The sequence below is a fragment of the Procambarus clarkii genome, chromosome 63 (assembly GCF_040958095.1).
Source record: "Procambarus clarkii isolate CNS0578487 chromosome 63, FALCON_Pclarkii_2.0, whole genome shotgun sequence".
NCBI lineage: Eukaryota > Metazoa > Arthropoda > Malacostraca > Decapoda > Cambaridae > Procambarus > Procambarus clarkii.
The window spans coordinates 15,601,650-15,706,583 of NC_091212.1; the positions used below are offsets into that span (position 1 = coordinate 15,601,650).

The window sequence follows — 104,934 nt, forward strand, 5'->3', positions numbered from 1 at the left end:
GGTAGCACTAGATACAGTGCAAGTATAAAGCACAAGGTAGGAAACTATGAAGATGAAATTAGGTACTTTTTGGTTTTGTTTTTGAATGAGGCATAAGTTGGACAGCTTTTCAATTCATTAGGGAGTGAGTTCCATAGACTAGGTCCCTTTATTTGCATAGTGTTTACACAGATTAAGTTTGACTCTTTGGATATCTAAGAGATATTTATTTCTGGTGTGGTGATAATGGGTCCTATTACATCTGTCCAGGGAGAGTTTCAGAGCAGGATTTGCTGTTAAGAACAGGGTTTTGTAAATTTAATTGACACAAGAGAGTGTGTGGAGTGAGTTGATGTTTAGCATGTTTAGGGATTTAAACAAGGGGGCTGAGTGTTGTCTGAAAGCAGAGTTTGTTATTATTCTGATAGCAGATTTTTGCTGGGTGATGATGGACTTGAGGTAGTTTGTAGTGGTTGAACCCCATACACAGATACCATAATTAGGATAGGGATAGATTAGTGCATAATATAGTGAGAGGAGAGCAGAGTTAGGAACATAATATCTGATTTTGGAGAGTTACCAACTGTTTTAGTGACTTTCTTAGTTTTTTGTGTTGTATGTGGGTGCTGAAGTTCAGTCTCTTGAGCATATTCTAGAAATAGGCCAAGAAACTTTCCATCATTTTTATTACTGATGTTAACATTGTCTAACTGAAGTTGAATTGCAATTGTTGATTTGCTTGCAAATAAGATGTAGTAGGTCTTTTCTATGTTTAGTGTTAGCTTGTTGGTTGATATACATAAGTGTTCTTGTTTTAATTCATTATTTACAACATTATTTAATGTGTGTGTGGGTTGGGGTCAGAGTAGATGAGAGTAGTATCGTCAGCAAACAATATAGGTTTAAGAATGTTAGAGACATTAGGCAGATCATTGATGTATATAACAAATAGGAGAGGTCCCAAGATACTGCCCTGTGGCACTCCAACGGTTATTGTAAAGTGGGAGAGGTTATTTTCTGACCAGGGGGAGAAAGATACTGGCAGTATGGGGCGTTAAAGTTTATTGAAGATTAAATTCTGCAGAACATGTAAATATATAAAGTTCACATAAAGTAAGTAATTATATAAAGTTTATATTAAACACGGTTTATATTATAGACTTAACAAAGTTGATATTATATAAAACTTAATATTGAACATGTAAATATATAAAGTTTCAAATATAAATTAAGTAAATATATAACGTTTATATTAAAATATATAAAGTAAATATATAAAGTAAATATATAAAGTAAGAATTAACAGTAACAATTCCAAGGACTAGATTTAACTTAAAAGGTACACCCGTAGTAAGTATGAGACCTTAGCCTATAGTGACATGGAAACTAATTCTGCAGAAACCTGAAGGTTAACTGGTACTAGAATTAAGGCCGAGTGCAAATGTGTAGTAATTATATAACACTAGGATATAACAGGCAGGACACAAAGAATAACTAATAAGTGAGAGACCACATAACACGTAATGTACCCGGCCAAGAGGCCGTAAAAGACCTAATGGATAAGGAGAAGGGGGTGTGACTACAAGTAGGGCTTACTAGCACCTAGACTGGGCAAAGTATTAGCTGCGGACAGCGGGACACTTGGGGACCGGCGCTGCACCCCCCTTCCCACATGCAGTGGGGAGACAATCGGGACAACTGTGCAAAGCATGACGGGGGTACAAAAGCAGCCGCTTGCAAAGGGGGGGAGGGTGGGGTTTTGCGAGGGCAGCGGCGAGGGCAGGCGGAGTGAGGCGGAGCCCCATTGTGCGCCCGTATTTATACGGCCCCAAACTGCCCGCGCAACGCCACGGGACGCGCTGCGCAATTGTTTCTTTCTCCCCCGCCAGAAACATCCCCGCTTGTGATGCAAGCAGTGACCATATTATTGATGGCTACACATTGGTGTTTTTCACTAAGATAGGATCGGATATAGTCCAGGGCATGGCCTCAGATTTCATAATGATGGAGTTTAAGTAAGAGGTAGTTGTGATTAACCGTATCAAAGGACTTTCTCAGGCCAATGAAGAGTCCAAACCTGTTTGTGACAGGTTTGGTTCAAACCTTTGGTCCAGGACTGGTTAGGACCAAACCAGGTTTGGTCCAACCAGTCCAAACCTGTTTGTGACAGGTCCACAAACAAGTTTGTGACCAAACTTGTGACGTCATCAGTATGAATTGCCTCATAAATAACATCGATGATACAATGTTAGCTCCTCCCTCTTTTTGGACTACAGTATTCAGTTAGAAATTTCTGTCGGATACAAAACCAAGAAGTTGTTGTGCAAAAGCACGTATTTTTTAATTTGCATTTCATTCATAGAAAGAGTGTTGACATTCCCTTCAACAACCAATCACAAGAAGGTATTTGGTAAAAGCCTTATTGACGTCATCAGGACCGTTCAGTACACCAATAAAAGTAATAATTATTTGCTAGAAGATATAATTGGTTGATGAGATTACATACGACTGGTATTTTTAAATGAATAATAAATGAACTAAATTAACTTTCCAAGGTTCCATGGATCTACATCCCCAGGGCCCGGTCTCTGATCAGGCCTCCATTCATGGTCTGATAAACCAGGCAGTTTGATGCGGCTGTGATTTACACATATTACATTACAAATACATAAATAATAACTCATTGACTATCTTTAAATTAGTAGCCCAAATTAGCCCAATTGATTTTTAAATTAGCCCAAAAAGTCGCAAGTAGCGAGATTAATTTTTTTTCGCATAGCGCTAAAAAGTAGCCTAATTGGCTACTTAAAGCCCAACCTGGCAACACTGTTCATCTCCATGACACCTTTTGGGTGGATTAATCTTTATCAATCATCAACACAGAGTAAAGAAAAAAGGAAGGTGCTCCAGTGGATAAGGGAGTACATAAGCAACAGGAAACAGCGAGTAATGGTGAGGGGGGAGACATCAGAGTGGCGAGATGTCACCAGCGGAGTCCCACAGGGCTCAGTACTTGGACCCATCCTGTTTCTAATATATGTAAATGATCTTCCAAAGGGTATAGACTCATTCCTCTCAATGTTTACTGGTGATGCAAAAATTATGAGAAGAATCAAGACAGATGAAGATATAGACTACAGGATGACCTGGACAAACTGGAGGAATGGTCTAGAAAATGGCTGCTAAAGTTCAACTCAGGAAAGTGTAAGGTACTGAAATTAGGTGAAGAGAGCAGGAGGCTGAACACAAGGTACCATCTGGGAGGTGAAATCCTACAACAGTCAAATAGAGATAGAGATCTGGGGGTTGATATCACACCGAACCTGTCCCCAGTGGCCCCACATCAATAGGATATCATCAGCGGCATATGCTAGACTGGCCAATATAAGAATTGCCTTTAGAAACTTGTGTAAGGAATTGTTCAGGACCCTGTATACCACTTATGTCAGACCAATCCTGGAATATGCAGCTCCATCTTCATAGTTTCCTACCTTGTGCTTTATACTTGCACTGTATCTAGTGCTACCTAATCTCCTAATTTTTATGAGAAGCTTGTGTAGCTTGTGGTAGCTTGCGGTAATTAGACGGACCCGCTTTGGGTAATTTGACGGACCCCTGCAAACCAGGCATGACAGAGTGGATCTCATTGAAACTTTTAAAATACTGAACAAGTTAGAGGACGTTGATCCAAATATTTTTTTCAGAAGGTCAGATGTAACACAAATAAGGAGCAACGGTTTCAAGCTAAACAAACAACAATGTAGGATTGAGAAGAGAAGATAGTCCCCATGGTGTAGGGGCAAGACACTCGCCTGGAATTTCGCGAGAGCATTGGCCTGGGTTCGTAACCTGGCCGGGGAGGATTTACTGGGTGCCAATCCTTAACTGTAGCCTCTATTTAACCAATAGTAAAATGGATACCTTGTTGTTAAACGATTTGGCAGGTCGTATTCTGGGAAATATTAGGATTAAGGACTTGCCCAAAACGATGTGTGTGCTAGTGGCTGTACAAGAATGTAAGAAATCTTGTATATATCAGTAATAATAATAAAAAAAAAGTTTTTTCACCCACAGGATTATTAACCCATGGAATCGCCTACTCGCAGGAGCCGTAACTGCCAAAACTGTATTGAGTTTTAAAATATTCCTAGAAAAGATCATCAATGGGGGGGGGGGGGTTCCTTTGACAAGCTGCTGGCTTCCTGTCCTCGTCGAGGCCTCTAGGGTTAGTGGTCCCTCAGGTAAATCAGGTATGGCTCCAATTGAATGTGTACTTTCAAGGGCTTGTACTTTCTCCTGGAAAAAGAAAGCAGCTATTTTGGAAGCTCCCAAAGCTATTAGTGGGAGAATTATGTGAGAGGCTTTTTTTCTCTAGTGCCTTCTACTAAGTCCTGCACCTATTTTAAGTTTCAAATTACGACTTTTTATACCGAAAATATGCCAATTACTGAAAACGGCGATGGGTCATATTTTGCCCAAACCCCCCTGCAGTTTTCAAAATGTCTGAAATGTCGGAAATTTGACTCCTGAGCGTGATTTTTGAGCCGAATTCTGACTCTGCACCTATTTTCAGTTTCAAATTACGACGTTTCATACCGAAAATATGCCAATTACTGAAAACGGCGATGGGTCATATTTTGCACAAACCCCATTGCAGTTTTCAAAATGTCTGAAATGTCGGAAATTTGACTCCTGAGCGTGATTTTTGAGCCGAATTCTGACTCTCTGCCCCTATTTTCAGTTTCAAATTACGACGTTTCATACTGAAAATATGCCAATCACTGAAAACGGCGATGGGTCATATTATGCCCAAACCCCCCTGCAGTTTTCAAAATGTCTGAAATGTCGGAAATTTGACGCCTGAGCGTGATTTTTGAGCCGAATTCTGACTCTATGCACCTATTTTCAGTTTCAAATTACGACTTTTTATACCGAAAATATGCCAATTACTGAAAACGGCGATGGGTCATATTTTGCCCAAACCCCCCTGCAGTTTTCAAAATGTCTGAAATGTCGGAAATTTGACTCCTGAGCGTGATTTTTGAGCCGAATTCTGATTCTCTGCACCTATTTTCAGCTTCAAATTACGACTTTTTATACTGAAAACATGCCAATTACTGAAAACGGCGATGGGTCATATTTTGCCCAAACCCCCCTGCAGTTTTCAAAATGTCTGAAATGTCAGAAATTTGACTCCTGAGCGTGATTTTTGAGCCGAATTCTGACTCTCTGCCCCTATTTTCAGTTTCAAATTACGACGTTTCATACCGAAAATATGCCAATTACTGAAAACGGCGATGGGTCATATTTTGCCCAAACCCCCCTCCAGTTTTCAAAATGTCTAAAATGTCGGAAATTTGACTCCTGAGCGTGATTTTTGAGCCGAATTCTGACTCTCTGCACCTATTTTCAGTTTCAAATTACGACGTTTCATACCGAAAATATACCAATTACTGAAAACGGCGATGGGTCATATTTTGCCAAAACCCCCCTGCAGTTTTCAAAATGTGTCAAATGTCGGAAATTTGACTCCTGAGCGTGATTTTTGAGCCGAATTCTGACTCTCTGCCCCTATTTTCAGTTTCAAATTACGAGTTTTTATACCGAAAACATGCCAATTACTGAAAACGGCGATGGGTCATATTTTGCCCAAACCCCCCTGCAGTTTTCAAAATGTCTGAAATGTCGGAAATTTGACTCCTGAGCGTGATTTTTGAGCCGAATTCTGACTCTCTGCACCTATTTTCAGTTTCAAATTACGACGTTTCATACCGAAAATATGCCAATTACTGAAAACGGCGATGGGTCATATTTTGCCCAAACCCCTTTGCAATTTTTAAAATGTCTGAAATGTCGGAAATTTGACTCCTGAGCGTGATTTTTGAGCCGAATTCTGACTCTCTGCAGCTATTTTCAGTTTCAAATTACGACGTTTCATACCGAAAATATGCTATTTACTGAAAACAGCGATGGGTCATATTTTGCCAAACCCCCCCTGCAGTTTTCAAAATGTCTGAAATGTCGGAAATTTGACTCCTGAGCGTGATTTTTGAGCCGAATTCTAACTCTCTGCTCCTAATTTCAGTTTCAAATTACGACTTTTTATACCGAAAATATGCCAATTACTGAAAACGGCGATGGGTCATATTTTGCCCAAACCCCCCCTGCAGTTTTCAAAATGTCTGAAATGTCGGAAATTTGACTCCTGAGCGTGATTTTTTATCCGAATTCTGACTCTCTGCACCTATTTTAAGTTTCAAATTACGACTTTTTATTCCCAAAATATGCCAATTACTGAAAACAGCGATGGGTCATATTTTGCCCAAACCCCCCTGCAGTTTTCAAAATGTCTGAAATGTTGGAAATTTGACTCCTGAGCGTAATTTTTGAGCCGAATTCTGACTCTGCCCTTATTTTCAGTTTCAAATTACGACGTTTCATAGCGAAAATATGCCAATCACTGAAAACGGCGATGGGTCATATTTTGCCCACACCCCCCTGCAGTTTTCAAAATGTCTCAAATGTCGGAAATTTGACGCCTGATCGTGATTTTTGAGCCGAATTCTGACTCTCTGCACCTATTTTCAGTTTCAAATTACGACTTTTTATACCGAAAATATGCCAATTACTGAAAACGGCGATGGGTCATATTTTGCTCAAACCCCCCTGCAGTTTTCAAAATGTCTGAAATGTCGGAAATTTGACTCCTGAGCGTGATTTTTGAGCCGAATTCTGACTCTCTGCACCTATTTTCAGTTTCAAATTACGACTTTTTATACCGAAAACATGCCAATTACTGAAAACAGCGATGGGTCATATTTTGCCCAAACCCCCCTGCAGTTTTCAAAATGTCTGAAATGTCAGAAATTTGACTCCTGAGCGTGATTTTTGAGCCGAATTCTGACCCTCTGCACCTATTTTCAGTTTCAAATTACGACGTTTCATACCGAAAATATGCCAATTACTGAAAACGGCGATGGGTCATATTTTGCCCAAACTCCCCTGCAGTTTTCAAAATGTCTGAAATGTCGGAAATTTGACTCCTGAGCGTGATTTTTGAGCCGAATTCTGACTCTCTGCACCTATTTTCAGTTTCAAATTACGACGTTTCATACCGAAAATATGCCATTTACTGAAAACGGCGATGGGTCATATTTTGCCCAAACCCCCCTGCAGTTTTTAAAATATCTGAAATGTCGAAAATTTGACTCCTGAGCGTGATTTTTGAGCCGAATTCTGACTCTTTGCACCTATTTTCAGTTTCAAATTACGACGTTTCATACCGAAAATATGCCAATCACTGAAAACGGCGATGGGTCATATTTTGCCCAAACCCCCCTGCAGTTTTCAAAATGTGTGAAATGTCGGAAATTTGACTCCTGTGCGTGATTTTTGAGCCGAATTCTGACTCTCTGCACCTATTTTCAGTTTCAAATTACGACTTTTTATACCGAAAACATGCCAATTACTGAAAACGGCGGTGGGTCATATTTTGCCCAAACCCCCCTGCAGTTTTCAAAATGTGTGAAATGTCGGAAATTTGACTCCTGAGCGTGATTTTTGAGCCGAATTCTGACTCTCTGCACCTATTTTCAGTTTCAAATTACGACGTTTCATACCGAAAATATGCCAATTACTGAAAACGGCGATGGGTCATATTTTGCCCAAACCCCTTTGCAGTTTTCAAAATGTCTGAAATGTCGGAAATTTGACTCCTGAGCGTGATTTTTGAGCCGAATTCTGACTCTCTGCACCTATTTTCATTTTAAAATTACGACTTTTTATACCGAAGATATGCCAATTACTGAAAGCGGCGATGGGTCATATTTTGCCCAAACCCCATTGCAGTTTTCAAAATGTCTGAAATGTCGGAAATTTGACTCCTGAGCGTGATTTTTGAGACGAATTCTGACTCTCTGCACCTATTTTCAGTTTCAAATTACGACTTTTTATACCGAAAACATGCCAATTACTGAAAACGGCGATGGGTCATATTTTGCCCAAACCCCCCTGCAGTTTTCAAAATGTCTGAAATGTCGGAAATTTGACTCCTGAGCGTGATTTTTGAGCCGAATTCTGACTCTCTGCACCTATTTTCAGTTTCAAATTACGACGTTTCATACCGAAAATATGCCAATTATTGAAAACGGCGATGGGTCATATTTTGCCCAAACCCCTTTGCAGTTTTTAAAATGTCTGAAATGTCGGAAATTTGACTCCTGAGCTTGATTTTTGAGCCGAATTCTGACTCTCTGCACCTATTTTCAGTTTCAAATTACGACGTTTCATACCGAAAATATGCCATTTACTGAAAACAGCGATGGGTCATGTTTTGCCAAACCCCCCCTGCAGTTTTCAAAATGTCTGAAATGTCGGAAATTTGACTCCTGAGCGTGATTTTTGAGCCGAATTCTAACTCTCTGCTCCTAATTTCAGTTTCAAATTACGACTTTTTATACCGAAAATATGCCAATTACTGAAAACGACGATGGATCATATTTTGCCCAAACCTCCCTGCAGTTTTCAAAATGTCTGAAATGTCGGAAATTTGACTCCTGAGCGTGATTTTTTATCCGAATTCTGACTCTCTGCACCTATTTTAAGTTTCAAATTACGACTTTTTATTCCGAAAATATGCCAATTACTGAAAACGGCGATGGGTCATATTTTGCCCAAACCCCCCTGCAGTTTTCAAAATGTCTGAAATGTCGGAAATTTGACTCCTGAACGTGATTTTTGAGCCGAATTCTGAATCTCTGCACCTATTTTATACGTTTCTAATTACGACTTTTTATACCGAAAACATGCCAATTACTGAAAACGGCGATGGGTCATATTTTGCCCAAACCCCCGCAGTATCTCAGGAAATTAGAGATGACAGAAGAGCAGTTACTGACACTCAAAGGTCAGAAAACATGCATGTAAAGTACTATATTATCATAAATTCATTGTCATTGGTGTCATCAATACCTCAACAAGGTAGGTATGAAGTGATGCATAACTTAACACGTTAATGAAACTAAGGTATTAAACAAGGATTTTTTTTTTTATTATACTCAGGCCAAACTTTCACATTATTAACAAATGCATTTCAGATAAGTAAATTTCCCTTGCAATAGACATACTTAAATGTGACTGAAAGTGTCCTTTTTAACAACCATGGCTTTAAATATTTCAGCAGTACATGGGAAGAAACATTTTGTATAATAGTGTTATGAAAGTCACAATCTTGGTGAACACGTGTGGTCTTTTTTCACAAGTATGTGGGAAACATTTTGTATAATAATGTTAAAGTTACAATATGGTGTGGGACACGTCGTCTTAATACACAAGTGGGTGAAAATACAAGCAACCATATTGTTTATATATCAAATTATAAGACCATTATTAGCTCTGAAAACAATACGACATTCATATTCCAAATGTGTATTTTATGCAAATAATTAAAACTGAACTAATCAACGTAATTTATTGCATACTTAACATTTAAAAAATAATCCTTTACAGCCAAATTAAATATATTACTTCTGCTTGAGGAATTCAAAAGTTTTACTAAATATTATAAATAAACGTTCTTCAGAAGTGCTTGAGCATAATACTACAATATGAACATATATTTTTTAATAAGATATGAGCAACTCCGCTTTTGTTTACAAATAATATATCAAACATTTCATTATTTGCAGTCAATGATAATTGAGACTACGCTATTTCTTTAGTTTAATACTTTTTTGATTAACTTACATTTACGATTATTGCACTTAAGTGGTTTTGAAATTAATTCCATGGAAACAAATAAATCATCAATCTTTGTAGGTTGATAACATAAGACTTTTTTGATAAAAAAATAAAGTGAGAAACTTTGATCTTTCATAAATCTGATTCTAGCTAACAGGTGCTTGTCCATTTTCTTCTAAAACTTTCTTTCATGGTAATTTCTTCCTTGGTTCTCGTCAAGTTCTTCAACCTAAGCAATCTTGTCCAACGCCTTCTCTAATGTTAAGCGAACAGTACACCTAAAAAAAATAACAAATCAAGCTAAATTTCATAACATTTACACACTAATTAAAGGATAAAAAATGTATACAGTAAACTGTCGTAGTTATAATATTGCAATGGATATCACAAGCATAAAGTGGGTGTAACATGTTATATTTATTCCTGTAAATCACGTCAGGTTTCTTAATGGAACTCTCCTCCTTTGAGGAGACGGCTAAGTGTATGGAATCCTCTCCCAGATATTAACTTTGAGATAGGCACCGGAGCACGTCCGGAGAACAGGCACCGGAGCAGAGCGCGATGTCACAGGCCCCGGAGCAGAGCGCGGTGTCACAGGCCCCGGAGCAGAGCGTGGTGTCAAAGGCACCGGAGCAGAGCACGGTGTCACAGGCCCCGGAGCAGGGCACAGTGTCACAGGCACCGGAGCAGGGCACAGTGTCGGGGGCGCCGCAACAGAGTGCGGTCCCTGGCAGAGGGACACAAACAAAACAAGGCCCCAAAATCTGTTGGTATTACAGATGGGCTACCTGTAAGCATGGGGAATCGGGAAGAATAAATGGAACATGTACACACGATCACCCTAGAAAGTGCAGAAACCTCCTCAATACAGGTAAATGTACCAAAAGCTGTGAATTCTTTCACCCAGAAATTTGCAAGAACTCTTTGGACAGGAAAGAGTGCTTCAATGCTGAATGTCCAGCTTTTCATAATAATAATAATAATAATAATTTTTATTTAGGCAAAGGTACATACATAAAGAGATTTTACAAAGTTTGTTGGCTTTATAGATAAGAGCTAGTACATACAATGCCTAAAGCCACTATTACGCAAAGCGTTTCGGGCAGGAAAAAACACTACTGACTAAAGCTTCAAACTAATGGGTAATAAGAAAAAAATGCGTTGAGTACAAATAAAAATAGAGGTAAAAGAGGGGGGAACATTGTTGAAAAAACAGCACAAATACAATTACAAATTATTACAGAAAATTACATTAAAACAGCGTTGATTTGAAAAAAAAAAAAAAAAAAAAACATACATGGGTTGACAATAAGAGGTAAGGTAATAAGAGAGGTAAGGTAGGTTACAGGGAATTTATTAGGTATAGCTTCGTTTTTAACTTAAACTGGTTGAGAGAGGTACTGTCTTTAACATGGTTGGGAAGGTCATTCCACATTCTGGGCCCCTTGATTTGTAGAGCATTTCTGGTTTGATTAAGTCGTACTCTAGGAATATCAAAACTGTATTTATTTCTGGTGTGGTGCTCATGGGTTCTGTTACAACCTTCTATGAAGCTTTTGAGATCAGGATTGGCATTACAATTTAGCGTTTTGTATATGTATAGTACACATGAGAGAATGTGCAGTGACTTAATGTCTAACATATTCAGGGATTTGAGTAGGGGTACCGAGTGATGTCTGGGGCCAGAATTGGATATTGTCCTAATAGCAGCTTTGTGTTGAGTAATTAGAGGACGTAAGTGATTTTGGGTAGTAGAGCCCCAAGCACAAATACCATAGTTGAGATATGGATAGATAAGGGAGTAATAGAGAGTCACCAGGGCAGGGCGTGGTACATAATATCTGATCTTAGAAAGAATGCCCACAGTTTTTGAAACTTTTTTTGATATGTTTAGAATGTGTCCCTGGAAATTCAGCTTGTGGTCAATGAGAATGCCAAGGAATTTGCCATCTAATTTGTTACAAATTTGGGTATTGTTTATTTTGAGATTTATTTGATTAGAGGATTTATTGCCAAACAGAATATAGAAAGTTTTGTCAATGTTAAGGGTGAGTTTGTTGGCAGTTAGCCACAGATGGACTTTATTTAGCTCAGTATTTACTGTGGCATTTAGAGCAAGGGGATCAGGACTGGAGTAAATGAAGGTTGTGTCGTCAGCAAATAGGATTGGTTTGAGGTGTTGGGAGGCATTTGGAAGGTCATTAATGTAGATGAGAAAGAGGAGAGGGCCAAGTATGCTGCCCTGGGGAACACCAATGTTGATGGGTAGGGTGGGAGAAATTGTATTATTCACAGAAACACATTGGAGCCTGTCAGTAAGGTAGGATTTGAGGTATTGTAGGGAGTGTCCTCTGACACCATAATGATGTAATTTAAGAAGAAGGTTTTGGTGGTTGACAGTATCGAAAGCTTTACGCAGGTCCACAAATAACCCAACAGGGAACTCATTTTTATCAAGAGCTGTATGAATCGAGTTAAGCATACTAATAAGTGCATCGTTAGTGCTTTTTTTGGGCCTGAAGCCATATTGGCAAGGGCTAAGTATATTGAGTTTGGCTAGATATGAGTAAAGCTGCTTATAGATTAGTTTTTCAAAAATTTTTGACAAGTTTGGCAGGATTGATATAGGTCTGTAGTTTTTAACATCTGTGAGATCACCACATTTGTGGACAGGCGTTACTCTCGCTTTTTTTAGAATATCTGGAAAGAGGAATATCTGGAATATCTGGAATATCATATAAGAGGTACCAGGCGAATAAAACCGACAGACTACCACTATGAAAACAGCCACTACTCCATCGACCGGGATAATTTTTTAGCAAGAGGAGGAGGAGAAGAATGGCTAAAAATGACCAGACTCTACCACCAACTCGGTCAAATGCTAGAGAGGACGCAAACACAGTGGCCTCCTTACCAGAGCCTCAGATATTAACACCAATTAAAGCATCCAGCACTTCCACTAACACGATAACATCATTTATATTTGCCAACATCCAGGGTATAAAAACACGCAAATCCAACAAAGTTCAATTTATAGATGGTCTCCTTCATGAGGCAAATGCAGTGTTTGCAGCCCTAACGGAAACTCACACAGAGGACTATCTTGATGGTGAAATATGGATCTCAGAATACAATCTCTTCAGATGTGATAGGAAACACCGGCTTCAGGGTGGGGTCAGCCTCTACATCAAAGACACACTCATCTGTATTGAGCTGCTAAACACCTCAAATGATATGGTGGAAGTGCTGATAGTCAAAATAGAGATCCTAAATGTAGTTGTTGTCCTTGTATATAAGTCACCGGAGGCAAACCCTCAGCAGTTTAAAGACCAACTAATGAAAATAGAGCACTGCTTGGAAAACCTCACAAATCCAGCTCCGAACATCATCCTGCTTGGGGACTTCAACCTACGGCACCTGAAATGGAAGCACCTGGCTAATACAGTAATATCAGAAAGAATACCAGGAAGTAGCCTAAATGAACAGGCACATGCAAATGACCTGCTACGGATGTGCGAAAGGTTTGCCTTAAACCAGCAAATAGTAGAACCAACTAGGAAGGAGAACACGCTGGACCTCATTTTCACTAATAATGAGTTGATCGGGAACATAATGATTACAAATACCTGTTACTCAGATCACAACTTAATTGAAGTTCTGACAACCATGGGGAATGGACCTTCAAAACCAGTCCAGATTCCCGGTGGAGGAGATTTCAGCAAATTCAACTTCAATAATAAACGGATAAACTGGGAGCAAATAAACCAGGACTTCACAGAAATAAACTGGGAAGAACAGCTAGGAAATGCAAACCTGAACCAGTGCTTGGAAAAAATAAGCTCAGTAGCACTAGAAATATGTTCAAACCGCATACCCCTAAGAAAAAAGAGAAAGAGATGCAGATTGGAACGGGAACGTCGTTCCCTATATAAGCGAAGAAAACGAATCGCGGAACAACTTGAGAGTCGCACCCTATCTCAAGAACGGCGAAGAAGGTTAGGTAGAAAAATAGAAACAATTGAACTCAAGCTACAAGAATCATACAAAACCCAGGAGAGGCAAAGAGAGCAAAAGGCCATCAGTGAAATAGAGAGAAATCAGAAATATTTTTTATCCTATGCAAAATCAAGATCAAAAACCACATCTAGTATCGGGCCCCTGCGAAAGGGAGATGAAACTCTCACCGATGACAACAAAGAAATGAGCGAGTTACTGAGGAAGCAGTACGACTCTGTTTTCAGCGAGCCATTAAATGCACTAAAGATTGATAACCCAAATGAATTTTTCTTGGATATGATACCAACATCAAATCATATATCAGACGTCGCCCTATCCCCACTAGATTTTGAAGAAGCCATAAACAGTATGCCTATGCACTCTGCACCAGGCCCGGATTCTTGGAACTCCATATTCATAAAGAACTGTAAAAAACCACTATCGCAGGCCCTTCACATTCTGTGGAGACAAAGCCTAGATACTGGCGTTATCCCTGACATACTAAAAACAGCAGAGATAGCACCACTCCATAAAGGAGGAAATAAGGCAGAGGCAAAAAATTACAGACCGATAGCACTAACATCGCACATCATAAAAATTTTTGAGAGAGTGCTAAGAAGTAAGATCACAAAATACATGGAATCACAGCATCTCCATAACCCCAGACAACATGGTTTCAGAACAGGGCGCTCTTGCCTGTCGCAGTTGCTGGACCACTATGATATGGCATTAGATGCTATGGAAGACAAACAAAACGCTGATGTAATTTACACAGATTTCGCAAAAGCTTTTTGATAAATGTGACCATGGTGTTATTGCACATAAAATGCGTTCAAAAGGAATTACCGGAAAATAGGCAGATGGATCTACAATTTTCTGACTAACAGAACCCAATGTGTAATAGTCAACAAAATAAAATCCAGCCCATCAACCGTGAAGAGCTCAGTCCCCCAGGGTACTGTGCTTGCTCCAGTACTTTTTCTCATCCTCATATCGGACATAGACCAGAACACAACCTATAGCACTGTATCATCCTTTGCAGATGACACTAGGATTTTCATGAGAGTTGGCAACATAGAGGACACGGCAAACCTCCAATCAGATGTAGATCAGGTCTTTCTATGGGCTACAGAAAATAATATGGGGTTTAACGAGGATAAGTTCCAGCTCATGCGCTACGGAAAAATTAAAAATATAAAAACAGAAACCACGTACAAAACTCAGGCAAATCATAACATAGAACGAAAAGGCAATGTAAAGGATCTGGGTGTACTCATTGTCGGAAGACCTTACCTTTAAAGAACACAATAAAGTAGCCGTCACAACTGCAAGAAAAATGACAGGTTGGATAACAAGAATTTTTCACACTAGAGATGCTATACCGATGATGATACTTTTCAAAACGCTTGTGCTCTCTAGAGTGGAGTACTGCTGCAGAATGACAGCCCCTTTCAAAGCTGGAGAAATTGCTGACCTAGAGAGCGTGCAGAGATCCTTTTCTGCTAGAATCCACTCAGTAAAACATCTAAATTACTGGGACCGACTAAAGAGCCTAAATCTGTACTCCCTTGAGCGCAGGCGGGAGAGATACATAATAATTTACACGTGGAAAATAATTGAGGGGCTGGTCCCAAACCTGCACACAGAAATAACACCACATGAGACCAGAAGACATGGCAGGATGTGCAGAATACCCCCGTTGAAAAGTAGAGGTGCAACAGGTACTCTGAGAGAGAACTCTATCAACATCAGGTACAAAACCATCAATATTTGGTGATGGATGAAGAGGTATCGCTGCTCCTAGTTATAGATCTAAAGATTGCATATATTCTTTCATTCACTTGCGTGAAAGTGCAACATTCGTCTGTTGTGGTATGTCAAAACTCTCTCAAAAGCAGTCCTCCAGACCCATGGAGTGAATGTGAAATTGACAGGTGATAGATGCAGGCTGTTACCTGTCGAGGGGGGAGCTGAGGGAAAGTGAGGTGGGAGGGGGAGGCGGGAGATATGACCACCCAGCTACTGCACATAGTCTTTCAGTTAGCTACAGAACGCAGGACAGTACGCAGCTCCCAAACTCTCCCTTTGAAAAACGATTAAGGTTAATGGACCACATCCGCCCTGGTGCAGCTCCCAACACGAACCAGTCTGACACCTAGAAAAATAATGACTCCACTGTCAAAACTGCAAATAACTGTTCCCTCATTCTCCCCTCCTCATCCACCCTACCCTCCACAGTGGTCTCCAACCCTCTCAGACAGAGGGGAAGCCCCCCTCCCTCACCCCTTAACATATCCATACCATGTATGGACCCCCTTCCATCCTCTACATAACGTACTTAGTCTCATCTATTGATCAAACTATATATATATATATATATATATATATATATATATATATATATATATATATATATATATATATATATATATATATATATATATATATATATATATATATATATATGTCGTACCTAGTAGCCAGAACGCACTTCTCAGCCTACTATACAAGGCCCGATTTGCCTAATAAGCCAAGTTTTCATGAATTATTATATTTTCTCAATTTTTTTTCTTCTGAAATGATAAAGCTACCCATTTCATTAGGTATTGAGTCAATTTTTTTTTATTTGAGTTAAAATTAACATAGATATATGACCGAACCTAACCAACCCTACCTAACCTAACCTAACCTAACCTATCTTTAAAGGTTAGGTTAGGTTAGGTAGCCGAAAAAGTTAGGTTAGGTTGGGTTAGGTAGGTTAGGTAGTCGAAAAAGCATTATTTCATGAAAACTTGGCTTATTAGGCAAATCGGGCCTTGCATAGTAGGCTGAGAAGTGCATTCTGGCTACTAGGTACGACATATATATAATATATATATATATATATATATATATATATATATATATATATATATATATATGTCGTACCTAATAGCCAGAACGCACTTCTCAGCCTACTATTCAAGGCCCGATTTGCCTAATAAGCCAAGTTTTCATGAATTAATCTTTTTTCGTCTACCTAACCTACCTAACCTAACCTAACCTAGCTTTTTTTGGCTACCTAACCTAACCTTACCTATAAATATAGGTTAGGTTAGGTTAGGTAGGGTTGGTTAGGTTCGGTCATATATCTACGTTAATTTTAACTCCAATAAAAAAAAATTGACCTCATACATAGAGAAAAGGGTTGCTTTATCATTTCATAAGAAAAAAATTATAGTAAATATATTAATTCAGGAAAACTTGGCTTATTAGGCAAATCGGGCCTTGAATAGTAGGCTGAGAAGTGAGTTCTGGCTACTAGGTACGACATATATATATATATATATATATATATATGTCGTACCTAGTAGCCAGAACTCACTTCTGAGCCTACTATGCAAGGCCCGATTTGCCTAATAAGCCAAGTTTTCATGAATTAATTGCTTTTCGACTACCTAACCTACCTAACCTAACCTAACCTAACTTTTTCGGCTACCTAACCTAACCTAACCTATAAAGATAGGTTAGGTTAGGTTAGGTAGGGTTGGTTAGGTTCAGTCATATATCTACGTTAATTTTAACTCCAATAAAAAAAAATTGACCTCTTACATAATGAAATGGGTTGCTTTATCATTTCATAAGAAAAAAATTTGAGAAAATATATTAATTCATGAAAACTTGGCTTATTAGGCAAATCGGGCCTTGCATTGTAGGCTGAAAAGTGAGTTCTGGCTACTAGGTACGACATATATATATATATATATATATATATATATATATATATATATATATATATATATATATATACATACACACAGGATTAACTCTACGGTGCTTACCCATACATATTCATCTACTCCTCTTCTCCTCCTTTTCCTTACTCTCCCCACATACAACCACATACTCTCCTACCCCCACCCCAACATAACCCATACTCCAATCTATCTACACACAGGAATAACTCTACGGCACATACTCATACATATTCATCTTCTCTTCTCCCTATATGACCGCATACCAACCACATAGCTTCCAGCCCCTACCCAACATGACACTCTCTCAAGTGATGCCTGGCTGGAAGCCACGTGCCAAAACATCCAGGGAAGCCCCAGAAACCTTTGAGATGATGTACACATGCACACATACTTATCCTCCCCTCTTACCTACATGACCCACAACGTCCCCCCCTGACGCAACCCGTCCCATTCTACGGACTCCCGCACCACTTTTGACTATGACCGAGTTCGATCCACCGAGGTTCTCCTCAGGTTTGGGATGGTCGTAGTCACATATTTCATTACTGATATGGGTGGTCATATAATTTTCTAAGTTGGTACGGATGTTGCCGCCCTCGGGTGCTCCGAGGCAGCTTATCAATTACCTCTAAGTATTGGTGAGACACGGTTTGAGCTCCCTATATATGTGTATATATGTTTATAAACTTCTTAATGGTATTTATGTAAGAGGTATTATTACTAAAGTAATGGATCAGTTTTTATCAGTGTTTTTCACAATTTGATATATTTGTCTGTGTGGAAGGTGACATTCAATTATTGAGCCGAGTGGGGACTTTGCCAAAATTTCATGGTTTGTGGATTTGAGACAAATTCTATGACTTTTTGGACTTTGAAGTCAACTTTTCCTGGTTTGTCGACAGCCAAATTCCCTCGCGTATGGATTTAATCAGGTTCCTGGTAAGGTCACTTTGAGAGAAAATTCTGACTGGCACATTACCTGACATTGTAACTAACGTTTGGAAGACCTGTAATCGACCTTGCTTTTTGTCAAGTTGTTGTGGACTTGTATTTTCGATAAGTAATTGACTTCACCACTTTTCCAGCCATTGTGGACTCTGCCGAATTTACGAAAAGTGTAGACTTTGTCATTTGTTGGTCCAGTTGAGACTTAAGGTTTTCTGAAGGAAAGCTAGTTTAGACTAACATTTGTCAGTCCCATGAGGACTTTCTTTTCTATAACCAATTGAGGACTTTGACTGGTGTTATTGATGTGTATACTAATGACTTTACCCCACTATGGTGTTGTATATCACTACCCACCATATTCATGTCTTTAAAACCTGTCAACAGTTGACTAGTGTACCACTGTTGTTAGGCGATTGTGACCTAGCAACAGCTAGCTGCTGGAATTGTACTGTTGTTGGTTTAAGTAATAGTTGTGGATACGTGTTGTGTATAGAGCAGTGTCATGTATATAATTTCGCCCCAGTAAACTGGTTGATTTTTTCTGGATTTTCCCTACCCCTAGAAGCTTTTGGAGACCAGGTGGATTGTTGTTAAGTTCTGTAAGGTTCTATGCTACCAGCGATGCTGTGGGACGCCATGATACGACAGTGTAATAGAGTAGAAGCAATATTTTCCAATACTATATCCCGGTTTATAATGGAGAAGTGTGTTTTGAGAGAGACACGGCCGGACTATAATATATACTGAGGTGGAAGATGCCGTCGGAAGAGTATGGGTACCGGTTTGATAAATTACTTGGTTTTCAGTTACTGTATATGGAAAAGATATCAAGGGTTGGACCTTTTACTGTTAAGTCTATGGGAATCAGCTATCCATGAACACTGTCAGTAAACTGTTCAACTTCTCCCACCACCCATTAATCTCACTATTAATATATATTTTTTAGTCATCTTCCAACTATTCAGAATTTTCCATTTCCTCTCATCTCTTTACACCAAATATTACCATACCTAACAATTTTTTGTAATAAACTTTTAACAAAATTAGCACATTAAACTCACACCAACTTCAACAAGAAAACTGCTGCAGCATCATCCATTACTGATATTTCTTCTTCCCAAAACTGATCCAGCTCATCAATTACTGAGTCCAGAGTTGGTTCAGTCTTTTCCTGAAAGTAAATAATGAGTATATATACAGCAAATGAAGCATGTTTAATTACTCAATTTGTTTTAATTTCGATACATGGAAATATTACTATTTCTGAAAGTTGATGCAGAGACTAAAATCCTTCTTGTTACAGTATGTTAAATAAAATGAATCCTACCAGTAAATTGTAACTAAAATTTTACAATGGACTTCATCTTCCGTTTTACTTTCTTGGGTGACACAAAATGAAAAAGAATAAATGAACATAAGAATTAAGGAGCTCTGCATCCACAATGTGGCCCATACTAGACTGTCGATTTACTACTACACCTCTCAGCATATTACTTATCCAATTTAACTTCCAAAATTTAAATTCAAATTCAAATGTTTATTCAGGTAAAAGTACATACATAGATAAATTACAAACATAATGTTAGATTTATAGATAGAACTAGTACATTACAATACCTAAAGTCACTAATACGCACAGTGTTTCGGGGGTGTGGAAAAAAACACAAACTAAAACTTAGTACTAATTGAGATTAAAGTATAAATTGTGTTGAAAAAGGAAAAACAGAGGTGGAACATGGCAGAAATCAGCAATTATAGAAGTTGGTCAACAACAGTATTGCTTGAAAATAGCAAGGCATGGGTTGACATTTAAGGGGTAAGGTAGGTTACATGGAGTTTATTAGGTAGTACTTAGTTTTTCTCTTAAACTGGTACAGCCGATGGCATGATTGGGAATGTCATTCCACATTCTGGGTCCCTTGATTTGTAGAGTATTTCTAACTGTTGACTCCTGTTAAACTATATTCATCCACAACCCATTCCTCAATGGGTAATCCTATATACTAAACTGTACTTATCTAGCTTGTATCCATTTCGTGGGTGCTTTCTTATATACTTGCTAAACAGTATTTATCTAGCTTGTATCCAGTTTTGCTGGTACTTTCCTATATTCTTGCTACTGTATTTATCTAACTTATCCAGTTTTATGGGTACTTTCCTATATACTTGGTATACAGTATTTATCTATCTTGCACCCCAGTTTTGAGGGTACTTTCCAATATACTTGGCAAACAGTATTTATCTAGCTTGTACCCAGTTTTGTGGATACTGACCTACTACGACGGTTTCGTAAACTCTGTTATCATCTCCCTTGTTCTTCGCGTGAAAGCCTAGGCCATATCCTCGCTTTGTCGTGCCTTCTCCAGTGAGTGTAAATTGAGTCATTAATCTGTCCATTCTGTAGGATGGCGACCACAACTGTACAGCGCAGTCCAAGGAGAGCATCATCAGTGTAAGGCATAAATGAAGATGACATTGTCTGGTGCAGATGATTCTTATATAAATCCCAGCACCCTGGCTTATTTCCTGCACTAATGCATTGCTGCTTCAGCCTCTGGTTGTTGCTAACCATGACTCCTAGGGCATGTCCAGTTACTGAGAAAATCCGTAGGAGCAGTGATGAGGGTTCAAACCTATGCGGTGGGTGTTCCCAAGTACACGCTCCTAGCAACTAGACCACGACATGGTATAAGGATTGCAACTTGAAGTTCATCTGAACACACAAGGATTTCCTGAGGCTTCTACTGAAGCCAGAACAGGATTTCAACACAATTACCCCAATGCACTCTGGCTCTGTCATCTAGTACTTGTTCTACCTCTGATGCTCTCTTTTAATAGACTAATCACACTAACGTGACTGCATTAATGAGAGAATTCGTAGCAGTGATGAGGGTTACTATTACTCTGTATGTATTGAAAAACGAGCTTCAGAGGTAGAACAAATCCTAGATGACAGAGCCAGAGTGCATGGGGGGGATTGTGTGAAAATCCTGTTCAGGATTCAGTATGTCTTGGTCGCCCAATATCTATTACCTCAGAGTAAAGTTTTCAGTCATGTTCTAAGTTGTTTTAAGTTACGTTCTTACGTTCTCACGTTCTAAGGCTTAGAGCATTCAACACGGAGGTAAGAGATATAGGGCAACCAAGTCAAACAGTGTCAAAGATTAACCCCAAAAGCTTAGCAGAATCTTTATACACAAGGGGATTCCCATAAAGCGACAAAGGGGGACGAGAAACGACCTGCTTTCGAGTGAACGTCATAGCACAAGTTTTAGTAGAAGATAACTTGAAGCCATGATTGGTGGCCCAGCACAACACAGCATGAATCGCAAATTGAAGCCGTCGTTGTAGGAAATGCAAGTCATCACCCCAACAGCAAAGGGGAAGATCGTCAACATAGAGCAGAGAAAATGCCAGATGGAAGGGAGGAAAGAAGACCATTGAAGGCAACAAGGAACAGTGTAGGGCTCAGAACACTACCTTGGGCTACCTTTGTATTGCCGAAAAAAGGCAGAGTGGTACTAAGCTTCAATCTACAGGAACGACTAGAGCTTAAGCTTTGAAGTAAGAGAGGGACATTACCAAGAAGGCCAAAGGAACGAAGTTGGGACAGAATATGGTATATCTAGGTGGTGTCATATGCCTTTTCCGGGTCAAAAAGAACAGCAACAACGGTGGTCTTTGCAGCAAAGGAAGTACAAATATAGACCTCTAAGTTCACCAAGATATCAATCGTGCTGCAACACTTTTGCGAAAGCCAAATTGAGAAGGGGAGAGGTGGTGATAGTGTTCCAAAAACCACATCAGACGGATACTGCCCATACGTTCATAGAGTTTGCAGACGCAACTTGTGAGGGCAATGGGAAGGAAGTCCTTAGGAGATGTCCCTAAAGAACCTGGTTTCCGATTAGGAGGAACATCTGCCGCAAGCCCGTCCTAAGGGACTGACGACGACTCCCAGATAGTTATACATATTAAGTGAATACTGAAACGTGCTTGGATGGAGATGGCAAAGCATCTCATAATGACTCATCTGAGCCTACTGCAGTAAAACCGAAAAGGGCCTGGAAAGACTGGATTTCTGAGAGAAGGGATCGTTATAGGGAAGTGGGAGATATGTGCAAAAATCTAAGGGATAAGATTCAAGAAGGGGCTTACGATTAAGGAAAGATGGAGGAATATGAGAACCAGACCTAACAGTCGAAAAGTAAAAAAAAAAACAATTTGGTCGCGACAGACACCGGATCCGTCACAATAGAACCAGAGGTGAAAGACTGGCGAGACATCTGGAACAAAGTTAACCACTATCTAACGGATTTTCTTCCAGATTTGGAGCAGAGGAGTGTCAAGTCATAACGGTAGAAACAAAATTTCAAACTCTCACGTTTAGCCGAACGGATGGCACTATGGGCCACTGCACTCGTCTTTTACAACAAAACAAAAGAATCAGCCGTCTGTCGGCGTGTTTCTTCCAGACTGCATATTTACAGCGGACAGCCCCTGCACGGTCTGCATTCCACCGCATGCCCCAGAAGGTACAGCAAGGAACAGAGTGGAGGGCAGCGTCTAATAAGCTGTCATGAAAAAGGAGGGGGCACGAGGGAGGCAGAATGGAGAGGTCAGAATGAGTAACATGCAGGGTGAAAAAATTTCAATCAACCTTGGGAAACCGCCACCTAGGGAAGGAGAGGGGAGAGTGAAAAGAGGTGTCAAGGATGGGGAAATGGTCACTGTTATGGATGTCATCAAGAATCAGTCATGTGAAATCTAAATCATAGAAGATGAGCAGAAAGAAAAATCAAGAAGGTGCGAGTGCATGAGTGGGTTCACCAGAATTCAGAAGAGACCGAGAAGAGAAGACAAATGGTTCGAAAAGGCGACCCCGGGTGTTAGTCATCTTGAGATGATTTCGGGGCTTAGCATCCCCACGGCCTGTTCCTCGACCAGGCCTCCTTTTTGTTACACACACACACCCAAGAAGCAGCCTATAGCAGCTGTAACTCCCAGGAACCTATTTACTGCTAGGTGAACAGGTGCATCAGGGTGAGAGAAACTGCCCATTTTGTTTCCGCCTCTACTGGGGATCGAACCCAGAACCTCAGGATTATGAATTCGAAGCGCTGTCCACTCAGCTGTCAGGTCCCTTTTCCAGTTGCACATTCAGTGGTCTGCGGCCCGTATCTTTGTGAGTAAATGATAGTCTGTTCCATATATCTCCCCATCCAATGTCCCACTCTGTAAGAACATCGCCACAGAGGGTATGTAGACAGTTAAAATAGCCCAAAACGAGCACAGGCGCAAATCAGGAAGAGAAATTGGGACATTGGGTGGGGAGATAAATGGAACAGACGAATACCGTTTACTCACAAAGATACGGGCCGCAGAACACTGAATGTGCAACTGAAAAAGTATGGGGACGAAATGAAAGTCAGTACAAATCAAGAAAGAAGTAGAGTTATGGGCCCCAGCAAAAGTTGGAGGGGGTGGGGGGGAGGAGGGAAGGGAATAACCACGGAAGTGGCCAGGACGAGCACTAAGCATCAGCTCCTGGAAAAAGACACAAAACAATGAAAACTGATTGATCGTAAGTTGGAGTTCATGGAAGTTGGGATAAAATCCACGAATATTCCATTGAAGAATGGACAATGCCAAAAATAGAGAACAAGGGAGAAACAATGGCAAAGAACACAGTGTACTAAGTAATATCAGAATCAGGATCAGTGAAATCAGGGTTATAAGGCATAGAAACATCTAGCAAAGACGATGGAGTCAAGGGAGACGTAGGATAGACCAGAAGCAGACTGACAAGAGTCCGGAAAGGGGTGGTCAAGGAAATCAGAGGGAGGAAAGACAAACGGGGGAAGTGCATTTCATCAAGGGCAGCATCCGATAGAATCAAGGACCAAAAGAACCTCCATAGCTGGGACAGGTGACGCTGCCATTGAAATGGGAGGGGATACAGGGACAGAGTCGGAGTCGGAAAGTGAGGAATGGAGCAATACATAACGATACCGCCGGGGAGGAAGAAAAGCCAGGTTTACGTTTCTGACAGAGGCGTACCAGCAGCAATGTACTGGACATTGCCTCTAGTCTTAACAGAAGGAGAATGAGATCGGTCAACATGAAGATTGCTGTGGGGATAGACAACGGCCTGGACGGATAGGTGGTGAGGAGGTCCAAAAGTCAGGGAAGGAGGGCTGAGAACGAAAAGAGGGCACAGGAGACAGGGAAGACTGGGAAGGAAGAAAACACCAGATGGAGACCAAGGAGGAAGGCCCTCTGGCTCATAATGCAAAGGAGCAGGTGAGCTGGTAGTAGAGGTGTAACGCAACACACAAACATAGGACATGTCAGAGAAAGAGGGAAGATAACATACCTCGCATCTCTAATCAGGATAAGATAAATGAACTTAAGACTAGAAACCAAGCTAAGATCGATTGAAATAAGGGTAAAAGGGATTGCTGCGTGTATGCTGACAAAGATATTGACTAGATCTGGAATCAGTTCACTTAAAGATATAATCACTGGATCACTATCTCGAGACAGAAGAGCCTCCAATAGCAACAGGCGGACCCATTGTGAAATAAACACCATCAATACATTCGATATAGAGGGGGTAAAGTAGAATGGGAGGGACACTGATGTAGAGGAAAATGGGAGAAGGGAAATAAAATACGAGAGGGAGGTAGAATGAGACTATATGTTATGGAGGGAGGTTGAATGAGAAAGTGAGGGAGAGGTAGAATGAGAGAATGAGAGAGAGAGACAAACGATCAAACCTGGCTACTGATCAGTAACCCCTCCTGTAGGTCATAACAGGAATGCCTAATGCATACATAAAGATAAAATATGTCAGGAAAAAATGCAGGAACTGAGGAACCGATTGTGTAATACCTATAACCCAAAAACTTAAGTTGGATAGAATATATTTTATGTTTGAAAACAGTGCGTAAATTTGGTCAGAAATGTAGAAAGAAAAGCATTCTAATTAATATTTACTTACCTCTTTCTTCTGTTTCTCACTCATCTCTTTTGGCTCACTGCAATATAGATAAATATTTGTAACGACATTATTTATCAGAATATAAACTTCTATAATGTACATACAAATAGTTTATTAAATTATAATAGTGATGTCATTAAGTGATAGTCTTGTTATGAGACTATCCCAAACACTGACTATTAAGGAACATTAAGGCTGTAGTGCATCATATAGTCTGGCATAGTCTTCCTTCAGTGCCGGGAGCTACAATTATATTTTGTTTAGATTGTAAATACATGACAACCAAGTCTATATTTTACGAATACTTTTGTAGGAAATGGAATTAGAGACGGTCTTGAGGCTTCATAATTCCATTTTTCGTCAGCGAGGAGCTTCAAAGTTCCTTAATGGTACTGACACTTAATGAGAGCTGTTCCTGAGATTGAATACCATGATGGAGGCTAATCCTAAGCTTAACTACCACGATGGAGTTTGTTACAAACATTGACGACTATGATGGAGGCTGTTTCTAAGATTAACTACCACGATGTAAGTCAATTGGTTCATTGACAACACGGTACTGAAAGAAATGATGTAAATCTTAATGACAGGATTTGTTTAATTGACACGTATTGATGGATCACCGACAAAAATAAAATGAACAAATAAATAACGCTTTCTTGGACTATCTCTTGAACTTTCTTTGACTATTTTCTTCAGAATATTTCGATTGTTTAACTAAACCTTATAAGACTTAGAATTTTAGCATTGAGGTTACTGCGTTCTTAATAGAATTATATTTGAAAAACCTATACATTAACATTAGCAGGTAGCAAGGAACAATCAATATGTACATTTACTATATATTCGGAAGAGTCAACAGATGTGATTAAAAAATCCTCGTCATAATGAAATTTTTTCAACATGGAAGTTTAATTTCTAGCGCTTTATGGCTTACTCAGTGCATTAGACATGGATGCTAAGTTCAGGACAATGTTATGGGGAAAGTATACATGGGTGTTAACTTCTGGACAAGGTTATGGGAAAAGTATACATGGCTGGTAATTTCAGGACAAGGTTATGGGTAAAGGTCACATGGCAGGTAACTTCAAGACAAGGTTATGGGAAAAGTCTACATGGTTGGTAACTTCTGGGCAAGGTTATAAGAACATAAGAATATAGATAACTGAAGAAGGCCTATTGGCCCACACGAGGCAGCTCCTATTTATATGGTCATTCCATCTCAAATCACCAAAAAGTCACCTATGGCTCCCACTCGACCCTCTCCAAATGCCATGAAACTTTGTAGTAAGATAGCCATAGACCCCAAATGACACTTTGCAAAATATTAGAGCTCAATCTGCTTTGGTTCTTAAATAACAGGTCCATATTGAATGAGCTCTCGTCCCGTTAATGCGTAAATACCACAAAAATTACCAACTTTGACCCTTTGTTAAATCACGACTAGTGCCCAGGGAGGTGTGAAATTTGGCATACCAGGGCAACTTTTAGTGCGAAATACACCAGTGTAATCAAAAAAAGTAGTTTGGGTATTCATTCAGCTACCAATCCATGCAAATATCACTGCCAATATATCTCAAAATATCTCAATATGCGTCATTCCCAATTTGGTTTTGAATGACACCATTGGATAGAGCAGATTTTTCTGTACGAGAGTAACTTTTATTTAGGTTGGGATCTGAATTCCTAGTTCAGCCAGAGGACTCTGAAAATGACATACCTTGGTGCGATATCGAAAAAATCAAATTATGATTCTCCATCTTCTTTGTGCACTGATCATGACTGCTAGCAAATTGATATCCAAGCTGATTGGAAAAATTTCAAGCTTCATTGATTAGATTATTTTTGGGTGGGATTCAGAATTATTATTAAACAATCAGTGCTATTTTTGTTTCCTGTTCTATATTTATCTTTACATCTTTGTAGTATCGTGTCAGCAGGTCAAACATTGCTGTTTAGTAATTTGTGTATTTACTTGCAATAAATACACAAATAAATAAAAAGCAATATTAATATTAATGTATTCCAGGTCTCACTTGAAATTACTGTATTCAGTTAGTTAAATAATTTGAATTGAATTTGATTACAGATACGTCATGAATCAGGATTCCATTGGTTTATTGTCATGTGCTATTGCTAGCCATGAGCGTGGCTCTTCTGAATGTCACTTGACAACCTACACTCCCAACAAAGGCTTGAAGTTTCTAAAACAGTATAGTGCAGAAGATCAAAAACTGATAGCAAAGCGAAGTGAACTGAACTTGGAGAATCTCAAGTAGGCCTCCATCATGAAGCTTTGATGTTGACGAACTTTGAATTTTTGCAAAAAACTTGCTGCAATCCCTTGAAGAAGAAATGCCATGTAAAGCAAAAAGATTTGCGACTAATCACAGTAGCTACTGCAGAGGATAATCCTAGGATAAAGACTCCACATGAGGCTTGGGAACCTGTCAGACACCCAACTAACATGCTTGGGAACCTGCGAGAAAGTGGCTAGCCTTACCTGGCTATCGGGCGTGGACCCTAGACGATGGGTTTGCCAATCTTTTAGATTGGTAGTGGTTCAGCCATAATGGACCAAAGCAAGGATATTACAATAATAATGAATACATTTGCCTTCTGCAAATTGCCATGCTCTGGATTTAACAGCCTGCAATAGCCTTCATGTACGTACGCCTCGTATATAAAAGTGTAATTTTCAGAGTCCTGTGGCTGGTGAACTAAGAATTCAGATCCCAATCTAAATAAGTTACTCTTGTACAGAAAAATCTGCTCTATCCAATAGTGTCATTCAAAACCAAATTGGGAATGACGCATATTGAGATATATTGGCAGTGATATTAGCATGGATTGGTAGCTGAATGGCTACCCAAACTACATTTTTTATTACACTGGTGTATTCCGCACCAAAAGTTGCCCTGGTATGCCAAATTTCACACCTCCCTGGGCACTATTCGTGATTTAACAAAGGGCCAAGTTGGTAATTTTTGTGGTTATTTACGCATTAACGGGACGAGAATATGGACCTGTTATTTAAGAACCAAAGAAGATTGAGCTCAAATATTTGTCATTTTCATTTGGGGTCTAGGGCTACTTTATTACAAAATTTTATTAGATTTAGAAAGGGTCGAGTGGGAGGCCTTAGGTGAATTCACATGGAATGACCCTATAACCACTCAATCCCACTCATATTTATTTATTTATTTATTTTATTTTATTTATTTATGCATATACAAGAATGTACATAAGGAATGTGAGGATACAAATATGGTAATTACAGTCTTGTAAAGCCACTAGCACGCGCAGCGTTTCGGGCAGGTCCTTAATCTAAGAAAATTTTAAGGAGGTAAATACTTGCAAAATTATAGACAAAAAATGATAACAGATTACATGAAATGAAAAAAAAAGATGAGAGAAAATTGTAGGTACAGTATATTAAAGCACATAGGTAGCTAAGATTGATTGCAATGACAGCTTGAATGGTAGTTGACAAAAAAATTGGTAGGCATAATACAGCAGAAACAATATAAGATTGGTTGCAATGACAGCTTGAATGGTAGTTGACAAAAATTGGTAGTCACAATACAGCATATGGCTAGCACATAAAAGAAGACAGCAATGAACACAATGATAAGGTTGTTTGAAATTACATAAAAATTAGGAGATTGGGTAACACTAGGTACAGAGCAAATTTAAAGCTCAGTGTAGGAAACTAAGAAGATGAAGTTAGGTACTTTTTGGTTTTGCTTTTAAATAAGGCAAAAGTTTTACAGTTTTTCAGTTCACTAGGGAGTGAGTTCCATAAACTAGGTCCCTTAATTTGCATAGAGTGTTTACACAGATTAAGTTTGACCCTGGGGATATCAAAGATATATTTATTTCTGGTGTGGTGATAATGGGTCCTATTACATCTGTCCAGGGAGAGTTTCAGAGCATGGTTTGCATTTAAGAACAGGGTTTTGTAAATGTAGTTGACACAAGAGAATGTGTGGAGGGAGTTAATATTTAGCAAGTTTAGGGATTTAAACAAGGGAGCTGAGTGTTGTCTGAAAGCTGAGTTAGTTATCATTCTGATAGCAGATTTTTGCTGTGTGATGATGGGCTTAAGGTGGTTTGCAGTGGTAGACCCCCATGCACAGATACCGGATACATATCATATACATGTCCAACCCACGTTTGAAACAATAAAGGGACCCCACCTCCACCACGTTACGTGGTTATTGGTTCCAAAAATCAACAAACCTGTTACCAAACCAGTATTTACCCAGGTCTTTTCTAAATCTAAATCTATCCAATGTATACCCATTGTTTCATGTTCTGTCTTCTGTTGATACTTTCAACACCCTACCAATATCTGCCCTTGTTGTGCCCATCCACTTGTACACCTCTATAATGTCATCCATGATAGAGGTGTAAAACCATGTTGTGAATCTTTTTTAATTTATGTTTTTCAAAATATAAATTATTGGGAAGAATACACAGCTGGTAAATTCAGGACAAGGTTATGGGGAAAGTATACATAGCTGGTAACTTCAGGACAAGATTATGGGAAAAGTATACATGGCTGATAACTTCAGGACAGGGATATGGGGAAAGTATACATGGCTGATAACTTCAAGACAATTTATGCCCCCAACACTCAGTACAGTTTATGGGGAAAGTATACATAGCTGGTAACTTCAGGACAAGGTTATGGAGAAAGTATACTTGGCTGGTAACCTCAGAACAAGGTTATGGGGAACATATACAAGGCGGATAACTTCAGGACAAAGTTATGAGGAAAGTATACAGGATGGGTAACTTCTGGAGACGGTTATAGGGAAGTATACATGTCTGGTAACTTCAAGACAAGGTTATGGGGAAAGTATACATGTCTGGTAACTTGAGGACAAGGTTATGGGGAAGTATACATGTCTGGTAACTTGAGGACAAGGTTATGGGGAAAGTATACATGGCTGGTAACTTCAGGACAAGTTTATGGGGAAAGTATACATTTGTTCATATTTAACACAATGACACTGGTGTATGGTGGTCCAGAAATAATGTGGTCTTATAAGTTACTCTTATATATAAGAGAAATGACAAGTGGCCGATTGAGGGATATTATGCAAATCTTACTCTTCAATAATAAACTTCAAATATTGTTACTAATAAATGTTAGCAACGCTTGAGTCAGCTACAACGTATATGTTATCAATAAATATTATTTACGCACGAGGCTGCAGCAGTGTAAATGTTATCATCAAATATTAGTTACGCTTGAGATTGCATCAGCGTAAATGTTATCAATATATATTAGTTACAAATGAGGTTTCAGCAGCGTAAGTTACGCACGAGGCTCAGCAGCGTAAATGTTATCAATATATAATAGTTACGCTTGAGACGGCATCAGCGTAATTGTTATCAATAAATATTAGTTGTTCTCGAGGCTGCAGCAGTATAATTGTTATCAGAAAGTATAAGTTACACTTGAGGCTGCAGCAGTGTAAATATTGTCAGTAAATATTACTTATGCACGAGGCTGCAGCAGCGAAAATTTCATCACTAAATATTAGTTACGTAAGAGGCGGTGGCAGCGTATGTATATGTTATCAATAAATATTAGTTACGCACCAAGCTGCAACAGCGTAAATGAACGACGCTTCACCAATACATACTTGTGATCTTTCAACAGTTGTCAGATAAATATTGCTTGCCTTCCTACTGTAAGCTATAGTCGCATACTGAGTCTATTTAAAGGTTAATTATTAAACACAAAGTCATACTTACGTAGCCTCGCTCTTTTCTGTTCTTTTATCTGTACTCTTATCTGTGCTTTTCTCTGTACTCTTCTCTGTAAACTCTGTACAGGCAACCAGTTTTTGGCAGTCATCCTCGAGTGTGCATTTTGCTGTAAGTAAACACGTTATGGTAAAACAAACGAGATAAGTCCTCCACGTCAAAAGATCACGTGTAGATTTCTCTTCAAAACAACAAATACTAAACTATGATTATTCCTGCAATTGTATATTTTCTAGAACAGTTGTTCCCAAACTCTTTACGGGCATTACTAGTTTTTCATATATTGTCTTTATTAATGGACCTCCGTACAATCAGAACAGGTCCCCTCTGGTATCATAATCTATATATTGCCTCAACCTATGCCCCCAACACTCAGTACAGGTCCCTTCTGGTATCATAACCTGTACATTGTCTCACCTTATGCCCCCAACACTCAGTACAGGTCCCCTCTGGTATCATAACCTGTACATTGCCTCAACCTATGCCCCCAACACTCAGTACAGGTCCCCTCTAGTATCCTCTAGTATCAACCTGTACATTGCCTCACCTTATGCCCCCAACACTCAATACAGGTCTCCTCTGGTATCATAACCTGTACACTGTCTCAACTTATGCCCCCCTTACATATTGCAAAAAGGGCCCCTGGAGGGAGAGCCATGGCTTCCAGTTTGGAAACTAATGTTCTATGGAAATAAACAATTAAAAAAATTAAAAACTATTGTTTTGGATAAATGGAACATTATACCGTTAATTTATGTATAATTCTCAATATAACACAATATTTGCTATAAATATGTTGCCTGTATTTGTCAGCATAATGAATGTTAAATTATTATTAAGAATCAACTACAATTAAACGTTAAATATATAATCCAAACTTTAATATATAATACAAACTTTTTATCTCGTCGAGTGCTGAGTGAAACATCTTATAAACAGTTTTCATTCCTCCCAAGGAAGCACAATCAAAGTCATGCTTCTCGAAGTCTTCCAAGATCTTGCCACAGCTGCGAATCTGAGGAAAAACCTTCGTCTTAGAAGCCCAGGTTAAAGAAAGTTTAAACTTAATCGATTCCAAGACAAAAACTGAACTGTCATGTTACTGTTAGCTAATCAGTTATGCAGCATAACGTTTGTAAAGATTTTCAACATACAAGCAAAAAGTATAAAGCGTCTTTAAAAACTTTAACTTTCTTAAGATTCTTGTAGTATTATCCCCTCATAAATAAGCTGTATTTAACCAAGCTAAAAAAACTTAAGTACTGTATATGGTTTTCAGTAATCTAATAAAAATCGAGGCAATTTAATAAAGGTCTTAAAAACAAAAGACGCTGCTTTTGACCAAATATTTATGATTGGAAGGTGGTTTCAGACAACACACCTTCAACCAGAGCAATAAACATATGCCATTCATATTATCGCGGATCATATCAACATATGGCGATAAACTAGCAGCTAATCCCATATTTATTATTTGCCAAACCTTGACAAAGTAAAGTAGAGCAGCTGTTTTCTTGTATATATTATGTTATTTATCCTTAATTTTTATATATACTTCAATGTTTTGCGCTGAATAACCTACCGGTTTCAACATCAGTCTAAATAACACAATGAACAGCTTAGACAATATTATCTGAATAACACAATGAATACCTTAGACAATATTGATGAATAAATGTTTCAAATAATTTATTCCTGCCCTGTTAATGTTTGTTCGTATGAATAACAAGTTTGACAGCTGTTTGCGATCTCTAGGGAGTTGTTGCACATTAGTTAACTAGACTATGTTAATTTAATGCCCTATTATGTACAATGAATCCATTCAGGTGTTAGTTGTGGATCTGTTATAGAGGAACATAATGAATCCAGTACCTGAACTGGCAAGATTATTTAACCAGCATTTTTCTATTAGGTATTTAATGATTTAAATTACATCTCATTTTCAGAAACTAGACTACTAACGTCCTTTAGATAATAAAGTATTATGGATTAAACTTTTTTAACACAAGAGAAATAATTCACGAAAATTATTCCAATAATTCACATTAAAATATATAATAAAATGTATGGTAATAACTCACGCTGAAGTGCACAATAATACATGGTGTGGTAATAATTCACGTTGAAGTGTCCAATAATACAAGGTGTAATAATTGACGTTAAAGTGCACAAATAGTAAAAGGTGTGGTAATAATTCACGCTAAAGGTCACAATAATAAAAGGTGTGGTAATAACTCCGTCAAAGGACACATATTGACAAGTGCATCAGTGGGCGAGCAGCCTACCAATATATCATGGTCAGCTAAGATGTGTTTCTCTTCTGTGAAGCGAAGACCGCGTATGGCTTCTTGCATGGCTACAATGATAAACGTATTGACTGGTATAATCAATGTCTCTGGAATTTCTTTTTCAGTTTTATTAAAGATATATTATATAAAGTTTGAAAATATCCTGAATTACTTTACAATTTAATGATATTTTTAGTTCTGTTTTGTTAATTTCATAAAACTGTAATATCAATATAGCTATAGGTTAAATACCAATTGTAATTAAGAAGCAATAAAATGCTTATCTTCAAACACTAGGACGGTCAGATTAGGTCGTAGTTTTCTATTCAGCTTTTCAGGTAAACTCAAATACAATATATTTGACAGTACGGTTTAATACTAAGTATTAATAATAACTAAGGTTTAATAACTAAGTGAAAAGGTTTAATAACTAAGGTTTAATAACTAAGTGAAAATATGTACAATTCCTGACTGCTATGAATAGTACATAATTGCACTTATTTGTGCTATTATATTTACCTCCCCATTTTTGGAGGACGGGCTGAAATATTCATACACAGACTACGTAAGACATAAATGAAAAACGAGTAACACTTAGTGGGCCAGCTATAACCATCTAGAGCAGGGGTCTCCAAACTATGGCCCGCGGGCCACATCCGGCCCGCCACATAATTTCATCCGGCCCTCCAAACAAATCCGTGTGGTGGCCTTGAAAAAATAATTATCATACGAATGGCATCGCAGAATTATTCAAAGCTGGGGCTGCTGACTGGTGGCGCTCAGCCCGAGTCAGTTTTCCTCTCTCTCGATAGTGTGACGCACAGATACTAATACTGGTAGGTATGTGTTGTGCATTACAACCAATCAGTTGTGTATAACTGTATATTGTGGGGATGGAGGGCGAGTGGGGCTTCGCTGCTTCCGTTTCAGGGAGCACAAACACTGTACAATATTCTTTTCTCTACTTTGACAATGCCTTTATCTTAGTTATACAAAATAGCAATTTCATTTTTTATTCCTCCGGCCCGCATAAATATGGGAAATATATAATGTGGCCCTTACATTGAAAAGTTTGGAGACCCCTGATCTAGAGGTTATCTAGAGATGATTTCGGGGCTTTTTAGTGTCCCCGCGGCCCGGTCCTAGACCAGGCCTCCACCCCAGGAAGCAGCCCGTGACAGCTGACTAACACCCAGGTACCTATTTTACTGCTAGGTAACAGAGGCATAGGGTGAAAGAAACTGCCCATTGTTTCTCGCCGGCGCCTGGGATCGAACCCAGGACCACAGTCTCCGTGGTGTAGTGGTAAGAACAGTCTCCGTGGTGTAGTGGTAAGACACTCGCCTGGCGTTCCGCGAGCGCTATGTCATGGGTTCGTATCCTGGCCGGGGAGGATTTACTGGGCGCAATTCCTTAACTGTAGCCTCTGTTTAACGCAACAGTAAAATGTGTACTTGGATGAAAAAACGATTCTTCGCGGCAGGGGATCGTATTCCAGGGACCTGCCCGAAACGCTACGCGTACTAGTGGCTCTACAAGAATGTAACAACTCTTGTATATCTCAAAAAAAAAAAAAAAAAAAAAAAAAAAAAAAAGTCCAGCGTGCTGTCCGCTCGGCCGACCGGCTACTCAAGACTCCCACCCCATAAATCCATACCTAGATGCCATCACATGCATCCCTACCCAGACTCCCGTCACATACATCCCTACCCAGACTCCCGTCACATGCATCCCTACCCAGACTCCCGTCACATACATCCCTACCCAGACTCCCGTCACATACATCCCTACCCAGACTCCCGTCACATGCATCCCTACCCAGACTCCCGTCACATGCATCCCTACCCAGACTCCCGTCACATGCATCCCTACCCAGACTCCCGTCACATGCATCCCTACCCAGACTCCCGTCACATGCATCCCTACCCAGACTCCCGTCACATGCATCCCTACCCAGACTCCCGTCACATGCATCCCTACCCAGACTCCCGTCACATACATCCCTACCCAGACTCCCGTCACATGCATCCCTACCCAGACTCCCGTCACATACATCCCTACCCAGACTCCCGTCACATACATCCCTACCCAGACTCCCGTCACATACAATTACTCATAAATGAAAAATGTTGATGTATTTGGAGAGGAAAGAGGAGGTGGGGTTAATTACCTCATCTGAGACACTGCAGCGGAGCTGTGAGGTAGAGCTGCTGCCGGCGCCCATTGTGAGGTAGTGAGGAGGGAGAAGAGATGCACGTGGCAGAAGAGCAGCAGCAGCAGCGGCGGCGTCCGTCCTCCGTCGTCGTCGTCCAGCAACTGACGCCGCCATGCTCTGTCCACTCTTGCCACACTCGCCTCCCTACAATTACCAACTTAACCTCTCAAACAATATGTAATACTCTATCATTGTTTATAAATAAAGGTTACACCATTCTCCTACAGCACGTACTGATGTTACCTGAAAAACCAAACTCTTTTTGTGCAAATATTTCCCGACATGTTCAAGTTGGGGAGTAAATTTGGGAGACAAAATAAGACACTGAGGTGTGGCAACACTGTTACCAGTCCTCAACCGTCTAAGCTTCTAGAAATATTTTTATATTCAAATTTCTCAACTGTTTAACAACCAATAATTTCCAGATATTTTTGGTTCTTTATCTCTCAATTGTTTGCAGTTTTAACACTATAATTCTCACAATTGTTGTTTGCCTCTACTGAAGAAATTGGAGTCAACAAGCACCAAGTTCAAGTACGTTTATTGAAACAAGAAAATGCATCTCAAAGGGATAAAGTAGCTTAGGCTATTTCTACCCCCCCCCCCAAGAGCTTAATATAATGCAGTACCAGCAACATATTGCCAATAAATAGTACCACTATTTATAATGCAGCTCTCATTAACTCCCGCGGACCTTTATCACAGAAACAAATGTAGATGTTAACTAGTCTGGAATTTATAAATATCTAGTTTATGCTGGTCCACAGCCTGGCCCAGCATAGCATAGCCCAGCACAGCCTAGCCCCCATAGCACAGTCTTGCCCCCCCACAGCACAGCATAGCCCCCATAGCACAGCCTAGCCCGCACAGCACAGCCTAGCCCCCATAGCACAGCCTAGCCCGCACAGCACAGCCTTGCCCCCCCACAGCACAGCATAGCCCCCATAGCACAGCCTAGCCCGCACAGCACAGCCTAGCCCCCCATAGCACAGCCTAGCCCGCACAGCACAGCCTTGCCCCCCCCCCCACAGCACAGCATGCATAGCCCCCATAGCACAGCCTAGCCCGCACAGCACAGCCTAGCCCCCACAGCACAGCATAGCCCCCACAGCACAGAATAGCGGAACAACACAGCCTAAACTGATCTAGAAACAATGTTGTTAAAGTTCTTCAAATGTGCTAACCAAAGTTATAAGTCTACATAATGAGTTTCCTGCTGGCATCTTAGTGAAGTAGGTCACCAACTTATCTTGATGTTCTTCTCACTAAACATGGCCATAATCATTGATGTTAATGACATATTCTCCATCTTGCTAGAAATACACTTCTTCTTGTTCTTTATGTTAAGTGTAGTATGTGTGAAGGTTTTCTCCTCCCGAACACCTCAAGAGTGATAATGTTAGAAGACGCGGCAGTGACCCGTGACGGCCGCCATTGTGGCCTGGTCCACCTCATGGCGCATATGAGGTGAGGATCCCACCCTGGAGCCTGGTCCACCTCATGACTCATATGAGGTGAGGATCCCACCCTGGAGCCTGGTCCACCTCATGGCTCATATGAGGTGAGGATCCCACCCTGGAGCCTGGTCCACCTCATGGCGCATATGAGGTGAGGATCCCACCCTGGAGCCTGGTCCCCCTCATGGCTCATATGAGGTGAGGATCCCACCCTGGAGCCTGGTCCCCCTCATGGCTCATATGAGGTGAAGATCCCACCCTGGAGCCTGGTCCTCCTCATGGCTCATATGAGGTGAAGATCCCACCCTGGAGCCTGGTCCTCCTCATGGCTCATATGAGGTGAGGATCCCACCCTGGAGCCTGGTCCACCTCATGGCGCATATGAGGTGAGGATCCCACCCTGGAGCCTGGTCCTCCTCATGGCTCATATGAGGCGAGGATCCCACCCTGGAGCCTGGTCCCCCTCATGGCTCATATGAGGTGAAGATCCCACCCTGGAGCCTGGTCCTCCTCATGGCTCATATGAGGTGAAGATCCCACTCTGGAGCCTGGTCCCCCTCATGGCTCATATGAGGTGAAGATCCCACCCTGGAGCCTGGTCCTCCTCATAGCTCGTTTGAGGTGGGGGATCCCCCCCTGGTGCCTTTTGCTCCTCATGGCTCATATGATGTGACGACTCCCCCGCTTGGAGCCTGATCCTTCTCATAGCTCGTATGAAGTGAGGATCCCCCTTGGAGCCTGGTCCCCCTCATGGCTCATATGAGGTGAGGATCCCACCCTGGAGCCTGGTCCCCCTCGTGACCATAGTTCTAGACCTAATATTCATTATGAAAACCAATTTACACATATTGTATGTAAGTTGAGCTTTAATGGTAAGAGCAACAACCCCCGCGTTGGGCAAGTAACTCCAGCAACCTGAGAACATCTTTAAGTGTCACTTTACACAGCAACATTGAAGGCTGGGTGGGCTCCTCACCTCATACGAGCCATGAGGGGAACCAGGCTCCAGGGGAAATCCTTACTTCATACGAAAACCATATTTTCCTTAGTGCAGATTTCATGAGGCCGCACACTGTTTATGTTCAGTGTATATTCTGATACATCATAAACTTTCATTAATTTAAACTGCTTCCGGAGGGCACACTCATCACCTTAATGGTTGCTGGGGGTGCCGCCCAGGACTAGGCTAACTTATTGCCATGAGTTCTTATTGTATATAACAACTCTGTGGAGACACAATTGTCTAACCTTAAGAAGTCTTCGTGGTGTAGTGGTAAGATACTTGCGGAACGCGTTCCGCGAGCGCTTTGTCCTGGGTTCGCATCATGGCCGGAGAGGATTTACTGGGAGCAAATCCTTAACTATAGCCTATGTTTAACTCAACAGTAAAATGGGTACTTGGATGTAAAAACAATTCTTCGTGAGGGTCGTATTCCAGGGAACATAGGATGTGGAACTTGCCAATAAACGATGTAGTACAGTCTTGATAACTTTACAGCTAAGTTAAGTTTGTTTAAAAATTTCTCAAAGTGAGCAGTTAAAGTTTTTTACCGGTTTAAGTTCACCGGTTTGAAATTTCAAAAAGCCTAATCTAAGAAAACGTATTTTTGTGTTAAAATACTTGTATAGATGTAAATTATTAACTATTCTCTATCACTAGGAGGGGCATATATAAATGGAACATTAACTTTATTATAATTTCCTTAATCAAAATTTATATCGGAAGTTGGCCAACTTCTCATCAATTTAAATAGTCTTATTGTTTATTAAATCTATAATAACGCATGCCGAGTGCAGCATTATTATGGAGAGAGTGGAGGTCTTGCCAAACACACATCCAGCATCTTGGACCACTGTCACCATACTCCTAGCTGGTGGAGAGAGTGGAGGTCTTGCCGCACACACACCCACCATCTTGGACCACAGCACCATATGCTGCTCCTAGGTAGTGGAGAGGTTATCTTGAGATGATTTCGGGGCTTTAGTGTCCCCCGCGGCCCGGTGTTGGCCTCCACCCCCAGGAAGCAGCCCGTGACAGCTGACTAACACCCAGGTACCTATTTTACTGCTAGGTAACAGGGGCATAGGGTGAAAGAAACTGCCCATTGTTTCTCGCCAGCGCCCGGGATCGACCCCGGGACCACAGGATCACAAGTACAGCGTGCTGTCCGCTCGGCCGACCGGCTCCAAGAGTGAAGAGAGTGAAAGTCTTTTTTTTCTTTATTAAATAATATACAATATAAAGATCATATTACATAAATTTACAAGGGAAATATTAGATTTATATATTTTATATAATTCTCAGTAAACCAGTTTCCCATATCTAGTTTAAGTGAAGTCACGCACAGTCCTAGGTTAAAACCTGTGTACATTTTCCAAGGAAATACCAGAGAGAGAGAGAGAAATATGTAGTAGACATGGTAGTGACAAAATAGGTCGGGAGTCAGTACATTAGCCCACCAGCTGTTAGGACACCTGGGTGGAAGAGTTAGCAGCTCGATCCTGTAGCCACAAATAGTAAACACAAACCCACCTTCCTGCATGTGCCTGCTTCTTTGCCTACTTGCCTACTGCCCTGCTTGTTTGTGAATGTCTGCCTGTGCCTGTCTGCCTGTCCACCTCTGCCTGCTTGTGCCTGCCTGTATCATGCTGGCTGCCTGCCTGCTTGTCTGCTTCCCTACCTTCCTGCATGCCTGTCTGCCTGCCTGCCTGCCTGCCTGCCTGTCTGTCTACTTTGCTGCCTGCCATTTTGCCATTTCTCTCTCTCTCTCTTTCTCTTTCTCTCTCTCTCTGTCTCTCTCTCTCTCTCTCTGTCTCTCTCTCTGTCTCTCTGTCTGTCTCTCTCTATTTCTTCTCTTTTCTCCTCTCTCTCTCTCTCTCTTCTTCTCCTCCCTCTCTTCTCTCTCCCATCTCTCTCTCTCTCTCACTCCACTCCACTCCCCTGTCTATCTCTCTCTCTCATATGGAGAAGTGTTCTGTTTGTTAAATTGCTTGCGAGTTCATGTAAGTGTACGGTATACTCATGACTCGAGTTTTCTATAGTAAATGTTATTGATAGAAAATGAGTGTTTATCAGAAACTATTCCTCTGGTTTTTTCCCCAGTGGTAATTCAACGTTCAAGGCAAAGTGGTCACTAGCTAGTTCCCGAACAACCCGAGCCTCCCCCATAATCCCCTGAGAGTTTAAAATGCAGGCATAGTCAAGCCGTCCTCCCCTGATGTGAGTTGGTTCATTGTTTCCCAATAGACAGGTATCTGGATGATCTTGTAGAAACTGTAACCACTTGACCCCATTAGTATTAATGTTAAAAACAAGTCCACTTTCAAAGGAAAAGGCTAAATATTAATAAAGACATGAAAAATTATTTTATTCAAAATATGGGAGATTGGTATCAACAATACACGCCGCTCTGCGTTGATAGTTTTTACGAGGACATGGTCGAGAACATAGAGAAATTAGTACAGAGGGAAAATAACGGGGGCAGGGGAAGCAAGACGCATGGACCTAAGAAATTTAAATATTCCAATGATCAGCAAGTCAAGGGGTGGGAGAGAATGCTACGGAGTGCACATAAAGAATGGTTAAAAAATGGAATGAGGGATGAAGAGAAAAATACAATGTTGGAAGTGGCAAGGGAATGCAGTCAGGTGAGGAAGGAGGCGCGGGACAGATAATGGTCACTGCTTGCATCACAAGCGGGGATGTTTCTGGCGGGGGAGAAAGAAACAATTGCGCAGCGCGTCCCGCGGCGTTGCGCGGGCAGTTTGGGGCCGTATAAATACGGGCGCACAATAGGGCTCCGCCTCACTCCGCCTGCCCTCGCCGCTGCCCTCGCAACCGCTCCCCGGCCGCCCGTAGCCTTGTGCATGTCGTACGTTCAATCTTCGCGTCCGCTGTGTCACAGTTTGCTTGTTCACTTTTCCTTGTCTTACGTCATTAAGTAAAGTCGCCAGGATGTCCTATTTGCAGAGTTATAAGTAATTTATTAAGTAAAGTCAGACAGGACGTCCTATTTGCAGTATTTGCGGGCCCTTAATTTGCTTTACGTTCCCTGGCCCTGCATTTTGCCTAGTTTCCTCAGTAGTTACAGTACTTTCGCTGGGCCCTTGCAGTTTATTCACGTCGCTTATTTGGTTATATTTATGTTATGCATCTCCTCCGTTCTCTTAATGTAAAATGGCTATATATCCACGCCGATTGTATACCCTTATCTTGTACTTGCAGATACCACGTGACATGCCTGCCCTTTTCATAATTATGTTCTACATTTCAGCACTAACATGCCTCCTGTTTCAGGTTACCTCGACTCTCTTTCCCAACCAGCCTCCTTAATTTACCCCGACAGTTGATGCGTTGCTTGCCGCACGTTTATTTGTACGTTGCTGTGTTCAGTATGCTTGCCTATGTTACCCTGCCTTCCTCATTAAGTAAAGTCAGCCAGGATGTGCTATTTGCAGAATTACTAAGTAAATTATTAAGTGAAGTCAGCCAGGCAGTGCTCGTTGCAGAGTTACTAAGAAATTATTAAGTAAAGTCAGCCAGGATGTGTTTTGCAGAGTTCCTAGAATTATTAAGTAAAGTCAGACAGGATGTGTTTTGCAGAGTTCCTAGAATTATTAAGTAAAGTCAGACAGGCTGTGCTATTTGCAGTTTCGCGGGCCCTTATTTTAGCTTCGTTTCCTGGCCCTGCAATTTGCCTAGATTCATAGGTAGTTACAGTAGTTTATGCTTGGCTATTGCAGTTTATTCACGTTACTCTATGGTTATTTATGTTATGCTTTCCTCCGTTGCTTAATGTAAAATTGGTTTTATTTATTCTAGGGCGATATGTTCCATTTAGCCTACCCAATTTAATACATCTTACTTATTTGGTAACATTTGTGCTGTGCTTCATTTATGGTTGTCATTAAGTATGTTTCTATTTATTATAGGGCGAAATGTCCCATTCACCACTATTCATCCCTGTTACTTATTTGGTTACACTTGTGTCGTGCATCCTTTATGTTTGTTATAAAAACATTTTTTGTTTACTACAGGGCGATTTGTTACATTTAGCTTACGTTATTCTTTGTCTCAGCCATCCTTTGTTTCCTTGGCAGTGTCTTCAGTTAGTAGTCCCCTTTCCTTCGCTGTGGCTTCTAGGCAGCCAGGATGCGCGAGGTGCAGTTGTGGCCCCTCGCCTCTTGCTTTATGCCTCCGGCCCTGCACTTGTTGGGTTCCCCTTTCTTTATTTCGTTTACGCCTAGTCTCGCTGTTAGCTATGTTCTTCCCCCGGTTCCTCTGTCGTTCAACTACGCTTGTTGCTTCTACGTCTGTAAGGTCTTCTAGTTCGCCTTGCCTTCGGTGTTGCGGCCCCCTTGCTTCTCGCTTGTTTATTCAGGCTACGTTTCCCCCCCCCCTTTCCTGGGGTCTCCTTTTTCTCTTTTTTTTTGAATGTGCCGCAGCAGGAGTGCCGCAAAACCTTTTTTGCCTAGTTTCATCGGTAGTTACAGTAGTTTATGCTTAGCTTTGCAGTTTAGTTTCCTCAGTGGTTACAGTATTTACGCTTGGCTCTTGCAGTTTATTCACGTTACTTATTTGGTTATATTTATGTTATGCTTCACCTCCGTTCTCTTAATGTAAAAATGGTTATATATGCACGCCGATTGTATACCCTTATTTTGTACCTGCAGATATCACGTGCCATGCCTTGCCCTATTCAGGTGACCTGGACAGGGGGGTGGCCCCCACGTTGCCTGGGGCACGATACACTCCAGCAGATGGCGGCGTCGAAGCGTCGTCGGGAACCTCGTATATTTAATGATATCCCGTTCTTTGCCTTCCTAAGACAATGTAAACTATGTTTTTTACACACTTTATATGGAAGGTTCCTTATTTTGTACTGGCAGACATCTCGCGACATGCCTTGCCCTTCCTCTTAATCACGTTCTACATTTCAGCACTAACATGCCTCCTGCTTTCAGATTACCTCGGATTCCTTTTCCCAAACAGCCTACCTTAATTTACTCCGACAGTTGATGCTTTGCTCATGTCGCATGTTTAATTTCGCGTTGCTGTGTTCAGTATGTTTGTTCATTTTTCCTTGCCTTACGTCATTAAGTAAAGTCAGCCAGGATGTGCTATTTGCAGAGTTACTAATTAAATTATTAAGTAAAGTCAGCCAGGATGTGCTATTTGCAGAGTTACTATGTAATTATTAAGTAGTCAGCCAGGATGTGCTATTTGCAGAGTTACTAAGTAAATTATTAAGTAAAGTCAGCCAGGATGTGCTATTTGCAGAGTTACTAAGTAAATTATTAAGTAAAGTCAGCCAGGATGTGCTATTTGCAGAGTTACTAAGTAAATTATTAAGTAAAGTCAGCCAGGATGTGCTATTTGCAGAGTTACTAAGTAAATTATTAAGTAAAGTCAGCCAGGATGTGCTATTTGCAGAGTTACTAAGTAAATTATTAAGTCAGCCAGGATGTGCTATTTGCAGAGTTACTAATTACTAATTACTAGTCTTTTGCTGGGCTACCTTTATGCTTCTCCCCTTCCTGTCTAGGTATGGCTAGCGGTGCGCGAGCCGCGGCTTATCGGTTGCCCCCCCCCCCCCTGGCTCCCTGTTTACTCGGTCTCGCCCGCTTACTTCCGCATTCTTCCACCCCATTCTACGTTATCGCCTCTCGCTTTTGGGCCTATGTCCTTTCTCAGACCGGGTTGTGTGCCGTCCAGCGCGCCTCGGCGACGTTATCTTTTCTTCGGCCCTCTGTCATTTCCGCCCCCCCCCCCCCAGCCGTGCGGGCTCGCCTGTGGGAAACGTCCCCTTGGTTCCTCCTACGTCTGCGTGTCTGTTAAATCTGTTATTGTTGGACTCGCAATTTGATTTGTATTTATTACGGCAAATTTTTCTCCCGCAATTTACTCTTTGTTTATGTTTCACGTTCAATTTGTTATTAAGGGACTATCAATTAGGATTTGTATTAATCTATTGCTTTGCCTCTCTGCCTTTAAGTTAATTTCAGCTAAGGTACGCTAGTTGCAGTGCATTCGGGTGGGCCCCCCCCCCCCACAATTTTTTTTTCCTCCGGTTATTTCGTCCTATTACACTCGTTTCCCTCTTTATATATTCTGATTATTGTGCATTATATTTGACCACCCATTCTTCATCGTATCGACAGTACATTAAGGTACATTCGGATGCTAACGAGAAGTTTAGCATGGCCTCACGCACGGTGTCATGCAAAAAACTGGCCATTCGGCCTTCCTTTCGGCAAGCTCAAGTCAGTCAGTTAGCATGACGTCGGCCAGCTTGTGGTTGGCCAGCGCAGCCAGCATGCTGTTGGCCATAGGTCGCTAACGTTCTTTGGCCATCCGGCCTTCTGGGCTATTTTACTCTTCTTGTTCCTTCGCCATTGTTGTTTCCTACTACGTAATAGTATTCTATTTAATTTTACCTCATCTATCATTAGGTTAGGGGCCCCTTACCTCCAACCGCTATTCCTTCCACTGCGCTCTGCCCGCTTGGCGCTCACTGCCGGTTTCTTCTGTTCCCTTTATTCGCAGCCACGACAAGCCGGAACCCCCCCCCCCCCTTCACACCCTACTGCGGCGAGGAAGAGAACGCGAGACGGATATTCCTCTGATCACCATCAACGCACGCAGCGGTGCCGGGATGCAACCGCCCAGGGCCTACGTTAATACTATTATCTTCTCTTTATTTGCTGGGCTATATGGCAGTATTAATATTATTCCGTACCGTTACTGTCATTCCAGTATTATTTTATTAAAATATAAATTGTTATTATGGTTTGGCGTTGCTTTCTTAATTTCTTCCATTCTGCGGCACTTGCCGTCATCTGTTATTTACGATATTACATTGTATTCTTCATTGTACGATTATTTACGACATTGTATTCTTATTATTATCCTTATTACAGTTACTGAATGGCAGCTCCCTGCCGTCGATTTCACTTTGCTCCTGTTCTAAAGATGTTGCCGAAGTTCACGGCGTACTAGCTGCGGCTCGCAGACGCTCATTGACAACACAAGACTACACTCAGCGGCCACTCAAGGCAGACTCCTTGGCTTCTATCCAGCCCAATCACCCGTCTGGAGGCAGAGATGGGATAGAGACCAAGGGTAATGTTCCCCGCTCACATTCTACATCCGCTTAGGACACAAGCATGTTATAGATTTGGCTTTAAGAATTGGTTCTTATTCCATTTTATTGTTTATGTATATGTTGCTTAGTTGTTATACCCGTTCTTGGTATATGTATTGTTTATATTCAAGATTTATAGTGTTTCGTATTACCCTGTTATAGTTGCTTTGTGCTTCCTTGCTGTTCTACCGGTTTTCTCCCACCTTTGCTCTTAGCAAAGGTACTTCCCCCTTCCGTTTGCTGGAAGATTCTTAGATTTGTTAGCCCCCCTTCATTGCTACAGTATAATTATTCGGATGCTCTTTATTCATCCAGGATTGTTAATTAAGGTTTCTCTTAATTCCTGCTGCCGGGCTCCCTCCCCCGTTTTTCGTCTCCGTATTGATTCAGCTAGGGTTTCCCTCTCGTCTGTGCTCTTGCCTGTCACGATAACACTGCACGCCGCTTCTGCCCACCCTTACTGCCTTATATCTTTCAGCCCGGGGGAGGTGAGCTACGCGACAAAAAATCGACGCACGCTCCGACTGGACCAGGTATCGCTTACATGGTCAGGAATCAACACTCTTCGGATCCTACAAGCACAGATCCTACAAGCGCTCCTGTCACCAGGCGAGATTTCTCCAGGATCCTACGCGCTGCCCTCTCGGCGCTAGGCTTGACTTCAGATGACTACGCCCCGCACCCAGCTGTCTCGGGACGGGCTCGCCACATCAGAAATAATGGCAAACGGCAGGCGGAAGAGTAGTGCTCACATCCTACGTCAGACGGGACGTTGTTGCTCTGCTACATGGAGTGCCTCACGCGGCCAGCTGGCACTCGCCCTTCGGGGGAGGGGGTCCGGCCGCTGGCCTGCGGTGGGGGTGCAGCGCCGGTCCCCAAGTGTCCCGCTGTCCGCAGCTAATACTTTGCCCAGTCTAGGTGCTAGTAAGCCCTACTTGTAGTCACACCCCCTTCTCCTTATCCATTAGGTCTTTTACGGCCTCTTGGCCGGGTACATTACGTGTTATGTGGTCTCTCACTTATTAGTTATTCTTTGTGTCCTGCCTGTTATATCCTAGTGTTATATAATTACTACACATTTGCACTCGGCCTTAATTCTAGTACCAGTTAACCTTTAGGTTTCTGCAGAATTAGTTTCCATGTCACTATAGGCTAAGGTCTCATACTTACTACGGGTGTACCTTTTAAGTTAAATCTAGTCCTTGGAATTGTTACTGTTAATTCTTACTTTATATATTTACTTTATATATTTACTTTATATATTTTAATATAAACGTTATATATTCCTTAAATTATATTTGAAACTTTGTATATTTACATGTTAAATATTAAGTTTTATATAATATCAACTTTGTTAAGTCTATAATATAAACCGTGTTTAATATAAACTTTATATAATTACTTACTTTATGGGAACTTTATATATTTACATGTTCTGCAGAATTTAATCTTCAATAAACTTTAACGCCCCATACTGCCAGTATCTTTCTCCCCCTGGTCAGAAACTGGCAAGACTTTGCTCAGTCCATTGGTAATACTAAGAACCTTAAAGACATATGGAGAGCAGTAAATAAAGTCAGGGGTTGTAAGACCAAATTCATTGCTCACTCAGACCCAGGGAAGGCTTAAATACAAGATCTATAGCGTGCACTGAGATAACTCACAATGAGCTACTGGATGCTATAAAAAGTGGCAGCTCTACTGCTCCCAGGAAAGTTGGAGTAACGTATGACATTCTTAATTATTTAGCCGGTATGAAACCTAGTCCCTTACTTGATTTGTTTAATATGAGTTATAGAGAGGGAAAGTTACCAAGAAAATGGAAAGAGGCTGTCATCATTCCTATCCCTAAGTCAAACGGAGGCTACAGACCTGTCTCCTTAATATCCTGCTTTTGTAAAATGATGGAAAGGATTTTGTTAAATAGGCTACTCTACCTTGTAGGTGATAACATGTCCAGTAATCTCTTTGGTTTTATCAAAGGCAAAAGTACTGTGGATTGTCTCTTAAAGTATTTGTCTAAAATGTGTGACAATTGTAGAGTTTTTGTTGATCTACAAGGAGCATTTGATAAAGCCAATGGGGAAGTAATCTTATACGAATTAGCCAATCTGGGAATAACAGGGAGATTGCTACACTGGATAAGGGATTATCTACAAGGCAGAAAAGGTCAGGTGTATTATCAGGGATACATGTCTGAGGAACGGAGGTTTCAGTTAGGTACCCCACAAGGGGGAGTATTAAGTCCCACCTTATTCAATGTATTAATGAACAGATTAGCATCAGAGATGTATCCTCCAGGGGTCACGACGATCATATATGCTGATGACATTCTTATACAAGGCACTTCCGGGAACAAAATTCAAACTGCTCTTAACATACTTGGTACAACCTGTCACAAGTTAGGCTTAGTTATAAATGCAGATAAAACCAAATATGAGTATAGGAAACGAAGAAATATAACACTTACTCTAAATGGTGTGGAACTGAGCCGTGTTCAGAAGTACAAGTATCTGGGCATGTATGTTGGATACACATGTGAGAGTAAAAATGCTGAAATAAATCATATCAGCACCTTATGTAAAGCCCGTCTGCATCCTCTAAAAGCACTGGCTTTTTCTGGTAAAGGTGTTGGGGTACCTATCTTACGGATGTTATACATAAGCACTGTTCGGTCCCTGATAAGACTACGCAGCACCCGTTTTGTCTTACACAGGCCAAGGCAGAATTCAAAAAATAGAGCTGATACAGAACGAGGCTATGAGGATTATTCTTGGATGTCAAAGAAATGCAATGATTAAAATAATGAGAATGGAATTAAATTTACAGAGTGTGTGTGATAGAGTCCGTGACATTAACACTAGAGTAGCTATTCGTTTCATGCGGAGAAAAGGAGGGGATAAGCTGTTTGAGAGCGTTCAGACCTGCTTGAGTGACGTACACACTTCCAGGAAACTGAGGGAGACACGCTACGCGAGGGGATTAGCTCATGACCTCAGGGAATACGATGTACTTGACTGCTGTAAACCCTCTCGACAGTGTAATATGTCTGCTCCCTGGAAAGTACAGAAAATAGACGTCGAAATTGTACCCCTCAAGGTGAAAAAGATTCATCATGAACCGGGACAATTACGGTGTTTGTATGGAAGCATGATATCTCGGTTACCAAGAGGCAACAGTTTACATGTATATTGCGACGGGTCGGTGGCGGAGGATGGCAGGGCAGGGTGTGGTGTCCTAATAAGGGAATATACGGAGTTTGGGACTGTGGACAGGATAATTGAACTCCGACTTAGTAATTATATATCATCCACACAAGCTGAACTGCAGGCCATTCTGGCGTGTTTGGAGGAAGTACGTCATGACGACAAAAATGTTTTTGTATTTGTCGATAGCCGAGGAGCACTGGAGTCCTTAAACAGTCGAAACCCAGTCTTCATGTCTATAGTTGAGGATTGTAAGAGAAGAATAACTGAGATACAGCTGAAAGGTCATAGTGTGAAATTCATGTGGATTCCATCTCATGTTGGAATAGTGCTCAACGAGGTGGCGGATGACTTGGCCAAACGTGCCACATCAAAACCACAAGTTGACATTGAATGGGAATTCACAATGAGACAAATAAGAAGCAAAATCAGAAATATTCAGGCACAGGCAGGAGTGGAGAGGAGAGGGATAATGTATGAGAGAAGTCTAACCATGCAACACTACATGTGAGTCAAAACACCCATTTCACTTATGGTAAAAGGAGAAATGCTTGGAGTGACTCTGTGTACATGCGGCTCAGGCTTGGGTACAAATATTACTGGGAATATGGGATAGGTGTTCATGATAATGACACGAAGTGTAAACTATGTGGTATGTTAAGGTCTCACACCCTTGCCCATTATGTTCTTGATTGTCCGTTGATTAATGTATATAGAAACATTGAGATAAGGACTGTTCTTGAGCAAATAGCCTGGATGTGTCACGAAGGAAAGGTTGATGATATTCTTGAGAGATATAAGAATTTTGCACCAAGACTGTAATATTTTGTTGAATTATCTGCATGTCTCTTGCAAATTGTCTATACAGTATAACTAGGTCATAAAAGTATTTGTGTGTACGTCTGATACCATTCTACTTGTGAAGGAGGAAATGTACATGTTTATCTCTCAGAATGTTTGGTAACAGGTTTATTGTTTGTGATGTGTGTACTAACACGTTGTACTGAACGGGGTGAGAATAGCTTGAGCTACCTCATCCCTTTGTGTGTATTTTACCTCAATAAACTTATTTCAATTTCAATTCCTCTGGTGTCGTTGGAAGGGGGTGGGAGGGGGGGGGGGGTCGGTAAGATATCGTGGTGGAAAACCCACCCAAATTTCCGCCCTTTAACGATCTGAGGGTAGCCTAATGGTTAATGCCCGAATGGTCCCCAGGACTATATGCAACTGAAATCTCACACCCCAGAAGTGACTCGAACCTATACTGCCAGGAGCAATGCAAGTGGTGTGTACAGAAAACCTTAATCCACTCGACAATCACGACCGGATATAAGGAGGTGATAGCCGAAGCTATTTGAGCCACCCCCCCCCCCCTCCGCCGGCACTCGGATGGTAATCTTGGGCATAGTATTTTATCAAATCACCTCATTCTTTGGGGCACACGTGAGGAACACAAATACGAACAAGCCTGGGGTGTGAGTTTTCAGTTATATATATTGTCACGTGGAGGGTGGTGGGCCGGGGCTCTGCTAGCACTCGGCTGCTAGGGGCTCAAAAGGCCGAATACTCAGCCCCTCCGACTCCCGGGATTCACCGGAGTCTCCTTGGTCACACAGGAGAGGACCAACAATGCCCACCTCCGCAGGTCTTTGCTTCCACCACAAAAGGGGTGCCACTGATTCACCCTGGAAGCCCTTCAGTCAAACACGGGGAAACTGCTGTTAACAGTTCCGGCCTAGACCCGTGGAGGAGTGAAGGAAGACTCAGGCTTACCTTATAACAATAACCACCCTGAGTCTTGCCTGCCAGACAAAAGAGGTTGCAGGAACTCCTTTCCCGCCTGTCTTCTCTATCTTCTTCTTAGCAAGGTCGCCAGCTGGGTTATTATATCTGCACCCCAGCAATGCAGTTCAGTGGGTGTATTATATATTGTTTGTAGCCAGAAGATTGCTACTCCCATAGATCTGCTACTAGACTGTTGGCCCAGGGTACTCTCCCAGGAAGGTCTGTGTGGCTTTACCTCTCTCTAGCCACTACGTTGATAGTTGCCACCATTCAGGCACCGATACTGATCGGATGGCTAAGGGTACACTTTTATGTAAGTCTGTGCTGTCTTTACCACCCTCCAGGCAATAAGAACTTCTATAGAGAACGTTGTGTCCCCTAGGTGGTACTATGATAACCTTCGTGTATGCTCATAGAGAATTATCATAAATGGAGGCACACTTAAACACAGTGATAAAATGTGTGAATTTACTGATGCAAATTACATGAACACACACACAATCACAAGTAATACATGAATATGGAAATATGGATAATAAGTCTGGAGATCGTCAGCCTCTTCTTCCACGACCTCCAACACTCCTTCAACTGAGCAGAAAGACAGGAGTCCCACACTCTCACACAGGAGGGCCTCTTCACCACGTCGGCGCCTCTCCTTCACTGTCCTGCCATCCATACACACTGTCCCCTCTGACAGTCCTGGACACAAGCTGCCTTGCAGCCTACTCTACTACTAAAGTATTAATGTCCTGTTGCCACATACATAACTATTGTGGCCTAACTAGCCTACTCACACAAGGGGTAATGGGAGGGAAAATGATCTACCTTACATTCCTGGCTCACGACGCCTGTCCCTCGATGGTGTGAGGTTCCCACGCTTCCTTGGGTCGATCCTTGACGATCCAGGACGTTCCACAGGTCCTCAGGTGTCGTGGAGCCTTCGCGTCGTCGCCGTTCCAATCCCTGAGATTCAGCTGCCCCAATCCTGGTTCATCGGTAGGCGCTGAGCTAATCACTATTTTTCCCACACTTGCCCCTTCCACAAGGCGTTGCTCCTTGTCCTAGGCACGGTGTCGTCCTTCCAAGACCCTCAGTGGATGTGACCCAGTCACAGCTAGGCTTGCCCGCCACACCTTTTCTGACCCTCAACGTCCAACGTCGCCGCCCTGCGTCGTCGCTGAATATTTTCCAAGTTTGGCCCTCTTCCGCTCAATAAACTTGGTTCCTTTTGCTTCCCAGAAGCGCGGGGTCTCCAATATATCCGGTGGGCTGCAATAGCCAGCACTAATCCACCAAGAAAGGCTTGTAGAGCCTCTAATCCTGGAGAGCAGACCGAGGTGCGTCCTGTCGCTTCCAAGGTCGGGTCACTTCTGACGTTGGCGCCGCCCAGGGCACTCGGTGACGTCATGGCGGGCCCTGATTTGTCGCCCGCGACCTACGTCGGCCAATCCGCGATCGGCCAGTGTCCCTTCCAAAAGGTCATATCTGCATTAGGGGATACTCTTTCATTTTATAACAGGGCGCCAATTTCTCTTTATTTACAACTTATAATGTAACTTCCTTCCTTTAACTGGCAGCCGGTCTGGTCGCCACATATATCATTAGACTCCCTGAACCTCAGAGAATCAGTAGGGAGAGCTGATATGACTCTTAAAGCAGGCAAACGAAAGAGGTAGGAGAGGGCACCGTAACAATATATATATATATATATATGTATTTTTTTTTTTGGTACAAGGACGTGCCGAGTACAATGCCGAGTACGCACTTCTCGGCCTACTATGCAAGGCCCGATTTGCCTAATAAGCCTAGTTTTCCTGAATTAATATATTTTCTCAAATTTTTTTCTTATGAAATGATAGAGCTACCCATTTCATTATGTATGAGGTCAATTTTTTTTTATTGGAATTAAAATTAACATAGATATATGACCGAACCTAACCAACCCTACCTAACCTAACCTATCTTTATAGGTTAGGTTAGGTAGCAGAAAAAGTTAGGTTAGGTAGGTTAGGTAGTCGAAAAACAATTAATTCGTGAAAACTTGGCTTATTAGGTAAATAGGGCCTTGCATAGTAGGCTGAGAAGTGCGTTCTGGCTACTAGGTACGACATATATATATATATATATATATATATATATATATATATATATATATATATATATATATATATATATATATAACAATTCATTCAATTTCTTTCTTTATTATACACTCCATACCCATCACGTGAGCGGTGGTGGAAAGGGTTACAGGGGAACATAATAGTTCATTTAGCTTAGCAAGGGACAATCTTTTGAAGCTAGTTACACAATTAAACAGAACAGCATGGTGACTATTATCAATTTTCTTTTGGATATTTTCCATTCTACGCAAATATCTTCTACAAACGAGAGGGTAAAGAAACACTAGACCACTAAATCTTTCAATTTTTATTGGAACACCACAACACCATTCAAAATAGCCAAGACATAGTGAAATATACGACAGTAATCACGCGCCACGACGATCGTAGGAGGCTTCTTACACTTGAGGCTGTGTTCATTTGGGAGCTGATACCTGTAATCAACATCCAGGTGAACTCGACTTCGAATATACAACTGTTCGATGGTCCTCCATTGATCCAGAGGGAAGGGAAGATCTGGCACACCGCTAGAAGCCGGAGGCAGGCACCAATCACCTCACTCTACCCTTCGCCGCTCCCGACGATTGGGGGGGACGATTGGATGGGTAGATGATTCGTAGAGTGAGGTGTACCCACACTTATAAATGTCTAGATTTCTCCAGCAGTAGTTTACGGGCTATTCATGCCCATGCCATTTCTTGGGTAGCTTATTCTTCATCAATCAGTCAATCAGCGGCAGTTACAGCCCCTCTCCTAAGCCAGGTAAGTCCACTACGGGCTCACCACAACCCGTGGTCTAGGGATATAGTACTGGATACGCTAAGGTACCTGGAGCCCTGGCTGGCTGCCTGACCTGGTCAGTGGCCTGGTTCTGGACCTGGACAATAGTCTGAAAATGGTCACTGACCTGGTCAGTGGTCTGGTCCTGAAAATAGTCTATGACCTAGTTACTGATCTTGTACTGTAAATAGTCTCTGGTATAGTTATGGACCTGGTCAATGCCTGGTTCTGGACCTGATCAGTGGCCTGGTTCTGGACCTGATCAGTGGCCTGGTTCTGGACCTGGTTCTGGACCTGGTTCTGGACCTGGTGAGTGGCCTGGTTCTGGACCTGGTGAGTGGCCTGGTTCTAGACCTGGTCAGTGGCCTGGTTCTGGACCGGGTTCTAGACCTGGTCAGTGGCCTGGTTCTGGACCTGGTCAGTGGCCTGGTTCTGGACCTGGTCAATGGCCTGGTTCTGGACCTGGTCACTGGCCTGGTTCTGGACTTGGTCAGTGGCCTGGTTCTGGACCTGGTCAATGGCCTGGTTCTGGACCTGGTCACTGGCCTGGTTCTGGACTTGGTCAGTGGCCTGGTTCTGGACCTGGTCAATGGCCTGGTTCTGGGCCTGGTCACTGGCCTGGTTCTGGACCTGATCAGTGGCCTGGTTCTGGACCTGGTCAGTGGCCTGGTTCTGGACCTGGTCACTGGCCTGGTTCTGGACCTGATCAGTGGCCTCGTTCTGGACCTGGTCAGTGGCCTGGTTCTGGATCTGGTCAATGGCCTGGTCACTGGCCTGGTTCTGGGCCTGGTCACTGACTTTGTTGTGGGCCTGGTCACTGGCCTTGTTGTGGGACTGGTCATTGGCCTTGTGGGCCTGGTCAGTGTCCGGGTTGTAGGCCTTGTCAGTGGTCTGGTCCTGAACCTGGTCAGTGTCCTGGAGCTTGGAGAGCCCGTGTACTTGAGCCTTGCTCTCTGCTGGCGTGAAGACACTGTGGAGCTGGTGGGTGGACTTGCTCACTGCCAGCCCCCACAGTCGCTGGTAGAGACGCAAGCAGGTCGCGTCCACCACCCGCGGGTCCACCTCCTCTGGCGCCACTGGACCTGTCCATGTCTCTACAATTATTTCAATGGCAACACTCTTTTTAACAATATACATCACATAACAGGGAGTCAAGAGGTGTTTAGTTTTGTTGTTGATATTTGTGGCGTTGTGTTAATTACCCTTAATGTGCCGGTGTGTGTACTAACTTACTCTGCCTGCTGGACCAGGCTGTTGATTACTCTGTTTCCCGATATCAGTAAACTAGTGCAATTACTCCTGACCTGCATATCTCTTATTAAGTCTGCATCCATAAGTCTGTCTGTCCAAGGACGGAAGCTAGATGCTTTAGGCTAGTTCACTCAAGTTTGCAGAATGATAGCAGAGGGATAGGTAACCAACATCGGTGGGTCGGGGCTGCCCAGTGCTGTCATTAAAAAAAGGTTGGTTGCCATGGTGACCCCACCACAAAATTTGATGATTTTGCGTAACAGAGTACCTAGAAATTTTGCTCTTTTCTCTCGAATGTCTGGCTGTTGAAGGATGGAGACCTGATGTTTGGGCCGAGTCTCACTCAACTTTGTACCATAATTGCTGTTGGGTGCATATCCAACATGGTCTGGTAGGGATCACCGTACTTCATGAGAAAACTGCATTGATTGCATTGATATTGAGAGAGAGAATGATTGCATTGATATTGATTGCATTGATACATCCTAACCTTTCCGCGTAGGCCGGAGGACTCAAACAGAAAACGGAACAGTACGTCACTTTTGTGAGTCAATTTCATTTCGAATTACGTCTACTTTTGGCCATAGCGCGCATACCAGCGAAAAGCGACATTATTTTTAAGAGGACGGGTTCGGGTAGCACCAGATACTGTGTGAGCTTGGAGCACAAGGTAGGAAACTTTGAGGATGTAATTAGGTACTTTTTTATTTTCTCTTGAATAAAGTATAGGTTGGAAATTGTTCTAAATTAATAATAATGATTCATTATGTAGACAAACAGGCAGCCAGTTTATACATACAGAACTGTATCTGTTAGGCTTATATACGAGTTTCCCCCAGGCATGAATTACTGACTCCCCCAGGATGCAACCCCACAACAAGCTGACCAACTCTTGATGCATATTTACTGCTAGGTTAACAGGGGCATTTGGTGATAAGAAAGAAGTCCAACCATTTCTGTGCTGCCCAGGATTCAAACCCGGAACTCTTGATTGTGAGCCAAGAACGAACCTGACTGTACTACTATCAGACTAATATAATTGCCAGTCAGGCAAATATATTCTAACTGATGAAGTTAGCCTAGAGAAATACAAATTTCTGACTTGGACAGTTATAAATGACAAAGTTTGGCTACTATAAATTTTGAGGTGATTTATATATCTAACCAAGAGTAGTAAAAACTCATAAATAGGTCAAAAATAAAATAAAAAAAAAGCAGCGCTGAACGTAATTAAACGCGAGTTTTTGGGTGAGCCCTGGAGCCTACCTGAAGCTATCCCACTGATATAGTGCTATCTTATTTGGGGTCATCAGTCACAGAGTTCTTGTTGCCTACCGAGGACCAGAGCCAGAACCTGGCCCCCCTCAGAGAGGTGCAGGGAGCAATGTCCTATAAACACTTTAGCATCCAGAAAGGTAGGCAAATCAAAACGAACCACTGTCTGGTTGAAAATTGTGATCTACACCCTCAAAAGAGGCAAAAGAACTCCCAAAAAATTAAATAAATAACCCTTCGTCCAACATTGCCCCCGACTCGTTAAGTGCCACAACCCACCCGCCTACCCACTGCAGGGGATGGGGAAGTGGTCGAGGTGAACCAGCCACCCACCAGTTCAGTTCTTGAATGATGAAAGCCACTAACCAGAGGAAGAGAGGGTGTAAGGGAGCCTTTGGGGCTCACCCAGAAACTGACATTTCATTACATTCAACGCTGGTTTTCTGTGGGAGCACCATCGGATCACTGAAACTAACTACAAACAGAGAACGAAAACAGAGGCGTACCATGAAGGCAGCAGCACTGCAGGTATCAACACGAGAAAGAGACAGATGGCCGTGACAGGCACCCCAAGGTCACACAAGGCTGCAGAGGAACTGGGACATTCACAAGATATCTGGTGGCCAGCACCCTGTTTGACTTCCAAAATCCCCCATCCCCGTAAATTGTCACAAGACGTGTTGCCAAAGATAGCCAAAAGAGCGGCATACCTTCGAACACAATGGGCGCAAGGGTAGACCACAGACTGGCTAGACTTAATGACACTGCAGATAACCTGAGAAACATGAGCCCTGAAAAAGGGAACCAGGAAACCGGATTAACCGACCGGTGGATGCGTCCACCAACACAGAACCGGTAACCCATAGGTAGTGGCACAAAGCCACTACCCAACACAGCACATGCACCTACAGCCAAACCAACCAAGCATCCACCACCAATGGACCCCTCCGGAAGCCCGCCATCTTATTCTTTACCAGAAAAGAAGGAGTCGGCTGCGAACGAATAAAATGACCACCGGGACCAAAGGAACAAAATCTGCAGCACCAGAGATAAGCACGAAGCTTCCCAACCTGACCCCCAAAGGCCAAGGCAAATAAAAACAATGCCTTCCAAAAACAATCACAGACTGAAAGGGGTAACCACATACTGAGGGAAATAAAAAAAAAAGAATCCAATCCAAGAACTAAGAAGGTTCAGGCAGTGCATGAGTAGGCCGGAGGTGAAAAAATGAACAAGAAAACTTGCGAAATGGAGCGGAAGTGACATCCACCCAAAATGCAAGCTGCAGCTGCCACACCAACACCGCACGATAAAAGACGACAGAATTCGGCATGAAATGCCGATCCAGGAAAAGCCAAGAGACAAAGGAAAAAATACCCCGGTCTAACACCGATGAATCCCAACGAAGAGAAAGAAAATGGGGATAAGAACACGAAGAGACTTGATATTGTTACTGAGACAAAGACCGCAGGTGAGACACCATCAAAAAAGCCACCTGATCACCATACAAAGGGCAATACACACGTGTCAGATGTCAGACACATAATGCAGAGGAGTAAGTCGAACCAGGGAGGTACCTCACCGGCCAAAGCTGTTGAAAGAGGCAGAGCCACGGAAAAATGCCCGGGTTCGAACACCGAGTAGGCAGCACCTGAAACCAAGGCTGGGCCGGTAACTATCGGGCCAGGAAAATAATTCTCCCCTGATAGGATTCCAGCGGAGACAGAACCCAGAGTAACAGCTGGATTGGGGGGTAGAGGTACAGAAACCCTCCCATCTCGACAAGTCTTGCCAAAAAAGCATACACCATGAGAGTCTCATAGTTGGGGAATAGTGCTACATACAATGGGAGACGCCGAGACCACGCAGATGCAAAAAGGTCCACCTGCGGTGCCCATACATCTGGCCAATGCATGATCGACCGTCCACTCTGTAGAAAGAGGAATGAAGCACGCATGATCAACCGTCTGCCAGGACGTTGGACATTCCCCGAATGTGAATGGTACGAAGCCCCGAGAACTCGGCAGAAGAGCTACCCAAAGCGACCAGCTCTCAAAGAGCCATGGATCAAAGTGACCCTTCCCCCACAACCAGTTGAGACAATGAACCACAGGGGAGCAGTCTGAATGGAGCCAGATCACCGAGCCCCGAGAAAGTCAAATCCTCCACAGCGCCAGCCACACCATCACAAACTCTTGCACCATGCTGTAAGCCCAATGCATGGACAGCCGACAATGCCCCAGGCTGGACTGGTGAGCACTGGTCACAAAGCCCCAGCCAACAAGGCATCTGTGAACACACTGAGCAAGGGAGGAGGTAGGCCCCATGACACCGAACCCGGCAAAGCCCAAAGAGGAAGATGGTGATGCAGAAACCGGTGCAAGGATACCAGGGGGGTCAAACCCAGCAATTGTGAGAGCGGTGAAAAAGGCTGCTGTGATGATACCAGAACAGCCTCCAAAGCCAAACCCTGCCCAACAAAAAAACCAGAAGAGCAAAGTTCAGTTGCCTGCATGGCTGCTTAAGCAACCTCCGAGTGACCTGGGTTCCCCCCCCTAAAAGCAGCCAATGACGGGACTGCAACTCGATCAATGTCGCAAATCCCAACTAAATCCCAGCCCAAACCTGGGACAGAACCAACTGGGACTTCCACCAGTTCACCAGGAACCCAAACCCAGCAAGCTGGGAAAGAGTAAGATCCCTGGCTAGCAGTCGAGCAAACCAGCTGAGTCCACACCAACAAGTTGTCGAGGTAGGTCAAGACCTGAAGACCTAAAAGACGAAGACGGGCCACCATGACCCAAGTCAATTGCATAAAAATGTGAGGTGCCAGATTCAATCCAAACGAGACAACGAAAGCGGTAACTCTGTCGACCCCACCACAAAACTTAACACTTTCGCGCTATCTGGACGCGCCGGCGCGTTCGGTTTCGTCTAACGTAAACGCATAGTGGACATAAAGTTATGTCAACTTTTAAAATATTTGTATAAAATTCAATTTTTATCCGATTTACTTTGGGTTTGTTTCAAACTGCGCGCTATGAGGGTCTCTTTCTCACCACTAGGCTGCATGGTACAATAAGTTCATGAAAGGTGTGGAAAACTTCGATCAAATGGTATCTTGTCCCAAACGGGTTGCAGGTGGGTGACTTTAGCCGTTTATACTGGTAATTCTTCCCCCATATCATGTATTATATGCATATGTCTGTTTAGGGAATTTTATTCCGATCAATAAACAACCAAAAATAACTGTGTGCAACAAGTATAATCTTGACAAACATAACAAAAGTAAAAATATTTCGTGTGTGTTTGACGCTCACTGATATGTTCCAGCGTTGTTTTATATTTGTCGCTATTCTAACTTACGCTTTGTTGATATTTTTTACCTATGGGCACATAGAACATTCTATTGCGAACACATTGACATAAAAATGAATGACGTACATAGAAAATTAATGTCATGAGAGTGAAATAAGTATAAACTTTCAAAGCGCCGTGCGTCGTCCCGTCACCGATACCGGGTAACAATTTCACCACTTCCCACACTCTTGCGGGCGGGCTGCATCATTATTCTACGCTTATATTCATATCACCGTGTTGGGAATTTCATTGCGAGTCCATTGATACCAAAATTAACGCTGTAGAACAAGTGTGGAGGTGATTACAATCCCAAGAGTAAAAACATTTTGTTGCTGATGGGCGCTCACGGCGAGTCATCTACGTAGTTATTTATTTAGTGCTGGTATCCCTATATGTTTCGTGACTTATTTTACTAATGTTCTTCTAGAGAATTTTATTGCGAACACGTTGGTACCAAAATGAAATACGTAGCATGAGAACTAAGGTCAGAAGAGTAAAAAGAGTATACACATTTTTGTTTTTACGCTTAAGCGATAAAAACGCAGCGCGCACATTCGGTTGGCTGAGTGACCTTTGCGGAGAGCGCGAAAGTGTTAACCAAGCCCTGAACCTCGGATGGATAGGGGCATGCCGTACACATCTTGGAGGCCCAGGGAAAATCATTCAAGTGCCCAGTTTGAGAACGAACTAAACCTGGGACAACATGGTCATCTGAATGGAGGGGGGCAAGGAATCAACCAGTTCAGACAAGACAGTAATCACCGAGCGCCTAGGGAAGGTGTCCCAAATGCATGCAGCTCTGGTACCCAGAACTGCATAGATGACTTCTGACCACCAGCACATCAGTCAATAACTGAATGGATGGGTTGCCGGCTCCCCCTTCCCCGACTGGAGGGGGGTGGGGGGAGGAAAGGTGGTGCTAACGAGCGCTAGTTGGACGAAGTGTTGCTCGTTAGTTTTCTTTCTGGTAGAGTTCTTTAGATCTATTGAGGACACTTTCAACCAGACAGTGGTCTGTTTTGGTTTGCCTACCTTTCTGGGTGCTTCCCCTTCACTGGTCGATTGCACGTATGACATACTTTAAATGTAAAGTGTTCATAGGCCATTGCTCCCTGTGCCCTTCTGAGGGGCCAGGTTCTGGTTTTGGTCCCTGGTAGGCAATAAGAACTCTGTGACTGATGATCCCCAAATAGGATAGCACTATATTATTGGAATAGCTTCAGGAAGCCAATGGGGCTCCGCACAGAAATGGACATTACTTTGCATAGGAATCTGATGAGCTTCTAATTCCTTTATTATACTTAATTTATATTTCTCTTGCCAATAAAATGGTCTCATTCTGAGTACATCCAAAACTAATTTCAACACCCAGCTTCAATGTTAAATAACATTAAAATAAATTCCAAACTTAACTACAGAGATTATATTACATTTTAAGCAAATTTCTACAGAAAACAAAAATAGAAAGCACATTATTATTTAAATAAATTCAAAGAAAATATACATTTAAAAATTTGTTTTATTTTCATTAAAATAAAGATGCATTTCTTTACTTTTGAACAATTTTGAGTTTTTCTACAACAGCTTCTCTAGTTCTTGTATGGTCTGTGAGGAGCATCTAACTTCTTCACTGACAGCTTCTCTAATTCTTAACTGGTCTTTGAGGAGCATTTAATTTTCACAAAATAACATAATACCTTTGGATCTTTACCTGTCATGATGAAGCATATTTCTCAAACAAAATATAAACATAATTACCTCCGCAGAACATCCAACTAACATGGTGATAACAGAATATTTTCATTATCATCATCATTGGATCTTTGATAAGCTGCTAGTTTCCTGTCCTCATCGAGGCCACTAGTGTTAGTGGCACTCAGAAAAATTCAAGTAAATAATGAAGCTCAATTTCAAAATTGTATATTAGTCTAAAGGTAAGTAAATGTACTAATATGTGGCTCATTATCCTTCAACAGTCTCTCAATCATTTCCCACACTCAAAGTGTTTAGCTTACCACTTGAATGTATCATCTTGTGTCTCTTCATATTTCCAAGCTGCCTGAATCTCTTTCCACATTCTGGACACTCATGAGGTTTGACACCTGAATGCACTAACATGTGCAGTACAATAGTTCCACGTTTTCTAAATGTTTTGCCACATTCAGCACATTCAAAAGGTCTCTCACCCGTATGTACCATCCTGTGAGTCTTCATACTTCCAAGCTGACTGAATCTCTTCCCACATTCTGGACACACATGAGGTTTGATACCTGAATGCACTAACATATGTTTCTTTATATCTCCAAAACGACTGAATCTCTTCCCACACTCCGGACACTCATGAACTTTGACACCAGAATGCACTAACATGTGAGCGTTCAAGTCTCCAAGACGACTGAATCTCTTTCCACACTCTGTACACTCATGAGGTTTGTCATCCGAATGCACTAACATGTGAGTCTTCATATTTCCAAGACGATTGAATCTCCTCCCACACTCTGGACACTCATAAGGTTTGACACCTGAATGCACTAACATGTGAGTGTTCATGTCTCCAAGACGCCTGAATCTCTTCCCACACACTGTACACTCATGAGGTTTGACACCTGAATGCACTAACATGTGAGTGTTCATGTCTCCAAGCTGTCTGAATCTCTGCCCACATTCTGGACATTTATGTGGTTTGTCACCCGAATGCACTAACATGTGTCTCCTTATATGTCCAGGGCGAGTGAATACCTTCCCACACTCTAGACACTGGTGAGTCTTCATCCTCTTTATGATAGGTGCAGTTTGTGTGTGTAACGTTTTCTCTGCACGAGTGGTGATGGCTGGAGACGCGTCAATGTTGCCGGTTAGGAAATGTTTGAGTGTTGTTTCTTAGAGCTTGACTTGATGTGAGCACTTGGCAGTCAATGGTGGTGCTTCTTCTTTATGATAAGTGCAGTTTGTGTCAAGGTTTTCTTCTTCTTGATAGTAGGTGCAGTTTGCATGAAGGGTTTGTCCTTCAGATGACTGCACCAGTACAATTGTTGTACTGGTGCACCAGAGGCGTTTATGTTGAGGATGATAAGAATTTCAAAGGTGCTTGTTGCGTTGTGCTGTAGATAGAGGAGCAGCGACTAAAACGGAGGTGTACGTTAGTGGGAGACTTGCCGCATCGTAGGGCGGTATGTTGTGTTTGTGGCGTCAGCTGATCCTTGGTGTTGCGCGAGGCATTTGTTTTCTGTGTTTAGCTGTTGGTGGCGCCAGGTATAAATGTGGCACGGGTCAAATGTGACGCAATTTGTTGGTCGACTGGAGATATTTAGCCAGTGCTTTGACTATTTGGTATTTTTCCTGTAACGAGTGGTCACCTCCTCCAAATATATGCTTGATGGTAAAGGGTATTTTAAGTGAGATTAGTACTTGTTTGAAATTTACTCTGGCACTATGATGTCGGAAGCAATGAAGAAGATAGTGTTCGATTGATTCAGGCACCTGACAAATCAAATCAAATGTTTATTCAGGTTCAAGTTCAAGTATGTTTATTGAGATAAGAAAGAAATACATCTCAAAGGGATAGAGTAGCTTAGGCTATTTCTACCCCCCTTTATTCAGGTAAAGTACATACTGTACATACAAGGTGAGATACAAACATTGAAGGATTTATAGATAGAGCTAGTAAGTTAGTTTAGTTTATTTATTATGCACCCCATACCCATCTTGTGGGCGGTAGTGGAAAGGGTTAGAGGCACATAATGGGCTCAGGGAGTGAACCCCACAATTCATTTAGCTATGCAAGTTACAATCTTGATGAGCTAGTTACAAAATTCAATATAAGTCGAGCGGCGGCCAGCCGCCGCTCGCCCTTCGGGTTTGGGGGTTCCGCGCCGCTGGCCCTCGCGGGATGGGGGGTGCTCCCCCCAGAACCCCCAAAGTGATAAGCCTGCAGATAGCCAAGAAATATTACCATGAATTGTAATTAGTGTAAAATTCAAATAATGCAACTTTCAATTATTAACTATAGATGTAACTATTAATTGTAATTGATTTAATACTTTATCATTATAATGATTATTCATTATAATTATTCTTTAATACTTTATTGTTATGCATTTGTCACTAATTATTTATCATTCACCCTAGTTAGCTATTTGATTCATTAAAAATAATTGCTTATCATTATACTATTTGTTATTATTATTATTATATAATAATAATTATTTATTATTATTTATTAATTTATTATTATTAATTTATTATTTATTATTCATTTATCATTTACCATTATACAATAAACAAGTCCCCAATCTGAGCACGTTTTCTTCCAACCTCAGAAAAAAAAGTTTTTTCCCAAAAAACGGTGGGTTTTCTGAGGAAGAAAAAACGTATGTCTGGAAGCTGACTTTAACTGCCCAAGCTGCGAGCGCAACGAGCCGAGGTTATATAAGCTCTGTCTGCAGACTGCATGGCCCCTCTTCCCGACAAGCAAGCAGCTGCTCACTTACAAAACGCCCACCCTCCTCCCGGGATCCTCTGCATCCTCTTTTCTTTTCAAAGGGACGATGCACAGACAGGCTCAGGGGGCACTTGTTCTATCTTGCTAAGCATTTGCGGTATCTTTGGGGGTGCTCCGCCGGAACCCCCAAAGTGATAAGCCTGCAGATAGCTAAGAAATATTACCATGAATTGTAATTAGTGTAAAATGCAAATAATGCAACTTTCAATTACTAACTTAGGTGTAACTATTAATTGTAATTGATTTAATACTTTATCATTATAATGATTATTCATTATAATTATTCTTTAATACTTTATTGTTATGCATTAGTCACTAATTATTTATCATTCACCCTAATTAGCTATTTGATTCATTAAAAATAATTGCTTATCATTATACCATTTATTATTATTTATTATACAATAATAATAATTATTTATTAATTAACTTATTATTTATTAATTTATTATTTATTTATTATTTATTATTAATTTAATTTTTACCATTATAAAATAAACAAGTCCCCAATCTGAGCACGTTTTCTTCCAACCTCAGAAAAATTTATTCCTGGCTGGCACACCCCCGTAGAGACAGCACCACACCACTGCCAAGCACATCAGCCGAAGAACTGCAGGGTGGACCCGTGAGGGTCTGGGGCTCCCCCCTTCCCCCTCTCAGGGAGGGGGGGGGGGGTGTTGCACAAACAGCGGCGACACAGTGATGTCATGCTAGTTGCTAGTTTTCATTTGGAGTTTTGTCCACTAGTTCAGCTTTTGGTACCAATATTTTAACCAGAATAGGGGTTTATTTTGGGGCGCTTACCTTCCTGGGTGCCTGACCCGGTTGATACTCACCTAATTGTACTCACCTAATTGTGCTTGCGGGGGTTGAGCTTTGGCTCTTTGGTCCCGCCTCTCAACTGTCAATCAACTGGTGTACAGATTCCTGAGCCTACTGGGCTCTATCATACCTACATTTGAAACTGTGTATGGAGTCAGCCTCCACCACATCACTTCCTAGTGCATTCCATTTATTAACTACTCTGACACTGAAAAAATTCTTTCTAACGTCTCTGTGGCTCATCTGGGTACTAAGTTTCCACCTGTGTCCCCTTGTTCGTGTCCCACCCGTGCTGAAGAGTTTGTCTTTGTCCACCCTGTCAATTCCCCTGAGAATTTTGTAGGTGGTTATCATGTCTCCCCTTACTCTTCTGTTTTCCAGGGATGTGAGGTTCAGCTCCTTTAGCCTTTCCTCGTAGCTCAATCCTCTCAGTTCCGGGACGAGCCTAGCTGGTGGCATACCGCTGAATCTTCTCTAACTTTGTCTTGTGTTTAACTAGGTATGGACTCCAGGCTGGAGCTGCATACTCCAGGATTGGTCTTACATAAGTGGTATACAGGGTTCTGAAAGATTCCTTACACAAGTTTCTGAAGGCAGTTCTTATGTTGGCCAGTCTAGCATATGCCGCTGATGATATTCTTTTGATGTGGGCCTCTGGGGACAGGTTCGGTGTGATATCAACCCCCAGATCCTTCTCTCTATTTGATTCTTGCAGGATTTCCCCTCCCAGATGATACCTTGTGTTCAGCCTCCTGCTTCCTTCGCCTAATTTCATCACCTTACACTTTCCAGAGTTGAACTTCAGCAGCCATTTTCTAGACCATTCCTCCAGTTTATCCAGGTCATCCTGTAGTCTCTGTCTATCTTCATCCGTCTTGATTCTTCTCATAATTTTTGCATCATCAGCAAACATCGAGAGGAATGAGTCTATACCCTCTGGAAGATCGTTCACATATATTAGAAACAGGATGGGTCCAAGTACTGAGCCCTGTGGGACTCCGCTAGTGACATCTCGCCACTCTGATGTCTTCCCCCTCACCGTTACTCGCTGTTTCCTGTTGCTTAAGTACTCCCTTATCCACTGGAGCACCTTCCCTTTTACTCCTGCCTGTTGCTCCAACTTTTTTAACAGCCTTTTATGGGGTACTGTGTCGAAGGCTTTTTGGCAATCCAGGAAAATGCAGTTGGCCCACCCTTCTCTTTCCTGCCTAATTTTCGTTGCCTGGTCATAAAATTCTATTAAACCTGTGAGGCACGATTTACCATCTCTGAACCCATGTTGGTGGTGCGTTACAAAGTTATTTCCCTCCAGATGCTCTACGAGCCTTTTCCTCACGATCTTCTCTAGCACCTTGCATGGTATACAAGTTAAGGAAACTGGCCTGTAATTCAGTGCCTCTTGCCTGTCACCCTTTTTGTATATTGGGACCACGTTAGCTGTCTTCCAACTTTCTGGTAAGTCTCCTGTTTCCAGTGACCTGTTATACACCATAGAGAGTGGCACACTTAGTGCTTCTGCACCTTCCTTTAGTATCCATGGTGAGATTCTATCAGGCCCAACAGCCTTTGTCACATCTAGCTCCAGCAGGCACCTTTTGACCTCATCACTGGTGAGGTCAAATTCCTCCAAGGTTTCCAAGGTTGCCGCCTCCTCATTTAGTGCAGGGGCTTCTCCTTGTTCTATTGTGAAGACCTCCTGGAATCTCTTGTTGAGTTCTTCACACACCTCCTTGTCATTCTCTGTGTATCTGTTCTCCCCTTTCCGCAGCTTCATCACTTGTTCCTTCACTGCTGTTTTCCTCCTGATATGGCTGTGGAGCAGCTTTGGTTGGGTCTTGGCTTTACTCGCAATGTCATTTTCAAACTGTCTCTCTGCTTCCCTCCTCACTCTGATGTACTCATTTCTGGCCCTCTGGTACCTCTCCCTGCTCTCTAGTGTTCTGTTATTTCTGTAGTTTCTCCATGTTCTTTTACTCAGTTGTTTCGCTACCTTACATTCCTGGTTGAACCATGGGTTTTTCTGTTGTTTTTCGTTTTTCTCCTTTTGGACGGGGATAAACCTGTCTGCAGCTTCCTGGCACTTTTGGGTGACAATATCCATCATGACCTGCACATTCTTGTCTCTAAGTTCTGTTTCCCATGGTATTCCCATTAGGAAGTTCCTCATCTCGTCATATTTTCCTCTTCGGTAATTCAGTCTTTTCCCCTCCACTCCCATCCTTGGATAGGTTATCCCTACCTCCACCAAGTACTCAAAGGTCAGTACACTGTGGTCACTCATTCCTATGGGGGCTTCAACTTTGACTTCCCTTATTTCTGACTCATTCAGGGTGAATATTAAGTCGAGTCTAGCTGGTTCATCATTGCCTCTCATTCTTGTGGGTTCCTTGACATGCTGGCTCAGAAAATTCCTTGTTGCCACTTCCAAGAGTTTAGCTCGCCACGTATCTGCACCACCATGTGGGTCCCCATTCTCCCAGTCTATCTTTCCATGGTTGAAATCACCCATGATTAAGAGTCTTGAGCCATTCCTGCAGGCAACTGAAGCTGCTCTCTCTATTATATTAATGGTTGCCATGTTGTTCCTATCAAACTCCTGTCTAGGTCTTCTGTCATTTAGGGGAGGGTTGTAAATGACTGTCACTATTATCTTAGGTCCACCCATTGTTATAGTTCCTGTTATGCAATCTCTGAATCCGTCACAGCCCGGAATTTCCATCTCATCAAAACTCCAGTCCTTCCTTATCAGCAGGGCCACTCCTCCACCTCCTCTCCCTTCCCTCTCTTTCCTTACTATATAGTAGTCCTTTGGAAACACAGCATCTGTTATGACTCCTGACAATTTTGTTTCTGTTAGTCCTATTACATCAGGGTTTTCTTCTTGCACCCTTTCTGCCAGTTCACTTGCTTTATTGGTAATCCCATCAATGTTTGAGTACATTACCTTGAAGCTCACTTTCTTATATCCAATTTCACCCACACTCCCTACAAGTGTAGGAGGTTGTTCTATGGTCCTTGCTACTTGGGTAGGCTCCTCCTCCTGTGAGGTAGTTGCCAGGGGTTCAGGGGGAGGTGGGGTGGGGGGTGGAGGGCTTAGGTCTTCCTCAGGCCTGCTTGGGTCAGGAAGAAGTCCTGGGGGTGAGGGAGCAGGGATTGCTTGGGGAGAGGGCACGCCCTCCTGCGGTGTAGTTGACAGGGGTTTGGAGGGAGGTGGAGTGGGGGATAGAGGGCTTTGGTCTTGCTCAGGCCTGCTTGGGGCAGGGAGAAGACCAGGGGTTGGGCTAACATAGAATGTTAGAATGTTGATGGCTAACATAGAATGCTTCCAACCACAAAAGGGTTTCTATAGACCATTGCTCCTCATGCTTCTCTGAGGGGGCCAGGTTCTGGCTCATGGTTCCCAGAAGGCCTAGAAATCCATGCATATTGACTGATGTCAAAGTCTAATTTATTTTATTTATTTATTAATATATACAAGAGTTCTTACATTCTTGTACAGCCACTAGCACGCGTAGTGTTTCAGGAAATATGTATATATATTGGGCTAATTTATCCATATTAGCCTGGATAGCTCTGGGGAGCCTCCAGGTCTCACCCAGAAAATGGTTTCTTTACATTCAACACTGGTTTTGTAAAGACAAGAGAACTTTGAATGAAATGATAACTGATAAGTGAAAGCCTTATTGTTGTTTGATAATGCCCTTGTATACAGTAAGGTTAGTTCACTTAAGTCATTAAAAGTATAATTTTCTGCATGGTTCTTACAACAAATACCACATCACTACTGCAGCCTATGGAGCCAGGGAGATATTTGTGTGGCAAAAAAAAAAGAAAAAAAAAAAAAGGGCACAGAAAAGGTCACACAAACAAGCTTTCCTGTGCAAATTTTATTATAGAACAGCTTAGTAAAACATTTCTAAAATATAGATGCATTTTTTGTATAATAATTACTACTAAAAGAGCAAGACTAGCAAAAATTGGAAAAATAAATATAAGTTGTTTAGTCAAGTTCATTTACTATGCACCCCATACCCATTCTGGGAATGGAAGTGGACCCCATACCCATCCTGTAGTTGGAAGTGAACCACACTCACCCTGTGAGTGAAAGTGGAAAGGTTAAAGAGGCACATAGTGGATTTAGGAACTGAACCCCAATTTCTATTAACTAGGCAAATTACAGCACTGATAAGCTAGTTACACAATTTAACATATAAATATATCAACAATATTTTTCCAGTTTATCAAACTATCATCACTGTGACCTCAAGAGACCATAACATAAGAGGTAGAGATTGTTAGCTGAGCCAGATAAATAATACAGGCATATAAATTTGCTTATTATGCATGGGTATTAGTTTACACAACTCTAATTTCACCACATCCCCATCCAGAATCTGAATTTTTCTAACAAATAAAATTCGCAAGAAGATTTGGTGGGCAGATTTGATCTGTTCTTCTGAAGAAGTGATTAGATGGAGGTCTGAAATTTGGAGGGACCACTAGAAGTTTAAATTTTGAGCATACTGTACATATTATTATTTGTTTAAAGTGAAATATAACTTACAGTATTAGTGTTACAACTGCTGGACATATTAGTGTGTTACAACTACTAACAAAAACAATATTAGAGATTTACAGCTGCTGGGCATAGTAACTATTATCCAGATACTTAAATGACACAGCCTTTGCTGTGAGTTGGTCAGTTTCCTAACAAGCCTTACATGTCAACAATCTCAAAACAAGTAACAGAAACAAGAGAATAAAAACTTAAGTAGAGTACTATAGTTTTTACAAAGGCTTAATTATTATTTAGCCATTTCAGTGATGCAAGCTTATTTGTAAACAATGCACTGAATACAACAGCTCTATACTGTATAATGATAAATGGTCCCAAGAAATAGGAATGCAATATTAGAATACAAAAAGCTACAAACAATAATATTGTGCTTGTATTAATCATGACAATTAATTGCAATTAAATCATGCCTCTTTTTCAATTCTATCTAACTGGCATTTTATTTCAAGTAGACGTTTATATTCCTTAGAGACAGCTCTCAGTTTCAGTTGAGAAGTAGCACACTGGGCAATCAACTGAATGGCAGTCTTGAAATCCTGTTGTGCATGTTTTAAAGTCTGAGGTGGCAATACTGAAAACCAGCGAATAGGATCACGGTTTATGGTTTTCACTTTAATTTTGTCATCACTTTCCTTCAAGTCACCTTCAGATATTTCTTCAACTTTCTGTTTTCCTTCAACATTGCTAACTCTTTTTCTGATTCCTTTATTTTTATCATCAAAATGATCAAGGCTGCCTAAAGAAATGGTTTTGTCTATCACACCATCCTCAACTACAACCAGAGGATCCAAAAATTTGGCATCAACAGTGTGATACATTATGTCACCAGACTGCTGCTCCAGGACCACCGGGGTGCTAACTACACCAGCAAGGGATTGGACGTCACTTTCATTTGTCGGTAGCTGTAGCGGACTGACAGCATTGGAGCCAAGTGTGTAGCGTGTCTTTCCTAAATGAAAGAAACCACTTCTCATATTTTCTTCCAACCTCATATTATTCTAAAAAAAAAGAAAAAAGAATTAAACTATAGAAAAATATAATTGCATGTACATTTAATTATTATTTTATGTAATATTATAATCACATTAGTGTTAAAAAAATGAGGTGCCCAGTGGTATGAATTATGGCTTTCTGAGGGGTTACCTTCTTATTCCTTACTTAGGATCCTGACTTGATAGACTAAGGTTGTGTGTTGGGTGCACTCGTGAGGCACCTACCTCACTGTTGTGAGATGTCCAACCTCACTGTTGTGAGATGTCCATCTCACTGTTGTGAGATGTCCACCTCACTGTTGTGAGATGTCCACCTCACTGTTGTGAGATGCCCACCCCACTGTTGTGAGATGCCCACCTTACTGTTGTGAGATGCCCACCCCACTGTTGTGAGATGCCCACCCCACTGTTGTGAGATGCCCACCTCACTGTTGTGAGATGCCCACCTCACTGTTGTGAGATGCACACCTTACCTGTTGTGAGATGCCCACCTTACCTGTTGTGAGATGCCCACCTTACTGTTATGAGATGTCCACCTCACTGTTATGAGATGCCCACCTCACTGTTGAGAGATGCCCATCTCACTACAGTGAGATGCCCACCTCACAACAGTGAGGTAGGTGCCTCACAAGTGCACCCGACACACAACCTTAGTCTGTCAAGTCAGGATCCTCTCTGTCCTTGGGGATCCAGGGACACTACCCTCAGAAAATGCCTAAGAGAAACTTTACACACACACAAGAGGCATAATCATTTTCTAATACACAATTCAACATATTTATAAACACTGACAAATAAAACAAAAATTAACAAAGTACAGTACCACGATGGTCTTTGGGCACCATACCAGTTTATTTGTACAAGTATGGTGAATAAAACAGGTAGATATTTATATATAATGTGTGTATATAGCATAATAACACCACACAGTATTTCTGGAGGAGAAATATTAGTGCGTCTGGCCTTGAGGGCGGCAGCCATCAGCTGACTGTGTGAGGTCCTACATCTTTGTGCCTTTACTCACCATACAAGCTTAGATGTACAGTTATGGTGAACAAAACATGTAAATTTTTATATATAACATCTGTATATAAGATATATAGTGTAATAACACCACACAGTATTGTTGGAGGAGAAATATTAGTGCGTCTGGCCTTGAGGGCGGCAGCCATCACCTGACTGTGTGAGGTCTTACGTCTTTGTGCCTTTACTCACCATACAAGCTTAGATGTACAGTTATGGTGAACAAAACATGTAAATACTTATATATAATGTCTGTATATAGTGAATTATAGAAAAAACAGTATTGTGGGAGGAGAATGTGGGTGAGTCAGATGACTGGAGGGAGGGTGGGAGTGGCTGGCTGGTACACGGCGGTCACTCCTCATTACTTTTTGACTCATAATAGCTACTTAGTGGTTCGTTATAGTGAACAAAACATGTAGATACTTCTATATAACCTGTGCTTATAGTGTAATAACCGACAAAGTATTTGTTCACTGATTGATGAACATAATTGAATCAACAATATGCACACCATATTTTTGAGTACAGCAATGATTCACTCATTTTATTATATAAATATATCAAACTACACACTATTGAATAATATTACAGCAAAAAAACTATGAAAAATCAATCAGAGACATTGAAATAATTAGGTAATTATCTCTTTATGGCAACTCCGGCCTGACAGCTGGCAAGCAACAGACCGCCTGGGACGCATGCTGAGTCAGCACCTATAATTTGCCAGACTTCCCCGCTCTATAGCGAGCAATATATGCCACTTACGATTTTTTTATTATTTTTCCCATGTTCAGTGAACACAAATTAACAGGTTAGGAAGAAAAAATAATTTTTTTTTTTTTTCAAAATGACATGCGCCTGTGGGGATGACAAGATATTAACCCTCAAACCGCGCATATCATATATAAATGATATCGGTGACAAAACCGAAACCGCGCACATCATTTATATATGATTTCGTGTCTAGCGCTATAATTTAAACTCCCCGCCTGGGATAGGGGCAGCTATAGTACAGCCACGACCGATAGTTGCCAGATGCCACCTAGAAAAAAAATCCAGGCCAACATTCTTGGGTGTTACAGCGTCAGTATTGAGCAAGCCACCAAGGCTGGCGCACGCAGCACGAGCTCACAGCACTGCTGTTCAGCTTGTGACCACAGCATCGCCTACAAATACCATAATATATATGATACTGCTATTATTTAGCAGTGATAGTATTACTGAAGCCCCCTGACTGTGATAAAACTGACCAGGATTCTGATAATAGCAGGATTGTGGTGATATTTAGCGCTGTGCTCCATGGAGGGAGGAGTAAGGCTGTGGGAGGGAGGGTTGTGGCGTCGTTTTCTGACTGTGTGTGGCCACCATTTATTGACTGCACTCACCATACCAGCTTAGTGGTTCGATATGGTGAACACAAATGTAGATACTTATATATAACGTGTGTATAGTGTGTGATAACAGCGAGAGGAGTAGGTTGGGAGCCGCCATTTTGGTGAGGGAAGAGCGTCGTCTGCACGTCTTGGCATGGTGTTTACTGATGGCCACTATGGTCTTTGGGCACCATACCAGCTTATTTGTTCAGGTATGGTGAATAAAACAGGTAGATACTTATATATAATATGTGTATATAGCGTAATAACACTACAAACAATATTGTTGAAGGACAAATATTAGTGCGTCTGGCCTTGAGGGCGGCCGCCGATCAGCTGACTGTGTGAGTAGCTACGTCTTTGTGGCCTTTACTCACCATACAAGCTTAGATGTACAGTTATGGTGAACAAAACATGTAAATACGTATATATAACGTCTGTGTATAGTGAATAAATACAGAAAGAGTATTGTAGGAGGTGAATGAGGGTGAGTGAGGTGGTGTTGAGGGAGGGAGTGGCAGTGAGTGGCTCGCTGGTGTTTGGCAGTCACTCCTCGTTGCTTTTTGACTCACAAGACCAACTTAGTAGTTCGTTATGGTGTACAAAACATGCAAATACTTATATATAACCTGTGTATATAGTGTAACAACAGCAAAACTATTTGTTTATCGTTTTATGAACATAATAATTGAATCACTAATATGCACACCATAATTTTGAGTACAGCGATGGTTCACACATTTTATAATATAAATATACCACAATTCACTGTATGGAATAATATTACTGCAAAAAAACTAAGAGAAAATCAATCAGACATTGAAATAATTAGGTAATAATATATTTGTGGCAACTGCCGTCTGACAGCTCGGGCGGAGTAGACCTCATCTGGCGAAGGCTCTGCCAACGCCCCTTTTTTGCCACACTTCCCTACCCTATTGCGGCTAAAATATGCCACCTACGATTTTTTTGTTATTTTTTCAGTGATCAGGGAACAAAAATGAACACTTCTATAAGACGAAAGAATTTTTTGGAATTTTTTTTGTTGTTGCGCCTGTGGGTGTGAATTCCATTTGGGCCCCTAGCGGTTTGAGGGTTAAACCCCGAGCATGTTAAGGGTTAAGGACCTGTCTAAAATACTATTAGTATAAGTGGCTTTGTAAGAATTTAACACTTTCCTGGATTTTCGACTTGGAATTACGGGCGTTTTCCCTAACCGCTTGTCGGATCACGACGTAAATTTACGGTGCGGTTTAAAATATTTGTAAAAAATCCAGTTTAAATCCGATTTACTTGGGGTTTGTTTCAAACTCCGCGCCATGAAATTCCTGTTCTCTCGGGTAGGCCGCAAGTCACGTCGGCCTACTGGGTCACGTGACAGGCCCATTGTTTTGTTGTCACGTGGAGCAATCGGATCTCTCTCCCCTCGGCCTCCCCTCGGCTCTCCCCTCGCCCAACCTACACAATGCAGACACAAAGAAAGTTCAGAAAAGAAAACGAGTTCGCAGGGCAGATGGAACAGGAAGACTACAGCAGGTTGTGGTGAACAAACCACAGGCAATTGTTGACTACAATAAGTTCATGAAGGGTGTTGACCACTTTGATCAAATGGTAAAGTATTACCATTTCGCCAGGAAATGTCACAAGTGGACCAAGAAAATAACATTTTATTTCTTGCAAATGGCATTGCAAAATGCTTATGCATTGTACAAGGCCAACACAGATGATCGAAGGAAACTAACTATGCTCTAGTTCCATGAAGTTGCTATTTGGTCTTTATTGAAATTTGACAAGGCAGAGTGGCCTGCAACAACTACACCATCTCCACATCTAGTTCATGCTCCAGACATAAATCATGACACTGGTCCTGCGTATCCTGCTGCTGACCCGTCAACACCTGGCCCGTCGGGTGTAAGGCGCCCTCTCTTCACGTCTACACCTAGTGCTGAAGCTGAATCTGATGAAGATAATTCATATTCCACATTAGTGTTTGAAAACAATAGTGAGAGCGACGATTCAGACAGTAGTTTATTGCCAACCCAGAGACAACAGCGACATGTTGTTATAGCAGAGACTCGCCTGAACTATAAATTGAAACATGAGCTGGTAAAAATCCCCAAACGTCGCAGGTGTGAAGTGTGTTCAAAGTCGGGTATCAGGAAGGAAACTGGTATAGCGTGCAAGACATGCGATGTTCCACTTTGCGTCATACCTTGTTACACCACTTATCACAGGAAAAGGGTGTATTGGGTGGACATGAAATAACCACCTACATCAGCTTCACTCCACCTAGGAACATCTGTTGAGCAACTTCAGGAATCAGTACCTGAAGGAGGTGGAGTGGAGATAAAATGCTCAACTTATTTTACTACAATCGTCTTTGCTTTGGTAAGTACACATAATTGTCTTAGATTGTTTCAGTATTGTAGTCTATTTTCTTAGGAATATTTTGATACCTAAATGAGAACTGTAGCACGAAAACTAAAGTATACACGAAACAAGAGAAACTTTTTTTGTGGGTGTTGCGGGTGTGAGTTGGAGTGTCAAGAGCGGGTTCCGGTTGTGCGTTTTCCGTCATCTCTACAGCTGTGAATTCCAAGGAATTGTATTTGATATGCATATGTCTGTGTAGGGAATTTTATTCCGAACACTATACAAAAAAAACCAGCGTTGAATGTAATGAAACGCCATTTTCTGGGTGAGTCCCAGAGGCTCCCCGGAGCTATCCCAGGCTGATATGCTAATGTCAGACTTTGGCATCAGTCATGTGTATGGAGTTCTTAGGCCTACCGGGGACCACGGCCAGAACCGGGCCCCCTCAGAGAGGCAAGGGGAGCAATGGCCTATAGAAGCCCCCGTGTAGTTGGAAGCATTCTATGTCTGCCATCGACCGGAACAGGCACCCAGAAAGGTAAGCGCCCCAAAACAAACCCCTATTCTGGTTAAAATTGCTACCTAAAACCGAACTAGTGGATAGAACTCCCCAACCGAAAACAAGCAAACTAGTGTGACGTCACACACTGCCGCGCCGCTGTCTGCGCAGCTCCCCCCTCCCCAGGAGGGGGAAGGGGGAGCCCCAGACCCCCCGCGCCGGCTACCCACACCTCAGTTCTTGAGGCTGGATGTCAAAAACGCGAAAAACCGCCGACCGGAGGGAGGGAGAGATGTCGGGGAGCCTCCGGGACTCACCCAGAAAATGGCGTTTCATTACATTCAACGCTGGTTTTCTGGGGGGAGCCCCGTCGGCTCCCCGGAGCTAACTACCCACAGACAGAAAAAGAGGGACTTACCCGGGAGGCAGTCGTCGCTCACCCCTCAACTCGAAGCCGAGACAACTGGCTGCAACCGCCGACCCAAAGCAACACAGGCCCGACGAGGCCCAGGGACATTCACAAGGTAACGAGCAGCCAGGACCCTGTTCGACCGCCAAAATCCCCGCGCCTGAATATCAGACCAAGACATATTCCCAAAGACGGCAGCAAGAGCCGCGAACTTACGAACGTCCTGGGCACGGGGATAGACCGCAGGCTGGCTGGACCTAATAACCCTGCGGACGACCTGAGAGACCCGAACCCGCGAACAGCGAAGAAGGGAAACCGGATCAACCCACAGCGTGTCCCCGGACACAGAAGCTGTGGCGCGCAAATAACGGCGAAGCGCCGCAACCGGACACAAAACATGATGCACCCCCGGCCTGACCAACCAAGCATCAACCACCCATGGACCCCTCCGGAACGCAGCAGTCTCATTCTTCGCCAGAAAAGAAGGAGACGGCTGCAAACGAACAAAACTATCACCACGACCAAAAGAGCAGAAACCCCTGCGCCGGAGGAGAGCATGAAGCTCCCCTACCCGACCCCCAGAGGCCAAAGCCAACAAGAAAAGTGCCTTGGAAAAACAATCCTGGACCGAAGGGGCCACAACGAAACGAGGAGATGAAAGGAAAGCGAGCACTCTGTCCAAAGACCAGGACGGCTCAGGCGACGCAGGCCGGAGGTGAAACAATGCACGAGACAGCTTGCGAAACGGTGCAGACGTAACATCGATACCGAAAGCAAGCTGAAGCGGCTCCGCCAGCGCCGCACGATACGAAGCGACAGTGTTAGGCATAAGATGACGGTCCTGAAACAACCACGAGAGGAAGGACAAGACCACCCGAACAGACAAGGAGCTAAGACGACGAAGACGCAAAAAGAAACGGAAGGACCGCCAGGAAACTTCATACTGCCGCCGAGAAGAAGCCCTCAGGTGGGACACCAACAAGGAGGCCACCTGATCACCATAGAGATGATGATAGACTCGAGTCAAAAAAACCATACGCGAAGACTCGAGGAGAAGATCGAACCAGCTACGTGACGTACCGGCCCGATCTGCTGAAAGAGGCGGAGCCGCGGGAAAACCCTCGGGTTCGGACACCGAGCAACCAGCGCCTGAAACCAAGGCTGGGCCGGCCACCAAGGGGCCAGAAGGACAACTCTCCCCCGGTAAGTCTCTAAGCGAGTCAGGACCTGGAGCAACAGCCGAACCGGGGGAAAGAGGTACAGGAACCCCCACCTCGACCAGTCGAGCCGAAAGGCATCGACCCCGACGGCCTCGCAATCGGGGAAGGGCGCCGTATAAACTGGAAGACGCCGCAACCACGCCGACGCGAAGAGGTCCACCTCGGGGCGCCCGAACGTCTGGCAAAGCCAACGGAAGGACTCGTCGTCGACCGTCCACTCCGTGGAGAGGGGAACGAAGCGAGACAGGGCGTCGGCCAAGACGTTGGACACGCCCCGTACGTGAACCGCCAGGAGAGCCAAACCCCGAGAACTCAGCAGACGAGTCACCCGAAGCGACCAACCCCAAAGAGACAAGGACCGCATCGAACCCCCGCGGTTCAGGCAATGAACCACCGGAGAGCAGTCCGAATGGAGCCGAATCGTCGATCCGCGGGCCACCCGACCACACTCAAAGCACAGTGCAGTAGCGACACCGGAGCCAGAGCACACGACCATCGCCTATAGCATCAGCCTCAAGAACTGAGGTGTGGGTAGCCGGCGCGGGGGTCTGGGGCTCCCCGTTCCCCCTCCTGGGGAGGGGGGAGCTGCGCAGACAGCGGCGCGGCAGTGTGTGACGTCACACTAGTTTGCTTGTTTTCGGTTGGGGAGTTCTATCCACTAGTTCGGTTTTAGGTAGCAATTTTAACCAGAATAGGGGTTTGTTTTGGGGCGCTTACCTTTCTGGGTGCCTGTTCCGGTCGATGGCAGACATAGAATGCTTCCAACTACACGGGGGCTTCTATAGGCCATTGCTCCCCTTGCCTCTCTGAGGGGGCCCGGTTCTGGCCGTGGTCCCCGGTAGGCCTAAGAACTCCATACACATGACTGATGCCAAAGTCTGACATTAGCATATCAGCCTGGGATAGCTCCGGGGAGCCGACGGGGCTCCCCCCAGAAAAAACGGTGTGAAACAAGTATAAACTTGAAAAACATGAGCAAAGTAAAAACTTTTGACGCTCACGGGTACAAACACGCGTAAGATTTTATTCCCCGCAAATTTATTTGATGCTGTGTTGGCCAACTCTACCCATGTTCTTATAGAACTTTCTATTGCGAACACATTGCTATAAAAATGAAATACGTAGCTCCAGAAATAATGTCAGGACAGTGAAATAAGTATAAACATTCAAAGCACTGCATCCCAACAGTGTCGTCCCTGCTGAAATCACGGCTAACGCTTCGCCCAGTTCCCACACTCGTGCGGGTCACCCGATACCATAATTAGACATTGATAGGCATATGTCTGGGTGGGGAATTTTATTGCGAGTTCAGTGATATCAAAATGAGCGCTGTAGGATGACTGTGAGGCTGGCAACAAACGAAAGAGTATGAACATTTACTTCCTGTTTGGGTGTCACGGCGAGTCATCTTCGTGTTTATTTACTTCGTGGTGGGATACCAAATGCTTCGGTGACATTTTATGCATATGATCTTGTAGAGAATTTTATTGCCAACGCATTGATACCAAAATGAAAAACGTAGCTTGAGAATTGAGGTTAGGAGCGTGAAAAGATTATAAACTTTTTTGTGTTTACGCTTGAGCGTCCAGAACGCCGCGCGCACAACCCGCTTGGTTTTCCAGCTAGTGCTGCGCGCACTAAAGTGTTAAGTATACCTGTGTTATGTACTGTACTTACTTCAAACCCAATGTACTTACTTCTTGTGTCTTATATATATATATATTATATATATATATATATATATATATATATATATATATATATATATATATATATATATATATATATATATATACACAGTGGTACCTCGCATAACGATTGCCCCAAAAGACGAATATTTTGGGTAACGAACGGCCCGATCGGCGTCAAATCGTCCCGTATGACGAACGCTGGTTTGAGTAACGTCAACACAACATGGTGGGGTCGCGCTGCTGTTTGCACATTCTTAGACGCCTCCGACGATGCACATAAATTATGTAGTTCTTGTTTAAAGATGCTAATGATGCTGGGATATAAAAGGGTGACTGCTGAGATGTTGCAAAGCATTGACGTTTTTGTAGGAAAAAAGAAATGAAATATCTGATATACAACAAATGTCAAAAAAGTTCGTTCGGTGTTCGGCAGGTAGGCTGCTCCATTATAACAATCTTTCTTTGTTTCAAATGTGTTCCATTTGTTTTTTATTTGTCATTTACGTCTCAATAATGGAGAAGCCTACCTTACATACACTGAATAAACCATTATGATATTTTCCTTTCTTCAAATGTGTTCAATATTTATTTTTCATTTGTCTTATAGCAAAAGGTTCGTTCGGTGGTCGGCAGGTAGGCTGCTCCATGTTTCTTACATACAAAAAAACGTAAATAATAAAAAAAATGAAGAATTTTGAAAACCAGTACAAATGTCAAAAAGGTTCGTTCGGTGGTCTACAGGTCGACTGCTCCATGTTTCTTAAAAAAAAAAAAAAAAAAAAAATAAATAAAAGAACTGTTGAAACAATTTGAAAAATGGACAAATGTCATAAAGGTTCGTTCAGTGTTTGTCGGGTAGGCTGCTCCATTATTGAGACGTAAGTGATAAATACAAAACAAATGGAACACATTTGAAACAAAGAAAGATTGTCATAATGGAGCAGCCTACCCAACAAACACTGAACGAACCTTTTGCTATAACGAATATGAAAGACAAGGGCTGCTGGCTGGGTTAGTAGTGCGTGAGCAACCATTTGTAGCACACATGCCTCTGGCTCTCAAACACCTGTCCCACACGGTGTTGAAAGACTGTACTCAGTCAGTGCAATTCAGACCCTATTGTTTGAAGAACATAAGGGTCATAACATTGGTGAAGCTAGGCGCAATAAGGGCTTAACACAACGGTCGGATGCCTGTGATACAGCACCTATGAGGATGATACAGCGAGCGTATCCAGGTGTAGCTCTGAGCCCCACCCTTGCCATCTCTAATGTATATAGATGATACATAGATGAATCGTTTTCTGCGTTCAGTGATGATGCATCTGATACAAGTAGCATAGATGAACAGTGTTAGCGGCTTCCATGGTGGTGGTGTTCATTGATATTGTTAAGAATACCTGAATCTTTTCCTGACCGATGGACACTCTTTGAGGCTAGCTGAATCTCTTCCTGACTGATGGACACTCTTTGAGGCTAGCTGAATCTCTTCCTGTGTGGGACCTTACAAAGCGATCTTTTCAAGACTACCTTACAAATTGAGCTTTTCCTATAATCGTTTCAATACTACTTTATGCTTTACAAGCTTGGCTACATACCACCTACAAGTACTAAAGCCAAGAGTGCACGCGAGTGCATTATTTGCAAGCACACAGAACGATGAAACAGGAAACAAAAATCTATCTGTAGCTGGTGCAAGGAGAGCAAAGTCGCGCTGTGTACCATGGACTACTTCGTTGACTATTATGCACCTCCAAAGTACTGAGTGTGTAATACAGTGTGTTACTGTGTAAATAGTATGTGAAACTGTACATATTGTAATATTAGTGAATTTTTACCACGTAATATTGTGACAATAAACATTTATTGTGGACACATTACTGACACATGTATCACAGTTTCATGGAAAATTATGAACATTCTACTGTATACATATTGTAAAGGTCACAAATATGCATCATATACGATAAAAGAATCAAATAAAACCGCATTGGAAATGCATAGGAAAAATATTTGAAAATATATTTGTGGCAACATGCGGTGCTTGAATGGCCTGCGCGACCGTGTCTGGGAGCTTCACACACGGGCGACCAGCCCCTGATGACGTCACAGCGCACCTTGTCCACGCCCTCATAGCCAAAGTAAGTGGAATTTGGTAATTATTTTTACATAGACATGTTCAGGGACAGTAATTTATCATTTTACAAAGAAAAATTATATTTTGGGGAACATTTGATGTCATGCACACTAGGGAAATTTCACAATAAACACAGTGCATCACACTGGTTACATGGGGGACACTCGTTTTGTATGACGTCCGTTTCACATGACGAACATGGAACGGATTAAATTCGTTATGGGAGGTACCACTGTATATATATATATATATATATATATATATATATATATATATATATATATATATATATATATATATATATATATATATATATATATATATATATATACAGTACAACCTCGATTCAACGTACCCCGATTCAACGAATCTCCGGCTAGTTCGCACACTTTTCAGGCCGAATTTACTCGCCCGGTTCGACGAACAATGGTTCGCCGAAGCGAGGGATGTTCGGATTTGCTTTCGATGTCCAGACAGAGTTCACAGACTGGTGGAAAACTTTCCCATTCTATAACAGATTACAATTAATAATTCTCTCATATGACAAGTTGGATCACACAAGTGGATCACACAAGTGGACCACACAAGTGGATCACACAAGTGGACCACACATGTGGACCACAAGTGGTCCACAAGCTTACGATTTTGGGGACAGAGTTCACAGAGTGGTGGAAAACTTTCTCATTCTATCACAGATTACAATTAATAATTCCTTTATAAGAAGTTGGATCACACAAGTGAACCATATGAACCAAACACCAGCCAAAATGGTCCACACAAACACCAGCCAGTGATCCACACAAACACCAGCCAGTGATCCACACAAGTGAACAACTGAGTTTCCATGATTTTCGTTCACTGATTTGGGGCACACGTATCTTTGTACATTAATTTAAAGGATGAAGCGTGATTACCTAGCTACATGTGGTAAAATCTCCTTATAGACATTTTCTGTGATGAAACAAGATGAGTGAGGGTGGACAGATAAGACAATACTGTACTGTAAACCTCACTTTACAGTGAGGTTTCACTCACTTTCGTCTGTGTGTCGTCATAGTTCGGTGACCCATGACTTTTGAAAGTTTCATATTAATAAATAATTTCTAAAACCAGTGTTTTAATAGCTTTTTATTATCCTAATTAAACTAAACTAAATAAAACCGAAAATATGCTGTAACATGATAGACATCTGCTCTTTGAGAAATTACTGTATGTTATTGGAACAACTCTAGCGTGAGTGGACGGGTCTAATCCCTGTACACACACCATGCTTGTTTCATCCCCCCCCCCCTCCCCCCCCCCCCCTCCTCCCCCCCCCCTCTTATGATGATTCTTATGATGTCTTCGACTAAGAAGGAAAGTGAAAAGCCATGCAACCTCTGAAGAGACAACTAACACAACACCTATACCCCCTATTAGACTATTTTACAGGAACTTCTTTTCCACAGCTCATAAAACGGAGGAAAGGGTCCTGAAAGATATTGTTAATAGAAACGTTATCCCTACAGACAAAAAACAGAGGATACAACTGACGATTTACTATAAAACCAGAAAAACGGCCAGCCTACTCATGAGAAACTCTCCAGACACAAAACAGAACGCTTTAAAAGAGACTAACGTCGTCTATGCCTTCAAATGCCCACTTGGGGACTGTAAGCTCCAAAAAACCCAGTATATAGGCAAGACAACAACATCTCTTTCTAGGCGTTTAACGATGCATAAGCAACAGGGCTCCATTAAGGAACATATAATCTCTTCCCACAACCAAACCATCACCAGAGAAATCCTAGTAAACAACACAGAAATCATCGATAGATACAGCGATAGCAGGCGGCTTGACGTTTGCGAGGCACTACACATCAAGAAGTCAACACCAGCAATCAACAGCCAATTATTGCACAACTATATTCTACCCACCTCAAGACTCCGCTCCAATATAGAAGCATCAAGAAATATGGACCAATAGGCTTTCTACAAACACTTCTATTCAATATCCATTGTTTCGTGTTCTGTCTTGTGTTGATGAAATTAATACCCTATTAATACTCTTGTTCTGTCTTGTGTTGATGAAATTAATACCCTATTAATACCACATTTTGTTCTGTCTTGTGTTAATGCCACATCACCCCTTCCACCTCACTCAAATGTAGATATAAAATCGGAGATACGCAAGTTCTATTCAGTTGTGTATTTGTGAACTAAAGTCTTTGAAAATGTAATAAGTTTTACGAAACGCGCCCGTGTCGCGTCAGACTAGAAATAAAAATGAATTTTGGAAAATTGATTTTTGATTTACCTCCAACAGTGAAGCGTAATGTACGAAAGATTGAGAAAATTCGTGTTAGAATTATTAATCTTACTTTTTCGGTCATATTTAATAATATATGTCTACAGGAAAGACTGCCACCAAAATATACTAATATATATATATATATATATATATATATATATATATATATATATATATATATATATATATATATATGTCGTACCTAGTAGCCAGAACACACTTCTCGGCCTACTATGCAGGGCCTGATTTGCCTAATAGGCCGAGTGATTTTCTTTATTTTCAATAAATTGTTTCGAATTAGTTTATTTGAATTATTATTATTATATTATATTAAGAACATAAATCAGTGACTTAATTGTGTTAGTTTAGGTTAGGTTAAGATAGGTTAGGTAGGGTTGGTTAGGTTCGGTCATATATCTACGTTAGTTTTAACTCAAATTTAAAAAAGTTAACTCATACATAATGAAATGGATAGCTTTATCATTTCATAAGAAAAAAATATTGAAAAATATATAAATTCAGGAAAACTTGGCTTATTAGGCTAATTGGGACTTACATAGTTGGCCGAGTACGACGTTCTGGCTACTAGGTACAACATTATATATATATATATATATATATATATATATATATATATATATATATATATATATATATATATATATATATATATATATATATATATATATATATACATATATATATATATATATATATATATATATATATATATATATATATATATATATATATATATATATATATATATATATATATGTATATATATATATATATATATATGTATATATATATATATATATATATATATATATATATATATATATATGTCGTACCTAGTAGCCAGAACTCACTTCTATGCCTACTATGCAAGGACCGATTTGCCTATTAAGCCAAGTTTTCATGAATTAATATATTTCCTTTATTTTTTTTCTTATGAAATGATAAAGCTACCCATTTCGTTATGTATGAGGTCAATATTTTTTTATTGGAGTTAAAATTAACGTAGATATATGACCGAACCTAACCAACCCTACCTAACCTAACCTAACCTATCTTTATAGGTTAGGTTAGGTTAGGTAGCCGAAAAGGTTAGGTTAGGTTAGGTTAGGTAGGTTAGGTAGTCGAAAAACAATTAATTCATGAAAACTTGGCTTATTAGGCAAATCGGGCCTTGCATAGTAGTCATAGAAGTGCGTTCTGGCTACTAGGTACGACATATATATATATATATATATATATATATATATATATATATATATATATGTATATGTGTAATAAGTTCAAATGGTGCAAATGTAGGGACCCATAGCCTCAGAGAAGAAAATAAAGAGTACTCAGAGAAGACCTTTTGGATCCTCACTGAACACTTTGATATTTTCTTCTACCACCCCTATTCTTTTGTTAAGTGTGTATATTTATCTAACTTTATTTGAAAATGTCATTACACAAAAAAAGTTACAATATTGATTACATACATACTATATATATATATATATATATATATATATATATATATATATATATATATATATATATATATATATATATATATATATATGTATATATATATGTATATTATATATATATATGTCGTACCTAGTAGCCAGAACTCACTTTTCAGCCTACAATGCAAGGCCCGATTTGCCTAATAAGCCAAGTTTTCATGAATTAATATATTTTCTCTAATTTTTTTCTTATGAAATGATAAAGCAACCCATTTCATTATGTAAGAGGTCAAATTTTTTTATTGGAGTTAAAATTAACGTAGATATATGACGAAACCTAACCAACCCTACCTAACCTAACCTAACCTATCTCTATAGGTTAGGTTAGGTTAGGTAGCCTTAAAAGTTAGGTTAGGTTAGGTTAGGTTAGGTAGTCGAAAAGCAATTAATTCATGAAAACTTGGCTTATTAGGCAAATCGGGCCTTGCATAGTAGGCTCAGAAGTGAGTTCTGGCTACTAGGTACGACATATATATATATATATATATATATATATATATATATATATATATTATATATATATGTCGTACCTAGTAGCCAGAACTCACTTCTGAGCCTACTATGCAAGGCCCGATTTGCCTAATAAGCCAAGTTTTCCTGAATTAATATATTTTCTCTAATTTTTTTCTTATGAAATGATAAAACTACCCATTTCTTTATGTATGAGGTCAATTTTTTGTTATTGGAATTAATATTAACGTAGATATATGACCGAACCTAACCAACCCTACCTAACCTAACCTAACCTATCTCTATAGGTTAGGTTCGGTTAGGTAGCCGAAAAAGTTAGGTTAGGTTAGGTTAGGTAGGTTAGGTAGTCGAAAAACAATTATTTCATGAAAACTTGGCTTATTAGGCAAATCGGGCCTTGCATAGTAGGCTGAGAAGAGCGTTCTGGCTACTAGGTACGACATATATATATATATATATATATATATATATATATATATATATATATATATATATATATATATATATATATATATATATATATATATATATATATATATATATATATATATATATATATATATATATATATATATATGTCGTACCTAGTAGCCAGAACGCTCTTCTCAGCCTACTATGCAAGGCCCGATTTGCCTAATAAGCCAAGTTTTCATGAAATAATTGTTTTTCGACTACCTAACCTACCTAACCGAACCTAACCTATAGAGATAGGTTAGGTTAGGTTAGGTAGGGTTGGTTAGGTTCGGTCATATATCTACGTTAATATTAATTCCAATAACAAAAAATTGACCTCATACATAAAGAAATGGGTAGTTTTATCATTTCATAAGAAAAAAATTAGAGAAAATATATTAATTCAGGAAAACTTGGCTTATTAGGCAAATCGGGCCATGCATAGTAGGCTCAGAAGTGCGTTCTGGCTACTAGGTACGACATATATATATATATATATATATATATATATATATATATATATATATATATATATATATATATATATATATATATGTATATATATATAAAATATTATATATATATATAAAATATTATATATATGTGAGAAAGCTGCATGAACGCGCAATCATATATCACTAAGAACTCTTTGACCCGGCTGGGATTCGAACCCATGCCTTCCAGGATCACCCCTAAACACACATTGTTCATGACTTTTGTTAGGCCAAAGCTAGAATATGCAGCTGTTGTTTGGTGCCCATATCTTAAGAAGCACATCAACAAACTGGAAAAGGTGCAAAGACATGCTACTAAGTGGCTCCCAGAACTGAAGGGTAAGAGCTACGAGGAGAGGTTAGAAGCATTAAACATGCCAAAACTAGAAGACAGAAGAAAAAGAGGTGATATGATCACTACACACAAAATAGTAACAGGAATTGATAAAATCGACAGGGAAGATTTCCTGAGACCTGGCACTTCAAGAACAAGAGGTCATAGATTTAAACTAGCTAAACACAGATGCCGAAGAAATATAAGAAAATTCACCTTCGCAAATAGAGTGGTAGACGGTTGGAACAAGTTAAGTGAGAAGGTGGTGGAGGCCAAGACCGTCAGTAGTTTCAAAGCGTTATATGACAAAGAGTGCTGGGAAGACGGGACACCACGAGCGTAGCTCTCATCCTGTAACTACACTTAGGTAATTACAGTACCGTGACCACCGCACCAATGTTCGTCTCTCCCTCCCTTCCTCTCTCTCCATCCCTTCCTCCCTCCCTCGCTCCATCCCTCCCTCTCTCCATCCATCCCTCCCTCTCTCCATCCATCCCTCCCTCCCTCTCTCCATCCATCCCTCCCTCTCTCCCTCTCTCCATCCATCCCTCCCTGCCTCTCTCCATCCATCCCTCCCTCCCTCTCTCCATCCATCCCTCCCTCCCTCTCTCCATCCATCCCTCCCTCCCTCCCTCTCTCCATCCATCCCTCCCTCCCTCTCTCCATCCATCCCTCCCTCCCTCCCTCTCTCCAGCCCTCAGAGGCTGGAGAGAGGCGGGGTGGTAGTTGGGATTTGCGGGGCCAATCCTTCCTATAGCCCAATCCTTCCTGTAGCCCAATCCTTCCTGTAGCCCAATCCTGCCTCCATCCCCCCTCCCTCCCTCTCTCCATTCTTCCCTCCCTCTTTCCAGCCCTCCATCCCTCCTTCCTTCCCTCCCTTCCTCTCTCTCTCTCCATCCCTCCCTCCCTCCCTCCCTCGCTCTCTCTCCATCCCCCCCCCTGCCTCCCTCTCTCCATCCATGCCTCCCTCCCTCTCTCCATCCATCCCCTTTCTCCCTCCATCCATCCAGAATTGAAGAAACAAATCAAGTTAAAAAAAGTTAACTGGGTCAGAGTTAGGGTTATCACCGAGTCAGTCCCTTCACCACCACCGACACACCCCCCCCCCCCACCCATACAGCCCATACACACACACCCGCAAATCATCCATCCTTCCATCCCTCCCTCCATCCTTCCATCAATCCATCTCCAGCCTCTCCTTCCCTGCCTCCCTCCCAAGCTCTGCCTGCCTCCCTCCGTGCCTGTCTCCCTCCGTGCCTGCCTCCCTCTGTGCCTCTCCCTCACAAGCTCTGCCTGCCCGCCTCCCTTCCTGCCTACCTCCCTCCCAATCTCTGCCTCCCTCCCAAGCTCTGCCTGCCTGCCTGCCTCCCTCCCAATCTCTGCCTCCCTCCCAAGCTCTGCCTGCCTGCCTGCCTCCCTCCCTCCCTGCCTGCCTGGCTCCTTGCCTGTCTCCCTCCCTGCCTGCCTGCCTGCCTCCCTCCCTCCCTCCCTGCCTGCCTGCCTGCCTGCCTCCCTCCCTCCCTCCCTCCCTCCCTCCCTCCCTCCCTCCCTCCCTCCTTCCCTGCCTGCCTGCCTGCCTGCCTGCCTGCCTGCCTGCCTGCCTGCCTGTCTGCCTGCCTGCCTGCCTCCCTCCCTCCCTGCCCATCCACCCACCAGTCAGCCATCACTGACACAATGAGTGCATTTGTAGCCGACATGGTGCACGGATGTTCCTTGATCGAGCCGATATGTCCAACAAAGTCGCGGAATGAACACTCCAGCCTCTTGACAAATCAAAATATAGTGTTAAAATTAAATTGCAGTAATTTTAGTGTACAATAGTTTTCATAAACTTTATTGTAGTACTCAACATACAACAGAACTACTCAACACAGTGTTAGCGGCATAATACACTACAGTATGTATTTACTGTACAACATTCACAACTCCATGAGACTTCAAGATGGACTTGACTCCAACAATAAGGTAAATAACGAATGTAACAGTATTTGTTAGTAGAGTAATAATATATAGGTACATTATATAATATGATAATGCATTTTTATTGTCTACAAGAAAAATAAAGACACTGATGCAAACGCCTCCTGAAGGTCACCTCTTGCAACGAATCCAACGCTCCAACGAACTGGGGTCGGTCCCATATAGTACGTTGAATCAAGGTTGTAATATATATATATATATATATATATATATATATATATATATATATATATATATATATATATATATATATATATATATATATATATATATATTATATATATATATATATAATATATATATAAAAAAAAATATAAAAAAAAAAAAAAAAAATTATATATATATATATATATATATATATATATATATATATATATATATATATATATATATATATATATATATATATATATATAAGCTAAATATTTGGCTACTGCCTACCTAGTCATAATTTTTTAAATTGACACTTCATTGAAAATAATTACCTTAATGAGCTGGTCCATGAGCTCAAGTTGCTGAATTGAAAGTTGATCCAAGCCATCACACAGTGCCTCAGGGGAGAGCTGAATGCTAGACGACATTTTTCTTTACTGTAACCTATTGAAAGTAATATTTATATGAGTGACAATATGTCAAGGCATGGAACCTCTAGAAAAATACTATATGAAACATTATATTGAAAGACATGTCTCTAATAAAATTAAATAGCCTCAGGCATGCAAAGTCGAAGAACTTCATAAGTAAACTTCTTAACCCCTGGGTTGCTCTTGCAATTTTAGCCTGCAATGCACCCAGGCGCAATATAAAAAAAAAACAGGGTTGAATGTAATGAAACGCCATTTTCTGGGTGAGTCCCGGAGGCTTCCCGGAGCTATCCAGGCTGAATGGATATGTATAACTTTCTGGCATCAGTCAAATTGCTAGGAGTTCTTGCCTACCGGGGTCCACGAGCCAGAACCTGGCCCCCTTAGAGAGGCATGAGGAGCAAGGAGAGGGAGGAGCCTATAGAAACCCCCTTGTGATTGGGAGCATTCTATGTCTGCCATCGACCGGGACAGGCACTCAGAAAGGTAGGCGCCCCAAAACAAACCCCTATTCTGGTGAAATTATTGCTACCGAAAGCCGAACAAGTGGACAGAACTCCCCAAACAAAATTATCAAACTAGCATGACGTCATCACGTCGCCGCGCCACCGTCTGCGCAACCCCCCCCCCCTCTCCCCGAGAGGGGGAAGGGGGAGCCCCAGACCCTCCATGCCGGTGATCCAACTGGCAGTTCTTAGGCTGGATGTCAAAATACGCGAAAAACGCCGCCGACCGGAGGGAGGGAAGGATGCCGGGGAGCCTCCGGGACTCACCCAGAAAATAGCGTTTCATTACATTCAACGCTGGTTTTCTGGGGGGAGCCCCGTCGGCTCCCCGGAGCTACCTTACCAAAAGATAAGTAAAACAGGGAAGGAACCGGGAGGCGAATACCACACGTTCTAACTGAACAACCAAAGCCAGAGACAAAACAAAGACCAAGACGAGAAGAAAAAGACTACCCAGGCCAACGACCAGGACGGCCCCAAAACTCAAGAGCAGGCCAGAGGGGAACAACGCCCAGGACAGCAAGTGGAATGGAGCAGAAGGAACCGCAACACTGAACGCAAGCAGGAGCAGCTCTGCCAGCACCACCCAACATGAGGTGACAGGACAATCCCAGACAACGGTCCCAGAACAACCCCGAAGGGAAAACAAGCCAACCCTATCAAAGACCGAAGGACCCTTCGCAGTGATAGGAAAACCACACACCGCCCCCGAGACGAAACACGCAGGTGGGAGACCAATAACGAACCCACCTGTGCCGACACAAACGACGAGAAACGAACACCACAATCGAAAGCGCAAAACACGAATCTAAAAACAGCGACCCCACAACCCAAAGGAGCAACATAACCAGCTCCAGCAGGGAAGAATGATACACGCATCCCCGAGGCATCCAAGAGGAGAACTATCGAGGATGAGAACCGCAGGAAAGCAAACACACCCGGTCCGGAAAAGGAACAAAGAAAAACCGAAACCAGGACCGGAACCCAGCAAACCCGGTTCCAAGAAAAGGAACCAGGAAGGCAGGAGCGGCAGACTGAAAAGTCCACACTGCCCCCCCACAGACAGCGCAACCCGAAGCCTGCAGAAAACCACACAGAAATCGCAGGAACTCGGTACCAAAACGGAACACCGGAGAAGTCGAAAAGCAGGACGTGGAACATGAACAGAGGCCCACCGGAGCACCAAACAGGATAATCAAGAAGCAATGACCCAGATACACAAAAAAGTGTAGCATGGGGGAGGAAAAACGGAAATAGGTAAGGAAAACCACGAATATGGCCCAAGGAGCGGCCGGGAAGTAACGCACACGACCAACCACAAAAATGTGTAGAGGAGCGGTGTGTAGGGACCTTACACCTTACGGACAGCAGGGTGCAGTCAGGCACCGAAGATAGGCAAGGAAAGCGTCCAGACAGGGAAAAGACCCAGGGGTCGACAACGAAAACAAAAGCACCGAAACGCGGTGCAGAGCCCCACAGGACAACAAAGAACAAAAGATGGACAAAAAAGGCACTAAAGACACATGCAAGGTGACCAAACACCACACCAAAACACCCCAGTCAGGAGCCATCGACACAATCCCGCCAAGCGGGGAAGAGTAAACAAAGATGGAACAGTGAACAAGGGTGGCGGAGTAGAGAATTCCAATACTCGCTCCAAACGCATGAGCCTAACTAGAGAAGCAAAGCTCTACAAAGTACCAACGATGGAACTCAAACCGTTCCGTACGTCTAAGGAAAAGTCCTGCCAAACTGTGGAGAACTGTGAGGTGGCGCCCAAGCATATAACCAGCAGAGTAGCGAATAATAACTAGTCTACCTGCAAGTGTGGACTAGACTAGTGTGGTCTAGAACAGACATGTGAGACACTGTACCGACACTCAGTGCGCCCAAGCCGCACCATTGCCTGCCAAAATATCACCCGCAACTACTGTATACGCAACAAAAGATAAATAGTGCCGTAGTGTTTGTGTTTATTGACCAATCTCCACGAAACAATAGAAACTGGGATAGTGGCACACGCCACCCGAATCTGAAATTGCAGTAGAATCAACCCCCCTGGAGCATACCTGGAGAGTGTTTCAAGAGTTCTTCTACTCTTCACATCTTACACCCACCCACATCTTGCCCCCACCCACATCTTACACCCACCTACCCACATGTAGCACCCACTCACATCTTGCCCCCACCCACTCACATCTTATACACCCACCCACGTCTCACACCCACTCACATCTTGCCCCCACCCACATCTTATACACCCACCCACACTTTATACACCCACATTTAGCACCCACCCACATCTTGCCCCTAACCACAGCTTATGCCCAACCCACATCTTACACTTCCCATATCCTACAACCACCCACATCTTTCCCCCACCCACATCTTGCCCCCACCCACATCTTACACCCACCCCACATCTTGCCCCCACCCACATCTTACACCCACCCCACATCTTGCCCCCACCCACATCTTACACCCACCCCACATCTTGCCCCCACCCACATCTTACACCCACCCCACATCTTGCCCCCACCCACATCTTACACCCACCCCACATCTTGCCCCCACCCACATCCTGCCCCCACCCACATCTTACACCCACCCACATCTTGCCCCAACCCACATCTTACTCCCACCTACATCTTACACTCACCCACATCCTGCCCCCACCCACCCACATCTTACACCCACCCCACATCTTGCCCCCACCCACATCCTGCCCCCACCCACATCCTGCCCCCACCCACATCTTACACCCACCCACATCTTGCCCCAACCCACATCTTACTCCCACCTACATCTTACACTCACCCACATCTTGCCCCCACCCACATCTTACACTCACCCACATCTTGCCCCCACCCACATCTTACACCCACCCACATCCTGCCCCCACCCACATCTTACACCCACCCACATCTTGCCCCCACCCACATGAATAATAGCTATATCTTGTCACTGGGATATGGTTGGGCTACCCTACTTTAAGAACAAGTGCAACTTTCTCTGTAGAGTAGTGTGTGGGTGGAGGAGTGGGAGAGGTGTGTGGGTGGAGGAGTGGGAGAGGTGTATGAGTGCTGCAGGAAGGTTTACCTTGAGGATGAGTGCGGGAGGCTGGCGCTGAGCTGCGTCGCTTACTATACAGTTATTGTGTTTGTCCACGGGTAAACAGCTGATCAACGCTGCCGGGAAAAAGGTAAATTTCATTTAGTCACAATGTTCCGCACATCAATTCATATCATATTACTAAAATTATTGTACACAATAATTGAGAGTAAATATAGATAGAGCATGAGCTTTTATATTAGTTAAATTCTATAAAACTTCTTAGCAATCATTTTCAAATGAACCATACGGCTGGCAGCCATTTCCCACAGGGACAACGAGAGAGGTCTCAAGGATGTCTACCTGTTCCTTTAATTTAAATTTTGCCCCGAGGGGCGAGTATATTGGTCAGCGCCATTCATCCTGTGAGTGGACACACCGCCATAGCTGCATGTACAACACTCCTCAATAGGAAGAAAATCCGATCGGTTGTTCATCCTGTCTCTTGTACCCAGACAGAGCTGGGGACTTAATTGCTTAACTGTCTCAAGTGAACAGCTTCTCAAACAAGATTAACATTCGTCAACCCTTAAAATCTTATGTTATCTTGCGGGTGCAAAATGGGGGATCTTTTGATAACAGTATCTGACAAATGGTATTTTCCTAACTCAATGTGGGGTTTATTATTCTACTGTAACGGTTCTATTGTTACATAAAGTATGGTGACAATAAACACAAACACTAAGATAATATATATATTTGGTCGAATATACAGAAGTACGCAGGTGGTACTTTGGTGTGAGTTGAGCGCACTGAGCGTCGGTACAGTATCTCGGAAGTGTCTGCTCTAGACCACACTTGAAAGTAGACTAGTTAATATTTGCTATTCTGCTGCTTATATGCTCGGGCAACACCTCGCCTCATTCATCTCCAAAGGTTGACAGGAATATTAACAATGCATTTGGAGCGAATATATTATTGGGATAATCTATTCGCTACAGAACTCCCCCTCCCAGGGGATGAAAGGAAAAATACTTGATCAAGGAACCTAGCTGGTCGGTGAATTGTACGCCCTGCTCGCGTTGTATAACCCTCAAAGTTAACTTCCTCTTCTTCGCTGATGTCATAAAACTGGGATCGTAGGGTGGGAGGTCGCACTGGATCGTCCGTCGTCGTAGGATCAGGTGGTGGTGCAGCTGGTAACTGGGGATGTAGGGTTGGAGGTCGTACAGGATCGTTCGTAGGTGATGGTAACTGTGGTCGAAAAGTGAACGACAGATGTGTCTGGAGGGATGTCTGGGGCAGCATCACAGTGTGCTGGTTTAAGGCGATCGATGGAGATGTTTACCCGCTGTCCTCGGCGTTCAATGGTGAAGAACTTCGGTGTTTGAGATATATACAAGAGTTGTTACATTCTTGTACAGCCACTAGTACGCATAGCGTTTCGGGCAGGTCCCTGGAATACGATCCCCTGCCGCGAAGAATCGTTTTTTCATCCAAGTACACATTTTACTGTTGCGTTAAACAGAGGCTACAGTTAAGGAATTGCGCCCAGTAAATCCTCCCCGGCCAGGATACGAACCCATGACATAGCGCTCGCGGAACGCCAGGCGAGTGTCTTACCACTACACCACGTTCGAGAGACCACTTTATATGGTCCTTCGTAAGGTGACTGTAAAGGGCGTCGACTCTTACAGACGCGTGTTCAGTTGTGTGGAGCTCATGAGGCACATATGTAGCACGAGTTGTCGGTTGGTGTGGGGGTGTAGGCCGATTGCTTGTCATGGCCGCCCGTAATTTCTGGACAAAAGTGGGGTCTGGGGTGTGATGAGTGGCGTCGGTGTTAATAATTCGCCCGGAAGCCGCAGGCTAGATCCGTATACTAAGTCTGCCACCGAGAATCCACTGCCCTCCTTCGTGGCCGAACGGATGCCAAGCAAGACTAATAGAAGGTTGTTACGACCCTGGGTTCTTCAGTGGAAACCAGAGGTCAAAATTGAACTAAATAAGCTACGTTAGAGTAGCAAAACGCAACTCGATGTGTCTTTGTTTGTATCTTCCCTGCCAGACGTAAGACTATTCTTGTTTCTCAAAGAGCATTTAAAGACTGAGCTGGGGGTTGATTATTAAATAATAACATAGGCACCAACTATGTTTACTAATACTTTAATCATTTGTAAAGTAACAATACGTTGCATAGGGGAAGATTTTTAATGTGCTTAGCTGCACGATTGTTACGGACCCGAGCCCAGCGTCGTAGCACGGAGCGGTGACGACAACGCCATCTGTGGGTCAGCTCCCGAAACCCCCTCCAAATGGACGACGCCATCTAGTGAGGACGGGATATACCGGCCACAGGGGCTGGATTCCCGTCTTAATCAGCTCGTGACATAGCCGCTGCTGACCTCTGGTGAGGTGGCGCTTAGACAGCAACGCCATCTATGGAGTGGATAGGTGGATGTCTGTGTCTAAGCCTGTAAGTGAGGTGCCCTAGTGTGTCCCTAGTACTGATGACGTGTCTGATTACAGAGTCGACCTGGGTACTGCTGAATTGGACGTTGGGGCAGTCTACCCAAGGCAGCCTAAGTCTCTCCACGTGTTTGCTGCAGAAGCTGTGAGTCACCCCCGGACGAACACTGTTGAGTGTGTTAGCCTGCCTGTGACGTGGTAGTACCAGGAATCGTCTTATCTGGGGGCTGGCTGGTAGGAGGAGACTACCCACTGTGGTGCGAAGAGAGGAGAGTGATCTGCGGAATCACACGAGGCTCCTGCCTAGGGCTCGCAACCCTAGTATCGATCGTGGAGTGGCCTACACAGCGGAGCTGATCGGAATCTGCCAGCTACAGGCTGGATTTGTGGTTGAAGGCCTCCACGATGGTGCACCCAGTGGGACTGTGATTTGGCTGGCCTGTGGCCAGGGTAGATTCGCCGAGGGAATCTGAGGATTCTTCGTGGGCCAAAGAAGAGAACCAGGGCTACTCATCGTGAGCACCGTGGAGCATCCTGTGTCTTCAGAGGAAGACAATTCTGTATATTGTGTATTTATACCCCCCGTGTGACTGTGATATATTTATTTATGGTGGCGGTGAAATAATATATTTAAATTAGTGCATTTGTATCCCTTCCCCTTTAATTTAACTTGCGTTACGGAACGCACCCCTTGGAAACCACTAGCTAGCTTGGGGCCGGATACCCAAACTCTAATAACATCAGAGAAGAACCCAGTTGCGACCCAATAGGGCCGTAACAACGATCAATTAGGCTCCTTCCGGCACCACCACATGCGGGAGGCCTGAGCTGCTCGCTGGGAGCGGTCTTCTCTGGTTGCTGGCTGTGGTGAAAGGAACCCCCTCCCCTTCCTCTTCGTTTCCTTATTTCTGTGTCTTGTTCAAGATAAGTATATACTGAGTACATTATTCAATCTCTGGCATACTCATGTTCTATGTGTAGAGTAGTATACTCTGTGTGTAGTAGGTGTTTTTAGAGTTTATATTACTAGTTATTCTAAAGGGGGTTCCATTGGAACCACATGGTCCCCCTACCCTAAGCTGACTCTAACTTCAAGTTATTCAATAGTAGAGCTTTACCCTAGCTTGTGTTCAGTGTAAAACCTTGTATCCTGCTTATGTGGACCAAGGCTTTTAACGTAAGGTAGTGTGGTAAAGTTATTATTATTATTGTCATTGGTGTGAATGTATATGGGGGGCTGTTAAGGGGTTAATAAATAAGTACATGAATTATAAGAGTATCGTTCTTCCTGTGTAGGAGATCTTGATCATTCCCTAGACTGACCTTGTGGTGTAGCCAAGTAGTCAGCACTACTTCTAGTTTCCATGGGAGCCGGGCCTTACTGATCTCCCCAAATAGATACATCTTTATTCTGACTGACCTTACCCCTGAATAGCACTAGATTCCCCATAGCAAGCCCACCATTTTATATAACAAAGGTTGTCGATCCAATCATCAGGGCGTGCTTGATCTCTTAGGGCAACCCGTCCTCGACTCAAGTCCATTACATCCAGCGGTCGCCCAGCACAGACACATTCATAAATTTTAACATGCTGTTCATTCAGAACAAGAATTTTCTCAAATATAAATTAATATTATAATATATTAGCATATTGTGCATATATAGGCATAGGTTAGGTTAGGTGTTTAGGTTCGGTTGGCGATTATTTGCATATGTAGTACGTGGGTGAAGCATTTATAGCGAAGTGGTTCGAACAAAACTCGTCAGTGAAGCACTTGTTCCGGAAGTGTTCGAACGAAATCAGTTGTGAGTCGTGTGTAAACCGTTTTTCATTCATAAACAGGGGGTTTGGCGGATGCATGGAATCACTTTTGGATCTTTGTTTGGAGGACGGGCTGCTTAGGGCAGCTTTTAGTTGTCTATGAAAGCGTTCTACCATTCCGTTCGACTCAGGGTGGTATGCTGTGGTTCGGTTGTGTGTGATGCCGAGGAATTCCATAAGTTTTTTCCATAGATATGACTCGAACTGTCGTCCTTAGTCGGTGATGATGACAGAGGGGCTGCCAAAACGGGCGACCCATCCAGAGAGGAAAGCCTGGACCACTGACTCAGCTGAGATGTTGATTAATGGGATTGCTTCCGGCCATCTGGAGAATCGATCGATGCAGGTGAGTAGATAAGAATATCCTCTTGCCGACGGTAATGGTCCAACGATGTCTACATGCACCACTTCGAAACGGTCAGAAGGTAACGGGAACTGTTGAAGCGGTCTCTGTGTGTGACGATGTGTTTTCGCTCGCTGGCACTGGAGACATGAGCGAGTCCATCGTCGAACATCGGCATTGATTTCTGGCCTTACAACACGCTTCGTTAGTAGTTTCTGGGAAGCATGTACTCCTGGGTGTGCTAGGGAGTGAAATACTGAGAACGTTTTCCAGCGAAACTGGGCAGGAATGTAGGGCCTAAGTGCTCCCGTCCGTGAGGTGTCACAGATTATACTTCCGCCACCTTCCATGGGAATCTCGATGAACCGGAGAGCTGTGTCAGATGTCTGTAATTGCTGCAGATCAGGGTCTTCCCGTTGGGCCTTACTGATTACATAATAGTCCACCTGAGCTGGGTTTGTCACGACGTGGTTTATGGTGGGTCGAGACAGTGCATCGGCTATGACATTATTAGTTCCTTTGACATGGCGGATATCCGAGGTAATTGGGAGATAAATCCCAGGTGGTTGGCTACTCGAGGAGAGTGAGCATCACCCTTGGCCGCCAGTGCATAAGTGAGAGGTCTATGGAAGTGGTCTGTGAGGATGTGGAAGTTCTGCCCCTCGAGAAAGTGCTGGAAATGTTGTATGGCTGAGTAGATGGCGAGCAGTTCCCTATCAAAAGTGCTGTACTTCTCTTCAGTGGGTGACAGGCGCGCTTAAAAGAATGAAATTGGGCGCCATTCTCCTTTAATGAGCTGTTGTAGTACAGCACCAATTGCTGTGTTTGAAGTGTCAGTAGAGAGATTGGTGGGAGCGTCAGACACTGGGTGTGCGAGTAAGGTGAATTCCGCCAGCTTGTGTTTTATGTCGGTGAATGCTGTCTCTGCCTGGGGAGTCCACTCCAACGGAAGACGGGACGTGAGTTTCCGACCACGTAAGAGGTTGTATAAGTGTTGCAAGATGTCCGAACAATGTGGGATGAATCGATGATAAAAATTCACCACACCAAGAAATTCTTGCAACTTCTTTGGAGTGGATGGGCGCGGGAATTCCTTGATTGCCTCGATTTTCTTCTCTAGTGGTTGGACCCCTGCTGCTGACACACGGTGTCCCAAGAAATCCAGCTCTGGAACATGGAAAATACACTTCTCGGAGTTGAGCTGCAAGCCGAAGTTGCGCAGACGGGTGAGAAGGAATCGGAGGTGTAGCAGATGTTCTGTCGGTGATGTACTGGCCACCAGCAGATCGTTAATGTAGGCGTAGCAAAAAGGCAGGTCCTTAATTACTTGGTCGATGAAGCGTTGGAATGTCTGGGCTGCATTCCGTAGACCAAAAGGCATCCGGACGAATTCAAACAGTCCAAAAGGTGTTGTGATCGCTGTTTTCGGAATGTCTGCCAGTTCCACAGGAATCTGGTGAAATGCCCGCACAAGGTCAATTTTCGCAAAAGCGGTTGCGTTGCTCAATTCCTGTGAGAAATCCTGGATGTGTGGTATTGGGTAGCGATCCGGCAGAGTACGAACGTTGAGAGCCCTGTAGTCCCCGCAAGGGCGCCATTCTCCTGGGGCTGTTTTCGGGACCATATGGAGAAGTGAATCCCATGGACTGTTCGAAGGGCGGATTATTCCTGCCTCCTGTAGCTTGTTGAATTCAGCACGTGCTACCGCCAATCGTTCCGGTGCCAGGCGGCGTGGTCTGGCGAAGGTAGGTGCTCCCGTTGTAGTAATGTGATGCGTAATCGTATGTTGCACTTCTGGTCGAGGGCTGGCGGGTTGGATCACATCTTTGAATTCATCCAGGAGTGCTTGAAGTTCCGTAGATGCGACTGGGGTGACGATATTAACTTGTGCAGAGGTACTAGGAGAGGCTCGAAGTACTTCACCTGCGGGATCCCCAATAAGTTGATGGTGTTGCAGGAAATCCCATCCAAGAATGAGTTGTTCCACATCCGCTATGAGGAAAGTCCACGTAAAGCGACCCAGAGAGGCGAAATCGAGAACCAGGGTGCAGGTCCCATATATACGGACGGACGTACCATTGGCAGTCCGTAAGTCCAAACCAAGAGTGCGGCTCGGTTTGACCAGTGGTGGAGGCAACACACTAGCTGCTGCACCTGCGTCAACGAGGAAACGGCGTTTGGTTATGATGTCAGATATGTAGAGCAGTGTAGTGTTTGAAATGGCGGGGTTACTGGCCGTTAACAGTCCCCGCCGAAGTAGTTTCCCGACCAGGAACACGGAGCCCTACAGTTGTGGGCTTGGTGTCCGAACCTCTGGTGGTAAAAACAAAGCTCTCCTCGGTGTCGCCTAGATCCTGATACTGGATTCGCTTGGTACGTCCTCCCTGGGCGGAAGAAACGCCGGTTCTGGAGGACGTCGAGTTGTTGGGTGTCTGTAGTCTGCTGTGTATCACTGAGGTGGGACAGCGTAGCGTTATCAGACGTTGTATGAAGTCGGTCTGCCAGTGTAGCCAGCTGGGCTAATGGGGTGTCGTCAGCCATACTGAATAGGGCCGGTTGAATGTGTTTTGGATAGAGTTGTATCCAGAGTGATCTCACAATCTCGCTGGGGGCCGGGCCAGTTGCAGTATGCATCACATACTGAATATGCCGCAGAAGCTGGGCTGGTGTTTTGTCTGCTAATCTTTTGTCAGTGAGGAGTTGATCCCTTTGTTGAATTCGGCGTTTCCTCACTGCCTGAAGAAGAGCGGCTTTCAATGTGGTGTACGTCCTGGTGTCTGGTTATGACAGCGGAGGCAGTGTGCATCGCCTCCGATGGAAGTGTTGGCAGGGTACAGGCATATCGGGCTTTCTCAGTCGTAATTTCGTGGTGGTCGAAAATAGCCTCCATCTGCATGAACCAAAATTCTGGTTCCTCTGCATTGTATGCTGGAAACCTGGTAGATAAATCTATAACGAAGATCTAGTTTGCGACTAAGTGTTCTTTTTCACTCTGGGGTCACCAATGTAACGGTTCTATTGTTACATAAAGTATGGTGACAATAAACACAAACACTAAGATAATATATATATTTGGTCGAATATACAGAAGTACGCAGGTGGTACTTTGGTGTGAGTTGAGCGCACTGAGCGTCGGTACAGTATCTCGCAAGTGTCTGCTCTAGACCACACTTGAAAGTAGACTGGTTAATATTTGATTGATGAAGATTAAGCCACCCAAGAGGTGGCACGGGCATGAATAGCCCGTAAGTGGTGGCCCTTTCGAGCCATTACCAGTATCAAAAGATGATACTGGAGATCTGTGGAGGCGCAACTGCACCCTGCGTGACGGGAGATGTTTCCCGGACCAAGTGGTGACCAAATGGTCGGTTAATATTTGCTATTCTGCTGCTTATATGCTCGGGCAACACCTCACCTCATTCATCTCCAAAGGTTGACAGGAATAATAAATAAATAAATAAATGTTTATTTAGGCAAGGTACATACATACAAGAGATTTTACAAAGATTGATGGATTTATAGATAGAGCTAGTACATACAATGCCTAAAGCCACTATTACGCAAAGAGTTTCGGGCAGGACAAACATTAATGACTAAAGCTTAATACTTAATTGAGTATAAAGAATAAAATGTGTTGAGAACAAATAAAAATAGAGATAAAAAAGGGGGAACATGGCTGAAAAAGCAGCACAAATACAATTAGATCGACAAACAGCGTTGTTAAAAAAAAATACAGACATCGGTTGATAATAGAGGGGTAAGGTAGGTTACAGGGAATTTATTAGGTAGTGCTTCGTTTTTATATTAAACTGGTTGAGAGAGGTACAGTCTTTAACATGGTTGGGAAGGTCATTCCACATTCTGGGTCCCTTGATTTGTAGAGCATTTCTAGCTTGATTAAGTCGTACTCATGGAATATCAACTGATAAAAGTAACAAGTAACTGATAAAAGAAAAAATAACCCGTGGCTCACAAGTGGCATAATCAAATCAATCAACAAAAAACATGAATATGAAAAGAAATTTAGGATTGGCCTAGTTACAAAGGAAGTAGTTAAATGGTACTTATCAGTGCTTACCAGTATCATAAGAAAAGCTAAACTTTCATATTATGAGACTAGATTCAAAGAAGCAAAAGGCAACATGAAAAGCACATGGAAAACCATCTCTAATATCCTAGGAACTAAACAACACTCCCACAACCAGATAACACTCTCTGAGGATGGCCTTACACCGTCATCTGATTTAGAAATGGCGAATGAATTTAATAGCTTCTTTTCATCGGTTGGTGCTAACCTTGCCAGTAAAATCCCACAGACTCAGACACATATCAACACATATCTCTCAGGCAGCTATCCAAACTCTCTTCTCCTTTCACCAGTCAGCCCGACAGATGTTGTGTCCATCATACACTCACTAAAAACCAAAGCTGGGAACATCAGTGAAATCCCATCCATTGTATATAAGAGCGCCTCCCACGCCCTTGCGCCACCTATAGCTCTGCTGTTCAACAAATCCCTTGAGTGTCATACCTTCTCTGATATCCTTAAAAAAGCAAGAGTAACGCCAGTTCATAAAGGAGGTAATCCGGCAGACATAAACAATTATAGACCAATATCAAACCTACCCATACTATCAAAAATATTTGAAAACAATTATCTACAAACAGCTCTACTCCTATACCTCGTAAAATTCATCATTCTTAGCCCCTGTCAGTTTGGCTTCCGCTCTCAAAAGAGTACCAACGATGCAATTATTAGTCTCCTTGATATAATTTACTCAGCCCTTGACAAAAATGAGTTTCCGATTGGACTCTTCATTGACCTGAGAAAGGCCTTTGATACTGTTAATCACAATTACCTCTTACGTAAACTCCATCATTATGGAATCCGAGGCCATACACTGGACTATACCCAATCCTATCTATATCCAAACCAATCCCAGTCTAGGTGCTAGTAAGCCCTACTTGTAGTCACCCCCCCTTCTCATTCATTAGGTCTTTACGGCCTTTTGGTCGGGTCCATTATGTGTTATGTGGTCTCTCACTTATTATTAATAATAATAATAATAATAATAATTTTTATTTAGGTAAAGGTACATACATAAAGAGATTTTACAAAGTTTGTTGGCTTTATAGATAGAGCTAGTACATACAATGCCTAAAGCCACTATTACGCAAAACGATTCGGGCAGGAAAAAACACTAATGACTAAAGCTTAAAACTAATGGGTAAAAAGAAAAAAACGCGTTGAAGTACAAATATAAATAGAGGTAAAAGAGGGGGGAACATTGTTGAAAAAGCAGCACAAATACAATTACAAATTATTACAGAAAATTACATTCAAACAGCGTTGATTTGAAAAACAAAAAAAAACAAAAAACATACATGGGTTGACAATAGAGGGGTAAGGTGAGTTACAGGGAATTTATTAGGTATAGCTTCGTTTTTAACTTAAACTGGTTGAGAGAGGTACAGTCTTTAACATGGTTGGGAAGGTCATTCCACATTCTGGGCCCCTTGATTTGTAGAGCATTTCTGGTTTGATTAAGTCGTACTCTAGGAATATCAAAACTGTATTTATTTCTGGTGTGGTGCTCATGGGTTCTGTTACAACCTTCTATGAAGCTTTTGAGATCAGGATTGGCATTATAGTTTAGCGTTTTATATATGTATAATACACATGAGAGAATGTGCAGTGACTTAATGTCTAACATATTCAGAGATTTGAGTAGGGGTACCGAGTGATGTCTGGGGCCAGAATTGGATATTGTCCTAATAGCAGCTTTGTGTTGAGTAATTAGAGGACGTAAGTGATTTTGGGTAGTAGAGCCCCAAGCACAAATACCATAGTTGAGATATGGATAGATAAGGGAGTAATAGAGAGTCACCAGGGCAGGGCGTGGTACATAATATCTGATCTTAGAAAGAATGCCCACAGTTTTTGAAACTTTTTTTGATATGTTTAGAATGTGTCCCTGGAAATTCAGCTTGTGGTCAATGAGAATGCCAAGGAATTTGCCATCTAATTTGTTACAAATTTGGGTATTGTTTATTTTGAGATTTATTTGATTAGAGGATTTATTGCCAAACAGAATATAGAAAGTTTTGTCAATGTTAAGGGTGAGTTTGTTGGCAGTTAGCCACAGATGGACTTTATTTAGCTCAGTATTTACTGTGGCATTTAGAGCAAGGGGATCAGGACTGGAGTTAGTTACTCTTTGTGTCCTGCCTGTTATATCCTAGTGTTATATAATTACTACACATTTGCACACGGCCTTAATTCTAGTACCAGTTAAGCTTTAGGTTTCTGCAGATTTCGTTTTCATGTCACTAGGCTAAGCTTATCTCATACTTACTACGGGTGTACCTTTTAAGTTAAATATCTAGTCCTCGGACTTGGAATTGTTACTTTTGTTAATTCTTACTTTATATATCTACATATTCTGCAGAATTTATTTTATCAATAAACATTTAAGCCCCATACTGTCAGTATCTTTTTCCCCCTGATCAGAAAATAGGAAGAAACTCCAGCGTACCCAGAACAGGGCTCTGAGATGGGTGTTCGATACCCTTTGGCAGGACTTCACCACTAGTGAGGCCCTGCATGAGTGGGCGAACATCCCGCCTCTGAACATAACCTGGGATACTATGGGGAGGAAACAGATTAATAGAATTCTCACCTATCATGACAACTACGACGCAGTTCCTCAGAAACGTCCTAAGCAGACCCAGACATACGTACGCACAACCTCTTTAACCTGATCGACGATCCACCTCCTGCTCCGTCCTTTAAATGACCCCTCTCCTCTAATATACCACTACTCATATCACCAAACTTTCAACTATAGCCTCCTAACTCTTCTCCACCCCCCTCTTTAGGGGGGGGGGGACCAGCTAGCTCCCGTTTTCTGGTGTCTTGGGTGGGGGCACGATGCTGATTAGCAAATCTAAGATCACATCAGGTGTGAGCCTCCAGGGCACACCCAGCTGAGGGCTGCTATCTCCGTGGGTGCTCAGAAAGACGAAATGTTGTCACAAAGATCCGATTCCTTGCCTGCATTGCCTAGTCTGGTCATAACGATTTCAATGCCATGCAGCTGGGTCTAGCCCTGGCACTTTACCTCATACTGAAAACCTTTCCTCTCACCCCCACAAATTCTTCCCCTATCCCCACTTCCACGCTCACCCATTAGGGTAACTTGACCTATATTTAATTGATTGATTGATTGGGCTCTCTCTCACTCCGCCCTACCCGTCGCAGCACTCGAAACTCCCACCCGCCTCCCCTTCATGCAAGTGGCAGTTCCCAGTCATGCTTTGTGCCAGTGTCCCTCTAGTCTTCCCCACCGCAAGTGGGGAGGGGGGGAGGGGGGTGCAGCGCCGGTCCCCAAGTGTCCCGCTGTCCGCAGCTAATACTTTGCCCAGTCTAGGTGCTAGTAAGCCCTACCGTTAGTCAGGAAACCCTTCTCCTTATTCCTTGGCGGCCGGCCTCACGCCCTGGGAAAAACGTCTCCCATTTGTCATATCAGTTTTTCCCCAGTCACTAGGTATTTTCTGCCCGCCTATTAATTCTATGAATTTACCATTATGTCTTGGTCGGGCTCCGTTAAGTGTTATATGTGTCTATACACTTTATTTCCCCTTTGTGTCCTGACTGTTATACCTAGTTCTAATTACATTTCATCTGCCGTTAGGTTTCTGCAGAACGTGTTTGCCATGTCACTAGGCTAAGCCATATGTCACTATAGGCTAAGCGGTACATTTTAAGTTAAATATTAGTACTCAGACATGGACATGTTACATTTGTTAATTCCTACTTATATTATTTACATGTTTTGCAGAATTTAATTTACTAATAAATTAAGCCCCCAAAACTGCCTGTGTCTTTTTCCCCCTGATCAGAAAACAAATGTTATGTACTCTCAC

At 42.5% G+C, this 104,934-nt stretch overlaps 3 protein-coding genes and 1 long non-coding RNA gene across 4 annotated transcripts; 1 reads left to right on the forward strand and 3 right to left on the reverse strand.

The window, feature by feature from the left end:
• Positions 1 to 9,006: 9,006 nt before the first annotated feature.
• Positions 9,007 to 60,863, reverse strand: LOC123769491 (uncharacterized). Its single transcript, XM_045760637.2, has 7 exons — positions 60,825 to 60,863; positions 35,641 to 35,829; positions 32,080 to 32,197; positions 31,171 to 31,291; positions 25,402 to 25,438; positions 19,460 to 19,569; positions 9,007 to 9,995 (listed from the first exon to the last, which is right to left on the reverse strand). Exons 1-7 carry the CDS (start codon positions 60,846 to 60,848, stop codon positions 9,947 to 9,949), a joined length of 648 nt encoding a protein of 215 aa, XP_045616593.1. The 5' UTR covers positions 60,849 to 60,863; the 3' UTR covers positions 9,007 to 9,946.
• On the forward strand, positions 43,128 to 46,018 carry LOC138354481 (uncharacterized). The gene is made up of 2 exons (XR_011223577.1): positions 43,128 to 45,264; positions 45,765 to 46,018. It is a non-coding gene; the product is annotated as an uncharacterized lncRNA (long non-coding RNA).
• Positions 60,864 to 61,046: 183 nt separating the features above from the next.
• LOC138349662 (zinc finger protein 100-like) lies at positions 61,047 to 61,838 on the reverse strand. The gene has a single exon (XM_045760635.2). It carries the CDS (start codon positions 61,836 to 61,838, stop codon positions 61,047 to 61,049), a length of 792 nt encoding a protein of 263 aa, XP_045616591.2.
• Positions 61,839 to 68,261: 6,423 nt separating this feature from the next.
• On the reverse strand, positions 68,262 to 92,529 carry LOC123769490 (coiled-coil domain-containing protein 115). The gene is made up of 3 exons (XM_045760634.2): positions 92,422 to 92,529; positions 88,718 to 88,829; positions 68,262 to 69,963 (listed from the first exon to the last, which is right to left on the reverse strand). Exons 2-3 carry the CDS (start codon positions 88,811 to 88,813, stop codon positions 69,370 to 69,372), a joined length of 690 nt encoding a protein of 229 aa, XP_045616590.1. The 5' UTR covers positions 88,814 to 88,829; positions 92,422 to 92,529; the 3' UTR covers positions 68,262 to 69,369.
• Between the last annotated feature and the right edge of the window lie 12,405 nt (positions 92,530 to 104,934).

What these genes read in the sequence shown, in the direction of transcription:
- LOC138349662 (XM_045760635.2), bottom strand. Translation starts at nt 61,838, where the DNA reads ATGAAGACTCACCAGTGTCTAGAGTGTGGGAAGGTATTCACTCGCCCT.
- LOC123769491 (XM_045760637.2), bottom strand. Translation starts at nt 60,848, where the DNA reads ATGTTAGTTGGATGTTCTGCGGAG. An exon ending in GTGAGAAACAGAAGAAAGAG is followed by an intron (nt 19,570 to 25,401) that starts GTAAGTAAATAT and finishes ATTTACTTTCAG; the next exon opens with GAAAAGACTGAACCAACTCT. An exon ending in GTTTTCTTGTTGAAGTTGGT is followed by an intron (nt 9,996 to 19,459) that starts GTGAGTTTAATG and finishes TATTTTTTTTAG; the next exon opens with GTGTACTGTTCGCTTAACAT.
- LOC123769490 (XM_045760634.2), bottom strand. Translation starts at nt 88,813, where the DNA reads ATGTCGTCTAGCATTCAGCTCTCCCCTGAGGCACTGTGTGATGGCTTG. An exon ending in TCATGGACCAGCTCATTAAG is followed by an intron (nt 69,964 to 88,717) that starts GTAATTATTTTC and finishes CTTTTTTTTTAG; the next exon opens with AATAATATGAGGTTGGAAGA.